The following is a 104,242-nucleotide window of genomic DNA, read 5'->3' on the forward strand; positions in this document are numbered from 1 at the left end:
TATGGAACAAATGCCACAGTATTATTATATCAGTTGTGCACATGCAAATAATGTATGAAAGAACATCAAATTCAACAGCAAATTTTGGGGGATTTTGCCTTATTGGAGCGCAACAAAGGTCCTCTGTTGGAACTGAAACAAGGAAACATGGTGGGTATTTTTACCGGCCGCAAAACATCATGACGGCTAGTATTGTTTTCACCTCGTGATTCTGTGTGTGTGTGTGTGTGTGTGTGTGTGTGTGTGTGTGTGTGTGTGTGTGTGTGTGTGTCATCATGGTGAATCGTGGGCTTGGTGACATCTATCGGGAACTACCTTAAAGGTGGTTTTGAGTACTTTCCCATCTGTTTATAGTCTGTCTGTCTCTCTGTCAATGGACAGATTTGATCACTACAATAACATCACAACGATGCAAGACGCAATCACGAAACTTAACAAATGTGTAACTGAGATTAAAATGATGGCCGAGTTCGAAGATGGGTGTGGTCCAAGCAAGGGGGTTGGAACTGAGTGTGTTAGTATGTGTGTAAATAGCAACCCAATGCTACATACTACTGCATGTATAGCCGAATGTAGTCTGTGATGTCTGTCCATAGATTGGCCATTACAAAACGGCAAAAATCACAAACAATGTTACAGTAAAATTAACATAAAACTACGTGTACATGTATGGTATGCAATCTTAGATACTTAACTTAATAATAATGGCATCTTAACAGACTAAAACTACAATTTATCCCAAAAGGAGACAATGAAAAATATGTCTATGTATACAAAAGCAGATTGAAAAAGTCTGATGATGGACTAATCTATGCTCTGAAACATGACCAACAGGGGTCATCTCATAAAGTCCTAAACTGTGTGAGGGGCCAGACTTGGCCTGTGGACCTCACTTTGGTTGGCCCCAGGCTAGAGGATGAGACCTGGGGAGTGTTGAGATGAGGCTGTCACACTTCCCATAGATCAGTCATTATCACTAATCCAGTCACAGCACTGGGATCAGCACCAGGCCCATTCATCTAGAACCGTCATTAAAGAGCTAAATGAGAGCTGCCTCTGTTAATGAGGTAATGAGAATTTCTGTGTGAGTGTGTGTGAGTATGTGTGTGTGTATGTGAGAGCGAGAGAGAGAGACAGCAAAAAGAGAGGCAGACAGAGAGGGAAAGACAGGACGGACAAAGAGAGGCTGAGAGGACAGAACAGATTTAAAATCTGTGAAAAAGATGCAGTAAAAAGACAACAAGACGGACATATGATAGACAGAGCGAAAGACCTATCTGAACCATCGTGGCATGTGTGTGAATCAATTTGCAGCTCTCCCATCAGAGGGACTGTATCACTCACCCGCCTCACCCAGTACTGTTTACCGCTCTCCCTCGCCACACGTAAACAAAAGCCAGAGTTGTACTTGTTCGCAATCGCTCTTTAATTCGACACAGCCTCGGATGCATGTATGCAGCTGTTTTCTTCTGTTAATTGCAATACCACCAGGGTAAACATTATTGTCCTCTCAGTCATACTCCGGCCCAAAACAAAGCACTGCCGAGGCTGTGTGAAGCCGAGATGTCGTGCTTTGCTGTGTGACATAAATCAATTATTTATGCCTATGAAGCTCCAAAATATTTATCTTGCCTCGTGGTATACGAAGCTGAGGCCTCAGAAAACAAATAGACGTTTGAATCAAAGGCGCACGGGTGTAAACAGCGCAGTGGAAAGACAATGTACGACCACCCGAAGGAAGGTGGTGAAGTTTGGAGAGAGAAGTTTGGGAAAAGCCTGTCATTGATTGGAAAACGGACATCAAACAGAGAACACATTACCCAATGCCTCACAGGCCCGTGTGCACTTCCTGGCACTGAAATCACACAGAGGCAAAGCAAAATAGAAATCGTGATGTGATGCTCGTATTACGTCCAAAACCCCTTTTACAGTGATTGAGCTGTAATTAGACAACACAAAAACATAAATTCAGAGCATAAACAAGATATGGTAAAAACCCCAAAACATGACCAGGGGTGGTCAAACACACGTGTGGCTACATTAACACCAGAAAGATAAATGACATGCCACATGGATCAACTATGTAAACAGTAATAATGCACTGTAAATATTCAGTTATGGAACACACACGCACACACGCAGACACACAAATCAAAGTGTTTGCAAGCTTCTCAAACAGCAACATTCAGGTGAAAATGGATTCAAAATGCATTTTCAGGGGAGTTTTTATATGGACTATTTCAACAAAAAAAGTACATTATTGGTTATTGAAGCAGGTACTGCAGCTGAATCCTGATTATGTATGTATGATCATGGTATTGTTGAAGTTAGGCAGCTAAAACCACTTAGTTAAAGGGACAGTTTGCCCAAAAATCAAACACACATATTTTTCCTCTTACCTGTAGTGCTATTAATCAATCCAGATTGTTTCAGTGTGAGTTGCTAAGTGCTGGAGATATTGACCATTAAGATGTCTGCCCTCTCTCAAATATAATGTTCATGTCTAAACAAGATGACCCCAGGTAACGCTGGATACGTGAAAACTCACACAAGTTTTTATAGTTCATGTTTTCATGTTTTAAGCCAAACCATTAATTTTCTAGAACCCTAACCCATTGCTTTTTGTGCCTTAACCTAACCAGACGTTAACCACAGTGTTGTCACACCGTAAAACAGTGAGACAAGAATATTTTGAGGTGTCACCAGAGAGTTTCACAAATCTGGGATTACCATCAGCCATGACCTGATATAATGGAACTAGATGGCAGTCTCAACAGCAATGTGTTTTTCCAGAAATCATGACTCGGTTACTCGGTATAATCCTCAGACCATGCTGTGAGCAGTTTCATGTTGAAACTATTTCTTCTCCACCGAACTACACCCACCATCTGTATTACAGCGCAAAAGTTAACATATCTTGCTGTCATGAGCACATCCATGAGTAGATGGATGCCTCTTTCTGTGTGGTGATAGTTGGCAGGTGTATTTAATTAGGAAAAAAATAGTTTCTGCAATGTCTGTGGATTATCATGAGTAACCATAATTTGTGGAGAGGGACACTGCTGTTCAGTTTTACATTTTTAAATACATATATATATATATATATGGCTGATATCTCCAACACTCATCAACACACACCAAAACAATCTAGATTGATAAGTAGAACTACATGTAAGAAAAAAAATATATGTATTTTTGATTTTGGAGTGAACTGTCCCTTTAAGGTTGGGAAAAGACTGTTTGCTGTGTAAGATGTATATAAAACTTCCTGACATCAACCTTTGTCAGAATGTCTATTTCTTATGCAAAATAGTTGCAAATGAACAGAAACATTAGGTATCAGTTAATCCATTAAAACCCACTGTGACTCCCCATGGAAGCACTAAGCTTAACTTTAGCACACTACAAGTACTGTGAAAAGTTAACTGAATATGAAATAATAATGCATTTATCAATAGATTATATGCTCATCCATGTAGAAATAATTCAGGAAGGCCTACAATCACTGCAGACTATACAACAAACCTTAAAAGTATGGTGTAATTGTTTTGATTAATGGAGTAAGTATGCAAAACACACGCAAATCTTTCCTGTCCAGTTGCTGAGTCCAAAGATGTAACTGTGTTTTCTGCTCTCCAAAGACTTAAAGTACATGAGAAGGTCTCCCTTTTTAAAATTAGAAAATGTAGCATGTCCGCGTTAGAAAATACAACTTTTTAAGGGAGCATTCCACAGCGCTGGGAATCCATGGGAAGCTGATATCACATTTTAATTTTGCAGCCAACCCAAACAGAAGGTTTAACCACATTAACAAATAACAGATGTCTTGTAAAACTAATAAACAACGACTACTGGTGACGGAATTTCAGTGCGTATCGCTGAAATTTACTTTTATTCCAGGTAGAGATGAAAGTCACCTAAAATTATATGTGAGCAATGTCAGGACAGGAGACAAGATGTAAAGGGAGTCCTTGTCAGAAAGGTATAGTTGTATGTCCAGCACACTTTCATATACATGAGACACACTGTATATGTATTTGTATGTATGTCATTTGAATCCCACATATGAAACAGCAATTGAGCCTTGAACATCCCTCAGCTTCACTTCCACCTTGCTGACACACACACACACACACACACACACACGCACACACTTTCTTCTTAGCATGTCAGACATGTTGCCCTTGGGAATACAAACATGGGCTGCCGCCGGACTAGTTTATCTTTCGGTGTTGAGGTGAGTGGCGTAAGACAAGAGGAGAATAAACAGAAGCCGGCGTGTAATGACAATGATTTTCCCTCAGTTTTTCTACAATAATCCAGGGATCAAACCCACACAGCATAATGGCCTCCTGTCTCTCTCAGTGAGCTCTCTACGAAGCACTGATAGCACATGTGTGCACGCACTTATGTCAGCAGAAACATGCCAATATGTACGTACACAGGTAGTGCAAGGCACAGTTATCTTTCCATCACTGTGCTTTCCTGGAAAACATACCTGAAATCATGTCCTGATCTAATGGTTCCACCTAATAAACACATTCTTTAAGTGGATAAATAGATTTCCACAGGACAGTGGCTACAAAATTGACATTAAAAGAATAGATACAAAGGAAAAATTGACTCCACTTGAAGGGAAGTGTGGGTTTAGGACATTTCATGGGAACGTTTATGAGCTAAAAAGAAACCTAGTTACTCAGGAAATTGGACAATGTATTTACATGAGGCTGATGAGTAATCAGATTTCTCCTCTACCGCAGCTTGATTTTCAAACCACGAATTTCTTATCATAAGTGAAATTGTGGCGTGACTAACACGCTACTTCCTGTTTTGTCAAAGCATTTGTATTAAAAGCACAATGACAGGACAGTATGTTTAGTCAGAGAGCACACAGTCTGTTCCTGAAGTGGGAATGTGTTTGAATTTTGCACATGATAACCTGTTCAGCTATGGTATGTGACCATAGGCGGTATAAAATAATGGACGTAGTTACCGTGATGTCATTAATTGGATTGTAGACTGCTGTTTTATGTCTCGAGTTCGGCATTTTGACCGTTGCCATCTTGTTTTTTGGGAGGCCAGAAGTGACCAAATTTGGACTAGAGGGTGGAGATGTGGATGAGCAAGGGGTGGATTTGACTTATAGACTGTAGCGACGTCTCACAGTCACTGTCACTCAAGCGGCCCCGCACCTAAATATGTGTGATGTTGGGTCTTAATAAATTGTAATTGGGTACGTTTTTTAAAAAATCACCTTGGTACTGGTGTCATGAATGTTAAAATTAGCTATAAAGACCAAAACCTCTATTTGTACGATGCAGTAAACTATGTTGTAAAGTTTGGAGCCAGCTTCAAGTGGCCATTCGATGAACTGCAGTTTTTGGCACTTGAGCCTTGGCTCCATTTTTCAGCCTTGGAGGTCGCCACTTGGATGAGACTTATTTAGTCCTCTAAGTTTATTAAATTTATTAAATTTTAATTAAATTATTTTAATTAAAGCCTGAACTACAGTCACATTTCCTGTATGAAGTCCTTGTCATGCACATGCCCCCTTGTAAAGATCTAGTTAGAAACCATCATGCATATAAATGGCCATGAAAATAAATTGCTCCAGTCGAAATCTAGCTGTGCTAACCCCAGTTATGGGAGCAAGGTTTTGCATGATGTTTAGAAGGATATACTGGTATTTTTCAACCTGGGTTTTATTCTCATAAATGAAGCCATTCTGACCAGGGGTCATCATTTCCTCTGATGTGGAGACTCTGGGAAAATTTAGATTTGACATAAATAATTTCAAACACTCGTCTCTGAGTCCAACCCAGAGTAAAAACAGGAAGTAGCCCTCCGAGCTAGTAGCTTTTGTAGTTGCAGCTGCATAGGGATATACTATACAGTCAGGACAGCCACAATTGTTAGAATAAGAGCCAGACTGAAAACATTTTTCCTTTAAGAGTTCAGGTTATAGAAAGCAAACACTGGCTGCCCGAGAGCATGTAAGCACACAGAGCATCGATGACAATGCACCATCATCCCTCCACCTGCCTCATGTCATCTCACATACAAGTCCAAACTGAAGGGGGGTGTGACCTCGTGCCTCATCACCATGCTAAGTGTTTACAAATTGTTTTGGTCCTCTTCTTGTGGGGGGAGGTAGCCAGCATTGGCGATAGGCTGCCCCGCGAAGGCTGTTGATCTCGGCATGACACGCCACCCTTATGGTGTTGCACATGGCCCTCCATTAATAAACAAATGAAGGGCTCACCCTGGAGGTCAGCGGAGCTCAGCTGGCCCATTTGCCACAGCGATCTCTCGGCTCACGGGGATCCAAAATGGCCACCCGCCGCGTCTGCCTGTCAGACGGCTGCTAACCTTGTCTTTGGTGATGGGCAGGAGGGCAGGAGAGGAAAAAGAGGGGGGGGAGTTAGGGTGGGGACACACAAAGGGGGGCATGAGTTGCCCTCCCTCCCTCCCCTTCACTGATTAGTGTGAGTGACAAAGTGGAGCAGAGAGTCCACTCAGGCCTTCATAATAAATCTATCAGGGAGTAATAGAATTCCATCAATCCTCGCTCCTCAGTCTCCCTGCCCTCCCTCCTGCTCCCCACCCCTCGGGGGGTCACCATGTCGGGGTGTGTGTCTGTGTGGTGGTGGGAATGTGGGGAGGGGGGGGTCCAATCCTCTGGGATTGTACAACTGTTATTATTCAATTACGCTCCCTTTTCTTCTCAGTTAAAAGACCATGATATCATTATCACTTAATGAATATATATAATTGGATCTTGGCTGCCGCTTCCCCCTGGTCTGATGAATACCACTCACTATTCATTCGGCCCCTGCTCATCCTCCTTTACCCGGCATCCATTACAGCAAGCTAGAGATGATGATCATGATGATGGTGATGATGATGCCATCAATAGAGGGAATTTGAAATCAACCGCATTCAGTGTTTAGTTAAACTAAAAGTATATTAAAAAAGAGTTTCTGAACAAGTTGCACTGTCAGTTTTTAATTTTTTATTCAAAAAGTCTTGGAAAAAAATATAAAGAGCAAGAGCCACTAAGATGCTAAAATTACATTACAGTTAAATCAATAAAAATGAGACTGAGACTAGATTCAGAATTCTTTGCACTCCGAGCCTCGCAAAACTAATTTCAACTTAATGAACAAAGATTGTATTGCTGAAACAATACCTGCATTCTACATGCGATTATTGCAATTTCCATGTTTTGTTTAATAACCCCATGGCAATTTACAGTGCAATCGTTTGCAGAAACTCATTACGTCCACAGATAGGATCTGGATTTCATCTCTTTCTCCATGATGGCTGCGCATGAAAAAACTGTTTGGGAAAATCCTGCAGCATTAACGCAGAATAGATGGAGGATGGAGAGATTCCTACAATAGCTCCACCATCACAGATTGTTCCAATTTAAATGTGTCTTCTGGTTAGCGTGAGTGTGGACAAACTCCCAGAGGACATTAGGAGAAGAAGAAGGGGAAAACCTTGATAGCTGCAGTCGTGACAGTCATGGCCATCAATACCCTCTCAATCTGCCAGGAAACAATGAGAGAGGGGGGATAAAGATGGTGATGAGCAACACTAAAAACATTGATTTAGCATTTGTCCACTTCATTTGAAGTGAGACAAGGGAGCGACAGGGAGGGGAGGGTTGGGGGTCTTTGAAGAGGCAAAATCGGGGAGTGTTTAGCCTCCTATTCAGATGTCGCCCTCTTGTTGGAAACCAAAAGCAACCGTCCCTCCCCTCTGCATTGTTGAAGGTAAATGTGGCATGGCGGGGGTTGATCATGTCTGTGTAAATCAGACACGGAGAGAGTGTGTGAGGCGGTGGGAGTGCGAGCATGTGTGTGCGGCCACGCTCGTGCGTAAGCGAGACCTTGCACGCTCATGGATGGGTATGGGGCGTACATGGTCATTAATCCTGCTTAAAGAAGACAGTGTTGGCAATGTGGCAGCACCCCAATCCAGCTGCTCCCCCCACAGAGACACTTCAGACACCCTAACTGACCCCTACCTCCAACACACACCCTCCCGTCACCCCCTCACCCCACCTCCTCACCCCTCCATCCCCATCAAGTCAGCCTTCTCCACCTTAGCCCCAATTTCCCATCACTTTCCCACCGCCCAAAACCCAGAACCCCATTCTCATTCACTCACCCATCCCTGCCATACATCACTCCAAATTAAATTTACATTAGGCCCTCCTCTATCAAAGAAGCCAAAAGAGAGGCTGAGAGGGAATGAGATCGAGGGGCTGACATCATTACCCGGCAGCAGAGCACATGACCGTCATCTATTAAACCCTTTTATACACATGTCTCAGGATTTTACCAAAGTTCATGCATACCTAAGTGCAAGTTTGTGTTAAAAATTAAAAGCTCTTTTAGGAGGACAAAGGAGTTTCTGAACTGTTGACTTTGAGAGGGGCTTTATTACCCCCAACCATAGATGTCTGGCATCGCTATAGACAGCCCCCGTCCCTTCCTCTCTCCCCTCAGTTTTTTCTCTTCCTCCTACCTCTGGCTCCCGTTGCCTCTTCTCCCATCATTCGGCAGCGTTGGGTCGACTGTCTGAATATCAGACAGAATATTAAAATGATATCTGCTATAGTAAAATACAGACTCTGCACAGCCACGCTGCTGCACCGGGTGCTATGTTACTTCATTACAGTGCAAACGGACACAGGGTACAGTGAAAAAACTCACAAGCACATCAACTCCACCACTGAAAATAGTCCCCCGTAAATGCACTATTTAGTCCTGTTTGAGTAACATTTGCTGAAAGCTACAGCCCCCAGCTTTTTTAGAAAATTATTATAGAGTCAAAGTTGAACGATAGACTAAAGGCCCTGTTAAAATATGAACAAAGAGGCTTGAACTATGTGTTGTCCAACCATGTCGGAAATTAGAAGTGTTATAGTCACTCCAAATGACCTCACTCAAAGGCAGAATGAATAGCCAGCCATCATAGAGAGAAGGGTTGGTTTAAATATGGTGCACATTTTTTGACAGTCTCTCATGATAGACATTCGTGGTGTTGCACTCAGTGGCACACATAAAAAAGTGACCGAAATAGTGTCACCAATTAAATAAGAGAGGTAGACAGAGAAGCTCAAACCCTGGCTGCCTCTCACACCTCTGTACAGCTGGCCAATCGTGGCATTAGGTGGGTATGAATGTCGGATCTTTGGTCTCGGAAGATTACAGAGATGGCAGGACCCCGCAGAAGCACCCCACAATCAAACACCAGAAAGGTGTGGAAGTTTCCAAAGCTATTCGGACATCCAACAAGCAGCTCCAACGGAGTCTACTGGCCCTTTCACGTATTCTTGGTGACGTTGTCTGGAGTTTCACACATGTAGCACACAACAGGGGATTGTCTGTGCCTACTGGAAATACCTCGTTGGTTTTGGCAAGGCATGGTACCTGGGTAAAGTGTGCAGAGGGCAGGGCTTGGGCAACAAGTAAAATCACAGTGTTTTGTTAACAAAACTGGTTCTTAATTTGGTCATACTGTAAATGTCCTTTGCCGTTCCTTGAAATTGTCTGACAGTTTCGGCCGTGGCCCTTACCGACCGAAGTTCCCAAATCTCGTCATCTCTCCATTTAGACATTTGGCGTCCTTGTGTAAATGACCTCTCTTCGTCACCCTCGGATGTTTGTATTCTTGTGGTTTCACACCAGTCGTATGACATAAATGTCATCAGCACACCCACTCGCCCGCTGTGAATTCCCCAAACAATGGCCTGCTCTTTTCACACGTGGGCTCGGTCAGACATTACACAGCCTTTGTACTAAGGAGCTGGCAGAGTAGAATCCATTTAATATCCGGTCCAACTGATTCGGAAATCTGTGTTCTCACACAGCTCCTCTGAATGTCTAGATAAATTCAGTGGTGCAGTGCGTGTGTCAAAGGACAATGACAAAATGTTGACTTAAATCAGAATCTGTGTAATCAAAGAATAAATGGAATAACACTACAAATCTGATCAGACATCAATACCAGCTTCAGGTACTTGACAGATTTCAACACTGTGCTGAGATTGGACACCCAGCTCTGGTTGTAATGTATTCTATAATCTCGTTCAGTGTTGATGAAGCTCTGTAATTGTCTTGTGTCATCATGAAAATTGCTGGGTCGTATTATCTTCAAGATGCATGATTTTGTGCCGCACCATCATACATTGTGTAGTATTGTTGTGTCGTCTTGTGCTATCTTGTATTCTGTCATTCCACGTTGTGTTGTGCTATCTTGTCGTGTCCCGTTGTGTCAGATTGTGTTGTACTTTGTCATGTTGCATTATGCTGCAGCATGTCGTGTTGTGCTCTCTCCTCTCAGTCTATATCAGTGATGTATTAGGACAGAGTGTTACCTCCCCTCACCGTTGGGGATATATTTGCATTGGAGCGTCTGAAAGCAGCTGGAGTGAACCAGCTCAGTAAAGGCACCTGAGTGCTGAGCGCTTACTCTTTAATTGCTTCATTATCGTCTGTGCTAATCCCTCTCCAATTTCGACACTCTCATTTTCCACACTAATTTGTCCCGGTCCCTCTCCGGCTCTCTCCTCTCACAGTCCGCAGCGCTATGGCACCTATTTGCTTTCCAAGGCAATGATAACAATTAATGCAGCAGTCGGCAGCGCTTGTTTCATATAAACCTGTTTTAGCCGACTAAACAAGGGGCTGCTGATAAACAGACTCCGGAGCCAAGGCGCAGAGCTTCACAGCACCATTTGTCTCTCTAATTATGCTTTAATTACAACTGTGTATGCTAATACACTAAACATTTGCATAGAACATTCACACAACTTTCTGCTTTCTCTTTAGGAGTGCTGCAGAAGGAGGAGAGATCAATAGCTGTGGTGCTTATTGAAGGAGGCCTGCACTGTGTTAAATTACATTTGGGAATTGTTTAGAATTAAAAACAATGCCACAGTGCTTTCTGACAAACTGTTTATTTTATATTGTTAGGTAACAGCAAACAAAGTCTGAGTGATTAGAGAATTAGGTGGCAATTCATTTCTTAACTGCAAAACATTGTGTTACATTTTACAATAATAAACGTGGATATAAATGCTTTTGACAAAGATTCGTGGTGATGTTTTCTCAAATTAACTTCACTGCAGAGGGATGATGTCATACCCCATCCTTGACAACAATAAGGATGTTGTTGTCAAACTTCTGAACACCATCCGAACCTCCCAATTTACCATTAATTCTCTCTATGACAGCAGTCTTTTCTGCTCCCTGTGAGGGGCCATTTGCCTTTAGACGTGATTGGACACTCTTATGACCTTAAGTATACGCTTCATACATGTCACAATGGTGTTCTTCATGAAATTAAAGCAACTGATCAGCCAATTTTCCCCTTGCCATTTTATTTATCTGACAGCTTTTAACCTGAATATTTCACCCCTAAAATGATCATTTGTATCTCAAGCAGTCACCACATGTTACCTTGAATTTGTCAAGAAATTATTTTTTTCTTGCATGCCTCCATGGTGAGCAAAAAATTACAAGACCAGAGTAAAGTAAATTAGGACGTTTTCGACAGCAAAACTAAATCAAAACATATATTAACAAACTCACACAAAACTCATGCAGTATAATCCAAGTCTTAATTATTCAGTCGTATCCTCAATACTCAGACATGCACGTTTTCACTAAAACCTTATTATTTAAAACATTTCTGCATAAACGGTCTCACACATGGGTGAGTAGCACACCTGGGCAAGCGAGAGCATTTGAACTCTGTTAGTGCATTTCGCTGATGTCCCGCCTCCCAGCTTGTCATTGGCAAGGAGTTCTGCTGTCACCTACCCATGCCTGTTGCTTTCTGGCCAATAAACAAGTTTGTCAACAAATGTTTTGATATAGGCGGCACAGTGGTTCAGTGGTCAGCAATAACGGCTAACAGCAAGAGGGTTTCTGGTTCGAACACGGGGAGGGGAGTCCGAACCCCGGGGTGGGGAAGCCCTCCTGTGCTGAGTTTGCAAGTTTTCCCCATGTACTTCAACTTCCTCCCACAGTCCAAAAGACATGCAGGTTAAGTGGTGACTCTATATGGCTGTAGGTGTAAATGTGAGCGTTTTAATATAGCTTTGCTGTTGTTAAACACAGTCCCCATTTACTTCAAGTCCTTTAGAAATTTCTGCTTTTTTGGAATTTCCGTTCACCATGGAGGCATGCAAGAAAAACAAAGTTTCCTTCATGAATTCATCATATCTTGAGGGTGACTAATTGATATACAAATGCTCATTTTGGCATTTTGGAGGTGAAGTTTTCTTTTAAGCATTTTTTTCTGTACATACTGTTTACCTTAGGTGGGTGTGCGTTAAAATCTCTCTTTGTCAAACAGCAGTTGACAAAACAGTATCACCTTAAAACCCAATTAGCAGCTGTTGTGGAGCTTTTGATAATATTCATTAGCAGAAGGAATCTACCCAGTTGTTGTGGAAATACAGATGTTCAAATTTCCATTTTCTTCAAACACTTAAAGGATTTTAATAATCTACAATATCCATCTGTTGTATAAGATCGTGTGATATGGTCAGAGACTTTACAACAGCTCCTAAATGGACCTTGAGGTGAGATTATTTTGTCAACTTATTCATATTTTGAGTCCTTTGTTTTATATATGCCTTCCCTCTGTCTTTTATTCCCCTTTGTTCTCTTTTCTACTTTGTTTTATTCTATTCTATAGGCTACCTCTAACTACATTGCTCCTCTCTTCGCTCCAGCGAGGCGTTCAGCTACATACCTAACTTAACTACATGTCATTGAGTCATTAACATACAAATGACCTGCAGTTATCCTGTGATCGGGGCCCTCAAATGCCACCAAATGCTAAGGAACCACCATTTACAGATAAGTAACCCAGCCAGCTCTGGTAAGTAATTCCTCGCCATGCCGTTTTGGCTAAAATCAAGGCATTTAATTGGCCATTAGGAGACAGGCCTCTGACAGTTAAGGTTAGTGGTAGAGGTGATGATGATAGTGGTGGCAGAGGGGTGTAAAATGAGGGCGTAGACTGAGAGGAAACACACATATTCACTGGCAGTGGTGGTAAATATAGGCCACTCCTTTGTAATTGGGGTGATGATCCGTCTCCATACAATGATCTCATAGCCGCTGACTGACTCAGTCTACCCTCAACAACACAGTCACATGACTGTTTATGTCACTGTTTCTGGGAAGAAAAGTACTGTACATACGTGACAGCCATGGAGCTCATGCCTTACAGGAAACACATGATGATTTAATTTTTATATAAAAGTTCTTCAGATTCTCCCCTCATTTAATAATTATAACAGTATTCAAAACTATGATTTACTTTCATAACATGAAACAAAGAATAATTTATGGTTCATGATTATCAATTGTCTTTAAAGACTGACAAAACAGTCTTATCTAAATGTCCCAATTAGCTTTCCATAGACCAAATCACAATGTTCATTTACAATAACTTCAGAGTAGTAAACACCCACATCACATAAATAAAATAAAGCAGCACTGAGCAAACTCTGCCTCACTTGGTTTGTTTTTAGCCACCTATAAAAGGCCCAACTAAAAAAAATCTATATCAGTTTAAGTGTGCACTATATTCAGAATATTCTCACTGCTTTAACGTGCCATCAGACAGTGTTTTCCAAAGGGTAACTGAAGCCGTTATCTCAAAGCCGCCAGAATCTATATTGACAAAAACTGTATTTTTACTTCACAGAACATGGAAGTTGCTGGTTTACCACTGTCTTGATTGGTTAGTGTGGAAGTTAAAGCAGAGAAAATATCCAAATATAGCGTACACTTGAATTGATATTGTTTTGTTTTGGGGTTTTTTTGTGAGTCATTTTAGGTTGCTAAAATACATTTTGCCACCACATTCTCACTCTGACCTTGTCACATATCGATGTTTGGTCATGGACTTTCCACGTCCACGTACGACTTGCAAGGTACCCTGGGTGCGTTGGTTGTTGATGATCTGGGACATCGTGACAAGTTCTGCCTGTTACATGTATTGTCTTCTTTCAAAATACCCTTCTGTTTTTACGGGAAATTTACCATTTACATCCAGTCTCACATGGTTCGGTTTTGGAATAAAGAATCTTAGGCGATGCGAACATCGCTCTCCTGGGTGAAGGTCAGTGTTTGTTGGACCCAAGCCAACCCAAAATTGGCTTTTTTCTGTTGATGTCTGACGCCGCAAGTCACTGCCCAATTGGACGACTTCGGAGTGCATTGCTTAGCATCCATGCTGGTAGATTTCAAAGATGGTAGCAAAGCAACACTACAAAAATAAGAATGGCAGCAAAGGCAAATAGGTCAGACCACCGTTTTTAATTTTATGACTTTAAACATTACAGTTACGACTGAAAACGACAACAGATACAAAGAAGTTTGCCAGTTTCACATTTATCCACATTTGAAATCAACTGCCAGTTGCCTACCTGGAGGTGACTGCTGTTGTTAGTGTGACGCCAGAGGGTCTATAGTCTATAGTTTTCCGACTTGTCACGGAAGCGTGATGTTCAATGTTGGCTTAAAAGTTGAGGGTTCATTCTTGATCTTGAAAACAAGAATTGACAAAATAATCTCACCACAATCACAGCTTGGACGATAAGTTCTTAAAGACATGACAACTGGGTAAACACCAGCAATCGGCGGAGAAAGATCAGTTGCATAAAATAGCTGAATGATTCAGGTGGTTTTGTCAATTAGTGTTTCCACGGTCAAGAATGAACTTTCAGTCTCTAAACTTATAAATGTCAAACGGTAGATTGTAGAAGTTCTACTTTGTATTAACACCATGCGTTAAAAAACAGTCCAGATTTGATTTTTTGTTATTGTAAAGCACTCTGTGGTGCTATGTTATGCACGTGCTAATAGAAACCTTAATTAGTAACTGCACAACATCACAATGAAACAACGATCAAAAAGCTTCCGTTTTTATGAGAGCAGCAGCCGCCCTCCCTCTTCTTGCTGCTGCCGTATGGCCCATGTCATTTACACTTAAAACAATAAAGGTAACGACAACACAGCTCGCTATCTGAAAGCACAATAACTGCACATTGACACTAAACCAAGGCAGCCATCAGAATGATATAAAAAAACTACTAAAAATAAATGTTTGATACACATTCTGCTTCTTGTCTTTTATTACATTTTTTGACAACAGTTCCTCACACATAACACTGAACGGGACAGTGTGTGTGTGACAGTTGGATCAATATATATTTGGTGACCTAACCTCTCTGTCTGTCCAAGCAGGAAATCTAACAGCTATGAAGTATTTCATCTGGACCGAGCGGTAACCTATGACCCCAGAGTGCAGCTGAGGCCTCCTCTCTCCACCAGGCACAGTGGAAGTTGTTGCACACTTGTCACAATGTTGGTGGCAAGTGACGCCTACCTCTCTGTCTCTCTCTGTCTTTTGTATTGTCAGAAACACATTACACACATCACTTGCTGGCTTAATGCAGAGTCAGGCTCAAACTCACAGCGATTTTTGAGGACAAATTATAAGGAAGTTTTATTGCAGCAGAGTGGCAGTGAAATCATCATAATTTAAAAAACATAACCTTGATCTTTTGGCCCATTTTACAGTTTGGATGTGTCAGTTTTGTAGCCTGAAGTCTATGAGATTTGTCGTAATGGACATTTGGGGTAATGGAATCTAAAATTAACTCTAGTCATGCTTATTTCTTTCACTTGATCCGCTTTAGAGATGTGAAGGGAACTTTTCATTTTCAGAAAATGATTTTTTAGGTTATATAATCGCGACCAAAACCTCACCTTAATTCAGCCACTTGAGTTACAAAACGTTATGCATAGCTAAGGTGTGTTGCACAATGATAAGTTGCAAAAACACAGTAAAACTCAAGAGGGAATGATATAATCAATGACTCCCTCATCCTGAATTGAAACTGTAAATTATTCATCCAGGAGCTGCAGCAGCACAGCAGCAACATTGAAGTCGGGTCTTCTACTTTGGCATCACTTTTCGCTTCTGTCATCAAAATTGAGATAGCAACTCAGAGGAGGACAAGACAGAATCAACAGTGAAAACAGAACAAATAATATTTCCCTCGCACATCATCCATCTGACAGAAGGCAGCAAAAGGAAAGGAGAAAAGGGGGAGAAAAGAGGAAAAATCTTGGCCTGCCCGCCAATCTTTCATTCGCTCTGCGCTCATCCATCCTGAGTGCACCTCTTAATTTGGTCCTGCCACAGACTGGACAACAGAGACCTTCAGCCATTGGAAACAAATGATCTGGTCAGGGAGGGGCAACAACTCACGGCCGGCAGTGCAACACTACTCAGCTGCTGGGATTGACTTTGTATTAAAGGAGTGCATAGGTTTGAAACAGTTGTGCTCTTCCTTTTTTCCTTCCTTTTTTTTTCAAGAAAATATATAATTTATGAATACAGCATTAAATGGTATCATCGTACATACAGTGGCTCTGAGAGCTTACCACACTGCATATTAAGAAAACGTGCACATTAAGAAAACATGCATATTAAGAAAACGTGCAAATGGACACAACACAAGCAATCGAAGAAACATCCTCACCAATCTGGCAACGCACGTGCAGCATTTAGAAAACATTCACCAACTTGACAACACACAAAAACCCCAATTCAAAGACACGTGCAACATTTAGAGAAAAAAAAGCTGCAAGAAGCTCACAACGCAACAGAAACTGCTCAGTAAAAGTGTTGCAAATACCCGGGACACGTTTGTTGTTGTCATGATTTGTCACTTATGAGGTTGTTAAAGTTTGCTTTCCATCAATGTGGTCACACGGTTCAGATATTACAATGAACAAAAGTCTAACACTAGGTTAACAGCAGATATCTGCATGCCATTAAAATGATAAAATAAGCCACAGAACCCTCTTTTGGTCATTTTCCAACACCACTGAAGGACAGCGGACTGCAATAACATCACAGTCTAAGAGCAGCAATAACAAGAACTGCGTGTCCCATCCGTGTGCGTCAGTTTTTAGTGTTTCCATAATTAATTTTATGCGACTTAGACCCGTTGTCCTCGTTCGTGGACACTTTTTTGTGCCATCTAGTGGTAGTGAGACCACAATACACTAATCCATGTAAAAACAAGATGGCAGCCATGTTTGCTAAGTCATCATGCAGCCGATCCTTACACAGAAGTGGACGAGGTCCAAAACCCGATCACATTTTATGGCTGAAACTTGTTTATTTATGATTAATAATGGCTGTAGCTTGATATGGCAACAAATTTGACAAATTTTTAGCAACAGAAACAAGCTACTTGGGACTTTTCGTTGTCTCGTCTAAAGGCATTAGCATTTAATTATCATTGACAGTGTTTTGTTTATTATACTTATCAGGTCCTACTGATCCCAAATGGCTAGGAGAAACTAAAAATGCATACCGAACAAAAGTTTGGGTCTCAGGAGGATATGACAGCTTCTGAGCAAGTAAAAGGCTCCTGCACCCATTGTTGAACGCAGGTATGTTTTAATGAGCTTAAGTAGTGACATCTGTGACACTGAATTGATGGACCACTGTTTTTTTTTCTATGTGGAAAAAATCAATAAACAGATTGTTAAAAAAAAAAAAAAATGAGCTTAAGTTTTGAAAATCTTCGCGCAGCAGGGGCAACTGATTGTATTAATAACTGTGGGCCTACTAAAAACCTAAAAGCCAGCTTGCACTGCTACTACGCTGTGTTCACTGAACTAGCAGCAGCGCAGTTCAAACTGTGTTGTGTCTGAGAGGGCCTTAAATGAGTTAATGTTAATGCAATATGTATAATTATGATTGATAATGGTCATATTGGGCTGTTTTGGTGCCCCCTAAGGCACTGATGTCCTAAGCACAGCGCGTAATGCATGTGCCCATACTGGCAGCACTGGTTATTGATATGTTGACTGACAGCAAAACAGACCAAGAGGTTCATGTGCAAGCCTCATTTTAACAGTTCCACTGAGACTGTTCTGGTGGCCTAAATTTCATTATTCAGGTGAAACTTTTGAAACAACATCAGAAATGTTTGACAGACACCCAGAACTGTCAGTTACATTTCACGAAAATCATTTAAATTTATGATGAAAACAAAAGAATGATGAATGAACGTCTTGTCTGATGACACAGTCTGACAAACGCAGACAAAGCAGAGAAGAGAAAGGCTTCAGTCAAGCCTCAGTTCATTTACAGTAAGTTCTGTGTATTGTAGTGAAGTGCTGGGTGGCCACATGGTGACACTTGTGACTCTATCGATGTCAACCTAATTTTACAGTGAAACCAGAAGCCTCGTGTCATCCTCATGTGAGAGTTGAGTAAGAGGCCTAGAATACACTGGGGAGATGATACCACACACACAAACACACACATGCTAGAAAGAGGAAAATCAAAAGAGACGCTCGCGTGGTGTAAAGGGATTCGTTTGACACTTTTACACAAGGTACAGAAGAATAGTAACTACACAGTATACACAAACACACACGGTGGCCGATATTTCTCCTGGGATTACAGTGGCATAGATCATGACACGCACCAGACGGACACAAGCACAGGGTGAACTTTGTGGCTCTGAGGGATCATTGGACAGATGCCAACTGAATGGACCATGTCAGTGCGACCAGTGTGAGGACATACGAGTCCCCTGTGGACTTCTTCTTTAAGTGAACGGGACATTAGCGTTGATGCAAGGTGGCAGATAGCTGCTGTGGGCGTTCCTCAGCTTTGAATCTGTTCTGCAGTAGCTCTACTCAGACCAGTGGTAAAAAGTGCGGCATGAAAGATGGTCTGTGAAGTTTGTTCTTTTCACTCTCAGAATTTCTATTGAGGATGACCACTTTGGTCCAGACTGAAATACCTTGCCAACTTTTGGATAGCTTGTCGGTGAGAGAGAGATCACTCTGATTGGCTGTTCAGGTTTTATTTCCTTGCCCCTGTACCGAGTGAATCTGCCTGTAGTGAAACCGGGGCTAAGCAGTGCTTCCTCCTCAGGCTCCACTTCACTCAGCTGCCTGACAGAACCGCTGCTTCTTCCCACTTTAACCTGAATAACAAACCGGGGCTAGCTGTGAGGCTAGCGGAGCGTTAGCCGCAGCATGATGGGAGGGAAGCACTGCCAGTTAGCCTCCGCTAGCCTCCCAGCTAGCCCCGGTTTGTTATTCAGGTTAAAGTGGGAAAAAGCAATGGGTTTGTCGGGCAGCTGAGTGAAGCTGAGTGAAGTAGAGCCTGCGGAGGAAACACCGGGACCGTCTGGATGTAATAGTCCATGGAGGTGCTGCGGTGCTCGACTGCAGAGATAGGAAACCCCTCGGCTGACAGGATGTACCAATCTCTCACTCTGCTACTTTGTTTATCTCATGCATTCCTCTGACTTCTGGTTTCCATTTTTACGTTATTTCCTCTCACACAGTGCAGAACGTATGTGCTATTTCGCCGTCAAATGTAGTCTTTGTAGTGTGTTCAAATGCAACTGACACAGGGCGACGTGAGGCGATGTAGACAACGCAACAGTTGGCTTTCGTCGCTGCTAGTTCTTTGATGTCGGTTTGGTGTGTCAGCACTTTTACCTCTCATCTCCTTACTGTTTGATTTCCATTTTGGTTTCCAGAAGACATTGATAAACTCTCACTGCTCATCAGTCCATTTCATGACCGTTATCTTCGATTGGTCAAAGACAGGCTGCGTAGAGAAATAAAACTGTCATCTGGATCAGAAGTGTTTTTGCAGCTTTAAACAGCTGTTATTTGAAGTTTAGCCTCAGCCAGTACAATGACATTTCCACTTTATTGCTTGGCCAGTGATAAATAAGTTGGGTCTTAAATCTAATGCATTATTGTAAACTGCCACTGTTCTGCAAATACAACACACTGCCCATCATGTGAGATGATAACTGTCAGCCGCAGCCGCTCATCTCTTAGATGTTTTATATTGTATTAGAGTTGTGTTTGGACTGCAGCGGCAGCACAGGGCGGAATTTCTGTCAGATGACTTTGGTTTCAGACAAATACAATTTAAGGTAAGTGGAAGCGTCTTTGAAATAAAATCAAATGTTTACAGAGCGATTAATGTACCAAATTGAGAGGAATCTTGGGGCAATGACCGAGGTTCATGGAAGTTTACGCACACTGGGTTCACTGTAAACTAAGTAGCCCAGCCTGGGTTTGATGTAGGTCAACTGTTGCAGAGGTGAGGGACATTTTCAGTGGACTGGATAAATGAAAAGCATTCAACTCTCACTTTGACTTTTCATAACATGCAGGACTAACACACTGTAAAGTATACTGCGTCCTGTATGTTTAGTGCCTATTTTATGATGGTCTGTGCACTGTAAGATTTTGTGTAATCGATCAATTGAACACCAGTGTTACTGCAAACACATTTTCAAGAAGGTGTGAAGTGACGTGTGTGATGTATGTCACATGACATATTACATTAGTCACAAACGTATGTATTTTAAGCCAAACCATGAGTCTTTTTCAAAACCTAACCATGTGCACTTTGTTGCTTAAACCTAAGGAAGTAAACCTAAAAGAAATTTTTTTTTTTTACCTAAGTTGTAAATTTATCTTGAAAAGAGACTGCATTCATGTAACGAGTAGAAACTGTACATTTCCCGTGAGAATGTAACTTTATTTTGACAAGACACAATGCATGTAACAAGTATAAATTGACATGTTGTACCTTAGCATCCAAAACCAACACTGGAGTATCTAGAGCATGAGGTAATGAGCGTCTAGATGTTCAAAGCCACTGACCAAGCACATGTTGCACTGCAGTACCACAAGTGGCCACTGGGACAAATTGGCAGCAAGGCTGAGTTGCGGCGCCATGTCCAGCTTGCTTAATACAGCCATGCACGGGAGTAGCTGCAATAGTTGTTGCTCATGAAGAGACTTCTCTATAATTTCGCCTGTGCACTACACAGTATACTCTATGTAATAACATCAGAATCATGCAATCTGAATGTTAAGACTCAAACTTATGTTCTTAACTCATTTTCTCATTGTTAAGATTTTTTTTGGCTTTTGCCTTTATTGGATAGGATCGTCTAAGCATGAAAGGGGGTAGAGAGAAAGGGGATGGCATGCAGCAAAGGGCTGCGGGCTGGAATTGATCCCAGAGCCGTTGTGGTCAGGACATTGCCCCATTAGCTCATTTTCTAACACCATTAGCCCCTTTTCCACTGCAGGAACTTTTCTCATTTACCTGGGATTTTGAAAAACCTCAACCGAAATTACCCAGGTAAAAAACTTGCCCTCAACCCCAAACTTTACCAGAAAAAAGTACCAAGTGGAGGGGTAGGACTTTTCAGATAACCCAGAATTTTTGAGGGGCGGGGCTGTGTGCTGAAGAGTGCTGATTGGTGGGACACACACTTGCAGCGTTCCGCACTTTCTGGCACAGGCAGCCGCTGCAAACTTTATTTCATTTTTACAATCTTCACTTTGTTTGTGTTTTGGTAAAGGATGGGTACCGAAACCCGATATCGGTTCTTTTGTGCCGGGGCTGAGCTCCTCCACACACACACATATCCACACATGCATCGACGCAACACGGTAACCGGTGAACAGCCGAGCGGCCGCGGTGGAAACAAAGTTAAGATAACTCGAAAATGACTCTAGTTTAACGGCAGCTACACCTTAGCGAGTAAGAAGCCAATGCTTTATCAATACATGTGTTCATCAAGCATGAACATGTAAACTTGTAGACAGCAATATTCAATACGCTCCGTCCACTGTGTCTCATCCACCGACTCTAAGTTCCTGGAAATGTTGGTGGAAAAGGGGATGTTGATGGTTAGTGAACTTTGATACATTTCTCAATTTAATTGTCCGCATTTGCAGTATGTTTCATGATGCTTAATTTGCCTGTGTTTTGTCTGTTTGCAGATATAAGTTTCAGTGCATTGAACTCTAGAAGTTTGTCAAAGACAAAATGGTCGTTTGGTTTAAAAATTCATAAGCTATAGAATTCCTAATCCATGAAAACAGTATTCTGCATGCTGAGAATTGTCTCCCAAAGAAAGACAAGATTTTACAGAGATTTCTGTCTTTAACACAATATACGTCTGTTAGCCAACAACACCATAAACCAACATTTACCAATGTCTTAACAGCACCCCATGTTTTGTTCAGACAGTGTTTCCTTTTTAATGTTGAGCTTTTTGCATGACCAATAAAAATTATACTCTTGTAATTACAGTAAAGTATGATGTAAATCATTGGCATGGTTATAAAGTGATAAACTGACCATGCTGTGCTGGTGCAGAGATGAAGCTCCGGATATGGCATAAAAAATGTATTCATAACTAAAATGGACAAACTAGAGGAAAGCTCATGTACAATTCCAACACAGAACCAATGAATTATGTGCAGGACAACCGGTTGGCTTGAATCAGATTTTTTCTCTTTATTATTCATTGTTAATTGTTTGCTGTGGATAGAGAGCTCTCTTAGTTTCCCTCTCTTTCTATTCAGTTGACATTCCTGATGGGGAAAATCCAGAATTCCTAATGAAGTGCAAAACATTACATATGCAGGGAGAAATTTGGGATCGCTCGCAGCTACAGTCTCGCAGTGTTCCCGCTGCATGAATCTGCAGCAACAACTCCAGTGCCAAAAGAGCAAGATACAGAAATGACATATGCTGCAAAGCTTGAAATGTATGTAACTTCCTCAATATTATCCTTGACTGGCTTGCTTTGTTTCAAATGTGTGTCCAAACCATGTACACAGATGAATGACCCAGCAAAGGAATTCCTGCTGCAGCTCAATGAAATGGCTTATGCAGGGCAAATTTAATATGTGGTTTTGCCCAGACAATACCAGGTTTTGAACAGATCTGCTATGCCCTGGAGCTGGGTGATGAAGAAGAGCAACACAGAGGAGAATGGGGCCTTTGTGAGCCTCCGAAAGTTTGATGGCCCCTTTGCAGGATGCAGCAAAACCTGACCCAGGAAGACGAGTCCCTTAAGGGGAAACAAGACCGGTAACCATTACATAAGTGCAACAAATAGCCAATAACTAAGCATCATAAGAAGTGCACAAAGAAGTGTAACTTTGCATCACTGATGATTCCACTCCAAATTGGAAAATCAACGAAAATTTCTACTGCTGTATGGCCTAAGGGGATGACAGCAGGATGTGGTGGCTCTTTGTGAGTGGCAAATACCATAGAGATGTATACGATAAGATGCAGCAGAAAGTAAAATATTATTATTAAAAGGTAAAAAATAATAACCTGCGATTGTGAATCTGTACAGAAGGAAGAACAGGATAAACCTTATATTCAGCCAGTTTAGGCAACCTATGATTCAACGTTACCCATAATGCATCACCGAGCCACCCCGAGGGAACACTGCTCGGTGCTGTTGCCGGCACAGAGTAACCAGTGGATTCTCTGATTGCATTTTAGCACATTAAGCTCTTTTGTAAACATTTGATAACATTCAAAGAAGGTGTAAGGCTGCTCCAAATGACATTAGCCGCACTAACACAAGTCATCTGACAGGAATCGCTCTAATTTCTAGTGTAGATTGTTTTCATGCAGAATTCTAACATGATAATTGAATTTGCTGTTCTAAGTTGCTTTCTCAAGTCCAGTCACATGTTCCCATTAGCCGTTTAGCCTCCTCTGTGGTTGTGGCCTAACAGGCCAAGAAGAAGAAAGCCAAATGACTATTAACCGCAGCACTTTGATCATTTTGTAACATGTTTAAATGATACCATTCACTTGTACGAGTTCCTTCAGTGAACCAAAGGCCAGCTGCTGGAACAAAGTCAGATGTTTTGGAATACAATCACAATTTAAACTTGTAAAATTAAACGTTTATCCTGCTGTTAAGTGGCCTTTTTTCTTTTTGAAGAGCAAACTTCACGAAGTTCTTACACAACTAAATGCAAAAGAGAGTCAATGAGGTAATAAGTGGAAACTGGATTCTACTAATGCACTAATGTGAACAGTTAAGAATGTATATGGTATATACATATAATGTATTTTTAACAGTACTCATCTATAAACGTGAATCTTACAACATCTATAAACAACACAACAGGCCCCTACGTAGGAGAAATGCAGTAGGTGACCATACAATTGACATTGCCAGCATCTTAAAACTCATTAAAGCTCTTGAAGATAGATCATGTGACAACAGCACTTGACACATACAGTGGCATGCAAAAGTTTGGGCACCTCTGGTCAAAATTTCTTTTACTGGGAATAGAGTAGAAGATGAACTGATCTCCAAAAAGGCATGAAGTTACAGATGAAACATGCTTTTCAACATTTTAAGCCAGACAGCAAAAGTTTGGACATCCCAAGACATTTGAGCTCTCACACAACTTTTACCAGGGTCTCAGGCCTAGGTTTGCTGTTAGGGCTGTGGCTTGTTCACAGTCATCATTAGGAAAATTCAGGATATATAAATTTCAAAGCTTTATAAATACTTTGATTCCTGAAATCTTGTCCAAACAATCAGCAGTCATTGGCTCCTCTAAACAGCTGCCTAGCACTCTGAAAACTAAAATAACTGATGCCCATAAAGCAGGAGAAGGCTATAGGAAAATATCAAAGCGTTTTTAGGTAGCTGTTTCCTCAGTGCGTAATGTAATTAAGAAATTGCATTTAACAGGAGCTGTAGAGGTCAGGTTGAGGTCTGGAAGACCAAGAAAACTTTCTGCAAGAACTGCTCGTAGGACTGATAAAAAAAAAAAAAAAAAAGATCAAAATCCCCATTTGACTGCAAAAGACCTGCAGGAAAATTTCACAGACTCTAGAGTGGTGGTGCACTGTTCTACTGTGCAGTGACACCCGTGCAAATATGACCTTTATGGAGGAGTCATCAGGGGAAACCCTTTCCTGTGTCCTCACCACAAAATGTAGCTGTCAAAAGTTTGCAAAGGAACATCTAAACAAGCCTGATGCTTTCTGGAAACAAGTCCTGTGGACTGATGAAGTTAAAAAAGAACTTTTTTGATGCAATGAGCAAAGGGATGTTTGGAGAAAAAAGGATGCAGAATTTCGTGAGTAGAACACATGTCAAACTGTGAAATACCGGGGTGGATCGATCATGCTTTGGGCTTGTGTTGCAGACAGTGGAACAGGGAACATTTCACAGATGGAGGGAAGAATGGATTCAGTTCAATTCCAGCAAATTCTGGAAGCAAACATCACACCATCTGTAAAAAAGCTGAAGACGAAAAGAGGATGGCTTCTACAACAGGACAATGATCCTAAACACACCTCGAAATCCACAATGTTCTACCTCAAGCTGAAGGTTTTGCCATGGCTCTCACAGTCCCCCGACCTAAACATCATTGAAAATCTGTGGATAGACCTCAAAAGAGCAGTGCATGCAAGATGGTCCAAGAATCTCACTGAACTAGAAGCCTTTTGCAGGAAGAATGGGTGAGAATCCCCCAAATAAGAATTGAAAGACTCTTGGCTGGTTACAAAAAGCATTTAGAAGCTGTGATACAAAGGGGGCACTACTAAGTACTGACCATGCAGGGTGCCAAAATTTTTTGCTCCAGGCCCTTTTCCTTTGTTGTTTTGAAACTGTAAAAGATTGGGGAAAAAAGTAATCTTGCTAAAAATGTTGAAGAAATGTGCCATATTTTACATTTTGCCTTTTGGAAACCAGGTCATCTTTTACTTGCTTATCTATACAAAGCAAACAATTTTTGGCCAGGGGTGCCCAAACTTTTGCATGCAACTGTGAATAATTTCAATGCTTTATTTGAATCTGCCATTAATTATGAAATTGAGCAATATACAGAGTTTATACACATCATTTGACACTGAGGAGCAAATAAAACATCATGTCACACAACCAGGCTGCCTGTGACGGCAGAGATGGAACATAATAGTCGAGAAATGTGAAAGCGTTGATCAGAAAGATCTGACAAAAAAGTATGGACCTTTTTCATTGCAGTTAGTCTGAAAGCTAATTTATGTCCTATGTATACCTTTTGCACAAGGATTAAATGAATTACTTTGCATCTGGGGAGTGTGCAGGTGATTTTTAGCTGCAACCAGCAGCTCTTTGGCTTGCTTTGTGGATTGACCAGTGAGTCTACAAAAATTACCCAACAGTTTTTGCCCTATGAGGCTGAATGTGGCATGGAGATCAAGTGTTTATGAGGTTGTCCATGTGTGAAAGCATAAAAGCATGGATGAATGCATGTAGGTGGTCTCAGCTATTGCAACTTGGGGACTGCTGTCTAGCTCTTTTTCTTGTAAGCCGTCCAATCGTGACCCACTAAAATTGCAATCTGAGAAAATATCACCATCGCCAATTTAGAGTCGTATCCTAGCTCACTGATATTTGCAACCAAGGAACGATGTTTGATCAGTGTGTCAGAAAAAGCTTCATCCATGTGCAGGTCAAAAACATAGCCCATCTGTTAGAGATGGTACAGAACAGCTAATGAGACATGAGACACACACACACACACACACACACAACCATTCCTTGAACTCGCACTGTAAGGGGAAATCAATCTATGGCTCCATCATTTACGAGATGTTAACACCTCTAACAGGGAAATCCTCACTAAATTAACCACAGCCTGCAGCGCTGCACGTCTCTGGATGTGTGCGCAGTGTGCCAATGTTGAGTTGACCAAGTGACCAGCAGAATGATATTCAATGTGAGCCCGCTGCCAGGTGTCATTACACTTCCCCTTCCAGCAGAGAAAAGCAGTCACACATGCCACCATCTGTTTCCAAGATGCCCTCGCCAGCTCACTGCAGTGTCCTTTTTACTTTATTTTGTCATCATAATTGAGGGACTGTTGTGTGTGTGTCGCAAAATCTGATCCTCTTTGTCATCTTCTGAACAATATCTTGTGTACTGAGCGAGGTGCTGGTGCAAGACAGTGGGAGTGGGCCAAGATATCAGATATATTTACAAAAAAGCTTGTCCTTGTCTTATGAATCATACAAAAAAAAGGCTAATCACAGATGCACATCTCACATTTAGTCTAATATATTCTGAGGTATAAAAAGGCCTCAGATTACCATTTGGATTTATCAAAGAACAACAGCTCACAGTTGTGCATGCAGAGGACTGATGGTACATTTTGACACTGATTCATATGCAAAGAAAGGATGGATTTTATTTTAACATCCCACAACACTCTGGGCATTGTGGTCACTGTGAAACATATTCCAAACAACCGCCCCCATCACTTTTCATTCCAGCTCTGAGTCATCCTGACTTAGACATCCAAGCAACAAGACCCCCCCTTCCATCCCTCCATCCCTCCTCCGTTTCCTCTGACAACAGTTTCTGCTTATGATCTGCCTGCTGGACAATCACACAGTCCTCAAACAGTCACAGAGTGTGATTTGCAATGCAGCCTCAGTGTGTGGCGATGGTGAAAACCCCCCATTGTGCAGCGGTGTGTTGGACCGGCCGGGTGTCCTCTCAGTCAAATCAAAGGCGCTTCCTCCGGCACTGTGGCAGAGCCCACTGCCTCTGGAGCCACTCATTATTACATGCGAGGGGGGACTTGTGATCTTTTTAATTATTCTGCACTTCATTTCTATCCCACCATTCAAAACGCAACATGAGAATTGATTGCCTCAAAGATCCATCTTTATAATCTCCCCCAGGCCCATAAATTATCCAACTTTGGGGCAGGGTGGACGAGCCGTGCAGGCACAAGCAGATCCCTTTCAGAGCAGAGCTGAGCCACATCACTGCAGTGTGTTGGGGAGGTGTGTGGGGTGGGGGGCAAAACTGAATGGGGCTGCTCTTTTGCTCGCTGAAAGCGGGAGGGAAAAAAAGTACACTTGTTATCTTGTGAACCCTCAAACATGTAAGATAGGAATCTCTTGAATGTCAGCGACAGAAATGGAATTAACAAGAGATCTTTTTATTGTCACAGAAGGTCATTAGGCTGCCAATCGGGGTAATTATGGAAATGATCTCCCCAGCTCTTTGGAATGTTTTCCTGCTTCCATAAGGACTTGAAAGTGTTCAATCAGCCTCTCTCGTGGGAAAGTTCAGCCATAACTGCAAGTGTACCAGCAAAATCAAATTAAGCAAAGAGATTTCATTAGTATTTATAGCCCCGAGGCATTTGTAAAAGTATGGAGCAGCGGAGTAATGTGGGACTGTGGAGGGGAGAATTATTGCTTAATGACAAAGGCCATACCTAGAAGACATACACATGGATAATGAATAGGAGGCATTGATTGCATCTTTAAAGAGGATTCTTGGGGGAATGTAAAATATTGATGCTTGTGTGGCTGACTTTGGACTCCCGGCATGGGTGTGAGGGTGGTAACTTTGTTTGGGTGTTCACACTGTTTGGCTGTTAACTTTATTATTTATATGTGTTTAATATTATATTTAAATGCATTGGTAAACACCCAAATTACACACACTATATAGACAGTTTAGGTTAAAACAGCACCATCATAATACTGGGTTAACTTTACCCAACACCAATGTTGTTTTGACACTATGTTAGTGTTATTTTTTGTAGGGCTGTGGTACTTGTACTGCAGTATTTCACTTTTTAGTTGTACTCCATGATAATTAAGAGGGAAATATTGTGCTTTTTACTCCGCTACGCTTATCTGAACTTGACATGTATAAAACATATGAAGAGCTTACAAACATGATGCATTGTTATAGATTACTATCAAACAGCATATTAATTTAAAGCTGACATGATCAATCGACTGATTAATTAGTTGATTAAAAGAAAATTTAACCTATTTAAATAATAAATAATCATCGTTTCAGTCATTTTTCATGCAAAAACACCAAACATCTCATGTTTCCAGCCTCTCAAAGGTAAACAATTTGCTGCTTTTCAGGATCTTAAATTACAGTAATCTGAATATGTCTCTTTGGCTCTTGGTAACTGTGCTTATCTTGAATTCAACAAACCAAGCAATCAATCATTTGAGAAAGTATTTAGCAGATTAATCCATAATAAAATAGTTGCAGCCGTTAGTGAAAAAATCAGCTGCACCTAGACTACAATGGTAAAATGCAGCTTACACATTAATGCATGTGTAATAGTGATTTGATGATTCTGAATTCTGATTCAATCATTCATTCTGATCATTTTTCTGCATCAAGATACTTTAAGTACATTTTCTTGAGTAACACTATAAATGCAGAATCTTTATTCTGAAAAATACTACTGCACTGTAATATTTTTAAAGCTGGTATTAGTTCCTTTACTATTCTGAACACTTCCTCCATGCTGTTATTCTGACCCAGTGTTAGACACAACATGTTCAAGTTTTACCTTAAAGCAGATGCACATTTTATTGCACAAGTCGATGCACATATGACATTGAAAACAGCAATGGATACACACAATATTAACAGCTGCATGACGTGTGTTTTAAAAGAGCCAGAGTAGAGTATAACAGTATGAATCTACATGTATATAAGAGCCTATTTTAGTTTAATACATGTAAAATATAACAGTGTGTCAAAACATCTCATTGTTTTGATGGTTTTCTGGGTCATAATAACCCTTTTTTAGTGTAGCTAAATACCCCAACAGTGATGTTAAAAAAATAATACTTACAGAGTCAGAACAACCCATTGGTGGAGGGTAAAGTCAACCCAGTGTTGCATTGGTGCTGTATTGACCAAAATTGGGTCCAGTCTGACCCAGTGATCTTTAGTGTGCAAGATAATCTAAACCAACCATGAAGGATAGAGGTTTATTGGTGTGCAGTTTAAAATCTTTATGTAAAATAATAAAAATGTGTTAATCAGTAAACAATGGATTAAGTAAGGACAAATATACACCTTTATATTTCCCTTTGTGTAATCAATCACCTCAGCGTCTGCAGCGATTCAGGCCAAAATGAAGTCAGATAGCTATGTGCAGTAAATTGTAACACCTGATTTGAATCATTGGGTCTATTCAGTCCACTTAACCTCGGAGTAATTGACAATTTAAAGGTGCAGTCCTTAATTTCAAGAGACAGCACAACGACTTTGATTAGGATGTGGGATATTCACTCCCCCCCCCATGGGTTAACAGACAAGGACACTTTTTATAAAGCAAATAAGGGGATGGAGTGCAAGCTTCGCATTAGGGAGAAATATTATAGTTTTAAGATGAATTAATTTGCCTTAAGGCGATAACATTAGGCCTTCATGAGGATAGAGCATATTATAGACTACTGGTGGTATTAATGTGCACATGTATTGTAAAATAGCCACTTTTTAACATAAACATAGATTTCAGTCAATCATAAAATCAAAACAGCTTTATTTGTCTCCTCATCTTCCTCATCTTCTTCTACAATTCCTATAATTGGGTTCGAGAAGAGGTAAGGTGTCTTTGTGAGGAACTTGACAGATTATGTGAAGGAATATTATTATGGGCAGGGCAGGCAGGGATGTAGGAGGTAATTTAGGATGATGTTACATATATGTATGCATCAATAGGCAAGAGGATATTGAGTTCAGGGGTCGTGCGGAGTGAGAATTTCCTTTGGATGTCAATTATGTGGAAAGCTGCCTCACATCCAAACATTAGGATCAGTGCATGGGGAGTCACAACATGGTGTAAAGTTGGATGCCTTTATGGGAACCATGTAGGATTGTTTGCATGTTTTTTTTCCTGTTGAATACACTCAATTTTTTTTTTTTTTTTTTTTTACTTTTTCTTACTAAAAGTCATCCAAAAATTTTAATTCAGTTTCTTGCGACAGGTGACAACAATTGCTGAATTATAATTTTTTAAATATTTAGTATTTAATGCACAATATTTGCTCTAAAATGTGATTTTTAGACAAGGACAAACACGTTTTCCCTTTTGTTTGTGATTAAACCACCACCATTTGACACCCCTTGGTTGCATTAGCACATTGTTAACTATCTTTTTCTGCAGACAATGACTTGGTGCAGAGCCAGGCTGCCTGTGTTTTGACACCGTGTTAAACGCCTGCTATTGGGCCAATTTGCACTGTTAACAGCCTGAATCGCTGCGCTCACACAACACGGTGATGTGCAACTCTGCAGCCTAAAATTTCAATAACAAAAAGCCTACAAACTGGGTGACATTGCACGTACTTAACAAGTACACATTGGCATGGTAATCCGGCTGCATTTAGCGGGAGGTGTCACTGTCCCAGTAGCACCCGCCGCTATATGTAGCCTCCCCCGGTGGGCTTCCCCTGACGGACGGCCTCTGCAGTGTGATGTCAGTGATGTGCAGAATTGGACACATAAAATTATCATTACTATTTTTAACAAATACATAATGAGGAAAATGTGGTTTTCAAGTGGTTGCAAATTATTCAACTTTGTTTTTTAGTTGTGTGTGTGTGTGTTTCACTGGAAAACAGCCTGATAATCAAAGATGACAATGAAAAATATTCGTTAAGGTTATTGAATTCACTGAAAGGGATTTTCATAGCATTTAAGACACGATGAAAATAATTTATACTGACACTGAAAGACAAATCTTTAAAAAAAAATGTCAGAAAAAAAGTGACATTTTAAAAACTTAATTGTGATTTTATTATTATTTTAGATGGAATACTTCATTTTACTGTCTGTATTAGATTGTTAATGCTTCCCCTTACACCACAAAATCACCAGGTTAGATGAGTCCATGTGTTTATACATCACCTTATTCAAAGTATGATTTCTAAAATTATGAACGTCATTGTCAAATGGTGATGCAAGAAAGCCTGCAACAGGAAACAGGCCGCAGACGAGCCTGGAGACCTCAGACTGAGGACTAGGCTACGTAACAGTGGCCTGTAAAATACTGGCTAGATGAACGCCTGTTACAGCACTGACCCAAATATCCAAATGTCACCTGAGTCTGCTTCAGCAGCAACACCTGCAAACACGAAATGATGTCTTTTTCTTTCTTTCAATATAATCTATAACTAATGTGAGCCATTAAATCGGAGCTCATCATAACATAAACTGTCTCAGCCCCAAATATGAGAACGAACCGTAAAGTGAGTGAAGACATGAGTCCTGCTGTAACTGTGCAGCCTGATCTGCTGCATGGTGTCTTAATAATAGATGGGACGTCCACGCAGACACGCAGGCTACACACACACAACATACACACACAACACACACACGTGGATCAGTGTCGTCTATTTGGGGCCCCTTTTCGCTTTGTTGTGTTGGAGAGATCTGGTCTCCTCTCCGGCTCATCCTGCGAGGTTAAAAATGGGCTCCATCATATTGTTTGACAGAAACTCGCAGGTTGATAGAGTGAATCCTCTGAGAAGAGCTGGAAATGGTGATTCCCAAAAAGGAAGAGGAAGGTAGGAAGAAGAAAAAAAAACAGCCTGGCTTTTAGGAATCTGTAGAATTCACATTGTCGACCATGAGAAATAAAATTAAAATAAAAAAAATATTTCAACAATGTATTCTATTTGTGTGACGTAGCTGTGGTGTGGCATGCGTCTTTGCGGATGTGAGATTTTTTTTTTTTTTTTTGTCCTCCATTTTTGAGAAGATCTTGTTTTTATTAAATGTGACAAGCTGAAGATTTGGCTACTGGTGTAAAATAATTAACATAATGGTCGTAATTACAGGCGCGCTAACAATGCCATTAATTTATCATATCGTTTTACTAGCTGCTGCCCCCAACTGCACGCTCACCTAATTAATTAAATGAGTTGCCTCTCAAAAAAATCTGCTTTTGCAAACAGCTGATTTCGATGCAAGAATCCGGTTTTTTGGATTTTAATTAGCCCTGGCGTCATGTGTTTGGATTTCAGTGCTCATCAGGTATATGCGGATGTGATGTTAAATAGCATATTTGTATCATCGGTGTTAAGGAAATATTTTTTAGAACTGAGATTGTAATAACTAATTCATAATTGACAAGGATTTAAACTTTTATTTTCTGAAATGATATTAAAATAATCTAAAAGGAGAGATCTTCCAAAGTAGTGGTAATGCATTCATGCTACATATTTACTGCAACCTATTTTTAAGAAATCAAAAGATTAAATGTCTATTGATTAGGTGGTCAAAATCCATCTAAAAAATAGATAAATAAATTTTTTTAAAAAATTAAGAAATCCGCATTTCGCTCGCACAAATATAAACTGCAATAAAATGTCTTACAATGTTCCTAAATTTCTACAAGTCAATCCTATAGACCTATTCGTATTTTCTTCGTATTTGCGGCCTAGAAAAGGCGAGTTTGCGCACTTTCCCCAAATTCTGACGATTTTCTGTGAAAACGGAAATTGCAAATCATAATAAAAACTCCAGTAGCATGAAATAATGTCACACAAAAGACAAAAAAATCGAAAAAAAAATGACCCAAAGTGGAAACACGTGGAATAATCCCCCCAAAAATAAATGAATAAACACTATCTGGCATCTCTCATCTGTCACCTTCATTCATCTTTACAGTACTCTGAAGCATCCACCCTGCTGTAGTGTCCTTGAGCACCCAACCTGCCCTCCTCTGCAGGTGACCCTGACCTCTGACCCCTGTGAGACAGGAGGAGCACACAGAGGGGGACAAGACAGACAGAGACAGAGACAGAGAGAGAGACAGTCTCCCTCTCAGGAATCACCAGAGCATCACATTATTATGATCACAATTATTTGTTCGGTGACCTTGCTGGTAGTTTGTAGTGATCACATGTGGTGACTGTTTCTTCTCCATCATCTGTGCTGCTGCTGCCTGCTGCTGCTGTCTCTTCTGTCTGTCCCCCCCTAATGGTTTCATGCCGGAGCGAGTTGGCTTATTATACTAAAAGGTTTTGTCGCGCTAAGCCGTGCATGTGTGCTTAAAACGTACATTTCATTAACAAACTGCGGAGGTATAAAAGCGGATTTATGAGGCTTCAAAAGATCACAGGAAGGACGGGTTTGAAACCCCCTCTCGGTGCTGTTGCAGTCAGGTTATATCAGCAGTTACGCCGCCTTTCACACAACACTGCGACTCTGGGATTTTTTTTTTTTTTTTTAAGGAGGCTGGCTGCACCTGTCTCCACACACACACATACACACAAAGGGAGAGAGAGAGGTTTGTTAAGACAGTGGCTCTGTGACCTTCTGATTGCTTCAGAAGTCCCTCAAAATAAGAAAAAGTGTGGCCCATGAATCTCTTTTATCCAGCTACAATAACGCATTACTTGCTGCTTTTTAAATGCACCAAAAATGAGGTTTAAGGTGACTAACATCAAGAGTTAATTTGACTTCTGCTGCTGAGGAGAAATGCGCAAAATGTGTCCAATCAGCAGCGCACACGAGACAAATAAATAAGTTTTCGATTTGAGCAAAACAACCTTGCACTAAAGTTAAATTTTCGGATTTATGTGCCTGGAAAAAAAGCCACAAACTAACCAGAAACCCAGCCTTCCCAAAAGCACACGCGCCCTGCGGATAAGCAGGATAAAAGTTGATGTAGACTCTGGTTTCATCTGCTAAGTAGTCCGTATTGACGGACCTCCAGATCACACAGGTCACCGAGAGATTAACACGAGGCGAGTCTAATCGGAAGCCATGTTTCCCTCCTTTGACCCATACGCGCATTATTAATGATAGCGTTTGATTAATCCCACTTTTATCCTGAGAGCAGAGGTGTCGGAGGTGGTGCGTGAAGCAGCGCCTCTGTGCGCCGCTGCAGGCAATTAAAGGATCAAATTTACTCCCGCAAAACTGTGAGATGCTGAAATAAAACTGATGGGGTTCAAAAGCAAAAATAAAAGCAGTCATGAAAAGGTGTTATTTTTAGAGATAGCATATATTCTTTTTTCCCCCGAATTAAGTGATAATTAATTGTAATTATGTCATTAATATGTGATAGGTGTGATTTATTTAAATGTAGGAATAGCTGTAATATCAATAATAATAAGATTTCTTGGATTAAACTGTATTCTACCTGATGGTGGTTTTAATTAAAATAGAAATTAGCCTCTATCTGAGAAATTGTATCTTTATTTGTAATTTATTTATATGTTTTAATTTATTTAAATAACGCTTTGACGCAAATTGATTATAGATATTTTCATTAACCTGCTAAAAGACTTCCGATAAAATCAATTGAATGTTTAAATGGCTTGTGGCACACCGGGAAAAATAGATGTGGGTTTATATTCATATTGTTAATTTACTGCAGGTTTTCTTCACGCGCTTTGAGCGTTAACTGAAATATCTTTTCGCTCGTCCTCGCAAATGTTCCCACACAGCGGAGGAAGCGCTCTGCATTGGATCCGACATCCTCTCCCTGAGCCCAGCCTACACCGCTCACCTTCATGCTTGTGAATAAATGCTCTCTTTGCATTCACCCGCTGCCTGCATTTCCTACTTTTTTCAAATGTAAAACCACGCCATGATTGGGATCGTTAGCACCTCTTCCAAACTCTTAAGGAAATTCTTTATTCTCTCCATTCATTGTCGCCGGTGGTGCTGCTGCCGCTGCTGCTCAATATTCTTCCCACCTTCGGCTAATCCTGCGGGAATAAATAGACTTGAATTCATGCTTTGCATTCGCAGCTTGGATTTACACGGCGGGCTATAAAGATGGAAATATCAAGGCATGCACCAAATAAACAAAATGTTTAATCCTTACGCACAGACAGAGCAGACTTTACGCAGAGCAACATGCACGGCAACTAGTTTAAAAAATCCACGCATGCACAATTTAACAATAAAAGAACAAACGTGAAGAAATAAAAGAAGTTAAAGGAGGATTCAGTGAACTTAGCTGTCGTCGTTTTCATTCTGCAGCTTTCAGCAGAGTTTGTATTAGCAAAGTTAAAGGTTTGGGTTGTTTTTACGCAGCCACGTTAATGCGCATCAGATCTTTCAATCATGCAGACCAATTTTCTCTCCCCCTCCTCCTCCTCCTCCCTCTGCCACCGTTAAATGGTCTATGACGGACGAACACAGAAATCAGCGGAAAGCAGCATTGCTGATGTCCCATTGTTGACAAATCCATGAAACAACTCCAGTTTGCATGGTTTAACAGAGAGGAGAGGAGGGTGGAGGGAGAGGGAGGAGAGGAGAGGGGGCGTCTGTCGTCACCGAACCACGTGTCCTGATAGTATATCTTATACTGGGAAAAGTAATCTATCAGACAGTCCCTTTTAAAAGCTCCGGCCTTTAAAAGCAGCATGTGTCATCTCGACTTGGTTCTCCCAATATCGCTCCTATAGGAAATATACGCGCCGAGAAGGGGACGTGGGAGCGCAAAACGTCTCCAAACAACTTCGAGGCAACGCTCGCCGCTTTCCACAGGCCTGCTCACTTACCGAGTGGAGAAATATTCGCAGAACTTGAAGTTCCCTTGGCTTCACTGACTCGCTGTCGGTTCAACCGCATTTAGATTTATTTTGGAGACATCCGACCTATTGACAGGAGGGCGACCAGACGTCCAGCAGACCCGCCGTGTGTGCGCACTGACCGCGCTGGGCTCACCTCCACAACACACCCGGCTGCTCGGTGGTTTTAGCTCCGGTAGACTTTTTTAAAAAAGTGTAAGTAAGCCGTGAGATGACCCTGTCTGGAGGCAGCGAAAGAGCCAGCGACATGTCCGGCCAAACTGTGCTCACAGCAGAGGACGTGGATATCGACGTGGTGGGCGAGGGAGACGAGGAGGGCATGGAGAGGGTGGACAGCGACTGCGACAGCCCAGTGGGAGGCATCCTGCACGACCTCCGAGGGGAAGCAGGCGACGAGGAGGTGGAAGATGAGATCGAGGTGGAGAAGGAGGAGATGAGGTCCGGCGGAGGGAGTCCGTGCTGCGAGAGCTCCGGGGAGGGAGAGACGGGCACCGGAAAGGGAGAGGGTCAAGACCAGAGCGCAACAGCAGGTGGGATCCAGAAGCCCAAAAACAGCCTGGTAAAGCCGCCTTACTCTTACATCGCCCTCATCACCATGTCCATCCTCCAGAGCCCACAGAAAAAGCTCACCCTCAGCGGGATCTGCGAGTTCATCAGCAACCGCTTCCCGTATTACAGGGAGAAGTTCCCGGCGTGGCAGAACTCCATCCGCCACAACTTGTCCCTCAACGACTGCTTCGTGAAAATCCCCCGGGAGCCTGGCAACCCCGGTAAGGGCAACTACTGGACCCTGGATCCCGCTTCGGAGGACATGTTCGACAACGGCAGCTTCCTCAGGAGGAGGAAAAGGTTCAAGAGGGTTCAGCCGGACATGCTCAGGGACCAGACTACTCTCATGATGCAAAGTTTCGGTGCGTACAGCCTCGGGGGCCCCTACGGGAGGCACTACGGGATCCACCCGGCTGCTTATTCCCATCCGGCGGCTTTGCAGTACCCTTACATCCCCCCTGTAGGTCCCATGCTGCCCCCGGGCGTCCCTCTCCTGTCCTCGGCGGAGCTGAACAGAAAAGCGTTCAACTCCCAGCTCAGCCCGAGTCTTCAACTTCAGCTCAACAGTCTGAGCACAGCGTCCATGATCAAATCAGAGCCCTCAAACAGACCGTCGTTCAGTATAGAGAACATCATCGGGGTCTCCAGCGCCTCCTCGGTGTCACCGGGCGCTGCTTTCCTGCGGCCTCCGGTGACCGTTCAGTCGGCCCTGCTGAGCGCGCAGTCCCTGTCTCTGACCCGGACCTCAGCCGCTATCGCTCCCATCCTCAGTGTACCGTCAAATATTATATCTGGACATGTTTTACCCTCAGCAGCGGCGGCGGCGGTGTCCAAATGGCCTTCACAGTGACTTTAAACCAAGAGAAAATAAACTCTTATTTTTCTATAGAGACATTATAACGGGGGGAAGTGTGAACAGCAAATCAATAGGCAACACTGGACTCTGTAGCCATGTAAAGACTGTTGAAACACACAGAGAAAAAGAAAAAGGAGATATTTCTGTACAGGTAATATTTGTAAATATTTGTAAAAAAGAAAAGACAAAAAAAGAATGGTTTTACCTGTCTTTATTTCTTTTGTTCCTGTTTGCGATCTGTGATAATTATTTTACATTTTCTTTTTTGTAGTATCGGAAGCTCAACTGGACACACTTTTCTGCTTCCTTTTCATACAAGAACACAAAAAGCTCTGAAAAAAAATAGTCTGTTTATAATAATAAAAAAAACAAATATATGTAATTCTATGTAGCTATATTGTGTTGTAAACTGAGTTTATTTGTAAATAAATTTGAGAAATAATTGATAATCACTTTTCATTATTAACATTCATAACTTGTTTTATAACAGATTTATTGAGAAGCATATTATTTTTTTATATAAATAACATCTGACGCTATGCAGACCAAAAAAAAATCTAATTTTAATTTGATATTAAGACATTATAAAATTGTTTTATTTTGGGATTATTAAGTGCTTAAATTTAATAGGTCATTTTCAGGCTTAGGAATTATTATTATCTTTAAAACTGTCACGATTTTAAAAGTCTGTATTTTTAAATTTGCCTTTCCATGTTTCATATTTATTCCTAAAAATACTATTATAATTATATTTACCGAATGAAAGGGGAAATTATATTTTCACGGCAATAGCAAAGCAGTCAATAATTGTATTGACTCTTTTCAGTATTCAAAAAGTTTATCACGAGATCATAAAGAAATGCTTTTGGAATTACTCTTTATAATGAATGATATTGGTTGGCCCTCAAAAAAAGTAATAAAGAATTAAGAAAAAAATAACATATATCTATAAAAATTTAAAATAAATAACAGGTGAAAACTGGAGTGATATGAAAAGAAGGAACTCATTTAGTGAAATCAAACATAAATGTGTTTTCCAATCTGATTATTTGCGAAAATCTTTTAAGTCAGATATTTTAAATGTGAAGACAAACTCGTCAACATTCAGTGGTAAATAATTAAACGCTGTAATTGTTTTTTTAAAGCTATATTTATGCTTGTTTTCCTGATAATGATCTCTGACCGGAGGTCACGGTTTAGACACCTTTTAATTCAGCATGACATCACTGCTCGGGTCGTTTTACAGGATATTCTGCGGCTTGGCTTCTATAAAGGTAACAGCTTCGCAGTTGTGTCTGGCTAATCACTTTTACACAAACAGCAAATGGTGATCGGGCTGGTGTGTGTGTTAGTGTATGTGTTTGGAGGGGGTGGGGGGGGTGGAGGTGGTGGTGGTTGTGGGGGGGCGTTACAGGCGCTATATTTATCCGATCCCCATGAGAAAGAGAAAGGAGCCTCTCTCTGCTTCAGTTCACTCTCAGACACCGAAGAAGGTGCTGATGATGCAAAAGGCTTCTCCGGTGTCACCGCGGCATTTCATTCATTATTATCTGCGCTGGGCTATTATTATTATTAGCATTCTATTATCATTAATAATAGATGCCAATAGCACTGGAAATGCACAGTATATTATCACTGTATAATAGAGTTCGTTTTAATGCCAAACAAACCCTGTTTGTCACATCAAGGCACATTATTGGCTTTTTACGCGCTGATTATTCCTCTAATAGAAACACAGAGACCTAATATTATAGGAAGGAAATAGACAAATATATGTACAGAAATGACAGGATTTTAAATTATGTCTTGTTGATTTCTGTCATTATATTTTTCCTTATATTTTCTAAACGAAGTAGGTATGGAATACTCTAGAGACAGCTGAAAAGGGGTGTGAGAGAGACCACCAGAGACCAGTCAAGTGCAGTCACACAATATCATCTACTTACTGTAAAGCATGCAGCAATGTGTCTTTGGCAAACAAAATCCTGAAGAAAACATAAGCCAATTTAGCACTTGGCCAACAGGTTCATACCAGTTACTTTCATCTCCGATTTATTTCCATCACAGCATGTGTGTGAGTACAGGTGCAGGTTCAGCCTCCACAAACTCCCCTGCTCACATGCAGTAACATTGCAGAGTGTGATGTGTGATGTCTCCGTGTGTGATGTTGCACCGGTGATACTGCAGCCTGACAACACCTCGGGAGAGATTCACGCCGCTAGGGGGCGTTAACTGACACCTTTGGCTCTTCATCAGGGACATGAGAAATAAAAAAATATATAAGAAGACTGAAAAAATGGAGGATAAATCTTTATACACACCCAGTTAATATTTTTTATTTTTCCCCAATCACTGAAGTTGAGTAAAACTTTAGAATATATAGGTCTATTTAATGGAATATGCTGATTTTGCTTTAAGAAGGGGATCAAATAAATGTATATATCTTAGGTTTCACTGGCAATAGTGTTTTAATAATAATTATAAGCGACATGAATATGATAAATATTTGCATCCATATGCCTCAGTGATCTCAATGCATTTACTGCTTCAAAACATTCTGAGATAAAGTATGTATCTTATAATTAGTGCTGTTTGGGGGGCAGATGGGACTATTATTTATCTCTGAACATTGAAATTGTTGATGTTATTTACAGCTGTAGGTTGATTTAAAATTTAAGAAGATTATGTGAAGATACAATTTTGAAATGCATGTGAGCCACGTGACCTCAGTTGGACAAAATCACAAAAGCCGTTTTGAAAATATTAGCCTTCGCAGTCCAGATAATTACATATTAAAATATGTATTTAAGTGTGTGATGGATAATTATTTTTCTCAACCAAAAAAAAGTAGCCTTCCAGTTTACATCAGTTTGCTCATTTATGCTTTTAACCCATCATCAATTGCTGTATCGAAAACAAAGCCAGTTTTGATGTTTGACGTCATCATTCGCCACCAATTTCATTTCCTGATTGGACGAATACCTTCATTTGAAGAGCAAACAGTCGTGCGCGCCCGCACACCCGCGCGCACCATGACCTATGCAGCTGCACGTGCTTGTGCACAGGTGGAGAGAAGTCTGGACTGAGGTTCCCACAGCTCCACCAGCCAGTCTATATTAGTCCCAAGCACAGTCTTTTATAAATAAAGTCCACATTGTGAGTTTGATGCTTGATTTATTTACACATGACGTGAATTCAGATAGAGCAGGAAGAGCTTTGATAAATTAGCCAATATTGAATTAACATGACAGTAAATTTATTTTAATTTAGACATTTCTGTATTGAGCTGCGTGAGTATTGTAACAAGTTTTGTTGAGAATATGTCTTTTGGGTGTTTTACACACCAGTGCCAAAGTGGGAGAGAATTAACATTAACCTTTTCATATACATCCATATCCACTATGGTGTAGGTTACAGTTTGCCTGCATGCATTATGAAGTTACAATTATTACAGTGCATCCTAGCATTTATGATATGGTCACAGCCCAAATATAGTATCTGGATTTTCTTATGCAAAAACACACTCAATTTTTACAAGATCCAGTACCAGTGGAGGGATTGTCTTTTAGGAACATACCAAAAATTTGGGAAAGTTTTGGATATCAAGAACACAAGGAGTCATAAAAATGAGGATACAATTGTTTGCTGTAAACTAATTTGATAAGGTGGCCCAAAGGCAGATGGAAAATTTGACCTCCACAAAGGTTATCATTCTGTGCCAAAGCTCACATTTCTTTCTAATTTTTTTTTTCCTAGTTGAATACAAAAATTGGAAAAATGTAAATACAAGAGTAAGCAAGCATATGTCACTACACATACTGGATGTAATAAACGTGCTGTTGTTTTCTTGACTTTGCATCCTTGGTCTTACGTGCAGAACTGTACATTCAACTAGGAAAAACAAATGCACAGACTGTTGAAAAGGTGAACATTTCTACCACAATTCAACCCACAGTTTACTTATTAGATTCATTCATTTATCCGTTGTGTCAGGACTCATGCTTGGACAGAGTTTCAGTGCACCTGACTTATTAGAAAAGGAGGTAAAAGCAGTGGTTACATATAAACTTAATTTCTCAGTGTGGTTAAATTTACTCACAAATGAAAAGATCTCACACAAACACTTTTACCAAATTATAGCAAACCACAAGGGCTCATTATGATTGAAACTTCACCCAAAGGCCCCTATTGGATTATGTGATCGACCTTAAACAAAATAAAGTATTAGTGATTTACATGCTTGAGTGTTTGCGTATCTGTTTCGTGAATATGTTAAGTAGTAGCTGCCTGAACGCTGACGGAGACAGTAAACTGTGAGTTACATGCACAAACAAGGAGGTATCAAATAAAAACACCCCTTCGTCCACACACTTAATCATTAGTATACAACTGTACTGTATGTAATGCTTATGCCACCCGCAGCGTGCACGAGAGTGACTCAAGTGCAGCTGATGAATCCATAGGAGTGTTCTGTTTGTCTATGAGAGAATGAAATGCTTGATGTTCTGATGTCACAAGTCAAAACTTTACATTTTTCGAGGGGAGGAGTTAATGTGTTGCCTTTGACTTTAGAATCAGAAAGGGCATGCCGAGTGTCACTGAAAAAGACTTTCACACTAAGTGCCTCTGGAATAGGGAGAGAGTTGGGCTTTCAAACCCTCAGACAGAGCTGAAATAAGATTATATGCACACTATGAATACTGCAGGATTCTCCAAACAATTCATTGAGGGTGCAATTAAGAGCATATCTGTAGTGAAGAAGGAATGTCAGGACTCTTATGTCTTCAGAATTCATGAATTCAACAACCCCCAAACTTTTAGTGTCAATATAGGATAAGAAAACATTTTTAAAACAAAGGAGTGAGTTTTAAATTAAGGGTCTTTATATGTTCTTATGTTTACATGTGACATAACAGCAGAAAGGATCAAGTCTGACTTGCTTAAGCGAACTTGACTGTTTATATGATAGACTACAATGGCATTGGCAAGCAAGGCCCAGGCCTCCATAATAACTAGGTCATCTTCCACCACAAGCTATAGCCTTCTCCTGGGCGGAGATCACAGACAGTAAATGTAGGTACAGCAGTTACTGAATATTTAAAAAGGCATAGAGATGAAGCAATAAATGACAAAGTAAAGCTGGCGTGGCCAGGCATTAATAACTAATGGGTACCAGTGAGTTATAGGCTGCTGCCGTTGTAATGAAAGTGTCATTGCAAATCAGCAGTTGTCCGAGGTTATTATTATTTATGCATAATTGATGCCGGAACCACAAGGAACATGTCTCAGCCAACAAATCCCAACACCTTGGGAGCAAAGACGATGGCGTCAACAGAAGAAAAGGTCACAGAGGAGAATATGCCCCTGGGCTGAGATTTACATTGTGAGGGGAGGGCAAGGGGAGGCTTGCATTGTATAACCGTACACACATCTGTATACAGAAGGTTACAACAAACTATTACACATGAGACAACTGAGCTTCTGCTGCTCACTACATGGAATGGATGTTGCCATGTCATGGTATGTTGCCATTAAGCTTAAAAATAGATGACACACACATGTAGTCAAAACAAGGATTTAAGTGCTCCTGATAAAAATGAAAATATAAAATAAATTAGTTAAATGATTCCACATGTAGCAGCTGTCATCCATTCATTTCACTAAATACTTAAAGTGCCAGACATCATAGGTATTTGCTCCTGATTTCCAGAAAAAGAAAACCTTTGGATTTCACAAAATCTTATGCTGATGGTGAACACTTATTTTAGATAGCATCTTTGGAATTTTGAACATAGCTCACATGTTTTACTTAAAGTTATTATAATTTACATTTTTATTTTGGAGACATCTCAAAAATATATTGGTCAAAAAATTCTGTATTTACAGAGATCAGTTCATGTTAGTCCGATTTACACATTTTGTTCCTCAGCCTGTATTATATTATTATATTATATATAATAATATAATATAATATAATATATATGATGTTATTAGTTTGCCTTATTATTTTATAATTGAAAACGCTGGATAAAAAAACACTACCTCCAATTCTGACCTTTGAACTTAACACCAGCTATAAGTTGCTATGGTATTAGATGACTAATATGTCTTTAATAATGGACAACATCCATCAATTTATCATAAATCTCCTTTCAGCTGATGTCGCATTCATGTATTTGGGAATTTTGACAATTTCAATTCAAAACGATTAACCAAAAAGGGTTAAAAGTCACAAATTATATGGCCAGTTATTACAATTCATCAGAGAAATATTTATCTATATGTTACTGCTGCAGTTTAAACACGTTTGACAAAATTATTCTAGCCTCCGTTATGGTGCGATGGCTCGATAAAGAGAAGATGACGTTTTTCTCTTGGTGTTCCTGAACGCCTCATGGCTCTCGGAGTACGTCAGCGTGTAGTGCCCAATGAGAGCGCGCAACGAAGCATTGACGATGACGTAAACAGGAAATGTAGACATTTCTAAAGCAGACAGATTTTTTTTAGCTTTTATTTGTCCTCTTTGCGCTAATTTTACCGGTAGAAATTATGCAAACGTGGAGTCTCGTATCAATTTCCGTGTTGCTCGGCGTTGTTGTGAGATGGGGCGTTTCGTTAAACTCATATTCAGGTAGGAAGAGTGTGGAGTTTAACGTTAACATGCTGCAGCTGTCTTTGCTACAATGCTGCTCACTTCAGTGTGGCTCATTTTATTTTCATTAAACAACTGACAGGAAGTAGTTGCACACGTATCAGACTGCTGCTGTTAGCGGAGAGCATCCAGTCACTGGCTTGAGCAGTCTGGTGTGTGTGTGTGTGTGTGGTTACATGCTGTCAGTCACTGGTGTAGTTTCCCATTCATCAGACTAACAGCTGAATGATTTTCCTCCAGGGGCGGGGAAACCTCCCATGTTTGGCGACTATGAAGCTCAAAGGCACTGGCAAGAGGTGACCTACAACCTCCCTGTCAAGGAATGGTCAGTCTGAAGTTTGTTTACTCAGTGGAGCAAGTTTGAGAAACTCGTTCAGGCACATGAGAAGAGTAGGGCCTCTAGGACTGGAAATATTGTACAAATCTGACCTAAAACACAATACTGTATATCTGATGGTGAGAGTAGATTCTGTGAGTCACATATCCCCAAGACCACAGATACTGGATAATAAAAGATCCAGAATATTACCAATAAAGTGGCCAAATTAAAGCTGAAACTGGATGTATATAACACTAATGTTGCATACGTATTCTGTGAGCACTATTAAACATTAAAAAGGGATCTAGAAGCGATCCAGGAGGTCTCCCGCCATGGCTGCAGCCCCTTGTAATGTGAATTGTTCTGACACGTTTGCAGTTTCAGATATAAATATATGTTATATTTGTACTCATCCAGGTACTTTAACACCACTGAGAATGACTTGAACTACTGGGGCCTTGACTATCCACCTCTGACTGCCTACCACAGCCTGATCTGTGCATTTATGTAAGTATTATTATTATTATTTAGAGAGTGTATCTTATCTTATTATTTCAGAGAAAGAATGTTTATTGAAGAAGAGAGTTGGATTTTCCATGTTATCTCAGTTTAATATGGCACACTGCTATTCTGCTTGCTCTTGTACTCTATTATATATAACCTCTGCACAGGTATTCCAAAAGCAGGCCACCTTGCCTGTCATTCAAGGCATAATTTTCTATACTGTAACTATATATTCCTACAGAGCAAAGACAATAAACCCTGAATGGGTGGAGCTCCACAAATCCAGAGGTTATGAAAGCCCAGCACACAAGTTATTCATGAGAGCTACAGGTACAGTAACCATGAGAAAATGCAGCACAAAGCTTCCATGAACCTTAACAATCATTTACTCACTTACAAATTAAAATATTGTTCTTTTTTTCTATTTCAGTCCTGGTGGCAGATTTGTTAATATACATCCCTGCGGTGGTTTTATACTGTTTATACCTCACTGATGGTTCTTCAAGAAAAAAGGTAACACACCTGCTGAGTATGTCATGACATCTACTAATTTTTTCCTCTAAAGATCCAAATGAGACACATTTTCCACTTTGTCTGGGGAACCCACATTTATAAAAACTGATCACAGCACTGGTCATTCAGGTTGGGGAATTATGAAATTAATATTGCAGTATAATATTATATTATATTTTCCTAGAAGGCTGGCATATATAAATGTATTTAGAGTACAATCAATCAAGGTGGATGTTTTGTAATATTTTGACTGTCCTAAATGATCAAACAGTTATTACAAGATCAGTAGCTACAACAGACACATACCAGCTTTGTCTGTAAAAAGGCAGCCCTAGAACAGGCTGTGAGACAGGCTCTTTGCTCCTTCTGAAAAATCTAAAAATATATATATATTTAGATGCAAATGTTTCCCCTCTGTGTGCAAACATGACATAACTCATAACCTTGCATCATGGTATACTAATAACCAGTGGACTGTATTTAGATTTCAGTTATGTTTACCTTCATAAAACTAACAGTACGTCATTTTTTTTCCCAGGTTTCCACTTTGTTCTGCTTCCTTCTCTACCCAGGCCTAATTCTCATAGACTATGGGCATTTCCAGTATCCTTTTTGTCCAGGTGCATTCCTACTCTTAATTCACTGTGATGTAATTTTATGACTTCCTGGGATACACTGACCTACTAATAGTGGCAGCATATCAAGTAAATATTACTGTATACACACTATATTTTCTCATTGCCAAGTAAGTATTATATCAGGTAGTTCCTCATAGCCTTTGTAGCTCTTTGAGTTGCATTGATTGTAATTGTAATAGGGGTTTCCAAGAATTTAAAATACTTTGAAAAACTGTAAATTTGTTATTTCAGATGTGTGCCACTAAATGAGTGTCTTCTGAATGGCAATATAAAGCGAATATTTGGATATTTCACCCTTCAACAACATTATATAAGATTGTTTATAACTTTAAGACATTACATGTGCCATTGTCGCACATCACTTGTCTTTGTCCCTCATGGATTTGCTCTTTTGTTAGAGATTAGTTGGAAAGAAACACTAGCTGACAGGGGACACATCTTTCGCGTATGCAGTGCCGTCTGTCTTATAATATAATGATGAAACAATTTTGAAAATAGTTGTTATTCAGATACAGTTAAACACAATAATGAAAGAGTTAATGAATAAACTGAGCATCTGAACTGGACTGACCCTGAATCAGCCGCTGTTTTCCAATGTACTTGTCCCATACCAGCACATTGTACTTTTTACCTTTACTTGTCTACATGGAGACACTTCCAGCACAATATTAACCTTAACTCAAACAGGTACAATGCAGTGAGTTTGGGCTTTGCCCTGTGGGGAGTTCTGGCTCTGGGTCTGGGCTGGGACGTGTTTGGCTCTGTGGCCTTCTGCCTGGCTCTCAACTACAAACAGATGGAGCTGTACCATGCTCTGCCTTTCTTCTGCTACCTGCTGGGGAAAAGTGTCAAACTGGGCCTGATGGGGCGAGGGTGAGTCTGTTTTTTGTGTCTTGTGTTTTTTTTCCATTGTTTTCTTTACATTTTAAGGAATTTGAGCAATGGTTTCCAATATATTTTGTCCAGCCTACCCACACAGCACAAGTAGATGGGTCAGGTACCCTTAATCATACCCCTTAAATAGATGGGATGACTGCATGTTGTTGTTCGATACTTATATTTCACTGTAGCCATGGTAGTTCTGTGGCATATATGAATCCATACAAGCCACAATGATCTCAATTTTTATCTACTACTCTCACTTGGAGTAGCAGAAATTGGATGTTTCAAACTATTAACTATCAGCTTTTATTAGAAAATATATATAAAGAAATGGGGGGAAAGGGAGAGCAACAAACAGGGATTTAACATTTTCATTTCCTGCCTTCTTGAAAGAAAGCAAAGTAGGAGACAGTCAAATGTATGCATCAGTAAATGTATCAGTAAAGCAACCACTAGTATAGAGGATTATTATAAGAATAATTTTGTGTCTTTGAAGCCATGATTACTCAACTATGTCACTGTTTTGGTTACTTTGTTTAATCACCGCGTAAAAAGCGTCAGCCGAGTGCTCAAAGCATATACGTAATGTCAGTCTATAAGCGAGCAGTGTCCTCAGGAGAGCCGCAGAATGACTGAGGTAATCAGATTGGATGCTGTTACTAGTGTGTCCAGTGTCTGTTTATCTAGTAACAATGTACCAAGGGCATTTAGTAGCAAATGGAGAGCTGGATTAGAAGGGCCGGGGGGGAGATATGTCCAGATGACACTCTCGCCATGCCCAAACTCCTCAGCTATGCTGTGAGTGCAACTTAACCAGCAGCTTCACAGTTACAGCTGACAAGATAGCCTGACCTACACCGAAGACTTTCAGCTGATGCATGGCTTTCACTGCATTCCTCAACACAAGGGTCAAATCCCAAATTTAGGACGCGCAGACAGTGTGTACTTATTGTTTGAGGAGTGCAAGTAGAGGAAGGCAAACTTAAGCAACTTGCTAGTGTCAATAGTTTAATTTTTTTCAAATTTAAGTTTATAAAAATGTGAAAATTCTGTTACGAAGTGTGTGCTTTTTTTCCATTATTCATAGTATATCTGTACCTCAGACACGATGCTTGTTTTTCTGTGTGACCCTCTTCACGTAGGCTTTTCCTGTTGGTGAGAATTGCTTCAACAGTGTTGGTGACTTTTGCCCTCTGCTGGCTGCCCTTCCTGTCCGACCCCAGTCAGGCCATGCAGGTGGTTAGGAGGATCTTTCCCGTGGCTCGCGGTCTGTTTGAGGTACAGTAGAGCTTCTTAATGAAAAGTCAGCCTGAAAGCCCACGTCTGAGCAGCTTGACTTTGCCTTTGAGGCTTTTAGTTTTATCAAAAAAAACCAAAACATTTGTACTCTTGTCATGGCAGGTATCTAAGAATAGCAACTCACAACCCCAGTACGTCATCTAGAAAAACAAGTGGAAGAGGATTATATCTCCTGATACATCAATACAGCTAAATATATAGGCTAGCAAATGTCAGCCCAGCATGGCCTGCAGATTATATGATCCATACAGGTCACATGCACATTTCCTGGCACAGTATCCTTAGAAGCATTACTTACCCTTGAGGTGGTGCAGATGTTTAACCTCCTCACCACCCCGTTCTGGTGGTATGAATAAGAATGTTACTGTAATTACAGTAATCAAATGTCCTGAAATTCCAAATACCATCCATAGCATAAATAAAATGTTGACTCACTAAGCCTAGGGGATTTTTTCAATGGCTTCCCAGATAAAAAAAAATATATGTACTACCATATTTTGTAATGTTACGAGTCAACAGATATGCTGTTGTGTATCTGTTTACCCTAAAGCCTGGCGTGGCGTTGGGTATCAATAACTCTGTAGGTGCTTGACATTTGTTTGTGGCTGCTCTCTAGGCATAGAAGACGTTTGCTAACTAAATATAATACACAGACATCAGTATTTTTACTCACTCATAAAAGTTAGGGATCGTAGAGAAATTATTAGAGGGGGAGGAGGGTCAGAAAGGGGGGACAGTTATGTGTTGTTTTTCTCTTTGCTGGAGGCAGAGCAGATGAGGGTCTTTTATTTTTCTCACCAGCAGGTTCTCTCTTCCTCTGGTTGTAATAACTTTTATTTTTCGGCTCTTAATTTATAAATGGATGTTCATTAACATATTATTTTTAGATATTGGGTTTAGGCTATTGCTGTTTTTTTCCAAGGCAATATTAACAATGCTGGGGATTCAGCCCTGTCCTCATTCCCGAAAATTTCATACAGTCCTTTAGGCCTTTCTAGTAACACTAGCCGCCTGACATGATCCTTCAACCAATCCATTATTATTAAAAATTGGTTCCTTTTAATGTTAGCATTTTGTTCAAGTATTAGTGTAAATTTATTACCCATGAAGCAGTTTCTTAAATGGCCTTAATTTATTGTAATTCCTGTTAAAACAGGATGTTGTTGTGACACATAATACCACAAGGGATTAGTGTAGTACCATGGTACTAGAGTATTCCAAACGGTACTATACTGCATTTGAAAAATACCAGTACTTTGAAATTGATTCAATTCATTAATTTAGTTAATTTATTTTACTCAATTATGCACACAAACGCCTTCCTTGTTCCTATTGGAGCACAGATTGCACAAGTGGTGTGTATGACAACACCTGTATCAACATTCACAGCTGGCGCATGTGAAAAAAGACAAGAGAAAGTCTGCCTCGCAAAGGGAGACAACATGAGACAACACAAACTTGGTGGGACATTTGAGTTACCAAACCGTGACGTCCGTACTGAGGTACTTACCGAACCATGATTTTTTTTTGGTACCGTTACACCCTTACTATTTATTGTTCTAAAGGTTTGTATCCAAAAGGATTTTTCCTTAGGGAAAGTACCGAAAGAGTATCGAAATTCATATTGGTATTGGTACAGAAACAAAGATTTTGGTATCGTGACAACACTACAAGGGATCACTCTGAATTGTAATCCAGTGAAACAGAGAAAGGCTTTTTGATATGATAGGATTTCCTGGTGATGGCTTGGAGGTTTTGTTGGTGCCTACTTGTTCAGGATCAGTGAAGGTTCACTGTTTTCGAGGAAGTGATATTTCTCTTAAAAGTTAAAGCACTAATTTGATATTAACACTTTAAGGCACGAGGCTGTGACCAGCTGGTGCTAGATCAGTTCCTAATGAGAGGTTACTTGAATGATTTTGAGTCTCTGATGAAGACTATCTTGGTGTCGAAACATGAGTCTTTTAATATAGTTTGTTGCCTCTAGTCCGTGTGCTGCTCCTGTATACTTTTGGCCCAGTCTCTGACGTCTCTCCTGTCTGAGCACGGGACAGGCCGGCCATTGCTTGTGAGGCCGTAGAAATGTGCTAAACCTCTCCCTTCTGCTGTACCCAGTGCTTTTATAAAAGTCAAACACAACCCGTGTTGCACTCCTCATGCCCTACACAGTGCTCCATGCTCTCAGCATGGCGAACACCCCTCCACCCTCGAGTGCTTAGCCGGTGGGAAATGGATACCCCGCAGGATCAAAGAAAACAGTGGAATAAAATGGTGAAAGGTCAGGAGATCAGTTTCACTCTATCTCTGGGAGGTGTTGGGGCTCGGGACATACAGTAGGAGGGTATAGATAAATCTAAATAATTTATGGCCCGCGTGTTTTCAGCACTTCATAGCAGAGCCATGTTCTAGCCGTATGGACTGATGAGCAGGGCAGACGCTTCGCTTAAAGGCGTATCAGGGCGCATGCGACAACTGTGGTATCAACTGCCTGCCACTTACTTTATCTTTGGAAAGCATTGACGTATGATAGACTGTTTCACAAGCCGCACACATACATTTGTATACTGTGGTTAGTCAGTGGTTGCCGTTGAGAGAAAAGGAGGCACAGGAATATGATGGTAATTAAAAGAGAAAGTGATAGCGAACAGCGAGAAAGAGCACTTCAAAGACTTGAGTTGGCAGTGTTGAGAGCTGTCATGGAAGGAGCAGAGGTAAAGTAATTGTGTCTCGCGTGTTTGACTGGCAGCTCAGAGGCCAAGGTTTGCAGCTCTCATTTCTGAAACCCCGTATCTTCTCTCTTGTCCCGGCCCCCGAGGTGGCACCCACCACAAGGTGTCACGGATGTGAGAAGTAATTGAAAATTCTACCAGGGGAGCAGATGGCAGCGTGCGCCGTGGCAGTATTTGTTCAATGAAATGATGCAAACATAATACACAGGGTGTGAGAGACACTATACTCCCCTGTGACGACAGCACGAGAGGCTGCGGGGTCGAGCCGTCCTGAACTAATTGTGAAATTGTGCACGTAGGCAGAAGCTTTGGACAAGGGGACAGGGGTGAGAGGGGGTGTTGGGGAAGAGGAGTGCTGGTGACTGGTGGTTGTGGCAGCTTCTGGGCGGGAGCAGTTGTAAGTTTACCCACAGAGCTGCATTCTGACATCTCACGTTGCTGCCTGCTCACAAAAATGGCACCAAATGCTTCTCCCTGTGAAATTCCATGCTAGATCATAGGTGAAGGAGCCACACTGCTCTCGCCCTCTTTACATTTGCCTTGGGGACCCCCCCCCCCTCGTTCATGTGTTCGCTGCAGGCGGCGTCCAGGAACATTCCCGTGGCGGTTATTTGGAGCGGGGAGGAAAAGAGGAAAGAGAGAGGGAAGGGGCTGAGACAACACAACACTGGATGGCCCGGTGCTGCTGACTAGGCTGCCATTAAGATCCACACAGCTGTGCTGGAAGCAGCTGTAGCACAGAGGAGAATGAGGAGGCCAGAAATAGTTTTTTTCTAGACAGGGCCACACACTGAAACCCTTCACAGCGGAATCATAAAGCTGAGTGAGGCACGCGGTCCCAGTGACGTGTGATATCACAGTGCACAGTGGCGGCTTGGGCCTCAATATCATCTGATCCCGGCACAACTGCTTAAGCACTTAAATCAACTGAATCTCACAGCAACGCCCTCCTCATCTCTTATAAACCGCAAGTACTTTTAGCCTGGTATTAAGGTTGTAACATATCTTCCATATTATTCACGGACATTTAAGACCTGATTTTACGGGTTATTTACAAAAACAACACGGAAAAGATACAGAAAAACATGAGAGAAAAAGTTATGCTGTTTTTCTTTTGAGCAGAAATTATTAGATGATAGAAAATTAATCAGCAACTGTTCTGATAATTTATTAATAGTTTTAGTAAAGCAAAAATGACAAATTATCTGTGTTCAGCTCCTGATTTTTTTCTTTTTTTTTTTCTTTTCTTTTTTTTTTATATAATTGTAAATTAAATCCCCAGGTTCGACTGCTGGTCAATCAAAAAATAATAATTTGAAGAAATTGTGATTTTTTTTTTTACTTTTTTTGTTACATTTTATAAGCAAAGCAATTATTAAAATTCAATTAATTAATAATAATTAATAATAAAAAAATTACTGTTACATGCAGCCCCAGTTAAGTACAGTAGTTTAATTTTAAAAATATTTATTTTTTGCTATAAAATGTAATAAATTTAATTGTATAGAGAATTGTTTAAAATGTTGACATGTATTTTTCAGCAACGCTCTGTGGTTGGTCTGTATCTGCTGGTTTTGCAGAAACCACTCTGGTTTGACACTTGACTCTGTGTCCCCGAGTTTACAAATCAGTCCCATGCTTCCTCTGACAGGGGAGGTAATTTATGATGGAGGGTTACGTTCAAATGTCCCTCTGGAATGCTCTGGGAAATTTTTATTGCACCTTCAGTTAGGAAATAATTACCTAAAGCAATGCCACTTATTTACTTTCCCCTATGAGTGAAATTCTGAATTTATATTGTGTTAAAATTTTAAATGTTTTTGTGGTTTTATCTGCCATAATTTTTCATTTAACTAATTGGTGTGTGTGTGTGTGTGTGTGTGTGTGTGTGTGTGTGTGTGTGTGTGTGTGTGTGTGTGTGTGTGTGTGTGTGGACAGGATAAGGTGGCCAACACATGGTGCAGCTTGAACACCCTGATAAAGATCAGATCCATTCTGTCCAGTGACTCCCAGATCTACCTCAGGTAATCCCTCAATCTGTAACAAGCTCTTATGTTTTTTTTCCTCCTCTATCTTTCATTGTTTCTTTTTCTCTTCCATTGTATTGTTCCGTCTCTCCTCTTCTTCTGTCTCTTGCTTTTGCGCCTTTTATTTTCTGGGAAAGCAGAGCTTGCCCAAGGGAAGGAAAACTGTGATACAGTGAGTGGATGTAAGATCATTCCTTAATCTTGAGAGGAACGTCTGAACTTGAAATTATAGCTGTCTTTAGAGCTGCCCAAAGAGCTATTGAAACATGTCATATACAGAGATAGACCCAGAATGAATCAACCCGATTTTCTTTTCAAAAATGTTATAAATTATGTGCTCTATTATGAAGAGGATGAGAGACAAATCAGTCGTGCTCTCAGGGAAGACGACGTAATAAACATTTAACTCATGTTTCTCTGTCCACTACCCCGCGGAGCATCCCAGGAAGTATCCGGTTAAGTTATTTCGACTAAAAGCTGAGAACCTGTCCCATTACAATGAGAAAACAGTTGTGTCATGGTGGAGCCTGCTTAAATAACCCAGCACGCTAAATTTAGGGGTCGTATGTTCGCAGCATGGACACGTTTCTGCCAGACTGCTAAGTCCGGGGATCAAGTTGGACTTCTTTGACTCTAGTGCATTTCAAACAAATGAAAAACACTCTCGTCTTTTTGGCACAGGGAACGGATTGCTAAATGCTCTGGTGGGGGCGTACTGTGTACATAGAATGGATCAGCTGTGAAAAGTGATCCACGTCCTTCCGGACCGCAAAACCCTGCCCTACACATAACACACACATAACACACTTGCTGTCAGACACACTAAATACCATACAATACTGCCATCCGTCTACCACTATCATTATCTCTCTGTCTATCTGTGTCGTAACACACACACATTGTTGCCCTCGTGCCTTAAACTAACCCGGCGCTGCCCGACCTTTCAGCACATTCACACTAACACATAGTCGCTCTCTTCCGGTGCCTCCAACCCCAGCAGGTGACAATTGAAGGGTTAAACTAATGCCTGCTAACCCTAAGAAGAGGCCAGTATTTGGTCGTTTCCCACATAGCAGAGGTCTTAGTTTGCAGAGCAGATCCAAGATGGATCCACAGTTGCTTCGACATAGTGATTCTTTGTATTTGATATCAAAATCTGATCTTCTAGTGCTACAGGCTGAAAACAAAGCTGTGTTTGTCATTCAGAATCAGCTTTAATGACCATGTAAGTGTGCACACATACATGGACTTTGACTCAGTTTTTCTGCTCTCAGTGCAGGGCTGGGCAATAATGTTGATATTATTCGAGTAGATATCATCTTAGATTTTGGATAATCTAATATCATGTGTCATCACCCAGCTCTAATCTCAGTGTACATACACAGACATAAACACACAGTTAAAACTAGCAAGTAGTAAATTGCTTTTCAGGTTTGTAGTCATTGTCATTTTTTATACATGAAGCTACACCAACACAGGAGAAAGATGTACAGCATGTGAAAGCCTGGAATTATGTGCAAATGCAATTATTCATATTGACTCCAAATTGATTTTATACTCTACGTGTCTCGTGCTGTGTAATTATTTTTTCCTGCTGCAGTAACTTCATCTCCCACTGAGCATTTTTCTGCATGTAACAGTGTCGATGTGAGATAATGTGAATGTTTGTATTGTTTTTCAGTTTAGCCTGCACTCTCCTGGCAGTGCTACCTTCCAGCGTCAGACTCCTGACCAAGCCCACTTTCTGGCAGTTTAAACTGGCTTTGGTGAGTGGGAACTGATGTCAAAACAATAGCAAGCCGAATGTACGGAGCCTCCCCTCACAGAGAAACAAGGCCTGTTTTTTAACGACAATAACATGAAGGCTAAATTATAAATAAATTAATAATTTTGCACAAAGCTATTTTATTTATTTTAAAATCTTGTCTCAAAATAGTAAATAAAAATATATAAAAAATATATAAAATAAAAATAAATTAAAAAACAAATACAACGTCACTTTATTGATGCCTTCATTCATGCATATTTTTTTTCCTTCTCTGCCTTTAATAATAAGTATGCCGTAAGTAGGGCTGCAACTAACTACTATTTTCATTATCAATTAATCTGCCATTTTTTCCATTGTTTTTTCAATAAAAACAACAAAACAATTCTAACATTATCAAAATACGTAGTTGCCAATTAACTCTCTGTCTACTAATCTACTAATTGTTGCAGCTCTACTATCCACAGTATTACTGGTCAATAACAGTAGCAGATGTTGTACTAATAATCTCAATGTCTCTTTTAGGCCAATTCATCTCTGGCGTTTTTCCTCTTCTCCTATCAAGTCCACGAAAAGTCCATCCTCTTGGCTGCCTTGTAAGTACAGAGGTAATACTTCTTGAAATTTTGTCCGGCCGGGTGATTCGTTGACATGTGCCAAACATTAATGGCACCTTTTCCATCTGGTAGTGATACCTCAAATATTCATGAGTATAGATTTAATTTCTGCTCACAAAGGAGCCATTCGCCCGTTCCCCCACTTCAGATCTCAGTTTATGTCTTGCAGGTTGTTAATGAGTCGAAGACGTGAGCACTCTGTAAAAGTGACATCATCCTCCCGCTGTGCTCCCACAGTTGCAGAGGAGCGATCTATTTAAGTACAGACTTGCTAACTGAGGGCTTATTCACCTCTGCCATCATACTCCGTTCTGCACAGACAAAAATCAGTCCTCCCAGCTTCCTTTGTCTCGATATGAGTAAGTGCAGCACTTGCACACATGAGCATAAAGACGTGCACGTGTGTGTGATTCATTACCATTTACCTCCTCGTGCATTAAGCAGTGTAGGTACAGAGTGAAGTCTGGCATATATTTGACAGCGAGGGATTTGGTTCCTAGATCTGGGCTCATCTATTAATCTAGATTAGGGTAGATTGTTGCTTTATTAACTATTGAGTTATATCTCCCACCTGTCCCCCTGAATCAATCAGTAATGCATGTCCAGGGATTAGGAAAGAATGGCAGGCGGCAGCTCGGGGCGTTGTTTGCGCAGGATCAATTATTGGGCTGTAACAGGATCGCCAAAGAGCACTGGCTGTAATTATGGGCTCGGGGACCGGTGGAAAGTGCCCCCCTCGGAGTACAGTGTACAAGTAGCACCGGCTAGCAATGACGCAGTCGCCCAGGTTCAACTAACAACAGGGCTTTGCTACACAGAAACACACATGTGCCCTAAAGTCAGAATTTTAACAAAACATTTTCTACTTTTTTCAAGTAAAAGTTATTTAGGGAGTACAGTACCGTACATGTCAGTGCAGTTACAGTAAAAAGGCATGTGCAAATATAAAATGATGCGGCACAAGAAACACTTGACTGCCTTGTGAGAGACTGTCCATAATGGATTTATGTGGATGTCCTGTCGGGTCAGTTGCTTTAACATTATACACGCATGACATCAGTTCACATCCAGCTCCGACCTAACATGGCCTCACTTCCTCTCTTACTGTAATATGATATTTAATGGTGCTTACTGTAGATGGTGTTTAATATCGAGTATATTCAACTCTTATCTTTTCTAGGCCTGCCTGCCTCCTGCTGAATGACCTCCCTTTGATGGGTATTTGGTTCCTGCAGGTGTCTACATTCAGGTGAGTCAGGGGTCCTCAGTGTTTTTCAGGCCGAAGACCCCTTAGGTCAAAAAGAGACGGAGCAGTGACCCCCTACTACATAAAACTGAGTGCTAATTCTCTAAAATTTTCAGGTCTTCTCTCATTGTCTGTTGCTGCTAAGTCAGCAGCAGTTGCAGCATAGCTAGGTGCATTAGTGGCACACTCTGCGTTTTCATCAGTGGTTTCTGAGATGGGCAGTATGTCAGAGTCTTATGCTTTGAAAAGGTACACAAAAATTCATTGTCGCTCACAAGAATGTCTGTACACTTGGAGTAATAATACAGCTAATTGGCCAATGTGTTTGCTTAACTATTTCTTGGCTGGGCGCGGTCACTTCCTGGAGTCGCCGCTGGTTCCCTGGAAAAACCACATTCAAATAAGCCGTTTCCGAAAATGTCAAACTATTTGTTTAATATACAGCGGGCATCCATGAAACCATCCACAGTATGTTTGCTGCAGTTTGAACGTTATTTCGATTACCTTTCACTATTAGTTAAGAGGTGCACAAATCAAACAAAATACTTTTTCATTTAGGAAAGATCAATCAAGGCAGAATCAGGACTTGCATTTTGTAGTATTCTATACTATAGTAATAGACGAAGTAACTTTGGAAAAAAAAGAAAATACACAATTTTTCTCCCACAATCCTAAAGTTTGAAAGTTCTTAATGCAATGCATTAAGAGGTTTTGCCACCCCAGCCTTACGTAGTCTGGTACGACTCGATGCTTATAGTAGCTACTGTTAGCAAAATGACCTTACTTTTTGCTTTGCAACGTATGACTATATGCTATATAACTTTATAACGCTTCCATTTGTGCTCGTGTTCCATTATATTCTAACATTTATCCTTATTCCACACCTGTAACTTGCAGTTCAGCAAAAGTTACAGAGTCTGTGGGATGTCCTGGTGGCCAAGTTGACAGTACAACATAACAGCAATGTCCAGGGTTTGAATCTGGCATTTCATTTCCACGTCACCTTCCCTTATTTCTCACCACTGTCAACAATCAAACGCCATAGAAACAATCCTAAGCAGCCAAATGGATCTACGATCTGGGTTGAGCTGAGGACCATGAATGGAAAAGACAAGTAGGGCTGCAAATGCTCTGTCTAACTTTCACCAGCTGTTGTTAAATTCTTCCGGCAGCACTAATTGTTGTGCGTGTGGTTTAGTATAAGGATATCTAGGGATTACACGGCATAGTCTGCATGCCTGCTGTCTAAGTGTGTGTTGTGTGTGGGGACAGGAGGTCATTCTGTAGCTGCCTCTCAGTACAGTCTGACTCCGACTCTCACATTATCTACATCCTCTACAGGCTCCACTTAAAGAAATACATCTTTTGTTAACCTAATTGGCCGAATGGATGCTCAACCATAGCAATTGTAAGAGGGCAGAATGCAGCCAGTCTGTTTAAATTGACCAAGTATGTATTTCCAAATTGTTTAACATTTATCTCGCTGAATGGAGCTTTTTTGTCGCAGTAAAAATCAGAATGAGTGGTTTGTTGTGAGGGGATGGGTTTTTACAAGCTAGGGTGATGTGCGATTTACTATGAGTCAACTGTTGTTCTTGTCCGTGCCCCTCTGCTAAACTAAGATAAGCTTGGCATGAATGTCAGAGCCATCTCTCCCCAGGGGACAGAGTGCTTGCGCAGGCCTGCTCGATAAAAACTATGCGGTTTACTGCTGCCCTCTTCTCAGCACACGTAACTGAACTTGTTGTGCCGTTGGACACGTGTAGAAATCCATTTAAAAGATTTAAAAAAAACATCATGCTATGTGTATTTACATATTCCGTTGCATTTGTGTGCATCAAAGCTCTAGCTGCACATTGCATGTAAATAGTGGAAAACAGACTTAGAGTCTTTATACACTGCTCTGTTTGGGGTTACTGTACATCACGCTAGACAGTGACATCAGCATTTCAGTTTCTAAACTATAAATGTACCATTGTTCTTGTCCTTGTCCCTCCATGCAGCATGCTGCCTCTGCTTCTGAAGGACGGTCTACTGGTGCCTTATGTCGTGACCTCGTTGGCCTTCCTCTTCTTCAGCATCTATCTACTGTCTGCACTGGAGCACTGTTCAGAGGAAGAGCTGAGACTGGGAACCTACCGAAAACTGTTCTTCTGCCTACCCAAACGGAATCTGGCCTGGATTGTAAGATGGAAGGTGAGTGCGGTTCAAGCCCTGGTACAGTGAATAAGAGTATAATACCTACTTTGTGATTTGCAGGTCATCTGTGTTGATACCAGGCTAAATATGATGTTAAGGTTACATATAACCATTTCAGTAGCATTTTAATTGCTACGTTTAATGTGTTGTTAGGATTTTAAAGACGCTGCCACAATGATTATATGTAATTTACTTACCTACAAAACTTTTCCCATCATTTTTTTTTTTTTTTGCCAAATTACTTCATCCTTGCTGAGTATGTGTAGCAAAAAGAAAAAGTTATTCTGCATGAAAAGACATGCAGCATGTGGCACAACTGCCACCTGAGTCTGACTGATAGAGAAAAAGCTCAATTTTTGACTTCAGTCCTGCTGAACTCAAAACAATAATGTCCTTCTGGGGGGGCAAAGAGCACATTAACTTAGTGCAAATGGTTTATATCAGCTAAATGTTGTAGGTCACGCTGCAGAGGTTGCTGTGCAGTCCCAGAGACTTGTATAAGAGGCGGTAACTTCTATCATTGTGGTTGGAACTCTAATTGGCTGCCAATAAAATAAAGGTCAAGCAGATTACTTAATACGTATTAACACAGGAAGGGGAGGCAGTATTACATCAACAGACTGCGCAGTGCGCACATCGGAGTAATTTAAAGCCACTAAGTGTAAAATATCCATTTGATTTTAGCATCTGTAAAATCGTTTTGGTGCCATGGACTTTTGTTTGTAGAGAAATTAGACAGTCTCAGTAAAAAATGTTGCAGTCTATGTGTTGCTTTCGGCTCATTCATGTCACTGATACCAGGTCAGTTGACAGAAGTTTCTCTCTGCCACTTTTTTGGATACCACCACTAGGAGTCACCAAAATCACAAAGCCCCAAAGTTGGATTTAAGCTTAAAGCATGGTTTCCTTTTGCTTCTGATGAGGCTCATGCTCAATGAACAGTAAACAAAATTAAGATACTGCTGCTTGATTAAGTTAGTGTTTCATGTCTGCTCTCATACACGGGGGGAGGAGGATACACAGCTGATGCATTTGTAATAAGAATGGTGCTGATTCCAGGATCCCAGATGGCCTGTACTTTGAGAGCAGCACTAGACCTAAATTGCAAGCGTGTGAGAAGATATACCCAACTGTATAAATAAAGATCATGTGCCACTGTAAGTTGTGTAAGCTGTGCGGGGATGAAAGCCGCTGCCAGCCAAAGAATTATTTGTCACTTATTTAAGTTTCCACAGCGTCTGAAGTAGCTGCACCGCCAACCCCTCTGCAACAGGGGCTCCGGTAGGGTGTCAGAGATTACGAGAAGGTGTCTTTTTATAGCGCGTGTCATTAACACAGGTTTGCCTAGATATATTTATTTACACAAGCAGCATAAATAGCAAGCCCCGGTGACGGCGATAAGGTTTCATAGGTTTGGGGTGGCGGGGCGGGTGTGGGCATGAGGTGTTTCCTCCATCTTACTCACTGACTTATCTCTGGCTCATAAAACCCAAATAGACACATGAATGAGCTCACCGTCAGTTCTGTTTGCAACTGTGTAAAAAAGTAGTTTTGTAGACCTTAATTCAGGTCGGCCATTATGCCCCGTGATACTCTTTTTCTTTATAGCACCTTTCAAATGACCAGTTTGATGTGAGTCATCCAGTGATGAATATGCAATGTGATTTGAGAGCTCTTTCAAATTAGATCATTCATTGGGTTTGATATTATAGTTACACTTAAACTTAAGGGAAAAGCTAACAGTTTGTTCTTGGCCTGAGGTGCCCGGTCTCGTCATTGTTTTTACGAGGAACAGTTTCTGGTATGGAATATCAATTCAGTCACCTCAAAGAAGTTGTCTGCATCAAAGGGTTACCTTGGCAATTTACAGAGGCTGAGATATGCTAAATTTTAGCCCCTAGAGTTAGTCAAACTCCAAAAATACTGGAGTTTACCGTATACACACAGCTTCCCTCTTTCATTCCTCCAACCACTTTCTTGAAAAGGTCGGCGTTGCGATATTTGTACATATCCAAAATCCTGTTGATATCCAAGTTTTTTCATAGTATTTGAAAGTAAGTGTGTTTCTGCTTCTGACCAGAAATGTGGGCTTTACTTTTGGGCATTTGTCTCTACCACAGCCTTGCAAACTTTTGGCTTGACAACACACAGAGCAGATGATAAACAGGCAAGAGGCCATGTGACGCAAACTGCGGTAAAAAATGCCAATTGAGACACATATTCCGAATGCGCTGTTCAGAAAATCTATACCAAATATGCTGTTTACATAACTCCCATTGAATCCACAATATTGTCATATTTATATTAATAGAAGATTAATAGTAGAAAGTTGTATGCATGTAAATGTAGTCAGTGCAGCTTTCATTAGACCCTCCTTCCATGGTGAACACCCACATCTTACTTTATAATGCAGGGTTTCAAATATTCAGTCTCCTTGATGGAGAAACAAAAACAAAAAAAGTTATTTCCAGATCTATAGAAGATATTATAGAACAATTTTTACTCGCCATGACAACTATACTAATCTTGATATGCTACACTGAATGCACCTTTAACAACCCTCATTAGTTTCTTGCTGGTTAGAGCTTATCAATCATGATCTGTCACGCAGAGTTCTTTGGATATAAAGAAGAACAATGTGATGACATCCCAATTGCAGTTTGTTACCTTAACTGAAAAAAAAAAGCTTATCAATGACTGAGCAAAAAAGGCTCGTCTTGACCTTAAAAATAGTAGTTTGACAAGGCAGTCCTAACTCAAGGTCCTCTTATTTGGTTTTCCAAATCTTTCAACCACATCTCATGGTATTTATCAGTGAATCATTCGCACAGTTGTCATGGAGATGGCATGCTTGAGAAACAGTGGTTACGATCCCCCACACATACACAACACAACCACCTGTTATCACATGACCGAGGTTCCATAATTGGGTCACATGATGCCAACTGGGCAATCTCCACGACAAACGAGCGTATTCATTTCTGATGAAGACAGTGTGATGTGGTTAAAAGCTCAAGGAAAAGCTTTGTCGTATCGTCTCTTTGAAGTAGCACCTGACCACAGCTGTCTCACCTCAGCCTACGTTTTTGAAGTCCAAGTCAACATCTATCTGATCTTGTGTCCCAGTTCTCATTTAAATCAGTGGATAAACCCTCTGTCTCCATCTCTCTGTGTTACAGTTCTACATCAGTGTCGCAGCCATGGCTGGTCTGAGTGTCGTGACTGTAGCTCTGGATCCTCCATCACATCTACCTGACTTGTTTCCCGTGCTGGTGTCTACTACTGCTTTCGTGCACTTCTTGGGAACCTTTGTACATTTCAACATTGTCCAGTTTAGCGAGCCACCCAACAGAAAGAGCCAGAAGAAGAACAACTGAACAATGCCAATGGAAGTGATATATACGACCAGATTGTTTCTTCGCTAACTATGCTTCAGGGAAGCCAGTGTTACACCATGGGGCACATAAATGTGCATGAAAGCTATCACTCATGACATCATGTCCACATTGCAAACGGCACAAATGTAGAGCTGCAACGAGTAGTTCAAGAAATTAAATTGAAAACTATTTTGATAATCAATCATTTAAGTCAGTTTTAAAGCAAAAACGCCAAACATTTGATGGATCCAGCTTCTCAAATAAGAGAATTTTTCTGTGTGTTCTGCTCTTGTATCATAGTAAATTGAATATCTTTGCTCAGACAAAACAAGAGATTTGCTGGCATCACCTTGAGCTCTCAGAATATGTGATGGGCAAGTTTTCTTAACTTTTATAGACCAAACGAATAATAGAGAAGATAAATTCATCATTAGGAAAAATAAGTGTTAGTTGCAGCCCTACACAAATTCTCATCCAATGGATATTTTTGGGCTGAAATATCATTATACTACAAATTTGCAACTCAGAGGAGCTGTGACATCAAAAGGAAAGGGTAGCCACATTTCACCAGTTGGACCAAATAAATTAACAAACTCAGTTCCCCCGTTACCAAAACTCAATCCGAGTGACCAAGTAGAGCTGGGTGATAAAGAGAAAATCAAATATCATGATATTTTTTGACCAAATGCCTCAATATGGATATTACAATGATATTATAGGGTTGACCATTGGTGTTTTCAAAATTACAAATACCACAACAGCTAGAATGATCAGATCACTTTACTGTAAAGCAGCCTTTAAAACTAGGAAAAGACAGCACTTGTAGAATTACAATATCCCAGATTTAAGACAATATCTAGTCATATCGATAGTAACAATACATTGTCCAACCTTATTACAAAGCGTCTTTACTTGAATCATTTTTCACTTGGACCAATGACTTCACTCTTCAAATGACATCATTGCTGGCTAATCACACAAGTGCAAATGGACAAGCAGTGTGAAGCCAACACGTTTGACCTTAGACAGCTCTGTGTTTGAATGGTAAAGCTACAGGAGGTGACCACAATAATAGGAACACCTGTTGTAAGGTTCGGTTATTCGTAAGACCATGGGGAGAGGTGTTGATTTCATTTTGTGTTCATTTTTAAACTAAAGTTGGTGATGGTGCAAGACTTAATGATATTGTTGTGTGTTCCTGTCATTTTGTACCACCTCTGGGTATTGTGATTAAAACACATACTGAATGGGACTGGACTCAGGTCAACAGTGACAGTTGATCATTATTCACATGAATTTTTTTTTTTTTTTACGGTTTTCTACTGTATATTTTTATCCATCATTGAAGTTCTTTTGTACAAACTTAGTTTTTGTGAAAATAAATAAAATTCTCAATGACTTAAAGTGAACATCAGTTTTATCGCCACACTGTTAAAATGATTTAATTTTGAGCAGCTTCACATAAACTGTCTACATTTACCAAGTAGCCCGCTAAATCACCCCTAACAGTCTGGCAGAGACAGAGCCAATAATTGGACAGAAATTATATCTTTCAAAGCTTTTACTCAACATCATTAAATATTCATTACAAGTCCTAGATACTACAAGGGTCCTGCACAAAAGACCTGCTCATTTAAAACAAAACCAGTGACAGGACAGGCCTTAAAAAGAGATGATGGAAGGTGACATATCTGAACATAATGCCATAAAGTTGAAATACCACAGAAAAAAAAGGTACAAGCAATTTCTTTCTCCAATCTCTGAGCGAGTTAATGACAGGCATAAAAAAAATCCATTACAACTATAAATGTTATCAGGTCAGTGAGGGTTGCCTGTGCATCTGAGGCTCCAGGCCGCTAGCCAGTAATGAGCCACAGGGACAAATGGGAGCCCGAGATCTGAGTTAACTGTTACTACAATGGGACATGGACGCAAGGGGCCAGTTAGAGGTTGTGTGAAAGGCGAGGCTTGTGTTTTTATTACACATGTTTATATAAAGTCACGCCAATACAGTTAGAAAGAAAAATGGGAATTTTCCTTCCACTTCTACAATGGGGAGGTAAACCAATATTATTAGTAGTAAGTTAGTAGTATCATTCATTCATTCATCTTCTAACCGCTTCATCCTCTTGTGGTCGCGGGGGGGCTGGAGCCTATCCCAGCTGACATCGGGCGAGAATCGGGCGAGAGGCAGGGCACACCCTGGACAGGTCGCCAGACTATCGCAGGGCTGACACATAGAGACAAACAACCATTCACGCTCACATTCACACTTACGGACAATTTAGAGTTATCAATTAACCTAGTCCCCAATCTGCATGTCTTTGGACTGTGGGAGGAAGCCGGAGTGCCCGGAGAGAACCCACGCTGACACAGGGAGAACATGCAAACTCCGCACAGAAGGGCTCCCACGCCCGGGATCGAACCGGCAACCCTCTTGCTGTGAGGCGAGAGTGCTAACCACCACACCACCGTGCCGCCCAAGTTAGTAATATAACACAGGTAAACAATTTATACAGCTGGAGTAAAATATTAAAAATTAACAATAATTTCTGGTGCAGTTTATTGAAATTAAATAGTGCTATAAAAACTAATTGAATAATACAAGAAAACTGTGTGCAATGGTTAGCACTGTTGTCTCACAGTAAGAGGGTTCCCGGTTCAACCCCAGGGTGGGGGAGCCCTTCTGTGTGGAGTTTGCATGTTCTCCCCATGTCAGCATGGGTTTTCTCCACGTACTCCAGCTTTCTCCCACAGTCCAAAGACATGCAGGTTAATTGGTGACTCTTAATTGGCCATAAGTGTGAATGTGAGTGTGAATGGTTGTCTGTCTCTATGTGTCAGCCCTGCGATTGTCTGGTGACCTGTCCAGGGTGTACCCTGCCTCTCACCCAGTGTCAGCTGGGATAGGCTTTTTAAAATCTCTGTAATATCAATATCTTTAGGATTTCGTATGTTGGTTGGACAAAAATGGCAATTTAAAGATAACATTTTGGAATTTTAAAATGTGTACATAGACATTTTTTTACTGTTTCATGAGATTTTATAGACTCAAATTGAAATTGAAAAAATACTAATGGAAAAAAGCATTCTTTTTTTCGTATTAGAATATATTATTAATTATTTATAAAAACCTATAGTATATATAAACCAGATAAACACGGGTAAGGCACTGTGGTGTGTGATCACACACTCCTTATCACAGAACAGTAATAATAAAGCTAATGAAGCACACTGCCTGGCTGTGTTTCCACTGCTTTGTTTTAACTATTTTTAGACGAATTAGGTTTGCAAATGGAAACTCATAAATAAATGTCACAATCATCAATAAAAAAGTTTGATAAAGTTAAATCATGACACACCAGAGAGTGGTCGTTTTTCATTTTCAGGCCACAGTTGAAATAAAGCTCCTATCACCTCCTCATCTCTGACTACTTTTCCAGGAAAGTTAGAGCCACAGAAAGGAGTCTGTGGCTCTAACTCTTGGACTAGAGGCACAGGAAGTAGATACAGTAGTTAAATCTGTTATAATGGGAGATGAAGAGTATCTCCCTCAGGGACTCCAGATTACTGATACACATTATCACAAGATGTAAGAAGAGCTACCAGTTTCAGATCCCAGCCTTGGTGAAAACCATTGGTACTGGTAAGAGATTTTTTGTGATGTACCAGTGGTGGCAAGGGAGCCATTAAAAGTACCACAGATCCTTCTATCAATCTCCAAAGGGGCCAGTATGAAAACATTAGTTTTGTTTATGAGCGTGCTGGCTTTGTCCTTCACGTGGCCTCTAAGGGTGATAAAGTGAGAGTTACACGATCCACCTTAGGCAGAAATAGGAAATGTTGCTGTGAACACCAGCTGTTGCTTAGGTCGACTCGGGCAGCGAGAGGCCTCGGCCTTCCCAGGCACTGCCAAATAAAGAGACTACTGTGTTGTGCAAGACAGTTTGCCACCCCCCCTTCCCACCTTTACTTTTCAAAGGTGTTAAACTGCACAGGTGGGGAGGATTGCATAGTTTTAGCCATAAAGGGGATGAGGGTTGCCATCTGAAAGAACATTATTTGCACAGCGTTGCAGCATTGTGGTTAATGTAGAATCAACATTTGTCAGCTGCCAGGCAGGGGCTCCGACGGGTAGACAGGGTCTAACATGTCAGAGGATTCGCTTGCACAGTTTCAGACATTTCCCCCGAACATGAATGACGGCTTCCAAGACGTCTCAGCCTCACAACTGACAGTGCAGATTCCACATTCATTTCCTGCCTTATCTCCGCGGGATCATACGCACAAGAGGTGAAGAGCAATTCCATTAGCTGTCAACAGTCGAGATGCCTCGCTAACAAAAACCTGGGGAATATCAGAGAGGAAAACATGATTGTAACCCCACTGGCACCCAGTGATATTATACACACACACACACACACACACACACACACACACAGTCGCTGTCAAGACTGAGTGTTCATAAAGAAGAGAGTTAACAGGAGGCATGTTTTCCATGAACAAAGATTTATGGAGATGGATTTCTGTCACTTTTTAAACTAAAATTTACAATTAATTTAATTTTAAAAATTGGAGTTGAAGTGGGTTATTGCACCTCAGCCCATAATGGACTTCCGAATATCGCAGTAGCCCCAATTGCCACATTCCTGAAAAAGAGAAATGATGAAACCTAAAGAAAAATAAGTAAAAGTGTTTATTTATCTTCATTTTAAATAATGAAGAAATAGCAACTATTTAAAGGTCCAGTGTGTAGGATTAAGAGGGATATACTCGCAGAAATGGAATATAATATCAGTAGGTTTGTCTTTAGTGTGTAATCCCTAAAAAATAAGAACTTTTGTGTTTTCATTATTGTAAAATAAACAGTTAATACCAATATATGGAGCAAGTACTCGTCAACAGAATCTGCCATGTTGCACCACCATGTTTCTACGGTAGCCCAGAACAGGCAAACCAAACACTGGCTCTAAATAGGGCCATTCGTATTTTCACATCGGCCGCCGTAGGTAGCAACACCTTCGCAACAAGAGCATCAGAAAAAACAATGTCTTTCTAACATAAAACTGCTTTATTCTGCATTTTTACTAGTTTAAATCACCAGGTCCGTTTGTTATTGAGAGGAAGAGACCTCTGCCGTCTCCTCAGTTCCTGGTAAAAAACTCCTGAACGTCTGAATTTTAAGTTATCAAAGAACAAAGGTGAGCACACAGTAGCAGGTGCTGGGCTTGCGGCCCATCTCCAACATGCCGAACAGCTTCGGAGAAATACTAATTTGTAACTTGAAACTGCTTCAACAGTTTTAATCACCTGGTATGTTTACTTTGAAGAGAAAAAAATACATCTGCAAAAAACTTCGGCTCTAACTGGCAGAAGTTTCAGCTGGTTGCAATGTGCAATCCTCACCACTAGATGCCACTAAATCCCTCTAAATCGTACACACTGTTCCTTTAATAATCTGGGCAATATTCAAGACAACACAAGTGGCAGGAAAATGCAGAAAAACAAATGCAGAGACAAATAGTGTCACATACAGACAAGACGTCACTACATGTAAATTTAACTACATTCTTAAAATCTTATCCTTTGAATAACGTTTTCATTCAACCCTCAACTATTTTCGGTAATGAAAAAACACTCATTTGCTCACTATGTTAATATTTCAAAGAAACAAGGAAGTATATTTTTTGCACCCTGAGATGAAATTCACTAAATCAAAAATCACGCCAGGAAAGATTGCATACTCTGCAACCCACGGTGTCGATCGAAGGCCACCGGCTTCACTTGGACCAAAACAGTCTAATATACAACTCCCCCCTTTAATTGCAACCGTGTGTTCAATCAGAAAGCATAAAACTCCCGGTGGGTAGGTGGCATCTGTCTGTGAGGCCTGTAAGGATTGATGTGCCAGAGTCCGGGAGCCGCCTGGGCCAGCGGCCCACGACCTGCGACACAGCCCCATCACTTTTATGACATCTTAAGGAATCTTCTTTTTAATACAGCCCATTACTGCTGACATACAAATCTTCCCCAACATGGCCCCATCTATGGCCTGATCAATTTTTACACTGCTGAGCCGTCCCCTTTCTCCTCATTTTGTCATCTCAAAATTCATATTACAAAGGATTTTCTTATGGGAAAACTGCAATAAAAATATGTTACAACTCCGAAGATGTGCACAAGTCAGTACTTGGCTGTTACTAAAAGGCTTCAGAGAAAATAAAATTTGTTTCTGCAGTAAGCAGAACTGTTTAAATGTTATTTATTTTTATGTTCCTAAGAAAATATATTGTGAAGTGCAGCATTGATTTAGAACATAACCATGTCTCGATACGGGTTGGAGGTGCTGAATTTATGAATCCTTTGCACAACTCCTTTAATTGAATTTTCCAAATCTCTCACCACACACAAATAATCAATACCCACTGCTGAGGGAAACTTGCCTCAGAATTATTAGGGCCTTTCTTTTTCAATTTTGTAGTCATCAGCACATACAGGCGCTGCGGGTATTTGCAATGCCGCGACTATACCCAGAGGATTTATGCTCGCCCCAAGCCTGATTGCTCACCAAGAGTGACTTCTTTAGAATGCTTACTGAAACTTTTGTTAACCTTAAAGGATGGTCGTAAGCGCTTCTCAACACTGCACTCTCACTGTGATGGAAGAAGTAGTTTTAACTATCACGGCGTAAGGCGGAAAAGGGGGATGACGAGGCAGGAAAAGGGGGGAGAGGGAAAGAAAGTGGCAGGGAAGAAGACATAGGAGGAGAAGATTGGAGGATTGACCTTCAAGGTTTAAATGTCCTCGTGGATTTACTCAGCTGCCTCGGCAGGGCGGAGGTGGTGGGGGGGCTATAGGGCTGGCACCTCGGAGAGTCCGGGGTAAAAACGTGGGCTCTTCGTGGTGTATAATGGCTGCCATGGAAGATTTGTTTTTACCATACTTCTAAGTGCAGACACAAGGATTCAACATTTACAGTGCTTAAAGCGAGACTATGTAATGAAAGAGGAAATATCAAATTTTTCCTAATGTTTAAGTATTAAAAACTCACCCTTACGAATTGTAACACTCGCAGCGGTTTTACTGCCATAGCGCCTTGAGTTCTGGTAGGACTAGTAGCCTATGTTGGCAAGCTTTGGACAGATATTGCTGTGTACCTGACAATATTGAGTCAATTTATGACTCCTCTCTAGTCATGCTGCTGTTACACATACTATTATGAATAGTCTGTATATTTGCCACAATTATGTGCTATTGTCTTCACGCGTGTCAAGTGACACAATGAAGTCCCCAGTGCGCGCTATACTGACCAAGAAAGCTAGGTCCTCAGCTGCGAAGTGTGTTGATCTTTCTGCATCCAGTGCCGTCAAAGATGTGACAGTGACGTAGTTGGAGACAAGGAAGAATTACAGGCTATTTCACCTTGGATATGTAGCCAGGTTACGTGCTCTAGACGCCGCTCAAAAACAGAACTTCTGTTCTCTCTGCCTGTATAGGCGGATAAAAATAATGTAATGATAAATATAAACATATAATGTATAGATTGTATAGATGTGTGATTGTATAGATACATTTTACGGTAAAGACGGGCGATGTATTGATACTCAAGTATCACCATATTTTTTTACCACTTACCTCGATAATAATATTGCGACGATATTGTAGGGTTGACTATTGGTGCTTTCCCAAAATATTTACACAATGAGATTTTTGATTAATACTCATCAGTAATGTGGATATAATGACTAAATTGGCAAAGGACAATGATAGAACAGTCAAGTTCAGAAAATAAAAGAAAGAAAATCACTTTACTGTAATGCAGCCTTTAAAACTAGGAAAAGACAACACTTATGATATTACAATATACAAAATCTAAGACGATATCTTGTCTCATATCACGATATCGATAATATCAATATATTGGTCAGCCCTACATTAGAGCAGGCTTTTTTTTTTTTTTACAGTGTTTTGGGTGGCTCGGATATTCAGCCATATTTAATCAAGCCAGAGGATACGGCCGAATAAATGCAGCGGAGAGAGGGCGAGGCTGTGGCTGCATGAGCCATACAAGAATATATGGCAGGTGGAAACACTTCACAACCTACCGAGAGCAAACACCAGCTGGTGGTGCCTTTGCGCACTGTGCCCCCTGATGCCAACAGAAACTGAATCATTGTGCTGTATTTGAATTTCAGCACAGGCAATTTTGTTGGATGTTGTTCCCAACTTCGCAGGCAATGCATTCTGGTACATGTAGCTTTCTTGGTCAGTAGAGCACATTCTGAGGATTTTTTATTGCTTCAAATGACTTATTGGACATCCACATAAAAGGTGGCAACTTCTTCCTTTAAGTAAGAGAACTAATGACTACACTCGCTTTAAGTTGGATGTCCTCCATCACATTTTTTTTCTGTTCATTGTGAGACAATTCAATTCAAAAGTTTGACTCTGAATCCAAGTATCGAGTCTATGAGCAGAAAATAGTTCATTAAAATAATCTATAAATCAGTCACTACAGTGCACCTCAGAAAATCTCTAATGTGGCAGGGAAGTTAGTCAAAGTATGTATATGAGTGCTTTAATGTAATATATCAACATGCCCATAAAAATACAATAATAACTTTATGAGTAGATATAAAGTAATAACACAACTGTAGCTATTTTCGGGTATGACAAACCCATTTTTGTTCTGATAATTTCAACACTACACAGTATTATATGTAAGTATATGATTCCCACGGGTGTCAAGATAAGGGAACAACCAGCACATATTGTATAATCCTGCGTCCTCACAGAGCACTCAGTCTTGTCCAGAGAGTTTCTTACACTCCCCTGCCTTGTATTCAGCACATGGGCCCAAAGCCTAAAGGCCATAGCAGCGAATCTAAACAAACATTTTACACTAGAGCAGAATCATGCTTCGAGATACCATCAGCATCATCTGTCTGGATTTCACGCTCCCAGCGGATATAGGCCAGAACTCTTCAGCAGCTTTGAATAACAGTTTGTTTACTTAAAATGTGTGTCTCAATGCACATAGAGGGCCGATTCTCTCCCACATCTATCTGCCCTGACATTGTGAAGTCTGTTGTTGTAAGGAGGCTTATGCAAAACTGATAAATTTCACGGCTCCACCATGTGACAAAAATGTGACATTCCTGGGGTGTGGGTCCACAATGTATCATGTATGTCCAGCTCCCTTACTGGAACTAATTAAAATAATTTCTAACAACCTTATCGGAAAACAAGCTGGCCTCCTGACAATACCCGCCATTCATTTTCCACAAGTCACCATTGTATGATTGGATCACAAGAATTGCTCCGCTGCAGGCATAAGATGTGCCTAAAATAATCAAATTAATTCTATCCCCAGGAAATCTACTCATTGACTTGTTTGTGCAACCATAACAAAATGTTGTTTTTCTGCAAAAGGTCGCAGATTGTCTGAAGAACTGAAACAAGCGTCCATTGATGCCGTTAATGTTAAATAGCAAAGAAGATGCAGCAAATCAAACAGTGAAGTAGTAGCGGATAGGGGTGTCCTTGGTGATGAAATGGCCTTGTGACTAAATTTGTTTTCCTGCTCATCTTGAAATCAACCACACAACTGGGACTAAATGTTTTCTTGCAGCCTTTTAAACACCAAGAGATAAGGTTTCAATCCCAACTCTCAAAGTGGAGGATGTGGCTGAGAAATACTGCAAACAAAAACAGTGATGCAAGCAGAAGGTAGCCTCATACCCTGCACATAACTTAACGTGGATATCCACTATAAAACTCCCAAACTATTAAAACATTCATGTTGTCCAACAGACCAAAATTAATGCTGCCTTTGATAAAATATGTATTTAATTTCTACACTTATCTTCAGACGTGTGTGTGTCAGCTTTAATCTTCGGTAAATCCCCTGATATTGATCAACCATCAGACCGGCTCAGCACGTGGCCATAAAGCCTCTCAGTGATCAATGTGGTTAAATTCCAGTAATGTGAGGTCGGTGTGTTTGTCTTTATGACATAAAAGCAGGACTGCACATTAATGTTGAACAGTAAAAGACTGTTCATGTTAACAACTGTTTGATTTATCACCAGATGAATTACCTTGATTGTAATGCTTAGGGTCTTCATTTTCCTTCAAAGATGACTCTACTCTGGATGCTGAAAAGACACAAATGCCATCACAGTTATCGAAAAAGTGGGCACAACAGAGCTTCCCATTGATCATAACTTGTTTCATGCTTTTTTCATCCAGTTAGGTGGGTGAAAAAAATCACATAGAACTCTCATTCAACCCCAGCTTTACTGACTGACTGTCTAGCATTCATATTCAACATTGCACTCACTCAGCTTTCTGTCTCTTTAGCTCAGTCGGCAGGTCAGTAGAGGATCCGGTGAAGAAACGTCCTTGTTCACTGCTGCCCTCTGCTGACTAATTAAAAACACAGGATCAATAGGATAAAAGGAGAACAGACCCCCCCCCCCCCCAAGCCATGCACAGGAAATATTGGGAAAAAGGAAAAAGACAGCTGGAAATGAATGAAAACGGTTAACAAAGGAAAGGAAAAACTGTGTCAGAAGTGAATATTCAGTGTGTAATAAAAACCCATCATTTCTCAAGCTCAAGATAAGACGAAGATGGAGACATTTCCGCCTATTGTAAAGATGTAAGACCAAAGGAAAAAGTCTTCCTCACGAGTATTTCCTCCAGCTCTATCCTGGCCGTGATGAATGGATCCACTGATTGTTGGAGATCAGATCGTTCAGATCGCAAGGAGTCAAATCTGGTCAAAGCAAAAGAGAGTGGGGTTACGTGGGCACGACGACATGTTCAGAAATCTTCGGATTATGATTCTGACAGTGTGCTCTACTGAATTAACAACTGGCTGCAATATTCAACCTAAACGAAGGCTCTAGTCTCTTAAAAGGACTACACCTAACTAATATGGAGTAGTTTTACATGCTGGATGTTATATATTGATCAGCAGGTAATTAGTGGAGTCTGAATAAGCCTGAAGAAGAGACTGAAAGGCAGATAATTCAAAAGAATGGTATCTGTGATGCAATATAAGCCTTGCACATTAAAAAACGACTTACATCTATCCCACATTTGTACTACTTATATTTCAAAATGGTAATCATCCATAATCTTAACAGTTGTCTATAACTAAAGAATTGTTTATCTAAAATAATCTGTTTATTTAAGTCAGTTTTTGTTGTGCTGCATTGTAGTTATGTAAGTCATTGGTGTCGAGGTGTTTCTGTTTTTGTTCTGGCCGTTTGGATTTTCACTTTCCCCCTCCAAATACAATCAAATTTATTTTTAAAATTGCAATAACTTAAAACACTGGTGTGCCTCAAATGACCCTATTATGACATAACCAAGTGAGTGTTATGAATGTTCTGTAAATCGAGCTCATGTAACGCATTAGTGACAGCACTATAAAATTAAAAACTAATGCTTGTCTTGATGGATGGGCCAGACACCAAATGTCTGCCTTGACTAAGGAAATGGTTCTTGTGTTAAGTGACTCTTATACAACTATTTTTAGTGCTATGTAAATCACTGATAATTTGGCCGGTGATGGATCTCCGTCATTCCGTGTCTCCTGTCATTAAATTCTGATATGTCACTATGACCATCAGGAAAGTGTGGCAATTGAAATATAGCAACTCATAAAAGGGAGTTCTCTGTAACCCTTTAACTCTGTGCTCTACTTTGGCTCTCTGTGTATAGACAGTTAGCAGTGACAAAAATATAATAATTTGCAGCGTACAATATGATTGATTAATTAAATAATTTGCCTTAATTATGGGAAAAGCTGTGACTTAGGTACTCGCTTTTCCAACTCTTTCTGTGGAACCACTTGTTCATGTGCTTCATCGACAAGCACCACATCCTTAATAACACAACTGAGAGTACACTGACACATATGCAAGTTAGCGTTGGCTTGTGGGCTAAGAAGGGGACGTACTATCTACCACACAAGGGTTATATTACACACAATTTTGCAGTCAGCTTGAGAGGAAAACTACCGGACGATCAAAGCTTTAAATGTTTAGTCAGTAGTTTTATTAAAATGTCCAACCAGGGTCACTGAGAACAAACAAACGTTTTCGGTAACATCCTGCCTCACAGTGACGCATACACTGTTCCTCGCTGTGGGTCTTTGAGAGTTCAGTCATTCAGCACCTTAATTATAAATTCCCTGTCCAAAGCTAGAACTGCTGACTTTCTAGTCAAAAGCCAATTTCTTTAAACCTTCAGACCACAACTGCCACAGACTTGTTGACACTAGTCTTCACAAGTCGTTGTGGAGAAAACAACGCACATAGAACCACGGTTAGAGTTTTAGATGTGGGTGTGGTTGAGTGTGTGCAGCCAGTTAAGATACAGAGGTGTTCATTTTAGCTATCTAAACAAACCAAATGGACATGAGACATACCCTGTCAATGGCCAACATGTCAGTGCCAGTCTTTACTAACATTGCACTGACATGTCTTCAGAGATCTGCAACGACATTTGTCTACACACACCTGCTTGAGATCTTGTTGTGAGGAGTGTGGTCTCTTGCAGCATCCAGCTTCCGATGCTGTACAGGACAGAGCAAAGGAAAAATTAGGTTGAAACATGCTATGAAAACTTTTGAACACAGACAAGTTATGTGTGAAATTTTTAAAACATTAATTTACACAGAAATGATAAAGCAGTGTGGAAAGTACAGGTGATCTGTAAACTGACTACATTATCAATACGCCTGGTATGAGGACCATTTATTAACTTAAATGATTTGTCCATGTGCAGAGTTCTTCTCACACTGTTAAAATTTATTTAATACAAGGTTACCTAAGACAATTAAGCCATTATTGGCTATTTGAATGTTCATTGTACTTTAATAGTATTCCAGTGACAATATACTGTAAAACTCCAATTGAACTCCCAGTCTCTTTTACTAGCTGGGTGTGGCTACATATTTTGACAAACAAAGGCCTGTCATGATTAGACACCTGGTCTGGTTGCCAAGCAGTTCATTTTTTATACAAGTTCTTTCGATATATAAAACCAGGTCGTTGGCTACCCACTTGAGCTTAGGTTAGATAGCTGCATAGATTGCACATAGAAATATGAATGTCTTAACTGGCAGTATAGACATGCTACATATCATTAGTTGGGTTAGATTCTCCAATCATTCAGTTCACTTTTACTAAAACCATAAGCACCAAAGAATAATTCATTCAGATTTACCAGCATGGTGAAAAAGTGGTGACTCTCTGTCTCTGAAGCTTTCATAAAGTCAGAATATGTGTCCATTCCTCAATTACCTGGCAGGTTTTTTGTATTACTTTAGTCTGTAAGGGTCCTCAGATCAAAAGAATCAAAAACATTTTTTTATGAATAGTAATCCAAGTTATGAATATTGTTTTAACAGGATTAAGTGGTGTTGTTTCTGTATGCCGGGTGCCGTAACCCTCGAGTGCTGTGAAACAAGTGTCATAACACTCTCTCTCTGATGTCCTGTCTGTCAGAGCTAGATCAAATAAATGAAAATTTATAAACAAGTCATATGGTTTGAAAAGCCTGTCCCATATAGACAGCTGTCCCAAATATAAGCCTGTTGAGTTAAATGATTTAAACAAATAATAGCCCGGGCTATTAATTGAAGTTTTACAGTAATTAGCCTATAAAACAACTTATGGTGTATCATTAAGAACAAGGAAGTGTAAACCTGCAGCAGTATTTGACAAACAACAGCATGCAAAAAATGCCATGAGCTTCAATCTTTGCCTTTGACATATCATCAGAACAGTAACATTAGAGACAGATTAACTCTCACTGCACTTCCCACTTCAACAACATCAAAGATAGCAAAATAGGCCTGTGGGAATGTTGCAGCCACATTAACAACATAAGAATAAGACCACAACAAACTCTAATGAGCAAAAAACACTGTTCAGTCCATATTAGAGTAAAGCAACGTTATTGAAGTCAGACACAGACTATATAGCAAACACTGTAACGCTGTCAGTGGTGATTGTATACATGAATACACAGTGCTTTAAGTCTTTGACAGGTGAGCTTCTCTTGCTGCTTTGCAGTGTCTGACCATTTACACGACATTACATCATATACAATATATCTAATTAACACAACAATAAAAGAGATACAATTTATACGACAATTCAACATTAAAAAAACATACATTGAGCAATACTTACGTGATTTTAAGGCTGTTTTAGCAAAAGTTTGTCGCAAATTAATGAATCTGGCGCCTTTGCTACACTCAAACAGTTCGAGTAAAACATAGTCTGTCCTATATATAGTTCCGGATGTCCCCTCATGGCAAAACGACTTGAAAAACGCAACAAATAATTTCAATTAAAAAATTAAATACCTATTTATATTCTCGATACTGCGTTTGTGCTTATTACCTCAAGGAGTACAATACGGCATTACGTTAGTTTTAGCCGGAACGGGAGAAGTTGATGTGTGTTCCTTCCGTGTCGCTTTTGCTGAACACCGATGAGTTTTTGTTTACCTAGCAACAGAGCGCAAGATAGCAACGGTGTTTGGCGAATGTCACCGCTAACGCGAATGTGATCCAATAAAAGGGACGCTTCATGTTTTTAGGGTGTAGTGAAAAAGTAAAAATAAACGCATTTAGCTTGAATTAGCCGCCATATTTGGCTGTCGTCTTGTTGTTGCTAAATTAGCTTGCTAACGGTGACCAAAGATGTCTTTTCAAGAGTCACCTCGTCCTTCTGATGAAGAGGAGGCTTTCTACATACAGTGCAGAGCCGCGTACCTCGCAGTGTTTAGATCTAGTTTGACAAATATCGCTTCCAAACAGCAGCTATGTCGTGGTAAGCTAACCCTAAGATTATTAATTAGAAAGATATAGATTAATAGCTTGCTCGTTAGTCAGCTGTTAGCATGCCACGTTTACGTCTGCCAATAAAAGAAAACTTCATGTAGTTTCTATAACTTAGGACGTTAGCTCAGGTCAGTAGAGATAATGATTTAACCTGGGAACAAATCTCGACAAAGTGTATGGTGACTCCTTGGACACTAACGGCAGCAGTCATGAGGCTGTTATTGTGATATGGGGCTTTTTTGCTCTGTAGATTTACAATGTAAAACTCAAAAAATCTAGGAGCCTCAGGCTCATCCAAAACCACTTTACAAAAGGTGTCAGCTGATAAAATTTAACATTGATGCTCTAATTTCCAGTTAAGACCTTGTCTGTGTTCCTAAATATTGACTCACATGACCAAAATGTATGTTGAAGAGAACAATGTCATTCTTTTAGGGTGAATTTCTGCTGACCTCCTGGTGGGTCAGTCATTATAAACCTATGCTGTGCACCTAAACATATATAAAACCCACAGAGCATTTAGTGGGTATCCCAAAATATGACAACATAATGCTCAACATATCTAGAGCATTTCTATTTGACGTTATTAAAACATAGTGTTTTAGGTTTAATCATCTTACTCACTGTACATATCTTATAGCTGCAATAAAGAGTTGGTGATACTGTCTGAAATAGTGTACAACAAGATGTTTTTTCCCAGCCCCTAAAGCTACTTTAGTTGAAACAAAAAGGAGAGAAATGGTTGTTGATGCATTAACTTTTGTAGTAATTAGTGGCACAGCTGCAACATTGTGCAAATTTGGTTGATTTACACGTGAATTCAGGAAATCTAGAAGCACAGAAAAACAAACAGTCCTTGTGCCACAGTGGGTTGTCATCAGCCTTTACTACTTGTAGATTCAATGCTCTGTCCCATGTATTTCATTCAGCTCTGCAGCAGGCTGGCAGAAATCCAACCCATGCAACTCTCAATAAATACTGGACCCCGAGGATGTCCAAACTGAACTTTGATGACTTCTGTGAAATTCTCAAGAATGAGAAAAAAACTGAGGAGACAGAACTAATGAGAGCCTTTAAAAGGATGGATGTGAACGGTGATGGCTATATCTCACACAGTGAACTGGAGAAGGCCCTTACCACTGTGAGTAGCCTAACCCTTCTGGTTACAACTGTTAATCTGTGTCCATTGAGTGATGCTGTTTTTTACTGTGAATAGTTAAGTAAGTAGAAGATGAACTGATCTCCATAAGGCATGAAGTTAAAGATGGAGCATTTGTGTATTATTTTTTGTACAATTTTAGAGAGAAAAATAGAAAAGGAGCACCATGCAAAAGTTTGGGCACCCAAAGACATTTGAGCTCTCAGGCAACTTTTACCAGGGTCTCAGACCTTCCTTAGTTTGTTAGGGCTATGGCTTGTTCACAAGGAAAGGCCAGGTGATGCAAATTTCAAAGCTTTATAAATATTCTGTCACTTGAAATCTTGTCCAAACAATCAGCAGCCATGGGCTCCTCTAAACAGCTGCCTAGCACTCTGAAAACTGAAAAAAAAAATGATGCCCACAAAGCAGGAGAAGGCTATAAGAAGATAGCAAAGTGTTTTCAGGTAGCTGTTTCCTCAGTGCATGTAATTATGAAATGGCAGTTAACAGGAACTGTGGAGGTCAAGTTGAGGCCTGGAAGACCAAGAAAACTTTCTGCAAGAGCTGCTCATACCTCTGTTTGACTGCAAAAGACCTGCAGGAAGATTTCACAGACTCTGGAGTGGTGGTGCACTGTTCCCCTGTGCAGTGACACCTGTGCAAATATGACCTTCATGGAAGAGTCATCAGAAGAAAACCTTTCCTGTGTCCTCACCACAAAATTCAGCATCAGAAGTTTGCAAAGGAACATCTAAACAAGCCTGGTACTTTCTGGAAACAAGTCCTGTGGACTGATGAAGTTAAAGTAGAAATTTTTGACACAATGAGCAAAGGTATGTTTGGAGAAAAATAAAAAGAACACACCCGTCCAACTGTTAAACACAGCGGTGAGTCAATCATGCTTTGGGCTTGTGTTGCTGCCAGTGGCACAGAGAACATTTCACAGGTAGAGGGAAGAATGGATTCAGTTTAATTCCAGCAAATTCTGGAAGCAAACATCACACCATCTGTAAAAAAGAAGAGAGGATTGCTTCTACAACAGGTCAATGATCCTAAACACATCTAGAAATCCACAATGTTCTACCTCAAGAGCCGCAAACTGAAGGTTTTGCCATGGCCCTCACAGTCCCCCGACCTAAACATCATTAGAATTCTGTGGATAGACCTCAAAAATAGCAGTACATGCAAGACGGTCCAAGAATCTCACAGAACTAGAAGCCTTTTGCAGGAAGAATGGGGTTACAAAAAGCATTCAGAGGCTGGGATACTTGCCAGAGGGGGCGCTACTAAGCACTGACCATGCAGGGTGCCCAAACTTTTGCCTCAGGCCCTTTTCCTTTTTTGTTATTTTGAAACTGCTAGATTGAAATAAAACTTGCCCAAACTTTTGCATGCCACTGTAGACAGCCTGAACATGAACTGATTAAAATCTAAGAACAACTCTCAATTAAAGTAGAAATGTTTCTGTTCCGGTGTTTGTACTACTAAAGAAAATATGTTGAATCTTCCAGAGAGGAGAGAAAATGACCACTGAGGAGGTGAATGCTATTTTCGCGTTAGCTGACATCAACAAAGACGGCAAGCTGGATTATGCAGAAGTAAGTTTGTGTATCAGTTATGAAGTATTTCATGTGACTGATTAGCTTCAAATAATCAGTGCACCAGCACAGCCTCAGAACAAAGGCTACTATCCCAAGCAGTCAGAAGAAAAATTTTTGGAAACAGTAACAGGTCTTCCACCCTTGTTGTTATTACTTGCTACAAAGCTGTTGTTTGCTAATAGACATTGTTTTTGATCCAGTTCAAATGCACCACAGTAAAGGATAAAAATCATTCATTCAAAACTTTTTTCATTAAAGTTGATTTGAATTCACATAAAATACAGAAGAATCAGAGATGCAGAGTGGCACAGATGCATCTCTGAACCTCTCCCTTGCCTCAGATCATGTATCATGCCCTCACTGCTTGTTTCTTGTTGCTGTCAGTTCTGCAGATTGCTCGTGTCTACAGTAGAGCAGTGTCAAGTGGCTGCTTTGGAGAGGCTCGAGGCTAACGCCAAACTGAAGAGACAGAACTTTGGCAGTCAGTCATACAGCCCTCCTAAGAGCTCAGTGTCATCAGCATCATCAGCAACAGCAGCAGCAGTGCAAGCAGCAGTGACTCTCCCCCAGCCTCCTGAAACACCCTGGGCAGAATCAGACATGACACTCAAGAAGGGTACAACTTGTGACTTTCTCAGAAAATTCTAAAATAAAAGTGACTGCTACTGAATAGTCCTGATATCAAAATATGAGAAGATATGTAGGAGAGACTTTATTTTTGCGTAGCAATGCTAATATCTTATGGTGTATGAGTCCAGAACATAATAGCAATACGCAGTCCAGTGTAGCAGCCAATGGGGACTGCACATCAAGTACACTTCAGATTCCAATTTATAGTTGCACACCCGTACACACTGCTTGCCCCAATACGCCTCACCGATTAGTTTTGATGAATAAATAATAGCTCTGTTATTGATCGATTTTTCACTCCCCCCGTGACAAATCACCTCATTAAGACAGTCCATACATCATAATAACCACACAATTAGGGCAGCTTGTTTGGAGGGAGGAGACTGTAAAGCGTTGTGATTTGGGTAATCATTTCTGCCATTAAGAGATTGACAAAAGCTCCATCTATGCCGATGAAGAATGCCGCCTTTCAACTGTGGCTTTGGAGTTAAAGCTCTTGCCAAAAAAATATGTTTTCATAGCTTAAACAAACAGTGACGCGCATCAAGTCCAGCTTCACCCTTCTGCAATTGTAGATAATGAACCAACAGAGTTTTTCTCTCCAAAAGACAGCACCTTCATTCAGTTGAAGGTGGGTGGAAAAAATCCACTTTTTACACTTTAAATTTTGTAGGAAAGAAAAGAACAGAGATCCTGTTCTGATGAGCGAGCCAGGGACAGGCCCACAGTGGGAAGATAGATGGGGTTGATTTAAGTGGTCAGTCCATGTTCATGTTATTGATTCGGAGGATTTCACCACTTCTCACTGGGGAGATGATGAGGGATTAGGCGGTGGGTCGAGAGGAGGGCCCAGTCGACCACTACTGCAAAAACAAATGAGCTCCCACATAGTTGTCGGGATTATCACATTATTGTGCCTCTCCCACGTATTGATTTATACTCGCTACATTCTAACGAGGCTTTAACACGAGACGCGACGTGATCGCACATGTTGAATGGGTTATTCTTGGAGCTCAAAAACAGTTTTGACTGCTCATTTGCTCCTACATTTGTCAGTACAAACCATCACTACACTGAGAAATATGTTCTAACTGAATGGGAGATGGCTGATTTTGGATAATTGTTTTGTGAATAATTGATGTAGTACAGAGTAATTATCAGGTATCACCACATCAGGTGTTATGTGTCTAACAAGTTTTGGCAAACAGTCAGACCAATTGATGAGCTGTCTCTGATAATTGGTCTATTTAGTTCAATTCTTGCAGTTTTCCAGCAGCAGGAAGTCACTACTACTGCCTTTAAACTCACATTCAGTGTAAACTCACACTGAAGCTTTTGTTAGGCCAAGTTTCAATGCATCTTTGTCCACATTCACACAACAGCTACAATTTGGTCCTCTAGATTAAAAATACTGCCATCAATACAAAATAGATCCATCACAAATTCCACGACAGTGGGTCTATTTATTTCTCTGCTGCGGTAATTTGCTTGTAAGCCTCTCACATTGCTCCGCATCTTGATTTCCCGGGCTTGGAAACAATCAGACCCCTAATTAGTGAATTGATATTTTCTGGCTTCAATTAGAGTTCAAGGGAGAAAAAAAGTTGTGGGAGATAATGGATTTGAGAGGGTGCTGTTATGCCATTTGTGATTTAAAAGGCCTCCATAATTAATTAAAAGGGAGTTGAACTTGAGACCACACTTTCTCGGAACCCAAATGTAAAGTAGCCATCTTCGCTTGAACTTGGGAACGGACTTCTGAGAAGACAGATGACAGTGTCAATTATGTTGTGCACCTCATCTTTCTTTTGAAAGTGTGTTTACTGTTTGGAGAGAGGAGGGCTGTACTTAATCTGTCAGTCAGTCAGTTGAGCGTTCTGTTCTGCTCTGTTCTGTTGCAGCAACTCGATTTATTTATCATAACTTTGGATGTATTTTTTAGCATATGTATTGTTTTGTTTACCTATGTGACTTTTTATGTTTGTGTCTCAGACAGCAGATCATCCTCCCGGCCTTCCTCCGCTCGCAGCAGACGGTCGTCCCTGTCGAACTCAATCACTATGACATCCAGCAGCACTAAAGCCAGCAAAATCCCAGAGCCGTCAGGATTACAGGTAACCACCCCCATATAGTCAGAATGTATGTAGCGCTGCAGCTAAAGATTGCTTCATTATCGATTAGTCTGTCAATTTTTCAAATGTTTCTATTTTTATGGATTGTCAAAAACATAGTGAAAAATGCCCGTAAGTTTTTCAATCAACACTGCAAACCCAAATGTGGGCGGGGCTGGAGCCTATCCCGGCTGACATTGGGCGCGAGGCATGGGGTACACCCTGGACAGATCACCAGACTATCGCAGGACTAACACATAGAGACAGACAACCATTCACACTCACATTCGCACCTATGGACAATTAAGAGTCACCAATTAACCTAACCTGCATGTCTTAGGACTGTGGGAGGAAGCCGGACTACCCAGAGAAAACCCACGCTGACACGGGGAGAACATGCATGCTCTGCACTCTTGCTGTGAGGAGACAATGCTAACCACTGCACCACCGTGCCACCTATAATAATGATTAATTGCTAATAAAAAACTGTTGGAGATAAATTTTGTGTCAATCAACTAATCAAATAAGTACAGATATCTTCCTAAGAATATCCAAACAGGTGTATCAGTATGGACCTTATTTATATTTCTGAGCTCATGTTTTTCACTTACCCATGAAACACAAAGTTTGGACACCACTTTCTCGTACTAAACAAAGTTAAAACATCAGCACAGTTGTAAACTCATAGCTCACTTTTTAGTCCCAGTTTAGTTCCTTTCCACTAATGTTTATATATTATCTTTGATGTCAGTAAATTGAATTTAATACAGTAATTTACAGGAACATTTCATCCATTACATGATTTGCAACATATCCTTATTATCCTCTATAAGCGACATGCTATGTAATGAATCTGAAAGATGAATTGTGTGTACCATCACTGACCAAACCTGGATATCTTAGTGTGTGTGTGCTCCAGTGAGACTCCATGATAACAAGGTCCTTGCAGCCCCGCTGCTCTCCCAGTGTCACTGTTACCCACTGTGTTTTTGATGGGCGAGTTAGCCCAGGGTGGATAGATATACACTGTATTGATCCCACGCTCTTTGTTTTCACTCTTTTTGGCTTAACCTTGGCTGGTTTGCTTTACAGCAAGAAAAATAAATAAATAAATAAAAATAACAGCCCCCTGCTCTATCTCTCAGGCCCGAGCACTGTGTTGAGATTGGAAAGGGCCAGACATCATCGAGGTAAAAGAATGTGTGTCCAGAGATTACCTCTGAGGGAAGTTCTGCTCGCTATATTGGCTGCTATATTGCCACAGGCTGATAATTGGGAGGTGGTGGGTGGAGGGCAGGCTGTGTTTTCGTAGCGGTGTGATGCGTGTATGTGTGTGTGCCTTGTGTGATGCAAATTTATCCTCAAAATACAAACACAACCAGTGAGCAATATTCTTTATTCTCAGGATTTGTTTTTACAAATGGGTTAGAATGATGAGAATTATAAGATGAGGTAAAGGTCACGGTTGAAATGTGTGTGTTTGTTTGTGTGTGTGTGATTGTGTTTGTGGCTGGTTCAGCGTCCCGCGACCCTCTGCGTCGCAGTAAATCAAACCTGTGGCCGGAGCTGGTGACAGCGCCTGTATTAGTCTGCAGGCTGACCCTCTCTCTATGGGGGCATTAATTCTGATGTCTTTAAGCAGTTGATGGGTGCCCATGGCAATTTCCCTCATTTAATATTGTCTGGACAAACCACTGAAGTGTTATGGTTTGATCTTTTATGCCTCTCACAGCCCAAGATAAATACTTTGAGAAAATGGCTTTTCTCTAAAGGAGTGACATGCTCCGTCTTTATGGTACTTTCTTTGTTTAACTTGGTGATTTATTTGTCCACTAAAAGGATATATGGCCTATTCCAGACTCGCCGGGCCCTCGGTGTCCTCTTACTGTGTGTCCACACCAACTGTGTTTTCATTTAATGTGTCTCCAATGAGCGGAAGGAAAACTTCCTTGTTTTGATGTTCCTGTTCAATTTCAAATTATTACCTCATTTCAGTTGTGCTGCCAGACAAAGGAACAACAGGATTTCAAAATGAGAGAAATATTAGGATTCATAAATATTGCCAAAGTAGCCTCTTGATACTTTTGAATGACCGCTGGCCCAAGATTGAAAAGGCTGTATTTATCAAAGTTAAATGGACTCCAATTTGCCATATCAGGTCCTGGAGGGAGATTTACTTCAGCCCTCAGCAGAAACACAGCGTGACACTCCTGCCCTCCTCTGGATCAGCGGGAGTATAGCAAGTGTTTACATGCTGCCGAGCTGACATAAACTATAAAGTAATGAATATGCCCCCTGAAGGTTGGAGTGGTAATTATCACGACGGCGGTTTCTGTTAATGAAGTGAGCAACCTCACTGTTATGATTGACTGCTCAATTCACTTTTTTGTGCCAAAATATACTTCCCCTGTCACAAGATCAATCCCCCTTTTAATAAGAACTGCAAATTAGTTTTGGTTTCTGTTGAATGAATAAATGCATTTTGTTGTCAAGCTGCAAAACAGTTTGTAGGGATTGTGTCAGGATCTACTCGGAGACCACACATAAAATATATTAGTCTGCATATGATGTGATATACCGTATGTATGATACTTTAGAAGGGCATAGAATGGCAAACAGCAGGGTCTGATAAAGATTATTTTCCTGCATTAATTGCCACACTATATCAGTTTGTATGAATATGTCCTTTTTTCCAGGAGTGGCTTCACAGGTACACGAGGGGCTGTTTCTTCTTGGAGGACGATGGAAGCATCGGCTCTCTGCAGTACCAGCTCCACATCCCCCAGACAACTAACGTCTACCTCACCATCCAACCACTCAGCCTCAGCCACGGACCAGGTACCAGCACTATTTTATATAACACATAAAAATCATAATGGGTAGCCAAGAAATTACCCCACTGGACATAGGGTTATATGTTTGCTTGTTCCCCTGATTAGAGAGGTGGGAAATTAGGGTCAAGGACAGGACAACATCTCTGGAGCTGGTAGGAATTCAGGATTTGGACCTCAGTCCCTCAGCATTCATTACTTGCCCATATTTGAGTTTATTGCTGGGCCACTTCCTCCACCATTACTTCACTACTATTTTTAGTGGTATACAATGTTGTTGCAGTTTTAAAGATGGTTTTGTGACATTGTAACATTAAGTATCGCCCCAGTAATTTATTAGATAATGAATCATAAAGAAAAAAGACCAATTACATTTTGTAGGAAATGTGCTAGATAGCATTCCAGCTCATTTATGACAAACAACAAGAAGAGGGTGCAGTTCAGTTTCTGTTAATTTAGAGAATGCAAAAGCACATAATAAATCGATGTAGGTGGTGAAAAGTCACACCTGTATACCAGTCAGCCCAAACATTAAAACCACTGGCTGGTAAAGTGAATAACATTGATTATTTTGTTACAGTGCAATGTTCTTCTGAGGAACCTTGGCTCCTGCCATTCATGCAGATGCCACTTGACACGCTACACCCACCCAAACGACGTTGCACACCAAGTACACCCCCCTATTGGGAACTGCACTCCCTGATGGCAGTGCTCCCCCCCAGCAGGACAGTGCACCATGTCACACCACAAAAACTGCTCAGGAATGGCCTGGGGGACGTAACTAGGAGCTCAAGGTGTCAGCCTGGCCTCCAAATTCCCCAAATCCCAATTCGATCAAACATCCATTGAGCATGCCGGTACCCTTACCTTGCAACCCACAGGACTCAAAGGATCTGTCAACAACCCCTTGGTGCCAGACAACACAGGACACCCCCAGAGGTCCTGTCACCATGCCTCACTTGACTTTGACCTATCAAGGCCTGGTCAAAGGACCTCTGGGGTACCGGTTTGTCCCACAGATGCTTGATCAGATTGGGATCTGGGGAATATCAAAGCTAGGCCGATACCTTGAGCACTTTGTCCCGTTCCTTGGACCATATCCTGAGCAGTTTTTGTGGTGTGGCATGACGCTCTACCTTGCTGGGGGGCTATTGCCATCAGGGGTAGTGTTGCAATGAGCAGGGGCACTTGGTCTATGACAATGTTTAGGTGGGTGGAGTGCGTAAATCCGCATCCACATGAATGCCAGGACCAAAGGTTTCCCAGCAATGTTCTGCTGGGAAACCTTTGGTCCTGGCAATGGAATGATTGATGTTGTTCATTTCACCTTCCAGTGGTTTTAATGTTTTGGCTGATCGGTGTATGTATGTGCAAAGATAAAGCTTGTAAAGAGTCTTTGGTCTCTTGAAAGCTTTGTGTATCCAATCAGAAAAGACTGCATATACAGTATTAAGCTTACATTTGATTCTTTGTTTGTATTATACATTATATCAAAGATTTGTATATGGTAATTTTGTATTGAATATCTGGTTTTGTTGTTGTTAGTTTTGGGATTTTTTGTGCACAAAACAGACAACGATTTGTTGATGACAGCCTGTTATTTTGTGTTGTTATTTTTCAGACAAGCCGTCTTCATGGATGACAGTGGACACAGCTCTTTTTGTCATGTCAGCTGGTGAAACCAAAGAGGACTCAACTTTTGTGTGTTTCACTGAGTCGAAAGACAAAGAAGTATGTTTGTTTGTGTTGACTGATGTACATGTGCTCTAACATTTGGAGATATTTAATTTACATGTTTAATCATTTCCTACATGCCACGATATGTTTCGTCTTTTTAACTTACTTTGCTACTCCTTTGTTTCCCACAGAAGTATGTTTGGAAAGGAGAATTGCATGCTGGGACTTACTACCTGCTGCCCTTCACCAGTGGCTGCAAACTAAAGAAAAGGAGCAAAAAGAGCCTTTCTAATAAACCAGTAGAGCTCGTCTACAGGACTGACACTGGAGAGCTAGACCTCACCCGGGAGCTCAGGTGTGTGTGCCTATGTGTGCATTTGCTTCATCCCATCATCAGTAGTATAAAAACACACTGCATAGCAAAGGTTTATTTATGAAATGACACCAGCTTTGGCTAAAGTCCAACAATTTAGATTTAGGTTTCCAGTGTGACAAAAGACACAGTTTAGTTTGTGATTTGCGGCCCTCAAGTCTCGACTGCTTTGCTAGCTCTGCTGTCCCCACAGCAGCTGGCTGATAAATTAATGGGTAGATACATGTGTGGAAAGATAGACAGGTGTATGAATTGAGGCTGTCTGGGTCCTGTGTGACACCCCCCTGTGTTGCGCCCTTTGTGCCACAGGGAGGTGCTGTCTGACATCTTTGAGGTGATAGACCTGGATGGGAATGGGTTGCTCAGTTTGGAGGAGTACAACTTCTTTGAGCTGAGGACCAGTGGGGAGAAATGTGACAAGGATGCCTGGGCTGTCTGCAAAGGTAATCATCCTCATTATGATGCTAATACACAGGATGGCCAGTGTTAAATAGGGTTCCTCTCAGGCTCTCATTACTTTTTTATTGGGCGTGCAGAGAACTTTGATATGAGGAAGAACCAGCTGACCCGGCAGGGCTTCATGGAGCTGAACCTGATGGAGGCCACGGAGAAAGATGGAGACCCCGCGGACCTGTGGGTCACCCTGGAAGCCATGGGCTACAACCGAATGTTGGAGCTGGTAGAGGTTAGTTTCATATCTGCCCTCACTTAAAACAATCACATGCAATCACACAGATTTCAATCAGTTTTAATGACATGACGTGGTCCTAATATGCTGTAATTTAGTGCCTACATTTGACACTTGATAAGAAAATACATTTCAACCTTCATTAAGCCATTCGACACAACTTGCTACTGGAATGACTCTCATTTGCAGTTATATTATAGAAACATACAGAGAGAAACATGCCCAGGCTTTCAATATCTCACTTGAATCATACTAACCAACTGAATTCACTCCTCTACCTCCCACTCTGTCAGGCTTGTCCATTCCAGATAGACGTACACTGTGAAGGCACTCAGCCATCCGTCCAACCATTCAGCATGGACTCAGGGCCCAAGCTTTTGAACCAGGCCGTCCAGAAGTCCATCACAGCCAGAACAGGGGCCAAAGCACTGAGGGGACAAGACAACGTCTTTGTCTACACCTACAGAGGAGAACACAGGATCTCCTCCCTCATAGCCAACAAGGTAGACAACAAAACTTTGTGTAGTCTGTGCAGGTGGAGCATAATTCTGAAATTAAGATATGAGTGAGTGTTCCTGGTTTAGTGTGATGTCAAATTGCCATGCACCTTAATGACCACTAGAGGGATTATAGCCCAACTTTAATTGACTGACTGAGTGAAGAGTCCAGGTGAATAAGCTGTTTTTCAAATGTGTGCTTTTCATAGACGAAGTGAAAATGTGGTTTGTACAGTGTACGGTTGCGGAGACCATTCGCCCTCTTTGTAATTGATATGCAGCCGTCGTATTGATTCTCATAGCAACAGGAGCTTCTCACTGAGAATGACCTGTGATACAAAGGAACTACTGAAGAAGGGAAATAGTTACATTTGTATGCGGTTGACTTGGTCTTAATGAGACTGTTGATTGTCATTTGTTTTGTTTTATATTTGCCCATTGCCTTACAATCCAACACCAACAACTCACAAGTGGGATGAATCACTATGTTGTAAACAATCAGAGCAGCTGTTAGGCACATGGAGATGTTTTTTTTCTGAGATTAGCATAAGGTTATCTGTTCAGCTAATACTGATAAAGCACTTAAATCCCCTTTTTATGCTTAAAAGAAAACAGACTTTGTGATTACTATTCTGTGGTTTTAAGTTAAGAAAGCTGATCACTGACGTGACAAATGTCTTTTGTGTTGCAGACTAACCAGAAAGTGACTGTCCATGTAAACAACGAGCAGAGCAGAAACTGCTGCAGCAGCAGAGGCATGAGTGTGTTTGCTGTCGAGGTGCCAGGCAGGACTAAGATGGTACAAAGTCTTCCTCAGAATCCTGTCTTGGTTTTCATGACAAGAGAAAAATCATAAACCATTACTTTGAAAATGTTCAATTCTACTGCATTAAAATGTACAATTGAATTGTTCATTCTCAATAAGAACATACTTTTTTTTATAACTGATGTGATGCTACAATGTAATGAAATTACTACATGGCATTTTGGATACGAATAAAAAGATGTGTGTTCTGTCTTTTAGGTGTGCCAACACGTCCTGCCCATTAATGAGAGACAGGATTGGACCTACAACTGTGTGGAGACCATACTACCTTGCACATAAAGCTGCACCCTCATCACTCACCTGTGCTACTGATACAGAGAAGTGATGGGCAAAGATTATTCATACACCAGTGCTTTCAAAAAGGATATATGACAAAGAGAAACTGTTAAATATCCACTGACAATGTGATAACTGTTGTCACTGGTTGGATTAATAGATGTTATGTGTAATTGTACTGTAAATAACAAGGTCCAAAAGGAACACTGCAGAATCATTTTAACTTTTAGAAGCCCACCATTCAACGCTTGCCTGTAAGTTTTATAAAGCCTCATATGTCAGGCAGCAACACCAGAAGCTGAGACCCTCTGGCTGCTTGTGGCCAGCAGCTTGAGAACAGTGTCTCAGAAACTCAGTGACTGGATGCATCAGAGGTGTTAGCCATTGATGCCAATGAGAAGTGGTCACCGTAGTCATAAAGTACAACTAATAATAGTTGTTACTGCTTTTGTCGTGCCTTTGTATGTGGGACAGAAATTTCTTTAACCATAATTAACATTTTAAATATATACAATGTTTAGATCAAGGGTTAAATTGCCAACATGACTCTTTTTTTATATATTTCATTCTCTAAATGGAGGCTGTTGTCACGGTGAATTGACAGTAGATGTAATAATTTTGAAAAAAGTACTCTTGTGTCTGCTACTTTATGTAACATCAATATACATTTTGTCACAGTAATTGAGAATATTGTAGAATAGAGTATTATTTCAGTGAGGTTATGCATTACGATCGTGGTTCTCCGTCAACGTGCTACAATCGCAATGATGTGAAAGATGAGTTTCGCAGTTTTAACCAGTTTTCCATGTCCCAATATGTAGTTATTTAATTTTGAAGGCCAAACCAAACTTGCTAAAATTTTATATTGTTGTGTTTTCATGTTTTACTTTGAAAAATATTGCATCGCTTCCCTTACGTAAATGTAAATATTACTATTAAAATATTACTATCATAGACTTTGATATATCTTTGGTGTGAATGCAACCTTTCATTATGCCCACATTAACATCTTGTTTCAGCATGAAATACATAAAATAAAGACAGATGCCATTTCCGTGTGACGTTAGGTCCCTGTGATCAGGCAGGTTTACAGTGTTTGGATTGCCTTCCCTGCACCACAGTGGATCTTGGAAAAGCTAGATTTCTTTCAGCTCATCTTAAACACAGCAAAATGTTTGATAAACAGAGTCAATGAGGGATTGACCAACTTTCTGGTTTCATTTGCTGCAATGAAGGCTGAAAATCAACATTACTTAGCCACTGATGTGACATATCATATCAGTAGTTTTGAAGGTATTCCATGTGTGTGACATTTGAGGAAGAGCCCAAAGCTGGTCTCAACATGTAGTTACTTCACAATAAAATATGACTTTGTAAAGGCTGCTGAAACAATGGTTATATGTAACCTGGGAATTTAATGAAACATTATTTTTGTTAAACCAAATGTAGCCTGCTTGCTGAATATTCTTCTTACACTTAGTTCTTGTACACAAAATCTGTTTCAGCCTGAATATTAATGTGCAGCAATTGGTCACCACTCTCCATACTCATAATACAGTATGGGGAGCTGTGGGGATTTGGAGTTGGCAATGAAATGCATTCCTTTGCATTGCGCTCGGGTCTAAACTTTATTTGCCCTTGGCCTTTACAGTTGACAGCAGTCTTGACCTTCTATTTATATCTCTCAGGCCATTATTTGCCCTTTGACTTTCTCTGCTGAAACAGTAGAGCCAGCTAACTAAATGCCACATGGCATGTGAGATGTATTTAATGTCCTGAGCTTCAGTCTGCTCTTCCTCTCCCAACACAGAAGTTTAGTAACACTTGACTGCTCAAGGCAGTCGGAAATCAAGGGTTGTGAAGAAATTTGAATATCTAACGTTTAATTTTCAAGCTGTTATTTTGTTCAAGATGTGTGTTTAATTAATTCTATAAACTGATAGACCAGGGAGTAAGTTGACCCTGCTCTTGGTACATACTTTGCATTTGTTCTGCTCTTAAGGCTATTGAGAGATATCATTTTATACATATACATACCACATCCACAGCTACATGTCTTGTTGAGGAACAACCTCCGCAGACATACACGCCCCACACTTTTTATGAATGCATGTCTGACGTTAAACTTTGCTCTGCTTAGGATGATCAAACAGACAGTGATGCAACAGGCAAACAACAGTGGCCTGAAGTGAACTATTTCATAATATTCTCCCTAATTCACTCTTTGACTCATATGTAGTGTGGCATGCAAATACCTTTCTCTCTGAGTGTTTGTAAGGGTTGTGTCATGATATTGAAATTCTGTTGACTTTTTAGAGAATTAATGATTTTATTTACTTTCTATCCAGATTTGTTTTAGCTGTAAGTGTTAAGACAACAAGCCTTGCAGTCATTGACCCTTCTGTGAATCGGACTTGACCTTAAAGGTACAAAAGTCGGCATGAATAGCTGCAAAGCTTCATAGATCCTTCATTAGGAAACTGCAGTTTTTCTATATGGAGATAAAGACTGCAATGACACACCACAGAAGACTGCCAGGGCCTCAGTGCCTAGCTCAGGGGCACTTAAAGGACTAGTTTATCCCAAAATAATATAGGTTATATAATACTCACCTCTTTGGCTCTCCATGGTTCCAGAAAAAGTTTTCCCTTAAATTCAAGTGAGTCTGAAAAAAAGGTTATTAAACATCAAAAACACTTAATTAAAATTGTGCAGTATTATCAAAGTGTCGTGTGTCCATGTGTGGGCTCATGGAAATCCAAACACAACTACTTTTTGCTAAGCTATCCCTAACAAAGCAGTTTGAAGGAATTTGTAGCACACATGCTCGACAACAAGTTCCTTCATGGGAGGATAATCCGAATTTGTAATAGTTTCATGAGCGACGCCAGGGATCATGGACTATCTCTGATGAAGGAAGCGGTCGTGGGGTGGCTGGGCCCAGCCTTAGAGATAGGATAAGGAGCTCGATCATCTGGGCGCCTCCTGCTGGAAGGGTTTCAGCCTTGTTCCACTGGTAGAAGGCCCCGCGGCAGACCCAGAACACATTGCAGGGATTACTTATCTCATGTGGCCTGGGAACGACTTGGGGTCCCCCAGGAGGAGCTGGAAAGTGTTGCTGGGGAGAGGGGCGTCTGGGGTGCGTTGCTCAGCCTGCTGCCCCTGCGATCTGACCCCAGATAAGCGGATGAAAATGGATGGATGGATAGCGGAAATAGACTTTTTTTGCCAGACAACCCTGTGTTTATATTGTTTTTATTCTTGCTGCAGCCCTGTACATTGGCACCCCTGCTGCGACGACTGACTGGCTTCATTGAAATCAATGAGAGGACTTCGCTACCATCTCTTGTCAAATATGGGCAAAACTGTGACAGAAATATAGTTTAAAAATGAACATTATCTAAGGGTGGTGGTGGGGCCACAAGGGGACACTCTGGCTACATAAAATTCTGGCTACGGCCCTGTGCACCTTTAGGTTACCATACTGCAAAACTGTTAACTATTTACAATATCAAAGTAAGGGTGGGAAATCACAATAAATCATAATTATCATAATTATATGTGAAATCTTTATGTTGTTTAGTTCCTGTTGTTCAGTATATGAGGAATTCCTCCATGGTCTCCACTTGCCCTTTAAACCGAGAGGGCGGGTCTATGAGGGGGGAGTTACCCGGTGTGTACGTGTGGCTCCTCCGCCACTGCAGTCGCCTCCTCATCGGGCCAGATTGCGGATCACACGGGGCGGCCAAAGGTGTTTACTGGGGGTCAAAAATGGTGAAAATAACGACTGTGAAGACCAAGCCGTACACGGACCAAAAGCCGGGGACAAGCGGCCTGAGGAAGAGGGTGACGGTGTTTCAACAGAACCAGCACTATGCGGAAAACTTCATCCAGAGCATTATCTCTGTCATCGAGCCTGCCGAGCGCCAGGCTGCCACTGTGGTGGTGGGAGGAGATGGCAGGTTTTTCATGAAAGACGCGATTCAGTTGATCGTGCAGATTGCTGCTGCCAACGGGGTCAGTAAAAGAAGTAGTACTGACAACCTTTGCAGCCCACCCCCCTGTGTGTGGTGTTAGCTAGCTAAGTTAGCTAAGAGTGTGCAGACTCCTGGTTAGCATGTCAGCTAGCAAGTTAACGTCAAGCTTACTGACAGTTTTGACACATGAAGTCTTCAGTACTACTCTTACTACTTTTAGCTACTTATGACTAACTTATTTAACTTTTGTACTGCCTGTGTTGTGGGCTAGTGTAGCTGCTAAGTTAGCTAACAGGAGAAGTCCGGTGACATGTTGCTAACGGTTATTTTTAACGAAATTAATACGCTAATAAGTCATTGAAAACGAACATGTCGTGTTATCGTCAGAGCTAAGATACTGCAGTTATGCGGTCACAGGTGTGTGTTAACGTTAGCCTAATTCAGGACTTTGCTAAGGGTTCAAACACATTCAGTCAACTTTTAATAATTCAGTAGGTGCACTGTTAAAAAATGACTATACAGCTGGCTAACGTTACATGTCCTTGTAAGGTTCCCCTCATTGTGTTGAAACAGTGTTGGAGCAATGGTGGCATCATGTCCCTTTACTTGTCATGTTAAGTTTTGTAGATGTTTGCTTCATTTTACAAAGACTGAGTTCATAAAACTGCTCGACGATGCTCATAAGGTCAAAGTGGACCCAAAGATAGGTGTCATGTACACCCTTCTGCTCTTTCCTGCACTGTCTGTGATGCCAGCTTGACCGCAGTGATCTTTGGAGAAAGTGCATGAAGGAGGCCACTTGGATATCATAGGGATTACCTTTGACATTTAACGCTACATACTGACTCCAAACGGAAACTTGCCCTCATTTACCGAAAGAGATTACATAAATGAACTCAGGTTTAGTCCTGCATTGCTATACAAATGAGCAAAAACTGATTCTAGCTGCAGAAGGAAGTGTTATAGACTGACATAGTGTTGTTTCATAATGAGCTGTGGCTAGATGCTACTGGCTGCCATCACTCTGATGCTACTGAGACGAGTCTAGGCAAGAGGGGGGCGTGACATGCAACGTGCAGACAGTCACGTTGCTCTGCATAGGTCTGTAGCATAGATGGGAGAAGAGTACATACAGTACGATTGCGTTTTATTTGACATTTTATGCATTAAACCACACTATGTTCCTATCCCAAGTGTAGTGCATGCAATTACAAGCTTAACAGAGCCTCATCATGTTTGCACAGCCCAATATGGTTGCTGTTTAGTCTCAGTCTGTGACCTTCTCTCTCATGAGAAGGCCACTCTGTCTTTTGTGCAGCTCCTCCACAGCAAGGGCTGGTAAATGCAGTGTAAATGCGGTGTTCGTCAGGTTGCAGTTGCACAAAGATGTCTGATATTTCTCAGTTTCTCCACAAGTGGTTGATGTGAGGAAATGTAGCAGTGGAGAAACTGTTATTGCCAAAGGTACACAGACAGGGGCACTTCTGTTCATGTGTTTACACAAAGCTAAATATTGCATGTTTAAATAGGAATTCCTGGACCGAGATAGTGACACCATTTTAAAAATAGTCATCTATAAGATATACTTATTCTACTGTTATGCAACCTCTCTTCGCATTTCCACTATGTGCCTTAACATTTAGTAGTTTAGCTGATTGTAAAGCAATTTAAAACGTGAGAAAAACACTAGATAGATTAGAAGATGGCATCTTTCATATGGTCCCCAAATATTTAGCTGACGTTTTCTTGCACTTGCTCTCTTTGCTTGTATATGTGTATGCATGTGTGTATTAATCTGTGTATTTCTTTATGTTCCCTCTTGCAGATTGGCAGTCTGGTGATCGGTCAGAATGGCATCATGTCCACCCCAGCTGTCTCCTGTGTGATCCGCAAGTTAAAGGCAGTGGGTGGCATCATCCTCACAGCCAGCCACAACCCTGGAGGCCCCAATGGAGACTTTGGCATCAAGTACAACATCTCCAGCGGAGGTGAGTGGAGACAGTGTTAACACATGAGCTTACAGAACCAAGTGACCTCTACCTATAATGTTGCACTGGAAACAATGAGGAGAATTGTGCATGAGGTCATTTTAGGAACCTTTGTTGGCCACATCATTATCTGTATTTGCCCCAGTGTATCTGTCACTTTATAAATTCTAACCAGCCTTTGACTTTGTCCCCAGGACCTGCTCCTGAGGGCATCACAAACAAAATATTTGAGATCAGCAAAACCCTGCAGGAGTATCAGATCTGCCCAGAGCTGAAAGTGGATCTGTCCAAGATCGGCAAACAGACCTTTGAGGTGGACACTTTCAAGCCATTCACAGGTATAGTGGCATCGAGAGCAGAGTCCTGATCTCACCTGAGAGAATTTATCACAGTTCATTCATTTATTTGCTGTTAGGGTTGAGAATGAAAATCAGTGACCTGTTGGCAAATGGTTTGTCTTTTTGACTGTCATCTGAAATAATGAGTGAATACAGTTGCTGACTTGTATGATTCACCAAACACCAATAGAACAAGTTTAACCAGTGTGTGATGAAATTTAGTTAGTCACCCAACGTCTTTATCTTGACATCTACTGCTGTCGTAATTTTGCTCTGTTTCCTCTTTATTTGTCTCAGTGGAGATTGTGGACTCTGTGGAGGCCTATGCTGAGATGCTAAGGGGCATCTTTGACTTTGCTGCACTGAAAGAGCTTCTCTCTGGAGCCAATCACATTAACGTCCGCCTGGATGCTATGCACGGAGGTAGGAAACAGCACAGCATAAATTTAGACTTTTGTGACAGGCTAAAATAAATTGTGAAGACTGGTTATAGTTCCTTTTAAAGAGTCCCTCTCTCCTTCCAGTGGTTGGTCCTTACGTGAAGAAGATAGTCTGTGAAGAGCTGGGCTCACCTGCCAACTCAGCAGTCAACTGTGTCCCCCAGGAGGACTTTGGGGGCCACCACCCTGACCCCAACTTGACCTACGCTGCTGACCTGGTCAACACAATGAAAGGAGGAGAATATGATTTTGGCGCAGCCTTTGATGGTGATGGTGTAAGTTAATGTTTTTCTGGAAAGACTATTTTACTGTGGTTTAATTTTTCAGTTTATTGGGGAGAGGTATGAGATAAGCTGTGAAGTTCTTGGAATGGATTTGAATCTATGATGTCAGCTGGCATGAAATGAATTTAATAAAGTCTGGTCTATTAAGGTTTTAATTAAACGTTTTTCTTTTTAATAGACTTAAGTAATGGGCCTGAGTCCTGGTATTAAATTGAATTTAAGTATTTTTTTTACTTTGGCACAGCATTTAATTACAACAGTGAATGGTTTTTTTTTATTAAGCTTTTACTTTGTAGCTTTTCCCCTGACACTTTTCTCATGTTTCATGACATGAACAGACCAAATACATTACAGGATTGCTAATTGAAGAAAATGTGCTGAAGTCAATAAGCTCTACTTAGTTAATTTGTCATCCTTCTTCTACCTTCAGAACTCAATGTAAAATGTTTGTGAAAAATTGATTTTCAAGATACCATTTTCAGAAGAATGTTGCATTAGCCTTTAGATAAAGTCAGGTTTAAGTGTCATAAACAGGAATCTTACACAAGAAAACCCCAGAGGGACTGTCACTGAACGTCCCTGCTGCCAATTAACAACTATTTACTGCAGCACTCAGGAAACTACTTCATAAATGTCACAAATCTTGTCTGCTATATACCCCATTTGTGTCTTCATTTCAGGACCGCAATATGGTGCTGGGTAAACACGGCTTTTTCGTGAACCCCTCAGACTCAGTGGCTGTCATCGCCGCCAACATCACCGGCATCCCTTACTTCCAGAAGACTGGAGTCAAAGGATTGGCCCGCAGTATGCCCACCAGTGGAGCCCTTGACAAGTAAAAACCACACGACATAACAGCCAATCTTAAGTTTTCCTTTCTTGGTAAACTGAAAAAAGTGCTGTTCCAGATCAGTTACAGATCAACTTTTTCTCATGTGGTTTCCTGCGTGTGCCAATTCTGTTCCAGTGTGGCGAAAGCCCTGAAGATGCAGCTGTACGAGACTCCAACTGGCTGGAAGTTCTTTGGGAATCTGATGGACGCTGGAAAACTTTCACTGTGTGGAGAGGAGAGCTTCGGCACAGGTGAGTGAATGTCGTCATATTTATGTAGCCAGAGCTCCAGTACATAAAAGCAGCTACCCTCATTCACTCAATCACTCATTCCCTCTGTTTTTCCCCCGTCTGCTAACCGACCAGGCTCAGATCATATCCGTGAGAAGGACGGCCTGTGGGCGGTGCTTGCATGGTTGTCAATCTTAGCCACCAGGAAACAGAGCGTGGAAGAGATCATGAAGGATCACTGGCAGAAATTTGGCAGGAACTTCTTCACCAGGTCAGGAACGATCTTTGCAGAATGGTTTATGAAATGTGAGCGAGCGTACCAAAAGAGGAGTATTGCAGGCTGCCAGTGGAATGTATGTTTAAAAAATATATATGTATAGCTGATCCCTGGGCTTTGTTTGGTTGAAACAGTTGTAACTGGGATGATGCAGGGATGTTGTTTGTTCAGATGGCACTCTGGCACCGTCTAGTGGTGAATAAGAGAACCGCAGCACAGAAAAACCCACACCCAGCCATTCATTTTATGATTCTCTTCTTAAACATTTCTGATTTTCCTGTGATTATTCTGACCAGATCAACATTTTATCCAATTTGCAGACTGAAAATCTTTAAAACGAATAACTTGCAGAGACCTTCAAAGCCATCATTCAATCAGAATCTGAATTGTGTGAACATTAGACACCAGATTATATTTTTGCATCAACATAGTCCAACTTCACATCCAGGTACGACTATGAGGAGGTCGACTCAGACTCTGCCAACAAGATGATCAAGGATCTGGAGACGGCGATGTTCGACCCGGCTTTCGTGGGAAAGAAGTTCTCATCAGGGGATAAGACTTACGAGGTGGCTGTCGCTGACAACTTTGCCTACACAGACCCTGTGGATGGAAGTGTGTCCAAAAACCAGGTGAGAGGCAGCAGGGCGGAGCACATTCAAAGTTTCAACAAGTTTATTAAACGTGTATATCAAGACATGATATTTCAAGAGATTCCATAATGAAGTCATATCGAAGAGAGTCTGGCCTATGAATAACTACCAGCATGAAATGGTGTCATTACACCTCATAATAATATTTCCATGTGTTTCCCAGTTACTGTACATTTTCATTAATCACAATCTCTTCCCTGTCTTTCTCTGTCTCTCTCTCAGGGCCTCCGTATCATCTTCTCCGATGGTTCTAGGATCATTTTCCGTCTCAGCGGTACAGGCAGCGCGGGAGCAACCATCAGGCTCTACATAGACAGCTATGAGAAGGATCCTCAGAAGATTTACCAGGACCCACAGGTCAGGACAACAAGGAGTTACTCCAGCCAGCTAGATCCAGTGAGAGAGAGACTAGACAGTGAAGTCATCAGATGGGAAAATAAACATGCGTAGAACCAGCACTAATTTTCCTTTCTCTTGATTATTTTTGTATCTGAGAAATCACAGAAAAAAGGAAGAACAGGGATATTAATATAGTTTGACACCCCAGCAAAGTTAAAGCAGTCAGAGTTTAGCTCACATGGGCCCCAGAAGCAGTCAGGCCGGCTGGGATGATCTGTAACCTGCAGGACGGCCAGCTCACACTGGGTGGAGCCCTACAAAAACCAGCTCCAGAGCTCGTATTCAACATGGGAGATGATGGAGATGTTTGGCCAAGTCTTGAGTTATGGCAGCTTATCAGGCCAGAATGAAGAGAGGGGAAACAAAGCACGAGGGAGAAATAAAGTATGCGAGTTCCAACTAGACACTTCATAAAGTCGTTTTGACTGGTGAGGACAGGGAGGTGATGTAGAACAAGAAGGCGAGACGACAAAAAAAAAAAAATGAATGAGCGTTTTACTCAAGGCCTTTATCCTCTTCAGTGCTTACACACCATGAACGAACAGATAAGAAGAAACATACTGCTTCAGATTTTTAACTTGACAGATAAATGGCTGGTAGGTTAATGGTTCAGTTGGCTGACTTTGGGTAGGTTTGATTTACACACCAAGAGCATCAACTTTTGACACAAGCAGGTTGTGAAGGAAAGAGGAAGCGCTTCACAGCTAACATTTCACGTTAGTTTTAACAGCAGTTGTTTTGTGTGTCCAATAAGTATAGTCCATAAAATGTCAAACTACTACTTTAAGCGTAACAGTGTAGTAAAAAGTGGTCCTTAAATAATAAATATTTAAACACCTGCAGGTGATACAAGGCTTTAAGAAGTCATATGTTCTGTGTCTTTGTGCAGGTGATGCTGGCCCCCCTGGTAGACATCGCCCTGAAGGTCTCTCAGCTCCAAGAGAAGACTGGACGCACTGGCCCCACTGTGATCACATGATTCCTCCACCACACTGCCTCCTGTCACCCTCAGCAACAGGATACCTCCGTTCTCTCGGGGGTGAAGCTGCCCTTGAATGCTGTCTTGGCTTTGGTTCCCGGGACTCTTAGAAAACTTAGAGCTGGACGAAAAAGTGAAACTCAACATGCAGGTTAAATGCGAGAAAATGCATGAGGAGCTCTTGATATATCTTACATTGAAATGTATCCACTGCCATTGTTTAGTGTGAGTATTGATGTGCTGTTTTCTTTCCAAGTGACCTGCCAGACATATACTGTAGACATGGTTACACATTAATTTATTATTGTTTGATTTATTAATGTGGTCTAAGGAAAACAACATTTGAAAAGTCAAAAGTGGACTGAGAAACTTGAATTGAGTGTCCCTCATGTCATCTCTGAAACCATGTTTAACCATGTTATTGTCCAGATCTGTTTCTGAACCGTATCATTAGATGGTGAAACTGACCATAAGTCAGCTATCTGGGGCAACCTCACCCCACCTCTCACTTTGTGACCTGGTGCCTTCCCCTCCCTCTGTTCTCCAGAACCACCAAAATAGCCTCTCATCTCTAACCATGACCCACAGCAAACGCCTTCAGACTAACACATCCACCATTAATAAAATAATGTTACACAAGTATTGTGCTCATGTTTGATCATTGTTTTTTGTCCTTTTAATTTTGGTTGCACAATATTTAATTCATTTATAGGAGGATGTATGAAAGCGGAGCGCATTCATTTGAGAAAAAAATTAATTAGATTTTTAATTCAGCATTATGAGTAAAGTTTTCATGGGAAATAAATTTCTCTTTTTTTCTGAAATATTGAGGCAATAATCTTGCTGATTCAAAAAAGAAAAATTAACCAATAATTATCTAATTAATTCAGAAAAAAACAAGATTTTTTTTCCCCATTAAAACTTTTGTCATAATTATACAACTAAAATCTCTTAAATTCAGAAAAACTGGGCAGATTTTTTATCTCATAAATCTGCAATAATAATAATGTAATTTAGAAAAATAAGAATTTCTTAGTTTACTGTCTTATTTTAGAAAAATATAGTAGAATATTATTGTCCAACGTTTATTGTAATTCTGAAAGAAATAATCTTATTAATTCAGAAAAATTGAACTGATTTTTTTCATAATTCTAAGGTAGTAATCTTGTAAATTTAGAAAAGCAAGTGTTAACAAGATTATTATCTCATTAATTCAGAAAAACTAGAAAATATTTTCCATTTAAACTTCTCATAATTATGAAATAATATTTAATTCAGAAAAACTGAGCAGATTTTTTTAATGACAATTTATCTCATAATTCTGCAATAATAATAATGTAATTTAGTCTATTGTTATTTCAGAAAAATGAGCAAAAGTATTTTTTCCATTAGAATTGTTCACACCATTCTGAAATAGTAATCTAATTAATTCAGACAATTGATTTTAAATTAAACTAATCTTATCATTCTAATGTAATAATCTTGTTAATTTAGAAAAGTGAGAATTTATGAGATTATTATCTTGTTAATTCAGAAAAACAGCAGACTTTTTGTTTAAAACTTTTCTAGTAAGTCTGAGATGAACTTGTTTATTTAGAAAAACTGCAGTATTTTTTGTCTCAAATGCATCACAAAGACTGTCACAGGCACACAGAAGTATTTATATATACTGTACCTTTCTCTAAAGAAACCAGCTGCTGCTTGACAAAGTGTCCAGTGCAGCTGTAATTGCCTTAGCAGACCTGGATTTAGAAAAGTGAGCATTCACAAGAGAGACTGAAAGAAGAGCGTGTGGGGCTGTATTAATGATGGCTTCTCTTCAGCCGAGAAATTATTCTAGATAAACGCAAAGATCCTGCCCTGCGGCGGGCGAGCCAAGTCGAAGGACAAGCCTCCAGGAGAATTAAGTGCTTTGAAAAAGTCACTGCCTCTCCAAAGACATTCCTGAGGCAAGCAGAGAAGCATTAACTGATGTATTTTCTTCCTCCCTCACAAGTCTTCTGGTGTAATGAGATAGTCACGGTAATCCTGATTAACGATTAGAGTTATAAAGTGTCATGAGGTCGGGGGATCCCACAGGCTATATCTAAAGACAGAGAAGAGCTGAAACACATTTTCTTTTTCTTTTTTTGTAATTGCTTTGAAACATAGTTTTTCACAAGCAAAATAAATGAATGATGTTCGAGCCTCTACAGGTACTGGACTGGTGTTAACTTTATCCTCACACAACTCCCATATCAGGACCTAAATTGGCTACAATTTAGCTAATAGGAGTGAGGGTGGAAAATCAGGTGCACCCATGCACAGCACAGAGAACGCTCCGTGTTTCCCACTCTGAGCACAAAAAGGAAAATTGGCCTCAATCACACATGGCACATTATTCGCCAATTTCTGTCACGCGTGTCAGTGTCATTCACGCTGACAGACAAAATCAGCCCTACCTGTTTGTACTAATCACCCCAAAACACATGGCAAGCAGTAAAAGTCCCTGAGCTGGAACTAATTGGCCATTCAAGTTGTATTTTCTCACAACTATTTGAAAAGTTTGATGTATGACACAGTTACGTTACTGCCTTTCCTGTAATTTCACTGACACAAGCTTGGAGATACATTTTTCAAATAGCATCGTCGGCCATTAGGAGCTAAATACGAATAAATGTTTCCAATCTTTTATCTGTGTTTAGATTTAGATTGAGGATAGGGCTTTTAAGGCCTGTTGCCGGCCTTCAAAGGCACAGTCTGTGGCATTTTGGATGTATAACTGCCCTAAACAGTTCCTCTCCGGTCCCTCAGGAGTCACACTATAGGAGTGGAAACTTTTTCATGCTGCATTGTTCAGACCCTGTCAGGCTGACACAGTGCAATACATAATGTGTTCCTCTTGTTCTGCTCCTAATAGCTTACAGGCTCTATTTGGATTGGCTGTCATTACATCAGGTAATCACAATAAGGCTTACATTAAGCTGGCCTGGTCCGCTGCTATTAGATGTCCAAATGGCTTTCTCTGGAGCTGGCATGGAGCCTTGTGTTTTTAGAGCGGCCTGTTCATTGCTCTGCTGCAAGAAGAGGGCAACACAGCGGACAAAGACATCATTCTCAAAGTCCTCAAGTAAGGACTCAAAGCATGGGCTGTGGCTCTGCACTGTGCAATCAGGTTTTACTCCTCTGGTTCATGTGGTTCTCTCTGTGAGTCCCCTGCTTTGCTTATGCACCCTTTTCTGTGTCAAGTGATGTAGTATTAGAGTTAGGAAATGTGAAGCTTCCATAACACCTTACTGCATTAAATAATTTTATCGCAGTGTGTTTCTTCCAAAACTAATAATTCAACTCCCATTTAATGTCATCACTCGAGAACTTTAATGGCCATGGGGATGAGGCCAGTGGGGATTGTGCAATGTGTTAGCGACTGCAACATTGTTCTCTACAAAGTTATGATGGTTGTCATGGATGGAAATAACCTTTTCATGGGCTCAGGGGTAAAAATGAGCTGCAGGGGCCCCCCGGTCTTCCCACTGTGTTCCTGGGCTGGATAAATAAATGGCTTGCTGCGTTGTGATCTGATTAAACATGTTTATATTTCGGTTAATGCACCATGTGAGCACAGGGTCAGCTGAAATAATGAAGGTCATGAAACTAGAGCTTCACACTGGCCTTTTGTTAAGTAGGGACAACCTGAAGGTCCTTATCATGTTGTATTATTGACGTTGTGCTTTAGTGGTGCATAATCACGAATATTAAAACAACTTTACTCCAGTATGCTTTATCCACCAAACATTTTTGGCTATCTTGCCTTAATCAGTGTGGTGTCTGAGACTGATTTGTCCTTATTATCAACATGTCACCACAGATACCATGTATATAAAAC

The 104,242-nt window shown here is 40.7% G+C and overlaps 4 protein-coding genes across 4 annotated transcripts; all 4 read left to right on the forward strand.

Moving 5' to 3' along the window:
* The first annotated feature begins 36,096 nt into the window (after positions 1 to 36,096).
* Positions 36,097 to 38,142, forward strand: foxd3 (forkhead box D3). The gene has a single exon (XM_049588897.1). It carries the CDS (start codon positions 36,500 to 36,502, stop codon positions 37,685 to 37,687), a length of 1,188 nt encoding a protein of 395 aa, XP_049444854.1. The 5' UTR covers positions 36,097 to 36,499; the 3' UTR covers positions 37,688 to 38,142.
* A 6,019-nt stretch (positions 38,143 to 44,161) lies between these two features.
* On the forward strand, positions 44,162 to 63,858 carry alg6 (ALG6 alpha-1,3-glucosyltransferase). Its single transcript, XM_049588876.1, has 14 exons — positions 44,162 to 44,324; positions 44,586 to 44,670; positions 45,082 to 45,171; positions 45,410 to 45,498; positions 45,599 to 45,681; positions 46,220 to 46,284; positions 47,007 to 47,192; positions 48,344 to 48,479; positions 53,168 to 53,253; positions 54,938 to 55,022; positions 55,547 to 55,617; positions 56,819 to 56,887; positions 58,888 to 59,080; positions 62,263 to 63,858. The coding sequence occupies exons 1-14, from the start codon at positions 44,243 to 44,245 to the stop codon at positions 62,458 to 62,460; spliced, it is 1,518 nt and encodes a 505-aa protein (XP_049444833.1). The 5' UTR covers positions 44,162 to 44,242; the 3' UTR covers positions 62,461 to 63,858.
* Positions 63,859 to 76,968: 13,110 nt separating this feature from the next.
* On the forward strand, positions 76,969 to 90,709 carry efcab7 (EF-hand calcium binding domain 7). The gene is made up of 13 exons (XM_049587683.1): positions 76,969 to 77,318; positions 78,259 to 78,470; positions 79,982 to 80,068; positions 80,456 to 80,687; positions 82,694 to 82,815; positions 85,509 to 85,650; positions 87,265 to 87,374; positions 87,512 to 87,675; positions 88,003 to 88,136; positions 88,230 to 88,378; positions 88,675 to 88,884; positions 89,570 to 89,677; positions 89,903 to 90,709. The coding sequence occupies exons 1-13, from the start codon at positions 77,189 to 77,191 to the stop codon at positions 89,981 to 89,983; spliced, it is 1,881 nt and encodes a 626-aa protein (XP_049443640.1). The 5' UTR covers positions 76,969 to 77,188; the 3' UTR covers positions 89,984 to 90,709.
* Positions 90,710 to 93,670: 2,961 nt separating this feature from the next.
* On the forward strand, positions 93,671 to 101,016 carry pgm1 (phosphoglucomutase 1). Its single transcript, XM_049587728.1, has 11 exons — positions 93,671 to 93,997; positions 95,783 to 95,945; positions 96,140 to 96,283; positions 96,581 to 96,706; positions 96,808 to 96,998; positions 97,688 to 97,842; positions 97,975 to 98,090; positions 98,205 to 98,340; positions 98,795 to 98,978; positions 99,222 to 99,356; positions 100,288 to 101,016. Exons 1-11 carry the CDS (start codon positions 93,752 to 93,754, stop codon positions 100,375 to 100,377), a joined length of 1,686 nt encoding a protein of 561 aa, XP_049443685.1. The 5' UTR covers positions 93,671 to 93,751; the 3' UTR covers positions 100,378 to 101,016.
* The last annotated feature ends 3,226 nt before the right edge of the window (positions 101,017 to 104,242 follow it).

Source organism: Epinephelus fuscoguttatus, linkage group LG10 (assembly GCF_011397635.1).
Source record: "Epinephelus fuscoguttatus linkage group LG10, E.fuscoguttatus.final_Chr_v1".
Lineage (NCBI taxonomy): Eukaryota > Metazoa > Chordata > Actinopteri > Perciformes > Serranidae > Epinephelus > Epinephelus fuscoguttatus.

Coding starts and splice junctions, on each gene's coding strand:
- foxd3 (XM_049588897.1), top strand. CDS start 36,500: ATGACCCTGTCTGGAGGCAGCGAAAGAGCCAGCGACATGTCCGGCCAA.
- alg6 (XM_049588876.1), top strand. CDS start 44,243: ATGCAAACGTGGAGTCTCGTATCAATTTCCGTGTTGCTCGGCGTTGTT. Junction 45,682..46,219: donor ATGGTTCTTCAAGAAAAAAG/GTAACACACCTG, acceptor TTTTTTTCCCAG/GTTTCCACTTTGTTCTGCTT. Junction 47,193..48,343: donor CTGGGCCTGATGGGGCGAGG/GTGAGTCTGTTT, acceptor CTCTTCACGTAG/GCTTTTCCTGTTGGTGAGAA.
- efcab7 (XM_049587683.1), top strand. CDS start 77,189: ATGTCTTTTCAAGAGTCACCTCGTCCTTCTGATGAAGAGGAGGCTTTC. Junction 80,688..82,693: donor AGACATGACACTCAAGAAGG/GTACAACTTGTG, acceptor TTTGTGTCTCAG/ACAGCAGATCATCCTCCCGG. Junction 87,375..87,511: donor CTGAGTCGAAAGACAAAGAA/GTATGTTTGTTT, acceptor TGTTTCCCACAG/AAGTATGTTTGGAAAGGAGA.
- pgm1 (XM_049587728.1), top strand. CDS start 93,752: ATGGTGAAAATAACGACTGTGAAGACCAAGCCGTACACGGACCAAAAG. Junction 93,998..95,782: donor AGATTGCTGCTGCCAACGGG/GTCAGTAAAAGA, acceptor TCCCTCTTGCAG/ATTGGCAGTCTGGTGATCGG. Junction 98,091..98,204: donor AGAGGAGAGCTTCGGCACAG/GTGAGTGAATGT, acceptor CTAACCGACCAG/GCTCAGATCATATCCGTGAG.